Source organism: Cololabis saira, chromosome 10 (genome assembly GCF_033807715.1).
Source record: "Cololabis saira isolate AMF1-May2022 chromosome 10, fColSai1.1, whole genome shotgun sequence".
NCBI classification, from domain to species: Eukaryota; Metazoa; Chordata; class Actinopteri; order Beloniformes; family Belonidae; genus Cololabis; species Cololabis saira.
In genome coordinates this window covers 29,024,801-29,168,979 of record NC_084596.1, presented here as the reverse complement: position 1 = coordinate 29,168,979, position 144,179 = coordinate 29,024,801, and the positions used below count along the sequence as shown (strand labels likewise).

General features: G+C 39.1%; 6 protein-coding genes and 1 long non-coding RNA gene across 8 annotated transcripts; 4 read left to right on the top strand and 3 right to left on the bottom strand.

Annotated features, from left to right (window-relative positions):
- Positions 1–2,989: 2,989 nt before the first annotated feature.
- Positions 2,990–5,186, bottom strand: LOC133452788 (5-beta-cholestane-3-alpha,7-alpha-diol 12-alpha-hydroxylase-like). The gene has a single exon (XM_061732431.1). The coding sequence runs from the start codon at positions 5,150–5,152 to the stop codon at positions 3,617–3,619; it is 1,536 nt and encodes a 511-aa protein (XP_061588415.1). The 5' UTR covers positions 5,153–5,186; the 3' UTR covers positions 2,990–3,616.
- Positions 5,187–9,102: 3,916 nt separating this feature from the next.
- Positions 9,103–13,317, top strand: higd1a (HIG1 hypoxia inducible domain family, member 1A). Its single transcript, XM_061732464.1, has 4 exons — positions 9,103–9,233; positions 9,742–9,819; positions 10,682–10,816; positions 12,163–13,317. Exons 2-4 carry the CDS (start codon positions 9,747–9,749, stop codon positions 12,234–12,236), a joined length of 282 nt encoding a protein of 93 aa, XP_061588448.1. The 5' UTR covers positions 9,103–9,233; positions 9,742–9,746; the 3' UTR covers positions 12,237–13,317.
- A 1,762-nt stretch (positions 13,318–15,079) lies between these two features.
- On the top strand, positions 15,080–20,082 carry ccdc13 (coiled-coil domain containing 13). The gene is given in 14 exon segments (XM_061732428.1): positions 15,080–15,255; positions 15,460–15,602; positions 15,694–15,836; positions 15,934–16,020; positions 16,103–16,216; positions 16,735–16,839; positions 16,971–17,141; positions 17,223–17,399; positions 17,805–18,002; positions 18,110–18,219; positions 18,488–18,550; positions 18,639–18,770; positions 19,628–19,766; positions 19,907–20,082. Coding segments are annotated over 13 exon segments (1,734 nt in total). The 3' UTR covers positions 19,743–19,766; positions 19,907–20,082.
- An 8,548-nt stretch (positions 20,083–28,630) lies between these two features.
- Positions 28,631–30,500, bottom strand: LOC133452814 (uncharacterized). The gene is made up of 3 exons (XR_009783280.1): positions 30,479–30,500; positions 28,929–29,004; positions 28,631–28,709 (listed from the first exon to the last, which is right to left on the bottom strand). It is a non-coding gene; the product is annotated as an uncharacterized LOC133452814 (long non-coding RNA).
- An 18,835-nt stretch (positions 30,501–49,335) lies between these two features.
- Positions 49,336–68,036, top strand: tmie (transmembrane inner ear). Of its 2 annotated transcripts, none has more exons than XM_061732455.1 (4): positions 49,336–49,460; positions 52,938–53,055; positions 59,057–59,206; positions 67,732–68,036. In XM_061732455.1, the coding sequence occupies exons 1-4, from the start codon at positions 49,350–49,352 to the stop codon at positions 68,034–68,036; spliced, it is 684 nt and encodes a 227-aa protein (XP_061588439.1). In that variant the 5' UTR covers positions 49,336–49,349. The 2 variants fall into 2 exon arrangements, with proteins under 2 accessions (XP_061588439.1, XP_061588440.1); XM_061732456.1 differs by lacking the exon at positions 67,732–68,036 and adding an exon at positions 59,659–60,455.
- A 228-nt stretch (positions 68,037–68,264) lies between these two features.
- Positions 68,265–125,770, bottom strand: pth1r (parathyroid hormone 1 receptor). The gene is made up of 13 exons (XM_061732429.1): positions 125,018–125,770; positions 92,886–92,988; positions 86,672–86,782; positions 86,402–86,523; positions 82,471–82,565; positions 80,559–80,745; positions 76,210–76,363; positions 75,744–75,804; positions 73,662–73,728; positions 73,416–73,510; positions 72,193–72,334; positions 71,793–71,834; positions 68,265–71,711 (listed from the first exon to the last, which is right to left on the bottom strand). The coding sequence occupies exons 1-13, from the start codon at positions 125,084–125,086 to the stop codon at positions 71,349–71,351; spliced, it is 1,611 nt and encodes a 536-aa protein (XP_061588413.1). The 5' UTR covers positions 125,087–125,770; the 3' UTR covers positions 68,265–71,348.
- A 13,130-nt stretch (positions 125,771–138,900) lies between these two features.
- Positions 138,901–141,857, top strand: myl13 (myosin, light chain 13). Its single transcript, XM_061732458.1, has 5 exons — positions 138,901–139,068; positions 140,445–140,472; positions 140,907–141,056; positions 141,204–141,377; positions 141,457–141,857. The coding sequence occupies exons 1-5, from the start codon at positions 138,967–138,969 to the stop codon at positions 141,561–141,563; spliced, it is 561 nt and encodes a 186-aa protein (XP_061588442.1). The 5' UTR covers positions 138,901–138,966; the 3' UTR covers positions 141,564–141,857.
- Positions 141,858–144,179: the final 2,322 nt, after the last annotated feature.

Below are 144,179 nucleotides of genomic sequence, written 5' to 3'. Positions count from 1 at the left end.
TTTCATTCAACAAATGAAATAACTACCATCAATAAGCATGTAAAATGTTGGTGCAATCACAACTTTGTTTCCTTAAAGGGGACCTATTATGAAAAACACGTTTTCTCTTGCTTTAACATATAAAGTGGTCTCCCCTCAGCCTGGCAACTCAGAGAAGGGGGAAAACAACCAAATTCTGCAGGGTCTGTACACCCCGCCCGGAAGATCCTTCCAGTGTCATGTGACTTCTACGAGCCGTTCAGAATCTGCGCCTATCGTTACGTAACGACAGAGACGTTCAATAAACGAGACAGCCCACTACGGTTCGGTTTCCTGTATCTGTGTCACGTGGGTTTCCCCACAGCCCCGCCCCTTTAGGAGACAGGAAGTAGGTCCTGAGTCTATTGAGTCCTATGGGAAAAGTGAACGTGAGCACAGATTATTACAAATTCTTTCGCCCCATAGTAACCATTTTTCAAAAGCCACATACCTTCTGAACATTCTGACACCAAAATGGCAATTTTAAGACCGACAAATTAGGAGAAAATTAACTTTGTTTGAGACCTGTCCCTGTCTGGGCAACACACTCTCGCGAGATCTGGAGTCTTCGGTCACTGCAGAACTGCCAAAGTCGTTTTCCCATCGGATCAAATTAAGTTTAAAACTAAATATAAAAACTAAAATAAAACTTGCCTCTCTGCTTAATAATACTGTTATTGTTATTATTGAAGTCTATTGAAGTCTATTATTGAAGTCTTGGAAGGGAAAAAAGAATATTAGACTGATCTGATGATCTTGTACTGGGTTGATATCAGATAAAGCAGAGCAGATAGAAGGCGGCAGATAAAAGGTAGCAGATATATTAAAGTTGTACTGTATCTAGTGTTATATGTTCCAAAACGATGTGGGGAGAGGGGCGACCACGCCAACATAGGAGACAGGAAGTGGATACCATTTCATACCATTGGCAGTAACGGTAATGCGCTATCTTCTGTATAGAGTATCTTTGGTAACGATAGGCGCAGATTTCCATAGGTCGGCCTCCGCTGCTGAAACCACGCCCACAACTAACTGCCGGCCGGAGCGTCCGCCATTGTTTAGAAGCGGTGGCTGTTTGAGCAACGAGGGACAGTTTTTGAATCGACACTTACCCTCATAAAAGGATCAGTGCCCACAGTACGGACCCGGCAACTGCACACGAGTCAGCGGTAAGTGACGTTATTTTTTATGTTATTTATATTTGTCTACAAGTATGATCTTTGCATGGTCTAAGTATTTAGCTCAGCTCCGGAACACCGGGGCCACTCACCGGTCCGGTCCGGTGAGTGGCCCCGGTGGCTCCAGTGTTACCTAACGGAGCCACTCACCTGTTAGGTTACACCGGAGCTCTATTAGTAATACATTTTTCTTCTGTTTATGGTTTCAGATCTTCCAAGCAATGCACCTGAAGCTGTTCAACGACACCTTCAGAAGATGCACAGTCCTTCTTTGAGCCAGCAGTAATGCATAAATGTTATTTATATACAACTTATGTTCTTTTATTTTTTTTAACAATAAAGTTGTGAAGTTGTGAAAATTCAGTGTTGTGATTTCTTTACAGTTAACATGATTCATTTGTCTTGTAACATAAGAAATGAAATGATGAGGAATCGGAGTAAAGAACTGTAGTGGTGTCCCTGTTTAGAATTCAATTAAATCTTCCTGTGTGAAGACGAGGTGACCCGTTCCCCCCTTCAGGTAACTAAAGGCTGATTTATGGTTCCGCGTTACACCAACGCAGAGCCTACGGCGGAGGGTACGCGTCGATTTAACGCAGAACCATAATTCAGGCTTTAGGATCCGTTTACACCGTGTCCTAACTGCATGCGAGCGTCCGACTATCGCGTCGAGCTGCGTGACATCGGATGCTCTCTGTCCACACTGAAACCGTTAAATTCGCGGCCAGTTAGGGCAGTCCAATACAAAAAAAATAAAGCAATGGAATTTATTTTGTCGCAGAAGCTTCTCGCATGGTACACGCTTTGTGTACGGAGCCGGCTGCTCTTCTCCCCGGAGCGAGGCTTTGTGTCCTCCCCTGCTACACGTCATTCAGGCAGCCAATCAACACTCATTATCATAGCCTCCCCTCCCCTCAGAATCCAGCATAGAGAAGGAGGTTAGAAGCGGTAAAACTAGAGACATGGCCCACAGGCTGAATTTCTGTTTTATGTAGAAAAAACAAGCTTTAGATTGTTTTTAAGACATTCAAGGCCTGTTTAAAATATATATTAAATGCCATAATAGTAATTAAATTAACTGAAATTAAATTGACAAATTCCGGTAAAGGGAATGTTTTATTAAAATGAATATGTTGGGCTGTGAGAGTACTTTAATGAATCATATGTTGCATTCAGTCTAGATACAGTAACTTATTTCCTTCTTATTCTTAAAATGAATTGCTTTGAGCCATCTTTGCAGCTTTCTAACATCTCACCAGTAAATATGTATAATTATTAACTTATTTACTTGAAGGGCAATTTGTCATGAACTCATTCATCCATCCATTTTCTATACCCATTTTATCCTTTAGCAGGGTCTGCTGGAGCCTATCCCAGGTCATGACAGGCAAGACGCAGGGCTACACCCTGGACAGGTCACCAGTCTGTCGCAGGACCACATATACAGACAAACAACCATGCATGCTCACTTTCACACCCACAAGCAATTTAGATTTATCAATGAACCTACTATGCATGTTTTTGGACTGTGGGAGGAAGCCGGAGTACCCAGGAGAACATGCAAACTCCACACAGAAAGACTCCCGCCGGGTCCGGGAGTCAAACCAAGAACATTCTTGCTGTGAGGCAACAGTGATAACCACTAAATCATCATGCTGGCTGAGCTCATTCAATTCAGTTCAATTCAATACAATACATTTCTATTTATATAGCGTCTATTACAACACAGGTTGAACAGAACATGACCCCTGGGCAATTATTCACAACTCAAACAAGCAAGAACACATAGAAGGTGTAATATAAACAATTGAAATATTTATTGAAATCACCGTGGACAAAAACAATCAAGGCTTAGTGCGAATAGGAAAAATTCTGTTTCCTGCAGCTGAATGACACTTTCTGTGCATCTGCTTTCCCTTTTAAGCACTTTTGAAAACACTTCAAGAGAACTAATGTTATTGAAAACTGCCCAAAACACATTTTTCCACTTTCCACTATAAAGTCTGACACAACCAAATTAAAAGGCAAATATTTGCAACTATACTTGCATAGGTGGACATGGAGCACAGCATGATGGGAAAACTAAACCACAAAACATAACTTTTCAGGTATTCATAGCAAGCACTGTTAACATGTGTATGGCCATGAAATATAGTTAAACCTATTTTAAGTTGAATGAAACTTCTCCATCTCACAAATGATTTACAAAAAGACTAAATATGGAGTTATTTACAGAGTCTGAAATTCTGAAAATAGTGCATTTACATTTTGAAACAAACAGATCTTCTCTCTTCAAAATATCAAAAACATAAATTGTATAATATCAGGTTTTTTTTTAGGTTACTTCCATAATGCACTTCTTGAGTGGAACAACAGGATAATCAAAAAAAAGTTGAAGAGATTATCAAAATCAGACGAGTTTAATATCGGAGTCTGTATCTGAACTCAACATCTTTCTGGGGCTGCATGGACCCAAAGCCCCATCGCCTGAAGTCAATTTCAGGAATCTTCTCATCAGGATTCTTCAGCTCAAACTCAAAATAGACCAACATGAGGAAAACGAACTGCTTCAGCTCATTGGTGGCAAAGAAGCGCCCTGGGCACATGGAGACTCCTGCTCCCCAGGGCATGTTGTAGTACTTCACCTTCTTCCCGGCTTTGTAAAAATCAGTTTTCTTGCTTCCATCTGGGTTCAGAAAGCGGTCATATTTGTAAGAGTGCGGGTCAGGGTGGACCTCTGGGTCGATATGAACTGCAATGTAAGGAAAAACGGCCATTCTGTCACCCTTACGGAGGAAGTATTCACGGCCATCTGCCATCTTGAGGGTCATGTCCTGGAGAACTGCTCTGGTGAGGAGGGGTGCAGCTGTGAGTCGGAGGGTTTCCTCTACAGCGCTGTCCAGGACCGGTGTATTCATCAGCATTTCACGAGTCAGGTCGATCAAAGGGCCACCAGGTTTGACTTCCTGCCCAGACTCTTTCAAAACTTTATCCACCTCATCCTTCACTGCTTTCATGGCTTCTGGGTGTTTCAAGAGAAACAGGAGCGTCCAAAACGAAGAAGGTCCTGTGTTGCCCTGAGAGGCCCAAAGAAGCACAAACATGTACCTGTTGATCATTGACTCCTTCATACCCATCTCCTCTCTGGCCTGCATCATGTCCCACACCCAGCCACCGATGTTGTCTTTGGTCTTCATCTTGTGTACTGACAAAAAATCCCAGAAGTATTCCTGCAACCTGTCAGCCTCTCGCTTTTGCTTTGGCAGGAGAACCCCATATGCCAGGTTGGGGAAGAGCTGATCATATTTACGGAACTCGTCGAATAAAGCCTCAGATTCAGCTCTGTCTTTTTCTTTGGCTTTATCCTCACCTCCCTCTGATCTGTGTGGAACGTTGCCAAATAAGGCCAGATAGCCCGCTCTAAAAACAATATTGTAGCTGTACATGAACAATCCATCTTCCTTCCAGGTCCTTTGATCTGCAGATGAGCCGATGCTGTGCAGCATCAAGTTCTGCAAATTACTCATCATGGCCTGTGTCATTACTCCCAGGCCTTCTCCTTTCAAGTGCTTGTTACTGGAGATCTGAAGGTTATGGTGGTCATTTGGAACAGCTTTATAACCAAACACTCGGTAGACCAGCTGTTCAGCAAAATTGCTGAAGTCAAGCTTTTCTCGACTCTCCTTTATAAAAGCCCCAAATGATAGGGGGTCCTGAAGGAATGTGATGTAAAATCCTGCAATCTGAATGGTAAAAACATCACCGTGTTTTTCATTCATCCTCTCCAAGAACTTGAATGTGTTCCTGCGAAATTCTAAGACATGACCCAGCCATGGAATGAGACCTTTATCTAAGGGGGGCTCTCCTGGTCGCCGTTGTCGAAAAACCCCAAGAAGGTACAGTCCTCCGAGTAGAGCAGCAAGAAAGCCAAGAAGGACAGGTAGCAGCAGTCCCATGACTGATTCCTGAGCCAGACACAGTATCAACTGAAGTTCATTCCCAGAGTGAGCGGGACAAACAGATTTTTGCTCCTCCCTCCCACTTATGGGAAGTAACTGATTTCCAGGAACTACCCCTCTCAATACTGAAACAGGGGGAGGGCAGTTTCCTTTAGGTCATAGGTTTTTTTGTGTCGCTTTACAACATTTTGGAAACCAGTATTTTTCAATTAATTTCCATCTTGAAGTAAAAAGGGACTTTTTATCCATTCTAGCACTGTATAAACAAAGGATAAGAGCCCTGTTGAGTTGTATAACTCTACTGTTATTTTCAATTAAATATTTATATATATAGCGTTTATTTCAACAGAAGTTGTCTCGAGGTGCTTTCCAGAGACCCACAACATTTTATTTGATTGGTTCATTGGGATAAATAACCCTTTGTCCTCCTCTGTTACTTATAATCAGTCACCACTGGAAACACACATTTTTGTGGAAGACAACTTGCATAGTTGAACGGTAGAAGACACAGCTAAGGCTTTATCAAGTGAAAAAAGTGAAGAAAACGTTGTTTTGGAATCATAAAGTGCAATGCAATAAAACCCCTGTACAACAGAAGCATTTTCCTATGCACATGTTCTTTAGCATGAGTTTGTGTTTTATGGTTACAAGGACAAGTCAAAGGAAAAATGCCTTCCCTGATAAAGTCTCACATTTCTTTTGTCCATGACCTGCAACTGAAATGCTTAAACAGCAAATATCTATTTAGTTGCAAAACTGAACTCTGTCAGGACTGATTGGAGTTTCACAATGTGATACACTTTTTATGCTGTCATGATGACGTCCATGCACGTGAATGCAAAAATGAAGCAACTTTATTTATTTATTTTTTCCTTTTTCCCACCTTTAATGTTTGAATTTTTATTTGAGTTGTGTAGAAATTTAGACATATTGCAAACTATACATAAGGTTGTAATGAAACATATGAATGAAAGTTAGCTGACTTTTTGTCCTATGAGAGCAATAAACAGTGGAATGTGAACACAGGATCCAGATGGACTTTTTCTCCATCTGCGTTGCTCCCAAGTGGACATGTAGTGCCACCTACTGACTTAACACATACTAAGAAATCACACAGCCTCAACTACCAGCTGCCACTAATTTGGGAAATGAGAAGTTTATCTTTTTTTTAAAAAGCAGACGGGAAGTCTTCTCGCGGCGAAGCAACAGCACTAATCAAGAAGTAAATGAAACAAAATATTTATTTTTCTGCAATTTTATGACCATGAATTTAGTCTGTATATCAGTCTACAGTTTAATGTTATCACAGATAATTATTTACTCTTTTTCCGTGTAATGATTTTGTTCCTTATTTAATTACCTTTAAAATTAGGCCCACAGTCATTATCATTAGGATTTTTTCTGTACCTTACTTTTAAAGGTTCAGTTTTTGAGAATGGAAATGGACTTGAAAGTCAAGTAAATAGATAAATTGAATTATAAAAAACACATTGGTGCCACTATAAATTGCGCTCTATCCTGTGAGTCAGGTGAGTTATTTTGGTACATATTTTCAGTATTATGCAGCCCAAATGGGAAGCTTATATAGGCAAAATATATGGGGTCCATAAAGATACAAGTTGCCGAAATAAGTGAGAGCTAAATAGCGAGGAATTTGTCTGGCTCTTTTATGAGGACCATGGACAATGTACAGTATATCCCACCAAAAATGGCTGAGGACGAACTTCTCAATTCACAAATCTGTACAAACAAAGACAGACATTTGATACTTGCAACTATCTGGTTCATATACAGTATAATAGGCATGGTAGAAATGTGTCAAGTTGCTGTGATCTTTAAATAAAATACTCATACATAGACTGAGGACAAAGTCTTCTATTGACTACCTAATTTAAATAATGAAAATAAAATTGTATGCAATAACACCTTTAACAAACTGGGTGAAAATTTTGAAAATATCTTCTGTTGTGCATCTTCAATTCATGATTCTCATGACTTCACAAATTCACTGCCAGGAGAAGCTGTTCTCTTTGTTTGCAGCATTGCAACGTTTAGGACAATTAGACTGTATCAGCTTTCAAACTACAGTTATCGTGCCCTTTTCTGGTCTGCATAGGCAAATATTTATTCTTTAAAAGATCATTTTTAGTCTCAGGCTTTGTTTGATTATTATGATTTGAAACAAGGTAAGAGTACTTTAATAGTAATATTAACAGTAGGTGGAAGGAAACATTTACTGGGGTTGTTGTCAGTTGGCAAGGTTATACATAAACTACATGTCTCAATAGCAGGAAACTAAGTGAAGTGGTGGAATAAAACGTTGTATCAATCAAGACAGACATGGAAGTATGGATGGGATTTTCTCCATTTTAGAAAACTTGCAAACGTATTAGATGATATTTCAGATAAAAGTAAATGTAGTTTTATTTTTGTTGCTTATATATTGCTCCTCCACATGTATATCTATCTGTTCACCAGAGAGTGATGCAAGGCCAAAATGGAATGAGATCTTAATTCCATAAAAGAAATGTCACAGGCTCATCGGGCTTCTGCTGTTTTTGATGTCCAATATAATATCTGCAGAAGCTCTTATGAAAAACATGAACAACTGGTCTAACTTTATAGAATAACAAGATCTGTACAAAAGCTTGACGTTATTTGGAATGTAATTTTCAAAACAGTGGAAAGATTGGTTGACAACTTTTAACTAAGAAGCTGGTTATGTGGATCCCACCTGGTGATTGCAGACCAGAGAGCTATTGGTACTGATTTGCAGGAGAGCTGATACAAATGGCTCATTTTTATGTTGGAAGGGCCAACACCCAATTCGACCTAAACCAGCCGAGATAACGCTTACAGCTTTAACAGGCCAATGTAAAAAGTGGCCTGATATGCATAAGTCATCATCAAACAGTGTATGATAAAAGAAGGACAGGGCGTCATGAATTAAATAGCCGATAGAATTATTTATACTGATCATGAAGTGATAAGTGGAAATGAAAAAGGTAAATTAAAATAACAACTTAGACTCTTAAAACATAGTCAATTACATTGTTTTGTTTTTTTTTGTTTTTTTTTGTGTTCTTTTTTTATTGTCCTGTATTGTTTCACCACGCAGCAGAAACGTGTGGCGTATGTGAGGCGTGGATGTATTATATTGATGTGAGGTCTGTTACGTCATCCCAGAGGTTAATTGAGGGAGCAAGAAGGTTCCCTACCAACTTCCTACCAGCTGGTTTTGGCTTTCGCTGGTTTACGTTTTCCTCCAAACGGAAATAATTGGAAGAACTGGAATGTTTGTTTGGTCTTTAATTATTGTGTCCCTACCCTCCCATCTGGCTAGGAATGTAATCTCACATCCGCTGTTTGTTTATTTTTTGTTTTACCATCTACACTCTGCACGATGTAGTAGTTAGTAACTGAAGGTGCGTTCAAGACACGTAGGAATCGCGGATAACTGAAATATGTGCTCATTATGATAGCCCCCAACCTCTACCATAGCCTAATCTGTCGAATTGTCTTTTCTGCTTCAGTTGAATATAATAAAAAAAGTAGTCATTTTCACATTTTCCAATCACATACCAAATTCGGCCACCTAGGACTACCTACTAAGGCTATATCAACGACAAATAGGCCTAATTATAAAAATAATACATAAAAGAAAAAAAACCTTCATATTTCAAAAGATGTTCCTATCCCAAACAGGTTCTTAACAATGTTTAAATAATCAAGGGTGACGACAGTAACCAGTTTCAAGATATTTTCAAGACCTAAGTTAATTCACCGTGTTTTCCTCCAACATAAACGTATCACAACCCAGTGACGTCAGACCTGCGTAAAGCCTGAATTATGGTTCCGCGTTCAATCGACGCAGCCTACGCCGTACGGTATGGCGTAATCTACGTAGGCTCTGCGTTGGTGTAACGCGGAACCATAAATCAGCCTTATGAGACAGTTACATCATTACGTTTGCCGGCCCGGTGTACGACTTCCTCTACATTTGCTACCTGTTTGGAGGACTAACAAAACTCTCCTACAGTTTCTCAACATAATCAATTACCGACGTTAGTCAACACCGGTAAGAAACTCACTTCTTTCTGCAGTAAAATGGAGGCTTGTCAGCTGTTAAAACTGTAGCTAATCCACGCTAAGAGTGGTACTTTCTCTCATTGTTGGTGGTGTAACCACGCGTTTATAATCTGAATTATCCCCGTTTTCACACACTTTTGGCATGATAGTTGTTTCATTTGTATGTTTGTATTATTATGATCTCGTGTTTTATATGTGGTTATCTAACTCGAGGTCATTATGATGTGGTGTCTCTGCCCTTGTGTCACCTTTGATCACTTCAAGTGTAGTTTTAAACCAGTTTTCACTGTGAGAATACACTTCTTTTTGGGAATCTTAGTAGGCTAGATGTTAAAGATTACCCACGATTAAGACTGCTAAATGTGTTTTTGTACTGTGTATGTAAAAAGGCTCGTATTACCACTTTTAGACTCTGTATGGGTCTTGAAGAATCAGTGAGGATACACTACTATTACTACTAATACTAATACTTCCCTGTTGGTCTGTTTTCTTTTTAGGCAAGATGTCCTCTTACGAAGAAGAGAATGATTCCAAATTTATGCGTAAAGCAAAGGAGAATCCATTTGTCCCAGTGGGTGAGTATCCTGTACTGAATTGGGTGTGATCCCACATCAATACAAATATACTAGAAACTTAGATGTTACTAGATGATTTTTAAATTTGTTTTTGGTGGGATATCTCTTTTAGGAATATTTGTATATATGTATGTTATTTTTTTGTTTTGTTTTTTCATTATTTATTTATTTTTGGTATTATATAAGTAGTGATTGTTGAACAGACGGACAGACCATCTTCATATGAATTGTTTTTTTTTTTTTTTAGAAACGGGCTTGTTATATAAGGCTTTCTTCTTCTTGCCCCTTTTCCATCATGGAATGGAACATATGTGAACTAAGGATAATCTTTATTGTCTCTCTTGAGAGAAATTTGTCTTGGACAAAAACTAGAGACTCCAGGCACCACATATATAACAAAACATATAAAATCACAAAAAGCACATCGTCATATCCCCCCCGCTCTTTGCATGCCCCCTCGCAATGTCCTGAAAAAACACCTACACAAAAAATACCGCAACATTATTGTACTTCCCTCTACACATATAGCAGCATAATCATTATTGCACATCCCTCTATTCATACAGCAGCACACATTATTGCACATTCCGCCCTTCACACACACACACACACACACACACACACACACACACACACACACACACACACACACACACACACACACACACACACACACACACACACACCTAATTTCCTGTTATTGAGTAACTTGATTGATAATGGAATAAAAGAGAATTTAAATCTATTAAGTTTACAGCTTGGCAACCTATACCTTCTGCCTGAAGGCCATATCATTATTTATTTCCATGATATGGAATAAATAAAAATGAAATTAAATAATTCTCCTTTTTACTTCCTGTAGGACTGGCTGGATTCTTCGCTATAGTTGGATACAGACTGTATAAAATGAAAAGCAGAGGTGATACTAAAATGTCTGTGCACCTGATCCACATGCGTGTAGCTGCCCAGGGCTTCGTGGTTGGAGCCATGACTGCTGGTAATTAACTGGCCCTTTCAAGTCTTTCATTTTTCTTTTGAGGTGCAGGCTGTACTGGAGACCCAGAGGCTGATGGAGTAATTCTACAGCAGCATCATTTCTAGCAATCTGAAACAACCGTGGTGGGAATCGGGGTGTTCCTGCAGTGCTGTTTGTCAGCTGTCATGACAGAATTTACATTGTTGACCATGTTTATTAGGGAAGAGTTTTGTTCCACGAAACCATGTGAAGGGGCTGATTCTTATGGCCCTTTTCCGCTAGTATCTACTCAGCGCACTTCTACCCGCCACGCCCCCGTCTTGCGCTTTTCCACTACGGGCCGAGGCGGGTGGAGCCGTGCCAAGCAGATACTTTTTCTGTAACCATTCTGCCGAGGTTCTAACCGGGCTGAGCCGGGACTATATCTGACGTCACCACCCTCCACGCCACTGATTGGTCGGGGGGCGGGGCCGTCAGACGTTTGAATCAGGAAGCGGGAGTCAGCGCGAGAGCGACTGGCGGCTCGCGGCGATTTTATTATAAAGCGCAAACGTCTGTTTGGTGATCCAACTCTGAGGTGCAGATGTTCATAAACCTGCTGGCTGACGAGAGAATTAAAAAAGGGATCTAGACGGGCGATAAGGAACGATCAGATCCACAGGCGCTCTGTTTTTTTCTCAGCTGCTCGCGGCTCCAGCTGATTTCTGATCAGCGCCGACACAAACAAAGGGGTCGCGCAATCGAGTACGTCACAGCAGCTTCACCCCAACCTGCCCACTTCTCACCTGGGTGTGGAAAAACAAACGAGGTGGAGCCGGGACGCGGCGTGACGAGCCGTCCCGAGGCGAGTCGGGCTTAGTAGTTACTAGTGGAAAAGCGCCATTAGAGAATAACTCTTGTTTAGTGTTTGTCAAAGCAGGGGAGAACTTTGACTTTTTTAAATGTAGCAAGATGTTTTTTTTTTGTTTTTTTTTGGTTTTCACGAAGGGAATGAACAAAAAATCATTAACATGTTTGTCAAGGAGGGCTTCTTGGACTCAGAAGTGGTTTGTTTGAGGTGCTTTTTGGATGGGAAAGTTCCGATGAAAAAACAGGAGAAACTCCAAGGCACCGTCCTCTGGCAAAAGTTAAAGACCTTTATTGTAACCTTGGTGACATAAACCTCTAAAAAACTTTCGGCAAACAGGCCTTCATCAGGGAGTCAAACGACAAAAACTCAATGTTGAAAGTATAGGATCATAATTTTTGCTTGATGATTCACATTCTAACTCAGTTAATGATAATGCACCAACTGCACTTTTTCCATTTGATCTGTTCTTTAATAGCCGCTTTAATCTCAATGTAACTCATCTATTTCTGTTCTGCAGGAGTCCTGTATTCCATGTATAAAGACTACATTGTGAAGCCCAGGGAAGAGGCGAAAGCACTGGCAAAGAAGTGAAAATGGACACTTGCACCTACATGTTCTGTGCCCCTGTTTATTGCCTCATATTAAGGTGTGTAGAACCCTTGTTTCACAGATGTGTCAAAGTTTTATAAGCATATATCCCTTCAGAAGCTCCTGATCACTGCGAATATATATATTTAGTCAATGACACTTCCTTTAAAAAAAAAATATATATTTTTTTTTTAAAGTATACCAGAGGTATTTTTATAAGTTATATTCTTAGAAGGCAGTGTCTTGAGTATAATAATCTCAGTTGTTTTAGTGTGTGCTGGACCCTTGACATCTTCAAGACCATCTGGAAACAAAGGGGGCATTACTGATGATATTTGAAAGAGCCACAGTTTGATATTTACATTTATTTGTAATTATCCACTATATTATTTAATCTAAACATGGACACATTTTATTTATTTTTATATTTTTTTCTGGAATGTGTTTTTGTTTTGTTTTTTCCCAGACAGGTACTTGAAAAGGTCCAAATAGGATGCATTATAAGTTGATTGGTGATTCTACATTGTCCATAGGAGTATGTATGCAAGGTTGTTTGTGTTCTTTGTCTGTGTCTCGAGAGTGTGTTCTGGTTCTCACTCAGTGACAGCTAGGAAAACCTCCAGCCTCCCCCATAGCCCTGAACAGGATGATGCAGGTATAGGTATCAGATGGCTTTTAACTTTTTTAAAGAAAAATGAGGTACACTCTAAACTGTACTGTATCTTGTGAGATGTCACTTACCTTGTGATATCATTAAATAGATACATTTATAAGTTATTCACAACATTGAGCCTTGAAGGTTGTGTACAATTACATCATGTGCTGTTTCTGAAATGTTGTTGAAATTGTAAACTGTTAATTGTCTGAAAATGTGTTTCAACTGCTAATGTCTTGTTTCTTACTTTTTGGCACCATAATGTATTCTAATATATAATTAGCTTCCAAGATGTTAGATACATTTATGGAAGCTAAAATTAATGCAAACAGTTAAACTCTCTTTTTTGTTTTCATCAAGGATCAATGACACATTTCTCAATATTACCTTTCCACTATCTTTCAAATAAAGATGCTCTGTTCTCACAAATTCTTATTTGTTAATCTTCTAAAGTAATTCCTGGAATTCTGTTATATGATGTAAAGCATTAATTTTGGGTTAGGAAACTTCTAGAGATGCAACCATTTTTGGCTAGTGATTGGAACTTTTTCTGATCAGCTCTGCCCAGGATTGAGCAATATTGGTTGCTGATAATGGTGGATTTTTTTGTTTTGTTTTGTTTAGTGCATGTATTTCATGCACGGCCATGAAGATTTCTCTTTTTTTGTATTTACCAATTTTGTTCAGGGAAGGGGGCAGTAAATGTATATGCTTTGATTCAGAGATTATTTTTTTAAATCTTTTTATTTTTCACCATCAGTAAGCATGTCATGAGTGGGGAGTATATTGTGGAAGATTTGTACAGCAAATTACAGGTAAAAGTGGAATAACGAGCGAAAGCATTTAAGGCAATAAATCTAATGCAACAGGGAAAACATCACCTTGCTGAGCATGTTTGAGCTAATGAAGTTGAGTAATTCATTGTCAGCATGAATCATTTTTCTGAAACAAGTATTGCACAACTGCAGTGTACGTGTCCACGAGCACAAAAACACCTGTTGTGTATAGTAAGCATGACTTTGCAAATTCTCGAGTTTTCTTCATGCTTCATTTAGATATTTATTATTTACTAATTGAATCCTCAAGGGATTCTATAATATTCCAATTATTTGATAAATCACGAAACCCTGTGAAGTTTTTATTGGAAACTTCAATTGAAATATATATATATATATATATATATATATATATATATATATATATATATATAATTTAGAATAATTTAAGTGTAGATGGCATCAAAGAGCTGCAGAGGTGTTACATTAAAAGCTGTTATGCATTGTAACAATATCAAATGTCTGGCACTGGTGGTTTGAATGTGTGCTTAACATTTTATTATATTATAATATAGTTAAGTAGTATAATAAACTCGTGTACATCTATTTTATATTTTGCCCTTTTTTTTTGAATATATTTTATAAAAGTGTAATCCGGAGTGTGTGACGATGGAAAATTGACATATCAATGAAAGGTAGGTGGAGAAAAAGAATGACTATACACTCCCGTTCCCGCGAGATCTCGTTCACCGTTAGTGGACGACCGTTGTCATGGATACCGGAGCTTCGCAGACAGGAAGCGGTTATTTCATCTTATAAAACACAAGACGGTGTAGGAAAAGTAAAGGTAATTTTCTTAAATTTGCAGAAGTGCCATAAAGAAGAGGTGATGTATGTTTTCCGTCTACTATCTTTTAAAGACAACCCCATAATAAACAACATTATCTAGATAACTAGCTAAGTAATAACATTATACATATAGCAAGATAAGTCTGAAGGGATAAAAAATATATTATTAGTGTAAACAAATCTTGTAATTAAGTAGTATTTGGTCATTTAATGCTTAACTATCTCATAATCATTTCATAATGCCGAGTACACATTGTCTTTCTTTGATGTGATTGGTTTACTGACTTATTGCACAGGAGCTGAGAAAGTTCGACTATTTTTATTAAGTGGCTTGGTTCCTTATTGTAAAGTGCAAGCTTTAAACTTATAGGACTATTTTCTACAGGGAAATTGTGAAAGTAAAATAGTACAGTAGCTAAAAGAGGTTCTGAAATATAATATCCATAAGTAAATGAAAATCTTGGAAAATCAAAACACAATAGCCTATTACGTTTTGCAATTTGTCCCCACTGTTATTTTTCTTTGGAAATTAATTATTTTCCTCCCCATGCTGTACATCATGAATCATGGTGCATGAAGATCAATTGAGTGACTTGAGGCTTCAATTTCAAGCTCTACAGAAACAGCGGGAGAGCAAAAAACTGGAGAGGAAAATGGAGAAAGAACCAAATAAGCTTGATATCAGTGACACTCTGGATAATGTAAATCTGCAAAATATTCAGCCAGACACTGACAGGTAGGTGTGTTTTAGGCGAGCAGAAATAATTCAGTTTCAAAGTATTTTCTTCTGTGGCAGATCAATACTTCATTGTTTAAATAAAAAAAAGGAAGACATATTTAATAGTGGTAATCTGTATCATATACACGGACACTCTAAGATAATGTGTAAGCAGTAAGCACTACCATACTCTGTGGTTTAGAGCTCTCTTTAAATGCCTTTCCATAGGCTGTGTAAGAGTCAGGCATTTCTAGACCAGTTGCGAGAGTTAAAGGATGAAAATGGTCGGCTCTTCAAACTTCTGAGTGAAAAGGATTTTGAAATTAAACACCTGAAAAAGAAACGAGAAGAAGAAAGACTAACCTTTGCAGGTATGACAGCATAAGTTTTATTTTATTTGCACATTACTGTTATATAAACACTTAACAGCAATTTAATGACTCATCCATCCATCATCCACAGGTACAGCAGACTTGGCTGGAGCTGTTGCTTCCACCAAGATTGTTGAACTGGCTAGGAAGAATAGAGAGCTAATGGCTGAAATTGAGCAAGAGAAGATTAGATCCAAGCAAAACAGCAACAGAATCAAAGAACTTGAGAAAGAGGTAAAGCAAATAATTTAATTTGGATATAAACTCATCATTGCAGCACAAAAAATGAAACATTCTTCATAATTTACTTTTTTTTTTTTCTTTTTCTTAGCTGCAAGCTTCTTTGGCTCAATCTCAGCCTGGGACAGACAAGACAGAGAAAAAGTCACAATATAAGACCTTATGTGAAGACCATGAGGTTAGTGTTGTTTACCTAAAATAGTTTTTTGAAGTTGTTTTCTTAATCTACAAATCTAACACATGACTTACTTCCAAAGCAGGAAAAGCCACTGGTCAAATCTCTTAAAGAGAAATTAGCAGCTGCGCAACTGAAAGTGAATGAATATCGGAACCAGCTTCAGTCCACCAAACAGGAGTTGAAAGTCGCTCAGAAGGTGATGGCCTATTTCTTTCTCCACCTAAAAGAGCCAAGTGTTTGCCAATTTACAGATTGTTGATTTTATTTACAAACCTAATCATTTATTAAAGTTTTGAAATAGAAAAATTAAATCGAAAAGCCAGTCAGCTCTGATTGAGGAGTTAATTGATCAAAAATGCTGCATATTTTGTTTGGGACCTGCCAAACAAGCAGCTTGGCAGCTATCAAACAAATTTGTTACACGGTGATGTGGGTATAAATGAGAAGAAATGCCTCGACAACAAAAAACAAAACAAACAAAAAAATGTAAGCTAATTCATGATTGTTTTCTGTAGAAGAGAATAATCATTATTGACAAGGACGTTAGACTTTGCAAACCTTTTACATTCACAGAAAATCCATTAAAGACATAAAAACAAACAAACAAACAACATAAACTGTCAGGTGTGACATGTCATACTTAATCCTTGATTTACATCCTTAGGACATAGATTTTTCATTGACATCTGGGTTCCAAAATATTTACTGCTACAGGTATTGACGCAAGAGTTTGGAGAGGAAGTCAATCTCAGGCAATTATTAAGCTGCCCAGGGAGCATCAGATGTCGGTCACAGCAAATACTGGCTCTTCAGACAAGGGTAAGCTAAAAGTGATCTGATTATAACAAACTATTGTGCTTCTAAAATGTAAGTTAGAGAATTCTTCATAGCTTAGTAAAAGCATTCCAAGATACAATTTCACATAAGCAAAACTTGCCTTTGTGCAACAGGTGCGGGACCTTGAGCAGCAGGTCGTCCAGGCGACTCAGCATAGACAGCAGAGTCTCCAAAGCTCAGACGAAGAGATTCTTGACATGGGTGTCCTTCAGAAAAACTCTCCCAAAAAAAGGAATCTCCGCTACATTCGCACTATGGAGAAAGAGAAGAAGGAAGCATTTGAGGTTTGTAAGCGTTTGAGTAATTTTAAATAAATTCAAAATAACTAAGTTGTTTGCCAAACCCCTCTTCTTTCCACTAAACAGAGGATTTCTGCAGACTATGAGGCCCTTTTGAAAGAACATGAAGATGTGAGGAAAAAACTGGAAGCCACTAAAGCCAGGAGCAGATATCAGTCCAGCGAAATCCAAACTCTAAAGGTCCAGATCTCCACCTTGGTGGAGAAGGAAAAACACGGTGATAAGCTAATGGATGCCCTCCTGGTAAGACAATAAAGAAGAGGAGTATTTTTGTATTTTTCATACATATTTCATAAGGAGATGTAATAATGATGCTTAGATACTTTTTGTCATTTAATATTTACAAGCCGTGACAACTTGACAGGCGTTCATTGGTCCAAATGATCATGTGTTTTTTCCCAGTTAAAAACTACTATTTAAATAAGCCTGAAAATAAAAACAGAGTTTAGCAAGTGTATTATGTTTTTAGCTAAGGTCATGAGTTACGTTTAGTTAAATGTGTAACATAATTCAAGCTTGTATGTTTAACAGATTCATATTTTTACCAACCTCACAATTAAACTAGAGCCACAGAATAAATTTCCTCTCAACTTGAAGGGCAATTTGGTGCCCTACTTTCCTATAAGCTTTCTTTTCTACTCCTGGCAGGAGGAGTACAGCCAAATGCAAACTGCCCAGAAACATCTTAGCCAACAACAGAGCAAGGAACCACAAAGAAGCAGGAGAAAACATCTGAGCAATGATTCCTCAGAGCACAACGCTCTCGTAGAAAGGCTGACACAGATGGATGGTGAGAAAGAGGGTAAGATTAAAAAGCTCCGAGAAATCCTGCAATTCCTCAAAAAGGTAAGAACAATAAGTTAATCTATTTTTTTGTTTTGTATCAGTTTCATCACCCAATGTTAGCAAATTAAAAAGCAAAAAGTCTGCCTATATTGAATTCGTATTTACAGCATTTCCAGGAAGAGAGTGTGGACCCACAATCAAGACGCAAGCTAACTATGTGCAGTTCAAACATTTCCCCACAAGATGGAGACATTACCAACAGAATGACTTCTCCAGGGTACGTGAGCTTATGGCTCTTCTTATGGCTCCAGTTTGCTGTTTTTTTTGTCAGAATTAGCCCCTTAGAGTAATTAACATTTATATTGTAGTATGAATCTTAACAGAAATGCTGAGTTCTTGTTTCCAAGACAAATTTAAAAAAAAAAAAGAAAAAAGGGTGAGTAGTTGACTATAAACATTTAGGGATTTTCTTGTATTTATATGTTTATCAGTGCTTTCTATTGGGAATTCTGTGACTCTGGCTATCTGTCATCATTTTTCCCCAGTGCGGTGTCTAAACTCGGTCATAAACTGGTGCTACCCACAGTGTGCAGTGGTGCAGAATTCAAGTAAGTGGTCATTTTGAAACGTTTTTGTATCATTTTGAATACTAAACAAGACCAAACATTGTGTGCAATGTTGCATCTTTTGGTTTAGGGGCCAGAGTTCTTCAACTTGTCTACAATGTTCTGCTGACGTGAGTGGACTTATAACCCAGAGTAATGAATATAAAATCCTCACTGTGGAGAGGGACAGACTCCTTGAGCTGGTCAAAGTCCTACAGAAAAAGTAATGTATACTGCAAAAATACTTTCTGCAAATCTTTCCTTCTGGCGTTTGTCTTTGATTTTATCATTTCAAATTTTCTGCTGTCAGACAAGTTGAAATACATACCTCACAGAGACACAAAGTAAGAAGACATTTATTTTTCTAAATTAATCATGTTTAAAAAAACATATTCTCTCTAAATAGCAAAATCATTTTTTTACCCTTAATCTATCTTTTTTTATTTTATTTTTTTAAATTATTATTGTTCGACATTAGGCTGCCTTTGTTATCGTGTAGACTTACTGTATGCTAATACGGTCCGATGAAATGTCAGTAATGTTAGCTGTTAAAGCAAAAGCATGTTTCTGGTTCCCAGAGGTAGTACTTGCACTGACAGTTTGTTGGCAGACACGTGGTGACTTGAAGCATTATTCTTCTGTACGTCACAACAATCAAAATGACCTTTTCTATTGTACTAAATCACCAGAATGTTCAATTCTTTGGTACATATCCACTTCAAGACATGAACCCTGTATTTCAACAAAGTCTTCTCTGAATAGTGTGTTTCAACACTAATGTGACCTTCATGGGTAGAGTTTAATATTAACACTCATGTAGAGAAATACTAAGGTAGTTGTCATTTAAGTACCTATGATTTCATAAAATAAAATATAATTTAAAATAATCTTTATTTGTAATTTCAAAGCACATGAGTTTATCTTTACAATTGTACCAGGAAGCATTTGATTTCTTGTATTTTAAGTTGTGTCTTGTTTTGTAACTTCTAGACATAAAGAGGTAAGTCGTATGCATTCACAAGACATTCAGCTCTTGCATTTTAACCCTACTATCAACAATCTCTTTGTTTAATCTTCCAGAGAAAATGAGATGAACCAGATATGTTCGGAGAAACAGCAGAAGTACCAGGAGGAGCGCCGTAAGATGGTGATCCTGGAGCAGCAGCTGGAGAGAGCAAAAATAGATTCAAAGTAAAGACTACACAAACAGCATGGTTAGGTATGATATGCCAAGGCTCAGTCACTGCTCCATGCAACGGTGTCAAGCAGATTTCATTTTTTTACGGTTTTTCCAGTGCTTCGACTCATCAATTACACCCTTATCCATCTCCCTTGTGACTATCACAACTCTGTCTTCAGGAGCAGGTTGGCAGTAGTCTTGGAGCAACAGGAGGTGTCCACAGACCAGCTGAACACACTGTCAAACAGCTGACATTTGTAAATATTTTTTTCTAACTCTGACAACATTGTAGATGCCTTGAGCTGGTCCTGAAACCAAACACGGTAGATTTTCCAACTATAAAAATTTAATCAGGCAACAAAAATATTTTTGAGCGACGATGAACATACTGCCTACGGACTGTGCTAATTTCGTATCGTATTTGCAAGTTGTTTATTTTGCTTGTGTATGTTGTCTCCTGGCTGGTCATTCAGCTGGAGGAAACGGCAGCACCGAGGGCATCCCTAAAGAGCACTCTCCAACACAACCTGCAGCTTTATAGTGACATGATGAGACAAGTAAAGCATGTTTTCCTGGAGGCTCTGTGACAGCACCAACAAGACACTAACCAGGGGAACCGGTTGGTCCCTGCTCAACCTCACTTCCAGCTGAGTCCTACCTTCTCCTGTCACTTGTGACAAAAAGTAGCCTGCAGGAAATAAGTTTTCCTCTTTGCCCACACAAATGTCATATGAATGAGAAACAAACAACACGTTTTTCCTCCTGCAGATTCCTTTATCTTTAATCTTGCTTCAAAAACTGTATCTTTTTCACACATTCAATTTTATTTGTGGAAAAAAAAATGTTTTTCCTCGAGTTTTTAATGGTTTGTAATGGTAGTGACCTTATTGAATGGTAGTGACCTTATTTGACTCAATTCAGAAGCTTGAGTAGCAAAGTTGTCATTTTCTTCTCAACCCTGATAGCACTGTTGTTTCTAAATGTCAAATGTATGTTTATTTAAGACATTTCTATTTAAGAAAGTATTTTCCTCTGCTGTTATTCTTATGTGCCATATATGTATGTATACATATATACTTTTTTTTCTTCTAAAAGAAAGTTTCCAGTTTGACCAATGAAAAGAAGCCACATCTTCATTAAAGTATATTGACTACCTAAATGGTTATGACCTTGGTTTTTTTGTTTGTTTTTTTTGGCTCCACTTGGCTGTATTTGATACCTGACAAGTCTTTTTAAATAGCAGTTACCTTTCTCAGGTTCCTAAAAGTTGTAATATTCCTGTTAAATATTAGCACTAATCATTTCTGACTTTAAACCAGCTATGTGGGAATAGTGGTTGAAATAAATGTGAACTCACACAAACTGCACAAACTCCCTCTGTAGTCCTCTTTACTTTCCCCAGGGCATGTCACACATGTACAGTATGTGATCTCTGACTCTTAATCCAGACGTTGTCTGGATACGGTGGATGGGAGTGGCCCCTACATTCACGCTAACTTTCATACTAACATCCGAGTTATTTTTTTTCCACGGTAGCGAAGAGGGCTTCAGCATATATACCCCAACCCAACACCCCCCCCATCTCCACATCACGCTTAATTTAAAACCATGGCTGACTTAGTGTACTGATTCAAATACCGCACTATGTCTTCCAGGACCCTGTGGGAGATTGGCAGGTCCCCTTTGGACCAAGCAAGAAACTGCCACAAGACAAAAATATCAGACCGGCCATGATGAAGAAAGCCCTTATGCTCAGGGTAACAAAAAAAAGCTTGTGTTGAATACCTCCTGGATAGAAAGTAAGGCAGCCTTTTATGTGACAGCTTGAGATGTCATGTCATTGGAGGAGGAGATGAGATACCATGAGCCTTATGACTGAGGGCCTTGCAGGATTGTCTGATATCAAATGTAGCCATATACACATCAGAAAGGCTTTTGATGGTAATACTAGTCATGGTCCTGAAGTGCATCTAATTTTGTATTTATCTATAAACCTGCCACAACAAAACTGTAGATTAATTCCATTGATTAGCACTTAAAATACATTTATTTAAAGTAGAATTGTTGAATCTTTAAGCCACGATAGTTGATTGGAACAAGGCCAGTATTACCAACCTTTCAACAGGATTTTAAATAAAGTATACTATTGTCCAGTACTCATGTTCCTCTATAATTTCAGTTTCAGCTTATTTCTTAACTTAATATGGCTACCTTTGTTGATTTCAGTTATTTAAGAGTGTCATCACCTGCAAATAAATTACATTTCAGCAAACAATTTTATTATTGTTTAATGTGGCTGTATTACGCAGAAAGGTGTAGATTTATTCCAAAATGCCCAATAACCCACCAAACCAAACACAAACTTATGTAAACACAGCATACATAAACAGCCTCAGCTATTTGTCATTCCAGGTTTGAATGACTCCTTTCTCCATCGTTCTCCTCAGAGGTATTCCCACGTTCTGGACCAATGCTTCCTGCAGACCATTGACTGCATCCAGAAACTAAAGTAAATAGAGGAGCTGCGAACGCAGAGGTTAAAGTTAGCCATCAGTACATGAGGGATCTGTGAACTTTACTCAGGCCAGAAAACGGTTTGTACCTCTATGAGTCTATTCATTTCCCAGTGCCTCTCATTTACATGTAATGGAAAGAAAATAAACAGCACAGTCCTAATGTGCTCATTTACAGTAAGTAGAAGTAAAGTAATGAGTTGTTATCTTTGCTAAGATACTGGCGAAGCAACGATAAGGACTTTTTTTTATTATGTGTGATGGTAATGTAAGTGTACAGGATGAGTTACTCTTTTGCTGATAATGATATCCAAAATCAAATGTGGAGGTGGTCATTGCGATCAAACGCAGCTCACAGTAAGAGTTAAACACAAAAGTTCATTAAATTTGTGTCTCGTGCTGCGTTATTTCAAACTCCTGAAGTCAGAATTAGATATGCTCATCTGCAACGTTCACTTGAGCTCTCAGTTTGCCAAACTCAGGTATGGTGAGTCTACTGTGTGCTTTCTTTTGTGGTTTTGTTTATTTCAGCAAGTGCAAATACAGGCACTATGACTAAATGTGGCAGTGTGGCTGGTCACCTACTGTGGTGTATGTGAACTATCTTGAATGTTTGTCTTGGGCTTGCAATTATGTCTTCTAAAGACAAAAATGTCAGTTAAATAGAAAGAAAGTATTTCCATAAAAGCTTGGGTGTATGCTAAAAGTGAGTAAAAATAGAATGTATCTTTGCCTATTTAACAGGTTCAGAGAATCCAGCAATATCTCTATATGCTAGGAACAGAGCTGGAAAATCACGACTGGATGGCTACACTCTTCAGACAGACGTGTCTCTGCAGATAAAATCGCTGCATTGGGTCAGGGACACTACTGACTTCTGTTATCACTAAACACAGCTCATACAGTTAATATTTGATATATGATGGTATCGTCATCTTCTTTGGGCCTAAACTCATAAGGTGGTCTGAAACACAATTCCCATTCTGAACCCCCTTTATCAATGTCATGACAAACAAACATGTTGGCACTATGTCTGAATGAGTAGACTTGATCTTCTCAAAAAATATGTTACATTCCTATGGTAAGTAAATTACCTTTTTCAATTCATTTCAGCTTGGCATGGGTCTAAATACTAGCCACATCACTATGTCAGTTGTTACAGGGTCTGAATTGTTTTATTAACTTGGGATGTCAAATTAGCGCATTAATTGCGATTAATTCATTACAGGCTTATTTAGAGAGTCATGCTTTTTAATCGCTTAATTTATTTTATAACCTCTAACTTTGCTTTTTCTGTTTGTGAGTTGCCTTTATTTTGCCTTAAATCTGTGTTTGTGCGGTGGGCTTCTTGTGCTTGAGTTGTGGGTGGAAAACAATGGTCAGTCCCACCTTGAAGTGGTCTTTGATTGGCTGTTACTGTGTTTGGGCATGGTTAGCTCAGAGCAGTGGATAAAAAAGAGTGGCGACACTTCCATAGGACTCCGTTGTAAATCATGGCGGACCGCACTTCCGGGTTATGGAGCTTCTATAGTTCCACAAGTGGCGGTGATCCCGTTGGATCCGATTGATTTCAGTGGCCGCACGTCGAGAAACTCCTGAGGTAAGGCGATGGAATATCGACCAATTTTAACTCATTATGTGTAGTTATTATATCGGAGGCGCTTTTTATATTAGATATGAATTTTTTCAATTTTTAAATTCATACATTTAATAGGCCAAAACATTGCACAGTGGTTTAAACACTGCGGCAGTAGATCACCGGTTACCACTGAATACATTATATTGTTAACCTCTGATTTAAAAAAATATATAACATGTTTATATGGGATGTTGAGTTTAATTATTTTAAAGGTAATCCTGAAAGAGCCTTGTGAAGTTTCTGCTGTCAATAGACTCCACAAGTGGGGTAGCTATCAATTACATGAGCAGCAAAATAATTTTGTGGCTATTCCTTTTCTTAGTTGTGTATGTGAGTCATGTTTTCCTTGATTGCTTTTTTCAGGGTCTCATTGCTCCAGTGTATCCCACCTTTCTTCTGTATTTCTAATTGTTGAATTTGGTGTCTGTTAAAAATTGATTTGAACTTTTTTTGAATGAAATTGAACTTCTTTATCAATCCTGAATTTATTCTGGTTGCCTGGTTGCCTGGAATGCACTGCAAAAAACTCTAAAGCTAAAGGAGCTCATCAATCTTGGAGCTCTGAAAACTTGTGTTATAGAAATTGGAGCAGCTTCATATCGTACTTGTTTCTGTTTTTAATGTGAATCCAGAGCCTTAGCCCTGTTGCTTCCCCCTTGAAATGTATTTTATTTGTGTGTTGTCATTTTTATGCCTTGTAATTGTTGTTTTGTTGTGTGACTTGTGTCTGCAATTGTAATTTATTTTATGCTGCTGTCTTGGCCAGGCTTCCCTTGGAAAAGAGGTCATTGTGTCTCAACGGGACTGACCTGGTTAAATAAAGGCAAAATAAAAAAAATAAATAAATAAAATTCTCTTTTGTTGTTGAAGGGCCCTCTCTGCTCTCTTTTCTTCCTTCCTCTCCTCCACACTCGCTCTGTCATGACTGGCCCCCAGCACACTGGTCCCTGGATCACCTGTCACAGTGGATTCTTCATTGGCAGCCTCTGCTTGACTGGCCCCTGGAAGTCCGCTGACCTCTCCTTCACCCTCAATCTGCAGACTGCATCCTGGTACTTCCCTATCATCATTTTCATCTGCCACAATTTCTCCCTCATTCTCTGTAATAATAATAATAATAATAATTAAAGCTGCAAGCAGCGATGAACGGGCCCTCGCACTCATGGCCACCGCCCCCATAAGCATATCAGAAATGACACCACCCACGACTTTCTATGTCAAACCATTCAAAGGTTATGGCAGAGAATAGGACCTATGAAATTTTGACCAATCAGAAGAAGGGGCTGGGCTAATTTGCACCAATTATGGTCAAGGACTCAAAACCATGTCCGAAGACACCACCCACAAGTCTTTATGTCAAATCATTCAAAAGTTATTGCAGAAAATCGGAAGTATCACATATGGACCAATCAGAAGAAGGGGCGGGGCTAATTCATGGCAATGAAGATCAAGTACTCAAAACCGAGTCAAATGACACCACCCACAAGTCTTTATGTCAAATCATTCAAAGGTTATGGCAGAGAAAAAGTTTTCTAGGGGGCGCTGTTGAGCCATTTTGCCACGCCCATTAATGCAAACCATGAAATATCAAATTTATCGCCAGGCCTGGCTTGCGTGCAAAATTTGGCGACTTTTGGGGAACTATCAAACATGGACCAATCAGATGAAGGGGGGCGCGCTTTTTGGCGTCTAGCGTCACCATGGAAACGCTTTTGACTGAGAAAAGTAATGTGCGTCGTCGCAGGATGGAGACGCACATTTTGATGTATAACACACCTGGGTGCAGGTTACGGTTCGGGCTGCATTAACTGTCGAAGGAATGGCATACATTGCGCCAAAATTACGCGATTAATTCAAAATGTTCAAAATGGCCGACTTCCTGTTCGGTTTCGGCCATGGCGCCAAAAGACTTCTTTAAGTTGCGACATGATACAGGTGTGTACCGATTGTGGGGCTTGAGGCACAAATTGGTTTCTGTCTGGACCAATCAGATGAAGGGTGGGCGCGCTTTTTGGCGACTAGCGTCGCCACGGTAACGCTTTTGACTGAGAAAAGAATGCGCGTCGTCGCAGGATGGAGACGCACATTTTGATGTATAACACACCTGGGTGCACGTTACGGTTCGGGCTCTGAAGCGGCTGAAGGAATGGCATAAATTTCGCCAAAATTACACAATTCATTCAAAATGTTACGTTACGACATGATACAGGTGTGTACCGATTTTCGTGCATGTACGTCAAACCGTATTGTGGGGCTTGAGGCACAAAGTTTTCTAGGGGGCGCTGTTGAGCCATTTTGCCACGCCCATTAATGCAAACCATTAAATATCAAATTTTTCGCCAGGCCTGGCTTGCGTGCAAAATTTGGTGACTTTTGGGGCACGTTTAGGGGGGCAAAAAGGCCCTCCTTTCGTCAGAAGGAAAACAATAAAGAAGAAAGAATAAAGAATTCCTACAGATACAATAGGGCCTTCGCACTGTAAGTGCTCGGGCCCTAATAATCATCATCATCATCAGGTGTTGTTGCAGTTAATATGCATTTATCCTCCCTTTACATTAGCACCTACTTTCATCTCCTGTTTAAGGTTACACTAAACTCCAATTAAACAAAACTGTATACTCATGTGAAACAAATCATCTGCCACACTCTAGGCCTAAAAACATATGTACATTTTTTACAATTTTTTTTATTAGCAATAGATGAAGAATGATTTGTTTTGTTCCCTCCACTGCAAATCAATTTCATTGTGGGGACAAATAAAATGTCCGTCTGTCACATAGATTCACCCACCCCTGTTGTTTTTATGCTGTATCTAATAATCTGAAGGCTGCATTAAGAGTGTAGTCTATCTTTGCATTACATAAATGGGATATGTTGTTAACTGTGTGTCATACCCAAATTTGATCTTTTGCAGTAGGTGTGGTCATCGCTCCTTTCATTCACCACTGCTGAAGGCCTGCCCCGTGTGGGGACTTTCCTCCTCTTAGGCTTTGGGCGATGAATGAATAAGGTAGGCACAGCATCAGGTCGTAACCTGAATTGGCCTTTTTTGTTTTTTGTGAACTGGTTGTCCTCAAAATGTACCTGCAGGGAGATTTGTAAGATCTGTTTACACTGTATACTTTAAATATAATTGAAAGGTCATTAATGTGTATGCTCATTAGTGTGATGGCCTTAGAAATGTTAATAAGCAACTAACTGTCTTGTCACCATGTCAACATTATTTACCTGAAAATTTTTTCTGCTATTGCAATTTCCTTTAACTTCAAAATTTTCTCTGCTGACCATAACCAGCCATCTTTTACGTCGGCCCGTGTCCTTGGGGAAACCATATGTAACCCACACACTAAAAGTGTATGGTCACTAAGGGGTTAACGCTGCGCGAGCCATTCTTTTTGATCCTCGGCAGCACCCGTTGGAAAGGCAGACCCCGCCCTCCGCTGGTGTGTCTTGTAATTAACGGACACGCGGGAGAAAGGAAAAAAGGAGAGTTTCCAATGCATGTAAACGGGAAGGTGAAATGAGTGCAGGTGAAATTATAAAGGAAAAAACGATAGAAGAGACGATAAAGAGTGCGGGAGGGAGTGCTGCATGGTGCAGTATTGCTGAAAGAATTGGTTTAATTGACAGAAGAACTCCGACTGGTTTTTTTGAGACCCCCTTCTATTGAATGAGAGAAGACTTCGGATGTGATGGCGAGTCAGACCCACGGACGATGCGTTGGAGGTTCCTGCCAGTAGACTGGCCAGCTGCTGCAGGGATTGACAAGATCAGCTTGAACTCAGGATTTCCCAGCTAAGGAAATACCATAACACCTACACTTAAACCTACCCGGGTAGTGTACATACATACATAAGAGACACGGAAAAGAACAAGAAACTCCAAAAGAACATTTACCAGTACAAAAAGAACTGGAAAAATCTCAGAAGGGAATTCTTTATTTTATTTTTATTTTTTTTTAAGAAAAGAGCTCTATTTTATTTTGGGTTATTTATTCTTTTTTCAGTCACTGTAAGTGTGATCATATTTTGTTTTGTGTTGCTACAATAAAATTGTCAGTTGTTTACGATACATTATATTCTTTCTTGCTCCCCAGAACCTAGATCTTCATAGCCTATACTTTTTCTTTTGCAATGTTATAAGTACAAGTGCTACATAAAAGTGGCGAGCCCAGCCAGGAGGAGTGGCTGAATTTTTGAAACAATCTGACAGTTTTATTGCAGTTCCACTACAGTATGGATGTCATAAATGTACAGAGTGTCAAGGTTTCAAACTCGGTTCTAGTTCATGGGTTAATAGGCACAGAGATAGATGAAGAACTAGTTGATTTCTTGAAAAAATATGGTCCCATCTCCAGACTAGTACCTGTTGATAGTTCTGACCCTGACTTTAACAATACAACCATAGTTGAGTTTCAGTTTGGAACAGCTATAAAGGCACTTCAGGACGAGTTACCATGTCAAAGACCTACCTCTGACCCTGAAATCACCCACAACATCCAACTTTTGTCACCCCTCTACAGCTCTAAGCTGACTTCTGACCTTACTCAGTCCTACATAACTGGGTTAAAGGGGGTTGCAAAGCTGAGTGGCTCAGATTATGAGAGGCTTTTGCGTGAAGAACTGAGCCGAATGCAGAAATCGGCTAATAGGGAGGAGGCATGTACTCCAGAAGAGTTTACCTCTGATTCAGAGGCAGTGACTCGAATGATGCCAGGTCAAACCCAGCCTCATCTGGGTAGTCAGGCCACACCCAAAGCAGACCATGCAGTTTTACCTGTTGCTGTTGAGAGCTCCACGCCATTCTTGTCACCAGAACAGATCAATACACCTGAGGTACAAAGGGTGATAGTTGAACACATTGTGAAAAGTAGTGATTTAGCACAAACCTACCCAAGCTCCTCTAAGCTTAGACCTTTCTCAGGAAGGAACCCTTGTCCCGGTATGGAGGTTGAATATGACAGTTGGCGGAGTAACGTGGAGTTTTACCTTGCAGATTCCCCTGTTCCACAGAGGCAAGTGGTCAGGAAGATCATAGAGAGTCTCTTACCTCCTGCTGCCAGCATTGTCAAACATCTGGGTCCTTTCTCTAAGCCGGAGGATTTCTTGACCCTCCTTGACTCAGCCTATGGGACAGTGGGTGATATTGATGAACTTTTTGCAAAGTTTCTCAGCACCAATCAGAATGCAGGTGAGAAACCCTCTGCTTATTTGCACCGCCTACACAATACTTTGAGTAAAGTTGTAAAAGGTGGGGGTATCCCAGCTGGTGACTTTGACCGTCAATTACTGAAACAGTTCTGCAGAGGATGCTGGGATAATGGCTTAATTCTAAGCCTCCAGTTGGAACAAAAGAAATCTCAGCCCCCTGCGTTTTCTGAACTGTTGTTGTGGCTGAGAACAGAGGAGGACAAACAAGCTGCAAAATCTAGCCGTATGAAGCAGCACCTTGGATTGTCAAAATTAAAGGTGCAGTCCAATCCCCTCAGTGTGTACTCTGATATTGACATGAGAGCAAGTACTGATGACACAACAGACCCAGTGACTACCAAAACTCTACAAAAACAGATAGCTCAGCTTCAGAATCAGCTGTCATCCCTCAAAGCTTCCATAGATAAGCCTACTAACAAAAAGGCACAGGCAATAGTACCAAAGACAAAGAAAGGCAAGCCAAAAGAGTCATTGGCAGCTAGCCATACACCAGTGGGTGAAAATTTAAGCAAAAGTGGTAGAAGGCCACGCCCCTGGTATTGCTTTACCTGTGGTGAGGACAATCATATTGCGACCACATGCCCTAATGAACCAAATCCTGATCTGGTTGACTCCAAGAGGAAAGCATTTAAAGCAAAGCAAAGGGCCTGGGATGAGCAAAATAAGGCTGATTTAAACTAAAAACTGTTCCAGTCGAGGGACAGACTGGAACTGATATCATTGAAAGTCCCACACCTAAAGCTTTCCTGAAAACTTCATCCTGCAATCTCACTTTACAGCAGCAGGCCAGAATTCCAAAAGGGCTAATTGGTGAAAAATGTACAGCAAATGTTACTGTAAATGGAGTTAAGTGCAATTCTTTGCTGGACACTGGTTCTCAGGTGACCACCATATCAGTTTCCTTTTACAATGAGAACCTGGCAGAAATACCTATACAGCCTATTAGTGACCTTGATGTTGAGGGTGCAAATGGGCAAGCAGTCCCATATCTGGGTTATGTGGAGGTCAGCATTGAGTTTCCCAAGGAGTTCATTGGGCCACTGCTTGAGGTTTCCACACTGGCATTGATTGTGCCTGATTTGCGCTCCAACACTGATTTGCCAGTATTGATAGGCACAAATGTGCTTGATGTGTTGTACAGTGAGCATTGTCTGGACAGATCTACATCTGACATTTCCTCTGTCTATAGTTTTAGGCAGATATTGAGAACTCTCAAACTCAGACATTCAGAAAAAATCACAGGCAAGATTGGCCTGGTGAAATTAAAACATAACAAACAACATGTCATCCCAGCAGGTGACCGGGTCTGTCTTGAAGGCTCCGTTAAAGCCAGGAACTCCTTATGCGAGAAACAGGCAATCATAGAGCAGCCGAGTTCAACTACTTTACCTGGTGGAATCTTTGTTGACTGCTGCCTGGTTACATTGCCCGATCGTGATTTTCATACATTTCCTGTATGGGTCAGAAACGAGACAGAGCATGATATAACTCTTCCAACTAACTGTGCTATTGCTGATCTGCATGTAGTTGACCAAGTTCTTGACCTTAAGAACTCCCCTGTGTCAGACTCTGTTACTGCAGCGTGCTATAGCTCATCTGCCCAACCCTCTGGTCACCTTAAAGAGGCTGAGTTAACATTCGATTTTGGCGACTCGCCGTTGCCTGAGGAATGGAAAGAGAGAGTGGTGCACCGTCTGCGTACTTACTCTGATGTGTTCTCATGCCACGATCTTGAGTTTGGTCATGCTACAAAGGTCAAACACAAAATAAAGCTCAAGGATGAGGTGCCCTTTAAACAGCGATCAAGGCCCATTCATCCTAATGACTATGAGGCGGTGAAGAAACATCTTAAGATGCTTTTGGAAGCTGGGGTGATAAGAGAATCAGAATCCCCTTATTCTTCACCTATTGTTGTTGTCAAAAAGAAGAATGGCGACGTTCGCCTCTGTATTGACTACCGCAAACTTAACACACTGACCATAAGGGATGCTTATGCACTCCCAAACCTTGAAGACACTTTTTCAGCCCTCTCAGGGTCAAAATGGTTTTCAGTGATGGATTTGAAATCTGGTTACTATCAGATTGAGATGGAGGAGGAAGACAAGCCAAAAACTGCTTTTGTCTGCCCTCTGGGGTTTTATGAATTCAACCGGATGCCACAAGGAATAACGAACGCACCCAGCACTTTCCAGAGGTTGATGGAGAAGTGCATGGGGGACATTAACCTCAGGGAGGTTTTAGTATTCCTTGATGATTTGATTGTGTTTTCAGATTCCCTAGAAGAGCATGAGAGAAGGTTGCAGCATGTTCTTCAGCGGTTGAGGGAAAATGGCTTAAAGCTCTCTCCTTCAAAATGCAAATTCTTCCAGACATCAGTGCGGTATTTGGGACACATTGTCTCAAAGGATGGGGTTGAGACCGACCCTGAAAAAATTACTGCCATAAAAACCTGGCCAGTACCGCAGACCTTGAAACAGCTTAGATCGTTCTTGGGATTTGCCGGCTACTACCGCCGCTTTATTGAACATTATTCTAAGACTGTGAAACCCTTAAATGACCTGACAGGAGGTTATCCGCCTTTGAGGAAAGGTCAAAGGAAAGTCTCTTGTGGTGGCAAGTATTTCAACCCCAGTATGCCTTTTGCAGAGAGGTGGACGCCTGCTTGCCAAGCAGCTTTTGAGTGTATCAAAGTGAAACTGACTTCTTCTCCAGTACTGGGGTTTGCCAACCCAAAGATCCCATACGTTCTGCATACAGACGCCAGCTCAACTGGACTAGGCGCTGCCTTGTATCAGGAACAAGAAGGGAAAATGCGGGTAATTGCTTATGCCAGTCGGGGATTGACACCCAGTGAGAGCAAATATCCGGCTCACAAGTTGGAATTTTTGGCTCTAAAATGGTCAATTGTTGACAAATTTTTCGATTACCTTTATGGAAATTCCTTCACGGTTATGACAGACAACAATCCATTAACATATGTACTTACCTCAGCCAAACTGGACGCAGCAAGCCATCGCTGGTTAGCAGCCTTATCTACCTTTGATTTTAATATCAAATACAGGGCTGGGAAAGCAAACCAGGATGCGGATGGTTTGTCACGACGACCCCATCGTGAGTTGGCTGCAGACCATGCTTCTCTGGAAGAGGCGGAACGCATCCGACAGCTCACCTCACGATTTCAGACATCATCTCCATCTGATCTCAGCTTGGATTCACATGAAGTCGCAGCAGTGTGCCATAGGCATATGCTAAGTGAGACAGACGACCAGTTACCTTCCATCACTTTGGTTGAGTCTTTAGCTATTCATGCTGATGCTGTACCTGATGCCTATGAACAGGAGACATTTGGTCAGGTGACAGTTCCCCTGTTCTCTGAATCTGACCTCAAGGAGCAGCAGGAAGCTGATCCAGTCATAGGCCAGGTGATTAAATTACTGCGATCAGGTGTTGACAGCCCACATAGCATCAAGGATGAATCACATGATATGAAGTTGATGCTAAAACAGTGGAAACGCTTTGAAATTAAAAATGGTCTTCTAACCAGGACACGGCAATGTCATGGCCAAAACGTTTATCAGCTGGTTCTTCCAGTAGTCTTAAGACCAACAGTTTTCAAGCTCCTCCATGATGACATGGGGCACATGGGGTGGGAGCGTACTCATGACCTAATAAGATCTAGGTTTTATTGGCCACGAATGGCCAATGACATTGAAGCCAAGATAAAATCCTGCGGTCGTTGTGTGAGAAGAAAGTCCCAACCTGAAAAAGCAGCACCTTTGGTCAATATCAGAACATCACGACCAATGGAATTGGTCTGTATGGACTTTTTGTCTCTGGAGCCAGATAGCAAGAATACCAAAGACATTTTAGTCATTACAGATCATTTCACAAAATATGCTGTTGCTTTACCTACACGAGACCAGAAAGCTACAACAGTGGCAAAATGTCTCTGGGATAACTTTTTGATTCACTACGGGTACCCAGAGCGCCTTCACAGTGACCAGGGCAGAGATTTTGAATCTCTTGTCATTAAGGAGCTCTGCACTATGACTGGTATTAGGAAGGTGAGAACTACCCCATACCATCCACGGGGCAATCCGGTTGAGAGATTCAATCGGACCCTCCTCAACATGCTTGGTACTTTGAAGGAGGAGCAGAAGGTGCATTGGCGGGATTTTGTTAAACCCCTTGCTCACGCCTACAATTGCACCAAAAACGAGGTCACAGGATTCAGCCCTTATGAACTGATGTTTGGGCGACAACCTCGACTACCAGTTGACTTAGCCTTTGGGCTTCCAGTAAAAAATAATGAGCCAGTGCCTCATTCTCAGTATGTCCGAAATCTAAAAGCTCGTCTTGAAGAGAGCTATCGTCTTGCTCTGGAGAATTCTGCAAAAGTTGCAGAGCGAAACAAAAAACGGTTTGATATGCAGGTTAGAGAAGCTACTCTCAAGGTCGGTGATCGGGTATTGGTTAGAAATCTCCGTCTGCGAAACAAACACAAACTGGCAGACAAGTGGGAGTCCACTGTGTACCGTGTTTTGAAACAAATGGAGAACTTACCTGTATACACTGTCAGTCCAGAAGGTGGAGACGGCCCGTGCCGCACCCTTCATCGAGATCTTTTGCTTCCATGTGGTAATTTGTCTGAAGCTGATGATGAAAATGCATCAGAGAAGAAAAAAACTATCCAACGACCCCGAACTAGGCAAAACGCCCCTCAGTTACTGCAGTCTGAGTGTTCTGACTCTGAGGAGGAGTACGTGGGTTTTCAGATAGTCCCACCTGTTCATACAGAAACATTTATCAGGATGTATGACAAGAACACACACTCAGAACCTCTCATGGTATCTGATGAGCAAGTTGAGCCAGAAACCCATAATACTCCATTACCTGCTACTGAAGGTGACTTTCAAACAAGGTCAGATGAGGTAATGGAGGTTGTTGCTGATACTGACGGGTTTGAGTTTAGACATGCCTCTGATGCCACAGAAAAGCCACATAATGAGGAGGTTGCAGGCAATACTGATACAGACGCTATGTTTATGTTAGGTGTTGAGAATGTGGATGATGAAGATTCCAACACTGACTTACCTGACCAACAGACTGTGGAAGAGACTGACACAGTTAAGACAAGCTGTGAGGACACAGACATAAGGAAGTCAGAAAGGACACGTCGAGCACCAGGTCGTTTTCATTACCCACAGTTAGGTAAACCCCTGATTTCTTTTGCTCAAGGTTTTCTTGACAGTTTTAATCAAGCACTGGAGTTGTTTGGTGACCATTCTGATGGATATGTTTATGATGTTTAAATTTGAGTATTGACCGCATGATGGGACTCCTGCTCATTAAAGGGGGGAGGGTGTAACCCACACACTAAAAGTGTATGGTCACTAAGGGGTTAACGCTGCGCGAGCCATTCTTTTTGATCCTTGTTACGGCCCTGTGGCCTCTGTCTGTTTGTGTGTGTGTGTGTGTGGTTGCTCTGCTCTGCCTCTTCCCAGGTCCTGCTCCCTGCCTTCCCACTCATTGATCACACCTGCAGCCAGTACAGCAGTACCAGATAGTGCTTCCTACCAACTGCCGTCAGCATGTGCTGGCGTTGGCTCATGAACATCTGTGGTCCGGTCATTTGGGCATAACCAAAACCTATGACCGTATCCTCAGGCACTTCTTCTGGCCTGGGTTGAAGGCTGACGTTGTGCGCTTTTGTAAAACCTGCTGTACCTGCCAGGTTGTAGGAAAACCGAATCAGGTTGTTCCCCCAGCCCCTCTGCACCCCATTCCAGCCTGGGGTGAACCGTTCGAACGCGTCCTGGTAGACTGTGTAGGTCCGATGCCCCGTACAAAGTCTGGCAACCAGTTCCTTCTGACTCTAATGTGTGTTTCCACCCGGTTTCCTGAGGCCATCCCTCTTAGGAGGATTACTGCCCCAGCTATCACTAAGGCTTTGACCAAATTCTTCACCACATTTGGGCTCCCCAAGGTTGTGCAAACCGACCAGGGAAGTAACTTCCTCTCCAGAACTTTCAAGCAGGCTTTGCAGTCTTTAGGTGTCTCCCATTCAGTGTCCAGCGCTTACCACCCTGAGTCTCAAGGTGCGCTTGAACGTTGGCATCAGACCCTGAAGAGTATGCTGCGTAAATACTGTTGTGACACCGGAAATAGCTGGGATGAGGGGGTTCCCTTTGTACTCTTTGCCATTCGTGATGCTAAGCAAGAATCCCTTGGTTTCAGTCCAGCTGAGCTTGTGTTTGGTCACAATGTGCGTGGACCTGTGAAGGTGCTGAAAGAGCGATTTATGTCTGTCCCACCTGCTAAAGTGGAGGTGGCAGATTTCGTCTCTCAGTGTAGGGAGCGACTGCGGAGTGCCTCGAAACTGGCAAGGAGGGCTCTTTCTTCCACCCAGCGTAGCATGAAGACCCGGTATGACAGGAAAGCGGTCAGGCGTCAGTTCCAGCCTGGGGACCAAGTTTTGGTATTGTTGCCAGTGCCTGGTTCTGCTCTCACGGCCCGCTTCTCAGGGCCATATGTTGTGGAGAGCAAGGTATCTGACACTGACTATGTCATCGCCACCCCTGAACGGAGGAGGAAGAAGCGCTTGTGTCATATTAACATGCTAAAATCTTATAATTCCAGGGAAGCTGGTCCAGGGAAGCAGGGACCCGCCTTGGGGGGCACGGCCCCTGATGGGCTGTCTGTCTCTCTGATCTGTGATGGGACTGAGCCGGATGATGGTTTGGCAGTGCTGTCAGATGGTCAGCAGAGTGGCAGGTTGTCTAATTCTCAGTTTCTATCAACTGTTGGGTCACAATTAACTTATCTCCCAGAGTGGCAGCGGGATGGCGTTGTCCAGCTGCTCCACGCCTATCCTGCTCTGTTTAATGATGTGCCTTCATGTACCACTGTTCTCCAGCATGATATTGACGTTGGGTCTGCCACACCCATCAAGCAGCATCCTTATCGCTGTCCTGTCGGGAAGCGGGAGGTCCTGAAAAAGGGGGCTGAGTACCTGTTGCAGAATGGGTTAGCTAAGCCTAGCCACAGTCCGTGGAGTTCCCCGTGTCTGCTGGTTCCGAAGTCTGATGGTACTCCACGTTTTTGCACAGACTTCCGCAAGGTCAATGCAGTGACTGTGCCAGACTCTTTCCCTTTGCCCCGTGTGGAAGACTGTATAGACTGTATTGGTCCAGCTACGGTGATAACGAAACTAGATCTGCTGAAAGGGTACTGGCAGGTACCTCTGACCGCTAGGGCTTCTAACGTCTCTGCCTTTGTGACCCCCGACCATTTCTTGCAGTACACAGTGATGGCCTTCGGAATGAGAAATGCACCCGCTACATTCCAGCGTCTGATGCAGATAGTGTTGGGGGACGTGCCTCAGTGTAAAGTGTACCTGGACGATGTGGTAGTGTATTCCACCGTCTGGGAGGAACATCTCTCTAGTCTGGCAGTGGTGTTTGAACGGCTTGCTGCAGCCTCTTTGACCCTTAACCTTGCCAAATGTGAGTTTGGTAGAGCAACCGTCACCTATCTAGGGAAACAGGTTGGGCATGGCCGGGTGCGTCCTGTGGATGCAAAGGTCGCGGCGGTGCTGTCCTACCCAGCTCCCACTACCAGGCGGGAGCTCCGCCGTTTCCTGGGCGTGACCGGCTACTATCGCTGTTTCTGTAGGAACTTCTCTGTGGTGGTTGCTCCGCTCACCAGGCTGTGCCATTCACGTGGGATGGGGAATGTCAGACAGCCTTCGAAGCCGCTAAGTCTCTCCTCTGCAGTGCCCCTGTTTTATCTGCTCCTAACTTTGCTCTTCCCTTTAAACTTGAGGTGGATGCCAGTGCTTCCGGGGCTGGTGCTGTGCTACTGCAGGAGGGCGAGGGTGAAGTGAACCATCCAGTATGCTACTTTTCAGTGAAGTTCAAGCGCCATCAGCTGAACTATTCCACCATCGAGAAGGAGACGCTGGCGATGCTACTGGCCCTCCAGCATTTCGAGGTGTATGTTGGCTCCAGTTCCTCTCCAGTGATTGTGTACACTGACCATAACCCTCTGGTGTTCCTCTCACGTATGTACAACCACAACCAGCGCCTGATGCGCTGGGCTCTGTTAGTGCAAGGCCTTAACATCGAGATCCGGCACAAGAAAGGGGCAGACAACGTCGTGGCGGACGCGCTGTCCCGTGGGTGAGCCAGTTCTTGCACAATAACAACCCCGGAGGGGTTTGTTTTTATGGGGGGGGGTGTTACGGCCCTGTGGCCTCTGTCTGTTTGTGTGTGTGTGTGTGTGGTTGCTCTGCTCTGCCTCTTCCCAGGTCCTGCTCCCTGCCTTCCCACTCATTGATCACACCTGCAGCCAAGCAGCCATGATTGGGCGTGGCCAGCTACAAATACCTGGGGGGAGCTGCAGTTCGGCCTCTGTGTGTGGGCCTTTGTGTATGGCGAAGCCGTGTGTGTGGCAGGTTTTCTCCAGGCTGCTGTGGTTGAGGTCTGGCAGACCAGCTTATCGGCTCTCCTAGTGGGGGGGGGCCCGCTTTATGTTGTTTTTTCTTAATAAATGCGCCTCGGCTCTTTTGAAACATTGGTCTCCTCCTATTTTATCCTTCGGTTCCCACCTGTGTTACTCTCCTCATTTCCTTTTGCCCATGGGGACGTAACAATCCTCGGCAGCACCCGTTGGAAAGGCAGACCCCGCCCTCCGCTGGTGTGTCTTGTAATTAACGGACACGCGGGAGAAAGGAAAAAAGGAGAGTTTCCAATGCATGTAAACGGGAAGGTGAAATGAGTGCAGGTGAAATTATAAAGGAAAAAACGATAGAAGAGACGATAAAGAGTGCGGGAGGGAGTGCTGCATGGTGCAGTATTGCTGAAAGAATTGGTTTAATTGACAGAAGAACTCCGACTGGTTTTTTTGAGACCCCCTTCTATTGAATGAGAGAAGACTTCGGATGTGATGGCGAGTCAGACCCACGGACGATGCGTTGGAGGTTCCTGCCAGTAGACTGGCCAGCTGCTGCAGGGATTGACAAGATCAGCTTGAACTCAGGATTTCCCAGCTAAGGAAATACCATAACACCTACACTTAAACCTACCCGGGTAGTGTACATACATACATAAGAGACACGGAAAAGAACAAGAAACTCCAAAAGAACATTTACCAGTACAAAAAGAACTGGAAAAATCTCAGAAGGGAATTCTTTATTTTATTTTTATTTTTTTTAAGAAAAGAGCTCTATTTTATTTTGGGTTATTTATTCTTTTTTCAGTCACTGTAAGTGTGATCATATTTTGTTTTGTGTTGCTACAATAAAATTGTCAGTTGTTTACGATACATTATATTTTTTCCTTTCTCCCGCGTGTCCGTTAATTACAAGACACACCAGCGGAGGGCGGGGTCTGCCTTTCCAACGGGTGCTGCCGAGGATCAAAAAGAATGGCTCGCGCAGCGTTAACCCCTTAGTGACCATACACTTTTAGTGTGTGGGTTACACATGCATTCGATGACCTCCCTCCGACCGATTGGTGCACCCAAATGTTGCACAGCCAACCATGGTATGATCACGGTTCTACATACAATAATAAATGTAAAAATAAAAAAAAGCTTGTCAGACCTCACCTTGATTATTATTAACATTTCTGATTGACTGAGAGCACTGCAGTTGTTAAATAATAAAAATAAACCTAAAAAATACAACTTGCCTAATAAATTGTGCACACAGTGTAGAAGATGAATACTTTGTAGTGGTGTGTATATTTAATTGACACTTTTATTTTGTTGCCATTGATGAATATATAGACATTAAGATAGTGAATCCTCAGATGCTAGATTACTTTTTCTCACTCCTCTTTCTGTCTCCCACAGGTTTGGTTGATGTGCACAGATGATATTGCTAGAGGATATTGTAATAAAGCCAACTTTTACACCAGATACGCCTCTTTTTTTCAAATTGTTCCCCTTTGGAGAAGTCAGAATGGGTCAAACACTACACTGATGAGCAGGACGTGGCGTCAGGCACTTTTCAGAGTATTCTAATAAAATATATGCTCATATTCTCTGTAAGTGTGTAAAAGCAGCTTGTGTTCCACTTTAAGAAATGTAAGACATTTCGTAGCCCCACCTTTGTTCTGCTGTCCTAATGCTGGAATACAGTCTATTAAATAAAATTGTTCTTCCGTAATGCCAAACATATTTTTCTGTGATTTAAGAGCCTTCATACATTGTCTTTTAATTATTTTACTTGTTCTCACAGACAGACACTTGCTCTTATTGTCACATTCATCATTTAAATACATACGATTGTATTTGTGTCTGATGCTGCCTCCCCAGCAGACTGCAGCATAAAACAACACACTGAGTGACCACAGACTGATAAACATCTGCAGCATCGTACTACAGATAAATAGATCTGGATCATAAAATATTTAACTGAAAACCATAATTTATCATTGTCCAATGTAAGGGAGTATTCATAAATCGCTTACATTAATCTCATGTAGCTACACAAGAGATGCATTGCACCAGATTACAGTTCAATTGCTAATTTATCTGCAATCCATGAAGTCAAGTTTTCCCTCCCCCCCAAAATAACGCAGACAAGCTTGTCAAATTACGCTTTTAGTTGTCATTCAGCCATTCAATACACGTAACTGACATTGATGAATTCACAGGGATTCAATATCAGTTGTAAATGTACCTGTGTACGGATTTTTTTAAATATTTACCGTTCTAAAGACTGCTGTCTGTCCCATAGACGAACATGTAACTTGTTTGGGAACTTTCGGGGCTGACATGAACCACGTGACCGCTCTGGCGGCGAGATCAAAAGTTGTCGCCACTCTGTTTTATCCACTGCTCTGCCCAAAACTCGAGGAGAGCACCGCGCGCATGCGCACGTCTGCGACCGAGAGGCTAGCGAATGTTCTGAGAGAGACACCACTCTTGATGTTTAGTAATGAGAATAGTTGTGATCATCTCGAGAAAAGTGCTATGTTTCACTTCACCTCAGTATGCCGTTTACCTTCATTGCGGTGAAACCAGCAGTGTGCGTGAGAAGAGAGGCTTCGGAATGATCCGAAAGCTTTTCTTGAAAATTTAGCAGTTTTTTCATTTTTTTTCTTCGGTTTTTGAGAGCAACATTCTTTATTCTTTTAGTGTTTAAACTTTTACTGCCTGACATTTGAAATAACACACAAAAGATCGTTTTTTTTCAAGTGTTAATTATATATTGAATGCAAAAATGCTTTGACTTTTGTATTTAACAGCTCCTACATAATTATTTTTATAATCATTATGAAAACATTGGGTATGTTTATGTAATGTTCAAAGATTTTTTTTAATAAAACTTTTTATCTTCTTTTTTATTAAATTGGGGGTTGTAGAAAGGTGTCAGAAATTGATGCATCAAATATTATCCATCTGGCATTATAGGGTTAATACTCTTGCTGTCAAGCGATTAAAAAAAAAAGAGACTTGGTTTTGTTTTTTATTTGAGTAATACTCTTTATATGTTATAATTCAACGTGAAATTGCATAATGTGAAGTTTTGTTATCATTGTACTGTTTGCAAATGTTAATTAAAAAAAAAAAAATAAATAAAAAAAATATATATATTAAAGAAGTGACCAACTTTCGGTATGGACTTCCGGTATGGATGGAACTCTGGCGGCGCCCTTGTCGGCCATCTTGCCTGCAGCCAGGTACTCTTGAATGTTCTTGCCAAGTGGATGTAAATGGCTAGGACTGCATGTGTTCAAGTCTGTTGAGAAAATAACTTTATAAAGCCATTTTTTTTGTTGTTATATATCAATCTTTTGATCTGCCACAATAATGTAATGAATTTAAAGGAAAACATCTCCAAAATGAGGGCTTTTCTCTGCAAGTTTTAGGTGAGTCTCTTTTTTTTTTTTTTTTAATCGCTTGACAGCAAGAGTATTAACCCTATAATGCCAGATGGATAATATTTGATGCATCAATTTCTGACACCTTTCTACAACCCCCAATTTAAAAAAAAAGAAGATAAAAAGTTTTATTAAAAAAAATCTTTGAACATTACATAAACATACCCAATGTTTTCATAATGATTATAAAAATAATTATGTAGGAGCTGTTAAATACAAAAGTCAAAGCATTTTTGCATTCAATATATAATTAACACTTGGAAAAAAAACGATCTTTTGTGTGTTATTTCAAATGTCAGGCAGTAAAAGTTTAAACACTAAAAGAATAAAGAATGTTGCTCTCAAAAACCGAAGAAAAAAAATGAAAAAACTGCTAAAATTTCAAGAAAAGCTTTCGGATCATTCCGAAGCCTCTCTTCTCACGCACACTGCTGGTTTCACCGCAATGAAGGTAAACAGCATACTGAGGTGAAGTGAAACATAGCACTTTTCTCGAGATGATCACAACTATTCTCATTACTAAACATCATCAAGAGTGGTGTCCTGAGGGAGGAAAGAACTATGGGAGATAGGAAGCAGCCCTCTGAGTCCTTATCCTATTTCTTTAACCTTTACTTTAATCTTAACCTGCATTTTAAAAATCAAAAATCATACCAGAAGCACCACTTACAGTACAATATACACATAACTCAAAATCTTAAAACTTCAAACAGAAGTAAAACTGGCAAGAACCGGTGGTGGAAAACAGAGGCAAGACAAATGGGAATGCAACAGGATATCTCCACAGCAAACCACAGCGCTCACAAAGCACGGATAGGAGGAGTAAAAACACAACCTAAGACCAACATCCCGAGGCTATAACAGAAGTAGGCAGGTTTTTAAATGAAACAGTTCAATAAACTTCAGCACATAAAAAAAGATATATTTTCAAGTGTTCTTTTTCGTTGTGCTATACCACTTGTAAGAAAATACTGATTCAACAAGAACTTGGCCCTTGCCAGTCATAATTATAAAAATGTATATATATATATTACTATATAGAAATAACTTAAATCACTCTGTGGGACTCTGTGTCCTCCAGGCTTAAGAGGGGAGCAGCCATCTGACTTATCAGCTCACAGTTAAAAACCCCATCATGTGCCATAGTGTAGTGGCTCACTTGCATATCCATTGCATATCCGTGAATTCACGAATCCTGAAACAGCCTAGGACTCTGCGTTCTGCATGACACATTCCTTATTTAAATAAGACAATGTCAAACCATTTTCTGCATGATTATGACATATTAAGCTCTGTCTGTAATATTAATAATTTGGGCATTAAAGGGACCTACTTGCAGTAAGACATTTAAGTAATTTGTATTATTTGGTAAATCATGAAAAAAGAAGAGGCCCTGACCTTTTACGAAGTCTGAAATCAAACAAGATTAGCTTAAAATGTGAAAAATTACTCCTCAGTTCGTAAATGCTCATACAAATGTGCAAGTGGTGATGCCACACAGTCCCACACATAGCCCTGCTCAAAGAAATATATTCTTGAAAATTTGAATGAATTGCAAATCATTGAATTATGAATTATTATAATATAATTATAAATAAACTGAATTTTTATGTAAATGTAAATATACATTATAAAACACATATTGACTTCCAACAAATAACAAATAGCATTCCAGAATATAATCAGTTCATGTTCATGTTCATGTTTTTCACCTGCCATTATCATACCCAGCTGTCAGGCCATTATTTGACTGATTTTCCGGCTTCTGGAAGATAATAGATACGGTGAATATGATGTTCACATTATACAGAAAATAACAAAGCATTATCTTAATAATGCGCATTATTGCAGAAAACGCTTGCTGCATCTTTGCTTCCAAGATACTGTGCAGAGCAACAATGCATGCTGGGCAACAGTGCAAGCTTGGAAAACCGCTGTCTTCTAACCAATCACAATTCATCACAATATGTGTCTCACCACTAAAGGTTGTCTCCTTTCCTGGGTTTTTCTTATCACCTGACTGTCACTCTGGACACATGACTCCTGCTTATCTCATCCATTCGGCAATTTTCTCACTCCAGATTGAATTGCTTGACACTTTCTGTCAAATAATCAATTTCTACTGGAAACGCTCCAGTTCATTTCTGATGATGGTCCTGAAAACAATTTTGATAAATTAGAAAATAAAAATAAATCCCCTTTTCTATTATTTCAAAATAAACTGATGCTACATTTAATATGTTTGTATAACCAACACTGTCAGTGAGGTAAGGCATGCCGTTTGTCCTTCTGGACAACATATATATATTTTTATGACAATAATTCGTTGCTTCGCAGCTTGTATTTGTCATTCCAAGAGCAGTTACAGATACATTCAGTAGTTGTTGGTTACACTGTGAGGCAAGATGAACGGTAACTTTGGGGCATGTCCCTTCACAAGCAAAGTTGCTTAACAAACCCCTTAGCACATACTGATGTAATGGCATTGACATTTTGCTCACTGATATGATCATGGTCAGTAAGATCAACAGCTTTCTGAAGATCTGTGCATGAGCACCACGGATAACAGGCTGCAGATTTTTTTTATTGTACCTTCATCTGATAGTTTGCTGTGGAGAGAGACAGACATAATTAGGATAAACAAAAGGAAATGACACGGCTGCTGAAGCACCACAATGCCCAAGGAGATTCCTTTGCTCACTGAGATTTTCTCTATGTATGTTTCATGAATAAAGATGAAGACGAATATTAGATTTTTACACAACAGTTGCATCTTCTGATTAGTACTTAATGGGCCGCAACAAGTCTGCTAGTTCACATTGTAGTTTGATGTAGCGTGCCATGTAGAGGTGAGCCGCAGTCAAAAAAGATCAGACTTAATTGAAATTGAAATGAAGAGTACCAATTAGTGAGTTATACTCATGAAAGCATCTTGTATGGACTTGAGCACTGGACATTTAAAGTGATTCCCTGAATTTGTAATGTGTTATCTTTAGAGTAGGTAGATAGACCTGTTGCTAAGTGGGATTTAAATTCTGAGGTTTACAGAGCGCGGAAAAATGGGACTTCAGTTTTCCTGTGCTGACTAGACATAGATCCATGAGATGCCTTGATTGACTGTCTTCTGTCTAACAGGTACAGAGTACTGCAATCTGTGGTGTTTCCTGTTGCAAATTTCTTCATTCATTCTTTCAATCATTCTGGTAAGAGTTCATTCTGTATAATCATAACTGAGAAAACCCTCACGTTCAGATTGCATATAGGTGTGATTGCACTACTCTAACACCTGAATCTCACCACTGATTGTGGATTTGTCAGAAAACAGAGCAATAAATACACAACTTTTCAAGAAAATGCAGCTTCTCAGTGCAAGGACGTTGCAGTTTGACATGCCAGTCGCCGACATCCCATCAGAGGGCTTTAACTTAGATTTCACAAGTACGGTCATTTCTGTTTCTTGACAAAAAGACTGCCAACCTTACATACTATTCTTAAACTAGCGTGACAGAACAGTTTAAGGCTGGGAACAAAAGAGTTAGCAAGACAGAGATAAAAAAAACCTTCATGCAAGCAGAACAAGCAAACAGTAAAGCAGACTCTTTTATTCACCAGCCGCTGGATGTGATCCAGATGATAAAACACTGGTATTGTGATTGCACACAACAACCAACGACTCAGACAAAAGCAAATGGCTTAGAGCTATTTCTGTCTGGATACAGATGAGGGCTTTAATTGTCAGCCAAGACCCTCAGGCTGGGGCTCTTGATGCTATAGTAGGGCACAATTGTCTTTGATCAGAATAAAGGCAATCAAATACGACGATGTCAGTTCTTCATCCATTCATACAATTCATGCAAACTGACCTAATTTCTGTTATTTTTGAAATTACGACCTCTTTAGCTGTTAGATATTTTGTCAGACTTCAAAAAGCTTAAAGTCAAAGATGAAATACAATTTTTTTTTCATTTGAATCATATAATTTCTTTAAAAGTTATGGCTGTTCAGGCTTTCGCTTGGAACCTTTTTCCTTTTTTTATTAATTAAAAATTGCAAAAGATGGACAGAAAGCAGCCTTGACTTGACGACTCCAGACATACCGTGACAGCCCTAACTATTGCCTTTTGGAAATCAAGTGATTTATTATCAGTCGAAGAAGGTTTTAAGCTTTTTATGCCAATGTTTGCAATCTGTAAGCGATGTCTGACCAATATGACAGATTCATTTAAAAGAAGATACAATTTGACCTTTATATCGGTCGGAGGTAAGTTGATAAATGGCTCAAAGACATTGTAAGAGAATTTAAGGGCTTCACCGTCAGTCACAATACCATAATGTTTGGCCACCGAAATCAGGTCAGCCTTGCGACACTTCTCAAAGGAATCACGGGAAGGGTTTGCAATGAACTGGTTTAAATCAAAACCGGATGCCATGGTACAAAAAAAAAAAAAAAACGCACAAAAACCAACTATCACCTCAAGTCTAGAGAACCAAGTATTTGCACCCCCAACTGCTCAGAAATTTCCCGGACGAGCCCCCACTTTCATGTTATGAAACCCCTGGTCAGGCCATGTACAGGTGTTGAGACCAAGGGTCACATAACATGACAAGACAAAAGGGAACCCAAGCATTAAAAGATGCAAATAATGGAGACAACACAGGGTTTTTAACTGGTGTGCTTGATTTTACTTACACTCCAGCAAGATATTTACAATATTTACAAGTGTACAAAGTAACAAAACAAAAGTATGCCACTGCCAGGGGACGTGGATGTTGCCAAAATAACAAATTAAGCAGCTAAGGATAAACACAGTTATATCTAACTGTCTAATAAGGAAACAAAAGCCTGTCTGCCTAACTACACTAACCAGTGGGACAAAAATACAGTAGTGGCAACCATCCCTTACCTAACGTGACTAAACATAGATTCTACCTACGTGATGCCTGTGTATAGGGGCCCCCGTCTTACCTGTCCCAAGGCAGGGCATATACACCAGACTATTTAGCAGAACAATAACAGCAGGGTGTGCTTCTGGACTCTAGCAAGCAGCCATCAACTTGCTGTGAGAGAGCCAGAAGGAACTGGCAATCAGCCCTTTTATAGGGCACAAGTGGAGATGATTGGAGGAGGGCAGAGACAGGGAATAGGAGGCTGGCCAATGGGAGATGGGTGGTGAATCGCTGCTGGTTATGGATATAGACATATATTAAGGCTAGATGACTCGTCCGCGCTGCTGCGACGTCGTCACACGGCGGCCATCTTGCCACAGGAGAGCTCCCTCACTTTAACATTGTGTTTAATGGTGCCTGTACTGCAAAACAACCTTAACTTGCTCAATTCTCAACAGATTTTCAAACAGTTTGGTTTGTTATGAACGTCAGAGGTGTATGCATACTTGTGAATAACTATAAACATTGAAAAACGTATTTATGGTGGTATTTATATTAAATCAATATTTCTATAGTATTCTTAGTAACATTTATATTTACATTATAACATATATACATATATATATTATTACCATATAACATGTATATATATATATATATATATATATATATATATACACACACACATACACTGATGTTATAATGTCATGATATAAATACATCATAATGTAATATGTAACATGTTATAATGTCATAGAAATACATGTTATAATGTAATATATATATATATATATATATATATATATATATATATATATATATATATATATATATATATATATATATATATATATATATATATATATATATATACATGTTATATGGTAATAATATATGTATATATGTTATAATGTAAATATAAATATAACTAAGAATACTATAGAAATATTGATTTAATATAAATACCATGTCATAGCTATCTGTTTCTGGTTATTTTCATATAAAAGTACGTTTTTCAATGATTATAATTATTCACAAGTATGCAGTGTCATAACTACATCTCTCACGTTCATAAAAAACCAAACTGTTTGAAAATCTGTTGAGAATTGAGCAAGTTAAGGTTGTTTTGCAGTACAGGCACCATTAAACACAATGTTAAAGTGAGCGAGCTCTCCTGTGGCAAGATGGCCGCCGTGTGACGACGTCGCTCTGCATTGGCAGCAGCGCGGACGAGTCATCTAGCCTTTATATATGTCTATGGTTATGGACCTCAGACCTGCAGAGAATGAGTGGTAGGGAGGGGAGGAGAAGGTGGAAGAGAAATGCAGAGCCACAGAGAACCCTACCTCTGTGGCACGTAACACTTATAATAATGGCATATGACTTATTCAAAAACGTTGTTGGACAGTAACAAAATATACATGCTCAAACACATAATATATTAAAATTTGGTCAACTGAGAATATAGACTATATTCAGTTCAGTTCAAGAATACTTTATCTTCAAAAGGAATGACTCTCAGTATTAAAGTTTCTTTAGAAAGTCATTACAGATGGTTATGGCTGTGAGCAGGAAGGTAAAAGTCTCTGACAGAAGACACTATTATTGAACAACTGTATGATGAGGGTACTCAGGGTTGGCAGGTGAACACAAAGAGATTCACACTGTTCTGTCTTCTCCACTTCATCTCCCATGATGGAAATAGTGTTTAACTTATTCCTGCTCCTCCTAAAATGACTACCACTGCGCACTTGCCAAGGACGCCAGGCACTGTCATCCCTAGGGCTTGGCTAATGACCAAGCACTGACCAGCTCAGGCCCTAAGACAGCAGAGGTAAAATAGTTAAATTGCAGTCATTGAGCAAATGTGGACCTGAAATGAAGTTGACCTGGAAGCTTGTGTTTCAGCCAGCTTCCAGGTTTAGGTGGACCTGGAATTTTGACATTTTTAAATTAAACGAGTGGCATCGGTACCTATGGCAGTATGCAGAGAGATAAAGAAGAAGAAGCTTCAAAAGTACTTCTAAGAAAACTTATGAGTGGCATCACAGGGCATTTATCCAGTTGTTTTTACACAGTGTGTGGTTCCCCCAAAGTTCCTTGAGAAGTTTTAAAAGTTTCATTTTAGTAACTCCTGTGTTTTATAACCAAAAGGTTAATTTCAGGAGGATATTTTAAGACAGTATAAATTATTTATTTATCTCTCTGCTAAGCAGCAAAAGGCTAACATACTCAGGTAGACAGAAAGGAAGAAGAAAAGCTACAGGGTTAACGTAATAAACTTAAACGTATTTCACAATAGGAGTGAAGACACAACTCCAAGCACTGCTAAGACAGCTAAACAGTAAACAAATATAAAGGCATGAAACAAATTAAAGACAAAGAAAAACTTTTCTTTTTCTTATGGCAGTGAATTCCTTCAGGCTGAAAATTTCCATATCTACAGGGAATTAATGGTCATTCAATTATTTCAAAATGATGTGTGTCTAGTCTACCCATTAAGACCATGGCCTTAACAGTCAGCAGGCCTCAGCTAGCAGAACACCTAGGGAACAGCCTCTTCGTCCAAAATCACCAAAACACTCTGTGATGGAACATTGTTTAGAATCATGGCATTCCAGTAGGAATCCAGAACTATTGTTAATATTTGTCTTTTGTCACTCAGGGCATGTTCCCATGAAGATGTCTGACGGTATTTTCATTTTCATCGAGCATGGTGTAGCCATTCCTTCTCCACTACGAACTGCTGCTTCTTAAATATACCAACTGTATTTTTAATCAGCACATGAGTCTAATTAAATAACCTTTAAAAATATATATGAATGTATACATTTTTGTCTTAATGTATACATTTATATATATAGCTGTAAGCGGTGACTGCAACCACAGCAGTTTGACGTTTTTCTTTCTCTTGGATAAGTGCCTTTAGAAAACATGGGGCTCAGCAGCTACTCAGCTTATCATATTCTGCCACCAGGAAAGGATGAAGCTGTGAGAATTTTTATACTGCAGCCTTCTGAGGCAATAAAGAGGATGCCATTTACTTCACTGTCCCTGCACAGGCCAGCCGTATCATGGTCAACTGCACTGCCCATCCCCCCTCTCCCAGTTAATTGCCTGGCCACCATAGGATGAGCTGGCTGTAAACCACACCAGGTCTGTTAATTAATTAATGTACCCTAACAGCAAGGTTGGCTCCCTCCATTGTCGTGGGGCAGTTTTGAGCTGGCTGCAGCGGTGCATGCTCGTGTATTTTCTGGTCCCTGCAGTGTTGTGGCAGAAAGGCAACAATACATTGGAACGGAGAAGCAGACAGTTGTGGATGGGAGGAAACCTTCCATAGTGTCTATTAATCACCTTCTGTGGTCCTGTCCTGTAAACGGCGCCACTGCAAGCAGGCACACACAGTGGAAGAAGAGGAGAGTCGGAGGAAAAGGGGGGAGACGGGGCAGGGTGGCTGCAGAGAGACAGAGGGGGAGAGAATGGTTGGGAAACAGCGTTTATGCCCACCTCAGCTCCTGCTGCAGGGCTGGGGAGCAATGCTGCTGTCTCAGTGCTTGTCCTCCGTTTTCTCTCAGACCCTGGACCCTGAGGTAAGAGCTTGATAGCATATCCTCCACAGGTTCCTCTCAGAAATGCCCCAGGAGTTTTTCCAGCGATGGACGCAGGTGTTTCGCTTTTCAAAAGGTTGCCTGAATGAATGTGATTTATGCCATTTGATTGATCAATACAGTTTTTGCTTACCTTCCTGTGAAGATTGCATGAACCTGTCTTGAAACCTGATGGATTGCGTGGACTGGCAGGACTAGCTGTTGTTTTGCTTTTGGACTGAACAGAAGAAAGTTATATTGCAGACAATATGACTCATTCCCTGATCTGACAGAGAAGGGCTTTTGAAACTAGGCAGTTTATGTAGAACATGCTATAAGAATAAAATAAACGTAACATTTAACAAAACATTGTCACATAACATTAAAATGATCCAGTAGGCTGGTTTAAGTTGTGGAACAGAAAACCAAAGAAACACAGCAGTCGAGACATACTTAATGCCAAAATATAGTCAAATGAAGAATGTTTATAGTTAGTGCTATAAATTATTCTCCATTACACAGTTACAAGGAAAGAAAAGATAAAAGATTGTCTTTTTATTTATGCATATATGTAATTCCATTTGCCAAGGGAATATCCGCATCCACAGAACTTTGATGTGCCGCAAACAGGCTTTTTATAGAAAATAACAGAAAGCTCAAGAAACTTCTAGACAGCCCCCCTCTGGCTGCTCCCATGATGCCACCATAGCTTTGAAAAAGTGAAGAACTGACGCTTGAGCTGGTGACAAATGATTCACAATGGATATACAACTTGATGCATTGTCTAATATGTGTGTGGTTAATTAGTGCAAAAACCATTTTTATAGTCAAACTTGGCTATAAATCCCAGTAAATGGATTCCACATACAGCAGGCATGAAGACATTTTGGATATTAGTCTTGTAATGATGGACTTGATCATTGCTCTGCTGATGTTCCATGTTGAATCACAGATGCCTTTTAAGTTTTTTTTTTCTCTCCGTCTCTTTTAACATCTTAATTATCCCTTCAGATACTACAAAGCATTCATGTCTTGTTTCTAGTTGATTTCAAGACTCAAAATGTTGAGTTAAAGAGGAGTCTTAAAACATACAACTCAAATGTAACAGAGAAAATATCCAACCATTATTAACAATATTTAACAGTCACAGTTTGTCAGCTTGAGGTTGGTATGACTCCGAGTTGTTCTTTTTATCTGTCAAAACAAAAATGAGGCTCATGGCCACTAATCCCCTACATGTTAAAAGGCCCTTCCACAGGAGAGGACTTAGTGTTACATAATCACTCATGAGGATAAACCGTGCATTACAACTCTCCTTGTTTACTATTTTTTTTCCTCTAGAATTTTTCTGAACAAATACACACATGAAATCAAAGCAAAAAAGGTGCATAAAAAAACTTGATATTTTGCTTTTGTGTTCAGACAAGTTCTCGCTGTTTAAAATACCACCTTCTCTTCTTAATACCCAAACATTTTTTGTAACAGTGTTATCGGTAAAAACAGCAAATGTAATAAGTGTCAGTTTTCAAATCTACTGCTTGTAGGCTTATGAATTTAAGTGTAGGGTTTCCACAAGAATCTTTTATTATCTAATCAAGTGATCAATATAGAGTAAACAAAGAACAATCTGCTTTCAGAATTTGTCTGCTGGTGCTCTGCTGGCTTCAGTGGCACTGATCTAACATGCGCATACCGTACATCAGTCTTTTTATAACTAATAATCTCCAAGCCCTGCCTCAGGAAATGCGTAGTTTGATATTGGCCGTGGATAAAATATCTATATGACCTTGCACAGGAGAGAATGAATTCAAGGACATTGTTGAATTTTGCAGGACCTGCAGGAATAATCTCTGCACTTGTTGACTTGTTGCCAAGGTGTAAGGGCAGTTTCACGCAAGAACAGATGCACAAAAGGACAAAAAGAGACAGGATATCTTCTTTAACTTAGATCATATTTAATTTGAAAGATGTTATTGGGGGAAATTTTGTCATGGCTTTGAAAAGATGTGGTTTTGAATGAAAGATGAAACCCTTTGACTGCAGGTGTTACTTTTGTATCTAAACTTTTTCAAAAATAGTCCTTTAATGCTCCTTCATTTAGTATTTAAGGGCCAGTCCCAATACACCCCCTAGCCCTACTTTTCAGCCCCACCCCTAAATTTTGCGCGTTCCCGTGAGGGTAGTGGTGTCCCAATTCCTCTTTGCATGTAGGGGTAGTGTGCATAACGAGGGGTAGGGTGTATGAATCTAGCCCTTCAGAGCGAGGGATTTCAGATACTGACTCGAGGGCTAGAGAAATTTCCCAGAATGCTTTACGTCATCCTTTGCAGACTGAATCAAACAAAAAAACATGGCGGACATTTCTCATTTTTAGTGAATAAATCAATATTTTGAGTTAGTTTCTGCATAAAGATGTGTTTTGATTACATTTCTAGCGAGAAATATATATTTTACTTTCATAATATTCACTCAGTGAATGTACATAATCACTCGCTTGCTCGTTGTTGCGTTGTTTTTTCAGATCTCGCCAGAATAAAGGCTGATTTATGGTTCCGTGTTACACCAACGCAGAGCCTACGGCGTAGGTTACGCGGCGACGCGTGCCGTACGGTGCGCGTTGCCGCGTAACCTACGCAGTAGGCTCTGCGTCGATTAAACGCGGAACCATAAATCAGCCTTTATTCTGGCGAGATCTGAAAAAACTTTGCAACTTCTGGAGGGCCAGAGAAAATTTCACTTTATATTCACTTTATATTATTATCACTTTATAATATATTATATTATATTTTGTATTGCTTCACTTTATATTCAGACAAACTAATGTGGCAGCTACAACTGTTAGATTTCATCTATTAAACCAACATTTATCTTCCTAAATGATTTATTTCAGCCACAGAACTGCAGGTCAGTTTGTTGGATCACTTTCTCCCCGGGACGACGGCGTAGGTTGACCCGGCGATCACGTCTGTACTCCGGCTGCTTCTGCTTCTCCCGAGCCGGCGGCTCTTCTCATCCCCGAAAACATCGGAGCAAATTTCTTAACAGGCGTTATTTGGATAAACTGAGCCCAGTTTGGGGATCTTAACGGTTACTTTTACGCCTGAAAAAATATTAAAACTTAATAAAGTGGCATATTAACAGCGCTACAGCGGAAATTAAAAAAGCTTTTAGCTCTCGGCTTGCTGATATGGTGTGACGTATGTGATAACGTTACTACGCAGTCGCTTACGTACCCGAATGTAAACCACGCAGTGACGTAGCAAGTGGTGTCCCAATCCCTAGGGAAGATTACAAGGACCTACCCCTTGTGGCTTCATTTTGAGGGTGAAGTGGTAGTGAGTAGGGTGAACATTGGGATTGGCCCTAAATCTCCACTTAAAGAGATTATGATTAATGAATATATGTACACAATTCCTCCCTTTTCTTGCATGATGTGAAGCATGAGTTCCTCTAACGGTTATTTTCTTTTTTTCCTTTCAGTTTTTACCCACAGAACCTCCAAAGAAGCCGGACCCTGTCACTTCAGAGACTGTTGTTTTCTGGGGGTTGCGGTTATGGCAGGTCATTGGCATCTTCTCAGTGTTTGTTTTGGCAGTTGGTTAGTATGTCTCATGGAAACACTTTCACGTTACCTTCACAAGTCTTCTCTGAAAATACACAGATGACTTACGGCAGGTCAAAGTTGTGATCAACGATGTGAATACGTTGTAATTATCAAGCAACGGCAACGACTCTGACATTAGCGTACGTGAGGAAAGACTGGTATCATTCGCTTGTCTTAGCTGATTCATCCAAATAGAAGCATTTACTGTAGCTTGAAATCCATCCACCATCAATAGCCATTTCCTATAGATTGTGGTCATGGAAGCTGCTAGCACCTATTCCAGCTATCATCAGGCAAAAGGTGGGGTACAGCCTGGATAGGTCCCTAATCGTGCTCTTTATTCGATGGTCAGTAAAACTGACAGAGAAAAATCTCAAATATCGTGGCAAGATGCATATGCTTCTTAAACTAAACGAATAGTTGCATGCTGCTTTAAAGGAATATTCCAGAGTGAAATCAACTGTATTCATTTCATTAGTGAGCAGAATTTCCACCCCTTTTGCGAAACTGCCATATATATCAATTCAATTCAAATGTATTCCTTAGTGGGAGAAAATCCTTAAGCCAAACAGTGTCAAGGAAAAACTCCCTTTTAGGAGGGAAAAAACCTTGAGCAGGACCTGGATCATAAGGGGGGACCCTCCTGCTAGAGGCCAGCTCGGGCAGAGCAGGAAAAGCAGGAGATGTGATGAAGGAGAGGATTAAGAACTGAGAGACGAGAGAAACAGATATATTGTCAAAGGTACAAAAGACAAGATATATATATATATATATATATATATATATATATATATATATATATATATATATATATATATATATATTTTTATATTTTTATTCCGATTTTTTCCCTACCTAAGAAACAGTCCTGGGGCCTCATCTATAAAGCTTGCTTGCGCAGAAAAAGCGCCTGAAAGTTGCGGAAGCCACCATCTACGCAAAGCCTCGGATCTAAAAAGAAAAAAACTAACCGAAAAATCTGCGCATCCCTACGGCAACCCCGACCCTCCCGTAAGAATTTACTTAAGACACGGGGAACTGGCGACGCAGGCTGTGAGGTGGTGAAATGAAGCCAGATTCATGTCATACTCTTAATAATGTCATCACATATCGCAACATATATCAGACCTATAATAAAATAGCGCTGATCGTGTCCCTCTGTGTGTGAGCGTCAGTCAGGACTCTGGTGCTGCTGGAGCTGCAGCCGCGGTGACACGCGGGGAACCTCCTCACACCCACCGCTTTAGGACAGAACAAATGAGGGGCTGCATTAAGGGGGGCCCCACGGAGCCCCTAAAGGGACACAGATTTTTTTTCATATATATAATGAGTTTTACGCGCGCGTGAAACCTTTATGTGTGGGTGTAACCCTAAATTAGGGTCCCGCGTTAAAACGACGCAGAGCCTACGGCGTAGGGTACGCGGCGACGCGCACCTACTGTACGCCGTAGGCTCTGCGTTGGTGTGACGTAGAACCATAAACCCGCCCTGAGCAGCTCTGAGGGGAGAGGGGAGGGAGGAGGGGGTGCGGGGCTGCCGGGCTGTTCTCGCATCGCTTTCATACAGTGTCTTGATAATTTGCAATTTAAGGCTGAGCCTACCGTTAGTTTTTAAACTGTAAAAAGTAAGGGGAAAAAAAACATGATTTTGAAAAGACAGGGGGACGTGTGTCCCCCTGTTGCGCCGGGGAACTCACGGCGTTTAGCGCAGCAACGGCGTGCTGCCACTCACTCTCTTTATTTCATACCGTTTATATACTTATTCTAACTTTTACTGTGATCACCAAATAATGTCGTTTTCCTGTCCCCTCATCCACAACATCTAGATCTCAGTCTCCGTGAAAGTCAGTGTCACGGTGGCTGGACACATCTCATTCATTCTGACGCCAAACAGGCTGCAGGAAGCCACTGCGCATGCTCAGTAGGCTCATTCATAAATCGAACATTGCGTGCAAGATGGCGTGCACATGGTTTTATTGATCCAGATTTTTTTTTGCGCAAGGCATTTTCGGCTTTTGGGTGTACGTGCACTTTTAGTATGAATCCTACGCAGTCCATTTTAAATGAGGCCCCTGGGCATTGCTCCCTCTACCAACCCCGGGAGGGCCCTGCACTGAGCTCAAGTCTCCTCCTTACTTGAGGAGTGAGCAGGCCGCATCTTTTCACCCTCTCCGGCTGGACGTAGCGCATGGAAGGATCACGTTATTCCGACCAGATCCTCCCCACCCCATCTGGCGCCTCGGCTGGCCAGAGGGGGCATGTATAGCCCAGGACTGCGGCATGTTTTTGTGAGGGTAGCTCACATTAGCTACCCAAGGGAACACGGGGAGAACATGCAAACTCCACACAGAAAGGCCCTTTCGCCAACCCCCGTGTGGGCGCTGAAGTCATGGGGAAACGCATTCAGCACCCACAGCGTCCCCGGCGGGAATTGAACCCAGGACCTTCTTGCTGTGAGACGGCTGCACTACCTGCTGCACCACCGTTCCATGATACATGGTTAGTTGATGTACGACAGGATTGACTATACAGTATAAACAGATTTAGACAGCAGCCACTGAGGCAGTCAGAGGGTGGAAGTGCAGGTCAGGATGCAACTGTGGAAACTCTGGCCAGCAAACATGTACAAGACAGAAAATAGGGGGCAGATCAGCACAACAAACTACAAGAACATTGGAGGGAAATTATGCTAATGAGATACTTCTAATTAATAACTATGATCACGCTTAAGAAAGAAAATCAAAAGAGAGTAAAGCAAAAAGTGTGAGTGGCGCTCAGTGGGGCATGTTGGTGTCCCCCTGCATTCGGCCTATAGCAGCACATAGCTATGTTTAAGATGAGCTGCTCTAGTCTTGTCCTGTAGCTGCAGCTATGACTACTGGCCCTAACACACTAGAGTTTACACTAACTATAGTCCTTCAAATCTGCATTTGGATACTCTGGAACTACGAGTAAACCTGCACTCTAAGAACTATCAAAACCATAAGGTTCTATCAGGTCTTGCAAATATCACGGAGCTGGGCCTTTTTGGACTGCCACAGCCGGATAAGAAATCTAGAAATACTAATGTCTAAACAAAAGGCAAAAATTGAAGTGAGACGACACGAGGGAGAGAAATGGACAAAGAGATGAGCAGAAGGACTGGCATAGAGATGACTAGCAAGAATGGGCGTGGCAAAATATAAAGACACGATCTAAGGTAACAAGTCATGATGTGTGTGAGCAGAAAAGACAGAGGAAGTCAAGAAAGAAGCCACAAATAAGGGATACGCCCTTTCAAGATAAAACAGGAACTGAAGAAGCAAAACAGTTCAGGAGGACACAAGAAAACTGATACCAAGGTTTAAAAGCAGCAAATGATGGACAAAACAATCAATAAACATGCTCAAGCAGCCAAAACACAAGGTTTTAGAACTAATATCTCATTTTCATGATGCCAAGAGAAACCTGACCTCAATAATGTGACTGTAAGCAAAGTAGAAGTACATCTGGATCCCACGTGGACTTTCTGTCTTAGTCAGTATGAAGTTATGCTTCGCTGTTTCCTGCCATATCTGTTCACAGCAAGTGTTCACAACCCCCGTTAGCATTGTTGCGCATTTACCACATGCACCTTTTTAAAGTGTTAATTTATTGCAGTTTCCCTCAGGATTACAAGTCAGGCGGGGTGCCTCTCTGCTTATTTAAGTGAACAGGCAAAGTTCTACTCGCTGGAAATCAGGTCACTTTTTTTCAGTTTTGTTTTCTCAAGGTGGGAGGCTTTATAAGCAGGGCAAGCAACCTGCCAAGTGAGTGGAGGGGTAAGACTATATTATAAAGATATACACTTCTAGACCGTGCCATCCATAGCTGCTCCAGAAATGATACTGTTTTGACAAGGATTTGTGTATGTGATGGATGCGTGCTGGATGTGTGCTGAACCCGGCGGCTTGAAACGCTGTCCATGTCAAACCAGTTCACTTCAGTACTTGGTCAAGATAAACAGACTTCAAAATACTTTAATATGGGACCTTTAAGATAAAACTATTTTACTCAGTGATGCTTTTCAGCAAATTGTTCCAAAACATTGTCGTGCTTACATACCACCAAAACTGATGCTACCATTTTTAAGAAATGTGATATTTGCTCATTGGAGAGCTGGTTTGTCTAAATCCATTAAGTATTTACAATTTCTGTGTATTTTGTTAAGTATTTTAAAATTATCAGTTTCAGTTCAACAGTATCAACAACTGTCACTTTCAAATAATTTTCAGATGCAAGTGGAATTGCCAGTAACAGTGTGAAGCGTGACTGTAAGTGCAACATTGACCTGGATAAAAAATGTTTTCTTAATTTCCCTTCTGATGACTAGATGAAATCTTAAACAAATAAACTGTACATTTTCATGATATTTCACCTTAAACACATACCGGCAGGCTGACCAATTGATAGTCCATCCAGCTGACAAATTATACTTTGGCTACGCTACTGTGGCTTAAATTGAGGAAGAAATATAGAAATAATCATGAAACCATCAAAAAAGTACTCAGGACTTTATTTATTTTACGCTTTGAAGATTTACACAAAACACACTTACATGAAAATATAAGATTCAAAATTCTTTCTCGAACTGCAGTTGTATCTTTCCACTATGATGAAGAACCTTTCAAACAACACAGCATTCAATCAGTCATCAGAGGCTTGTTCAAATAAATCAACTTGACAAATTCTCCTAATTTTCTAAATTTGGCTGTGCCTCAGGTTTCCACCAGCCAGACTGACAATGGTGTGACTGGAAGAAGTTGGATTTTGACTGAGCAAAAACAAACTTTTTTCAGCTTCAAACTGTGGCTATGTTGAAGGTCTGAAGTGACTCTGAAGGCCTTTGTGGAAAACTAATGACTAGCTACATCGCCCAGATCAGTACATTGAGCCTTTTCCAAAGAGCAATTTTGTGACAGATACAGAATTTGCATACAAAAGACACAAAACAGGCTGGTGGGTACTAGTCTTTTATACACGATTGAAAAGAATTATTACATCATTTCATGGTGGACACTGCAAAAAAAAAAAAAGTACTATAATGAAATTATTATTTAAACAGCAATAGATGTGTGAGGGATGGCTGAACAAGAAAGAGAATGAAACCAGTGTTTCAAACCCTCAGTGAAACATGGCGAAACAATGGGTCATTATTACCCTGACTAAAGCGAAACAGCACCACGGTCTTTATTTTACAGCCCTTGGTTTTTATCTTTCATATTTATCAATCATATTGCAGCAGAATAAAACAGAATTTACTCAACAGTCACCTGACCTAAAACTTTCATACAGGCCATGTTTTTCAAATTATTCTCAAAACTCTTATGCACTTTCTTAAGCTACATCTCTTGTGGAAAATTGAAAACTACTTAGTTAAAAGTGCAGCAGTTGTTAGCAGTCTTTAATTTCGTCTCTGCACAATTTCGTCTCTGCACAAAAGTGCTCGTTCACCGTAGTGGCGGCTCTTCCTTCTTTCTCAAACGGCGCGTAGCCCTCTAACCTCCGCAGTGCAGGTGTTGGCTCCTTCACAAAACAAACAATGTGTTAGTCATGTGTGGAGCGTGTTACTCCAGCCACTTTGGTCCTTGTTCAAAAAGCAGCCTCTGTACCACTTTCCAAATTCCATCCTCAAGACAAAGTATGTCTTTTAAGCAGTTGACATATACACTGGTAGTTGGCATGGTTGATGTGTCCGAGACCAACTATACTGTCGTAAAACTTTATGATATTACAGGGTTGGGGGCAAGGATGCCTTTCGCTTGCATTCTGTTATATTATGGAGGGCTTATTTCTGTGAAACTGGCCTGGTATTTTTCAACTGTTAAATATAAAGTATCTGAGCTAATGGTTTCTCACATTTGGATACCAGCTTTCTGCATATTTTCCCCTGAAATATGTAAACATAGATTTTTTTGGTAGCATGTATTAGACATATTAATTAACCTTGTTTCTATTTTTGTTGCTTTCTTCTTCAGTTATCACTCTGTGTTGTATTTTCAAATGCCGTATCCCAAGAACCAAAAAGGAAATTGAAGCACGACATGCACAAAGACAGGCTGCCAAGAAATACGCCAACACATTAGAGACAGTGCCACCGCTGAATGAGCTTACTGAGATCCCAGGATGTAAGTACTTCTTTCCTAATATCCTTCAAATATTCGGTGGCTAAACTGGATTTTTAATAATGGCCCCCAGGGGCTTTAGCTTTGATCTCGACTGTGTCCATTCACTGCTGCTGTTCAACCTGTGCTCTCTGGGGCCCCTGTTTTAAACCTGAATTGCTAGCAGTTTCACATGGGGAAACTAACTTTTCCATGCACTCTTCCTAGAACGTCAATAGAGTGCACATTGTGCATTGCTTCCCCAAACCAGCTTCTTATTGCTTTACAAAAAAGCACATGTGGCCTTTTATGCTTTGTTATTCTAACTTTTCTCTTCTCTTCTCTTCTCTTCTCTTCTCTTCTCTTCTCTTCTCTTCTCTTCTCTTCTCTTCTCTTCTCTTCTCTTCTCTTCTCTTCTCTTCTCTTCTCTTCTCTTCTCTTCTCTTCTCTTTTTTTCCTTTCTTCTCTTCTCTCAGCGACCCCAGATGCCTCTTGTGTACAGACAGTGTCTGAGCAGGTCCAAACTCAAAGTGCTAACGACAGCCAGCTCTCAATAGTTAGCGCCGGCGAGGACAACCCCAGCTCTCTCACTTTGCCAGAGACTGGATAGTAGTTTTCTCTTTTTCTAGTGCTCTTATCAAATCACTTTGCAAAACAGAGCGTGCACAGTGACAGCTGCTCCCAAAAGTCCCCTTCATGAACTCATCACAACTGTTTCATTTCATCCTGCATTCAGTCCATCTGGAGCGAGATATAGACTTGAAACACACACAGAGAAAGAGTGAACATACCACTGAATTAGAAATGATGAAGTGATTCCTCTTGTAATTTTATGCCTCATTATTAGCTTTTATAATATTGTATACTTTTATGCAGTTGTAGGTAGTGAAGTGTAACGGCGATGTGCCAAGATGATTCCTCTACCGTTGTCGGAGGACCTTGTTAATGTGATTTTAAGGAGACAATGAGTATTTATTTAGAGATTTATGGATTGTTCTAACTTTTTGGCACCAGATTAGCCTTGTCTTATGCACCGCTTTAGGCTTCCTTAGGCTTTTTAAAAACTAGGCAACATTTCTTACTACATCTGTATAGCTGTGTATCTCCCTCCTGACCCTTTCAAAACAAGGCTTGGTTCAGCAGCTGCATATAAAACAGGGGATGCCATCCCTCCTTTGTACACCTGATGCTTTCTCTGGTTTGTAATGTGACTATATCTCTCTCTCTCTTTTTTTCCTCTTTTAGACTTTGCAAGGTCTTATACTCTGAATCTTAACGACCTGATTACTTGTATTATGTCTACTATATTGCACTTCATTTGCAGGACATTAGTTTGCATGTTCCTTTAACTGTGGTGTAAACAGCTTTTTATTCCTTTGGAGGAATTTGCATCCATTCTTATCTAAAAATGGCATTGGAAATCAAGCATGTGAATATTTCATGAAATCTGACATTTTCATACAAAAGAACCACACATAATAACAGCTTTATAAAGTACTGCGATAAAGCCATAGGCACTGTATTCTTGTAATCTTGTTAAACTTTAAATGACTGCCCATGTTTATTTTTTTAGTTTCCTAAGAGAAAACAGTGATAGCGCTGGAGGTAGAACAATTAATTAATTTGCCAATTACCAGCCATTTAAAAAAATAGTACCATGGAAGGTGCATATCAGTCAAACTGAAGATGACACATAGACACAACAAAATAACACAATAATCAGAGTAAAACTATAGAAGCAATGTTTCTCTGCGCAAAAGTTGTATGGCCACGTCGCAGGCACACTTGGTCATACACTCAATTCCAGAGAATTAGCACAAGAATTAGCACAAGGGAGAACAATGGAGAAAATATGATGGCAATATTACAACGCCACTGTTTACTTTGAGTTGTTCTGGTAAGATACAGCCCTCTAACATTTTAAAATATCTGGATTATGAAAGATTAGAACTTCTGTTGATCTTACAGCATCATTACACATCATACATACAGCATGTAGCATTTATGTCTTCATCCACATACATGTAGACATTGCATGCCATAGTACACGTCTTCCAAACATGCCACAGACCAGGAACCAGGAATGGGATGCTCGGGAATCAAACAGAGCATTCACAGTTGTCATACAAACCCGACTTTAAGGGGCCAATCGTGTTTGGGTGCGGCACCAATTGCCTTGCATGATTACAACCCAAGTGGGCCCTCCCTAAGAAACAAGCACAGATTTAACTCATTATAAGTTGGGTGATATGTTTGCATTGATAGTAATTACGACTCGTTCCATTTATTTACACTATTAGTCATTAAAGTACACAGAATTTTATTCAACTGACAACACACCTTCCATAAATGCCATAAGTGTGAGCAAGACATTGAGGAATGAGGAATCATTTTTTTAAAGAGCCAGATGCAGAGGTTACATTGCTACAAAGAGCACTTAATATCCAAGTATAGCACAGTAAAAAATAGAGAAGACAAAAAACAGGGTGGGGTCAATCTTGCTATGGTACAAGGCTGCGGCAGTCATGTTTTTGTTAATCTCTGGTGTCTGTAGTTAAAGTTTGCTAAACTACGAGGTGGAAAATGAGACAGGTTGATCTGAGCATTGAGCCTCAGCCCTCTGTGAACAAGGCTCTGCACAGTTGATCCATTCAACAGCCCCTGACTGTAAACCTCACGTGTAGCCTTCTAACCTTTACATTTGTGTGTTGCTCACACAGTAAAAATGAATAAAAATGTGCGATTGGTGTCCCCACAAACATGGTAAGAAATATTTAATTTGATACTTCAATCCACCAAGCAAGCATACATATTTATTTGTGAGGCTGTGCGTGTCTTCTCCATCACTTGCTCACTTCTTCCAAATTAATTTCTTTTAATTGTTGTTGGGAAGATACATGTTTGTGGGAGTAAAGAAAAACAACAGGCAAGCTCGTAGTCAGTTATGCAGCTAGATGGCATTGTTGGTTATTTCTAAGCAAAGTTTATGAAGTAGGCCTAGTAAATAACATTTAAATGTGAAGGATGTGTAAATTCTAATAGTGTAATATCTTTCCATGCATATCTTGTAATTTACTTTACTTGGAGTTCAAACATGACAGCACAAGTCAGCTATGATCAAACGCGACAACAAACTTCAAATGTTCCTGACTTTGCTTGCTAGTCATGTACAGTCTGGCTGAAAAATCAACATGCTGCTAATGTGGATATGTTTCCTTTAAGACAGCAGTGTTGTAGCTTGCTCTTTGTACTTTCTAAGGCACCTTTCTTTCTTACGTGATCAGTTTTAAATAGCTTGCCTCATGTATATTTGCATGATCATTTTAAGATCAAATTTATTAGCACAGGAATTCTGAAAGTATAAGCATTGCTATAACAATAGCCAGTACAAACTGTTGTGCATGTCCTGTTTAATGTTTGTGTGCTGTGTTTTCCTACTTGTCTAAGATTACCTTTGAATAAAGCAAACTCTTCACACTATCTGCTGTAAGTGTGTATTAATTATCTGTGCTATCGGTGAAATATTCCTGTTCTTGCATCCCTTCTTTGCCGTGTTTCTTTACTCCTATCAAAGCCGTCCTAGCTGCTCGGCTGTGACTTTTTCCTCCTGAAGATTAAGAGTAGTGACTTGGCTGCATATCTTCCTACTGTACGCTCATCCATACACGTTCAAATAGTAATTAATATCAAACGACTTAAAAAATATTATGCACTGAACTATTAATAACCCTGTGCATTATAAGTGACTCGGATAAGATTAACATTTGAGTAGGAGTAAAAACAGTATGATTAAACCTCTGTTCCAAGAGCATCCACAGCGCCTCCGTTTCTAGTGTCAGCACAGAAAGTTGATCCAATATGCTTTGGAGTGAATGCTCATCTGTTAGACTTTATAATCAATTAACTGTGTAGCGAGACAGCGAGATACAGTTGCTGCAGACATAATCAAATAGTAAGGATGAAGACACATTTATCAGCTGAGTTCAACCACAAACTCCAAAGAAACTGCAGTCTGTCTTTTGTCTCTGAGCAGCCGGCCAAGATAAATGTATAAGCATGTGTGCAAGTGGCTTTCTTCCCCCTCTGATTGTATCCAGTTAGTAGTGTGTTGAAATTAAGTTTCCAATAGCATGTGGAAGTTCAACACAGAAAGAATCAGGAGTTAATATATAGTTTCCCTAAAACTAAAATTATAAATATTTTAACATTAAGTGAAATGCACTATTTTTTTTGGGGGGGGGGGGGTTGCAGGGAAATTCATTATTATTATTCACCCATTGGTAATTAAAAAAAAGGCAGATTATAACAAAACAGTTCATTAGTGCTGCACACAAACTAAATGAATAGATAAAAATTAGAGTAGGTTGCTCAACAAGAAAAGATGAAAAGAGGACACATTTCTTAAATATTTAAAGAAATCTTGCTTTTTGATTCAGATCCTTTTATAGTGTCAGAATAAGGGTCAGTGGCAGATGTTTTGGTATGTTTGGGTTTTGTAAAACCTCTTTTAGCAAGTATCACAGCTTGTAAAGACTTTTTGTAGCCGCAGCTTTACTATCCTCTGGACGAAAATCGCAAATGTTGGGGATGAGAGCGTCCAGTTCTTTAGGCGAGGCTTCAGTTATTGCGCTCAATTACAAACAAAAGTGCCACCAACTCAATTCCCTCATGAGCATAGCAGTCTACCAAGAGCAGTGCAAATAAGCGGGGAGACACAAGAAAAGTAGACAATCAGGACTGATATGATAATTTGCCATTGATAAGGGCACAACTTGTGTCCCTTTATACCACAGGCCATAGAGGGATGAACCTGCTTATTTGTAAGAATGTCATTGAACTGGATCATCAGTTTCTGTTCAGGATCGAGCAGAACACAGAAGTGAGGAAAACTCATAAAAGCCTAACATGCATCCATCTATTTTCTATACCCACCTAATCCTGCAGAGTTAAAAGCCTAACATTCCATGGAATTAAGACATCTGAATAGAAAACTTCTATAACGCATTCTGTGCCCTGGGCAATGCCTGCAAAAACATTAATGTGGAAAATGACATCCGTCCTGAAATTTAGAGTATTTACAGTATGTCCATTAAAGCAAAACTAATGAAAGTAGGTGAAACCAAGAACCAAGCCTGAGCAGCTGCAAAACTTTTTGGTGCAGCATGTAAAGCACAAATCTTACTGGTGATCTTAGATGTCCTTGACAATCATTGTGATTTGTTAATGTTTACAATAAAGAGCATTTGACGGAAGAATCTCTTCCTTCATATTCATGTTCTCATGTTCTCTCTGTGTTGTTGCAACAGTTATGCTTCTTCTGGCACAACCAGTGCAAGGCTTAGTAAATCATTTTGGAAGATTAATTTAAAAACATGCCATTCTTCCCAAAGCTTGCTCTCTAGAAAGGGAAACTCCCATGAAAATAAAGGCATCAGTCACTAACTTATCACTGCATTTTGATAGTTAATATCCTTACAAGTCGTTCAGGTGTTTGTCGGGAATGCTTCCAGAACTAAGATTTCCTTAGGCCTGTGCATGTTGCATGGACTTGCACTTAGCTCCTATCAACAGCCATTTCTTAATCACCTTACGAGGAACACACTTAGCTGGAGACATTTTGTTATCTTCTCTCAAGCCCTCTCATGCTTAGTGGGCATCAATTATTTGGATTGTCAGCGTTCTAGGCAGCTGCTTAGAGGAGTCTGTGGTCGGTGATTGTTAAGATTGATGTTCGAGTCTCAGTATCCATAAAACTTGGAAATTTATATCTTTTGGCCTTTCCTAATGATGGTTGGGAACAAGCCATAGCACTAACAAGCTCATTAAGCTGAGACTTTGGTAAAAAGGCTTTTGAGAAGTAACATCTTTACAAGGTACCCTCTTCTTTCTGTTTCAGAAGTAGTATGCTAGGTTGAAATGCTCAGTTTTAAGGCTCATCTTTCAAAGATCACGTCATCTCCTACTCACTTAAGGATCTAAAGCACCAGAATTTTTGATCAGAGACCTTTTCATGTCTTTGTAAATACTACAAGAGAGGATCAAAAAACATCCATACACCTGTTTCCCGTGTGCATGGATATGTTATCAAAATGTAACAAAAACTAATTAAATGTGTGCACTGATAGAAATACACAAACTGATGTTTTAAAGCAAAAAATAGTGTAAACTGTAACTCAACCTCAAAGTGGTTGTACCATTGAGGTGCATTAATAATGTGTCTGCGCTTTTATTTAACTGAAAGCTGTGGGAAGTATCTGGAACAAGATAGCTAAGTAGAAAAAATAATGAGCTTTTCCACTTTTACAGGCAACACCTTTTACAAATACAGTAAGGGGAAAAAAAAGGAAAGCACGAAACTTTACTATCCATGTCAATTGCTCTCCATCTTCAAAAACCACTCATTCGCTGAATAAACTATATTGTGACTAGAAATGCAGAGCTGAGAAACAGTGCCACCAATCTGACACATTCACTTAGCAGCCATCGCCTCTCTCCAGACCTGCAGCTTATAACGTACAAGGATTAAAAGTTCAAGTAGCTGATTGTTATCCTCTTCTCAGTTACACCTAATACAGTACATTTCTTCATATGTTGGAACAGGTGACAAAGATCTCATAATTCTAATTGGTGAGTGGATAACTCATGCTTAGTTTCCAAGTTCTACTAAAATGGAAGTGAAAGGATGTGCAACTTAAGACAAGCTTTTGCTGGAATAACGTCACTTTATGGATAAATTATAAGAGAGAGAGCAATTATTGTGTAAGGCTATAGAATTGGAATTCCACCTTCGTTCAGCATTCAGCAAAACAAGCTTGAACCTGATGCAGCAGCTTTAAATGTTTTCAGCAGCTCGGGCTGATATTTATAGGAAGAAGAAGAAAAATAAACCTCCATCAAAGCGCTTTGCTGTGGAAGAAAAAAGGCAGGTAGAAAAGAGTCAAAGGCAGTTTCAGATTTTAGTAAAAACATCCAATACAACAGAAACAACAAAACCTGGGACCACAATAAACTGACGTTTACACTCCTCATTCAGGTAATCTTTGACTTCTTGTGGTATTAGTAATTTGTATTCGCATGTAATAAATTGTATCGTTAGTAATGGCATGCAGTATTTAAAAATGTGAAAGAATGGTGTTCATGAAACTTTACAGACCATTCACTCATTCACAATGTTATCTGGGAAAAAAAGGGAAAATAAGAACCAAATTTGAAACCAAAGAGCCAGAAGGGGGCACTATATTTAGCAAATCTAGGTTTTTGCTCATATTGTACCTGGTGAAGTGAAGGTGATTGAAAAATATAATAATAGAGAGTGGGGGGAAAAAAGTTTTGTGAGGCCCCTCCTCCAGTTTTAATTACATTTATTGTGCATAATCTCCAGAGAACATTGCTGAAAGGTTATCTGAATAGTAACCATTTGTGAAACAGTTTCAAAGTTACAGTCCAATGACAGTTAAAGTAGATATATTATTACCTTTTTTTTAAACCGGACACAATTTTCTGAAGTCCTAATGAAACATATCTGACATGCTTTGGTCAAACTGCTTCGGAGATACACTAAAAAAAGAGACACATTTCGTCCAGTCCTTTCAGCTTTCAGGCTGATGGGGAGGCTGGATCTGATGCGGGTCTGTGATGTCACAGAACCCTGCTAATCTGAAGGGGTCAATGGAACATTTGCAGACCTCAACTACCCCAAACTAAGTTACAGGATTTTGTTATGCTACAGCTTTTGAGATGGTTGTAACTTCAGGCCCCGGAATAAACGGAGTCAAGCACCGCTAAAAGGATTACATGAACATGCTGATTTTCTACAATGGCAGATAAGACAAGCCTGCATAAATATTGAAAGAAAAAGAAATATCCATATAATTGTCTCAGCTTAGCTACCCTTTTAAACATTCTCTGGCTCTACCACTGCTGCCTCTGATTCGTAGTGTGCAGAGCATCATTTTCTGCAGAAGTCGTTTAACACGGGGGATTCCTCAGACTCGTAGCTCTTATAAAAAACGTGTGAGAGACATAGTCACAGTTGCCCATTTGCACATCCATGACCAGGGATAATTAGGCTGTCAGATGATCCTTCAAAGTATTATCATGTCTGCATATCTGACATGCAAATGAAATATTAAGCACAGATAGGATTAACGTGTTTAGCTTCCTTTAATCTACATGCTGAATCTGCCAACCAGAACACTTCCTAAAGATATACATAAGCCTAAATATGTAAATGTCCATTTGAAATAATTTTAAACATATTGCCCCATTTCACCGAGACGGAATATGTGGGACATGTATAATAAGGTGAGAAAAGTTGTTTTTGTTAAGATATTCCTTACCCTTACATGGCATGCACTTCAACAAATCTCATTAGAAGAAATATTAGATCATTCTTGTTATAGAAATTTGAAAGAAAAGTATCTTCATGACATACAGTATACTTTGGGCAACCCTCTGTTGAAATACAGTACATTTTCCCTCCCGGCGCTGATGATACCTGACGCTGCAGGGAAACTTTGACCTTTTTTTTTCTCCTTGTACTTTTGCAGCTGCAAAGCCAGCAACAAATGAGGAAGTAGCAACGGTATCCGGCAAAGTGGATGCTGACAAGGGAGAAAAGAAGACCAAGGATGGAAAGAAAGAGGGCAAAGGTGCCAAAGAAGGGAAAGGAGATGAGAAGGATGCATCAACAAAGAAGAAGGGTGAAAAAGGTGAAAAGGGTGAAAAGAGTGAAAAAGGTGAAAAGGGAGCAGCCAAGAAAGAAGCTGGAGAAGCAAAGGGGAAGAAAGGTGACAAAGGGGAAAAGGCTGAAAAAGGAGGCAAAGAGGGTGCTAAACGGGGGGCCAAGAAATAAAAAAAAGTGAACTTTTCCCTCCTGTGTGTGCTGTAGAAGATCTTTTCTTTTTCCTTTTTTTTTACTGGAAACATTCTGGACATGTTTTTTCTAAAATAAACCTTGCACAATATTATATTAATATTGTATTGTTACTATATTAAAATGAGGAAAAAAAACACAAGGAGAAGCATTCCTCTTATTTTTGTTTTGGAGTCAAAATCATTCAAGAATAGAAGACAGTAGAATTATAGATTTATTGTCTTATTCACAATTCACCAATGAAAATTAGAGATTGGAAAACAGTTTATGCAAAGTTTACACTGATATCTACAACATGCTCGCATCACAACAGAATGAACAAAAGATGTGTCTTATAGCAGATGCTGCCCACATCCTGTAGCCTATGTAAAGCATGAAGACTAATGTCAACTTCACTGAGTACATTTTAGCACAAGATAAATAAATGTCATAAAACACTCTATACTTCCATGAGAGGTATTTGATACAATGAAATACAACATTAGCTGAAGATATAATTTGGCCTTATTGTACAATGAAATCCAAAACACAATCATTTTAAAAGATACAATCAGAGCAATATAGCCTACTATGTTATAGGATATTAAAGTGCTCAAATAAAATTCTCAAGTGTTTCTTATTGAAAGTATTTTCATGCTCTGATACTGTCTGATCTTATTATAAAACAATAACATCACTCCTCGAGGGTTTACAAATTCAGCCAAGTTCAGGTTCCACAGTATCGTGAGGAACGCAATAAATACAGACTAAAAGAGTCAAGTTACATGAGAAAAATATTTTGTGTAGCAGAAAGATACTGGATCATTTAGTGTGAAATGCATCAGTCAGCCTCAGACGTTTCCTTTTTCCATCACTGCGGCTTGCAGCCACCTATAATTACACAAGTATTCAGTCCAAGAAGCCCCCACTTGCAATCATAATAGATCCTGATGGAAATGGAAATATGGAGGTTTACCAACTGTCATACACATATGGAAGTTGCTTGGTTTGAAATAGTATAAGGGATATATATATATATATATATATATATATATATATATATATATATATATATATATATATATATATATATATATATATATACACTATTGCACTGTGGATAAAGCTAGATCTCATATTACCAATAAGATAGATCACTGTTAGTTTTTGGCTTTATAATTACATTGTTAGCCAAAAAAATAAAAAAAAAACAAGTGCTGAATAATGCCAGATGTATGTTAAGACTCGCTGAATAAGTAAACAAGGAAGACAATTCGTAAAGTATAACTCAGTACAAATGCTGTTATAAAATACTTTTATCAGCCTTAACTGAAACAGGGCTGCACTTGAATTTTATTCTGGGAATCTGCCTCTGTGGATTATGCAAACACCTTGATGGATTTGGCAACAGATACAAGAAGAAGTGGGAATAATTGGAATTATGATCAAAATTGAGTAAAAGAAACAAAAATTAAGGAATGGCAGGTAGAAGGAGAAAATACTTTGCCATCAAATGGTGATTAGTCCTGAATGTGTAAAACTATTATAGTACCTATACATGGTATTTAAATTTCTTGAGAGGTCAAAATCATAACATTTGTAGTCACTAAATTTTGAATTTGAGTTATATAGTTGAGGATTTGGAAAAACAAAGGATTGCAGCAATATTATTTAAGACTAATGGCACTGATTCACTGATAATTAGCAACGGAATGCTTCAAGGGTTTTTCCCATTTCACTCCAACTTTAAGAAAATTTGATTAGGTAAACACAATACTTTGAATGATAATACAAAGATATTTTGCAATATCTCATTTTCCCTGAAGGCACAGCATGCCTTCTTCTCTTTGGCATAACAGAAAATGACACCCACATTGGCAGCTAAGCAGGTTAAGTGCAGTGAATTATAATTTACAGAGTTAAAGATATCCTCTGGAATGGTTCAGTGAATAATAGCATGAATGCCCTCTGTCACCTGTAAATATATTCAACCAATTCTGTTTGGACTATATACATGATCAAATATATTGCCAACATTCTATAAACACATAAGCAAAAACAGATTACGACAGCTTTATAACATATCCATACACATAAACACTTTAGTTCACAATGAGAATGTTCCATGTTTTTCTGATTTTGTAAACATAGTGACTTAGATATACACATCAACGAGCAGCAAACGATTGAACCTTCTATACAAATGAATCTATTTTTTTCTTCATATCCACTAAAATTGCCACTCCTTAAATTGTCGATTCCTCGTTTATTTAGCATTCCACTGGAGAATAAGATCGTGATGCAGCTGCTTTGGAGAACCTTGGAGGAGCACAGTGATGCCTGTATTCCATCTTTACTTCAAATAATGCTGAACAACCTTCAAATAAGTATTCCTACTTTGGCATCCTTACTTTGGTTTTGTGTTTTTTGGATTTTTTTTTTCTTTTTGTTAATAAAATCTGAATACGATACATTCATTTTAACCATTTAAAATCCATTATAATTACATGGAGGAATACTGGGTTGTTCAAGACAGCAGAAACTGTACAATAGCTTGAAAACAAATAAAATAACATAAATGAACACAGCTTTATATAACACACCAGCTTCCTTTGGGAGAGAAATGCAGATTATGCTGAAACATCACATAAAAAAGAAATATTTATAAAAATGGGTGTGCAACAATAAAGGACTTCGACTACCTGAGTAACTTCCCTTTTACACTGCAGTGGATCTAAGTCAATGGAGCGAAACTGAGATGCCACGAAACATGAACAGATGTGTCAAAATAGTAGCATTAGTCATTTTTTTAAGCCGGGCCTGCACTTAATCCAAATGGTGCTCATGAAGTTTCCCATGTGTGTGCTGCTGTGCACACAGAGAAAACACACCTGGCTTTAGAGTTCTTGATTAAGGCTGTTCTCGGCTAGTACTGAACATGTCAAACTCCTCTTTAACTTATGCAGAAAACATGAGCATCAGACAGAAAACTAAATGACAACAGTCATGGCAGTGGAAGAGAAATAAGAAACGGCAGTCTGTTTCAGCCTTGGACACATTCTCGGTGGCAGGTGGCTGATGGAAGAGCTGAGAGCATTTGCCACAACAATTTGTAATCATCATTCCTCGGATTAGCTCACAAAAGTGATGCATCCTTTTTCTTTTGAGCCTCAGCAGTCGCCAACGTTCTGGCTCGATTCACAGGAGAAGAAACTGGCAGTGTTGATGCATGCAGTCATCCCCTTCAGACCATCCTGAGTGTTTCATGACTTGTTTTTTCACGTTTCATCGCTACATACGCTTCCATGGAATTCACATGACTGTCTCCCTTTCCTCCTCGACCACAGGCGAGGGTTTCTCGTCCTCGCTGGCCCGCGTTTGAGCAGACGGCTCCTCTTCGGGAACGTGGAGCTCCTGTGCCGATGAAGGTATAGAGTTCTCAGAGACAGAGCCGTTCTTCACGTACCCCGGGAGGTTCCTGTGTCCGTTCACCGGCACCGGCCCCAGCCGCGTGGTGAGGTGCAGGGCCAGCGGTCCTCTGGCAGTCACATTTGTAACGCTGGTGTGTGATACCATTGGTCCATAGCTGTAAGTGTTACTGCCGCTTCTGGCTTTTCTTTTGAAGTCCAGGGCCAGAGTTCTCCTGCTCCAGGACTTTTTGATCTCGGCTTGAACCTTATAGGAAAAGCAATTATTCAGACTTAAAAGAGCTTCATAGCCAAAAAAGTATAAGAGCAAAACTTTTTGATGTCTTACCTCTCCGTTGCAAAAGCAGTATATGATTGCAACTAAGAAGCCCTGGAAAACAGTAAAGTGATTTTACTCACAGTGTCCACAACCACGCATCATTTAGCATGCACTTAATATGACATTTTAACTGAATAATTTGGCATTACCTCTGATATTTTCAGTCATCAGTTACCCTTGCCATTTTCTTCATCTTAATTAGGATCTTGCCACAAATTGGCAACTAAACAATGAGCAACTGTTTGACATTCTGGAAATGTTTTTTTTGTTTTTCATTTTGTGATAACGTTAACCCCGAGGACATGTCATAGCCCGAGTCAGGTCAATCGGATTTGTTCAGCATGAAAAGACATGAAAGGCCTTCAGAGATAAAGTTGCTTTTCCAGGATTTCAACCTGAAGAGCTTTACCTGAAAGGAGTTAAAAAGCATCTCGTAGTGCATCTGGATCAACCACGGGATTCCAGTCACTTCTGTGTACGGCATGGCACTGAAAATGATGTAGTGGACACCAAACAGTGGCATCAAAACCAGCGTGGACTTCAGCAGTTTTCTGTAACGGAAAAGTTCACAATCTTATCAAAACACTTAAAACAGAACAGAAACACAACATGGAACGGTTTTGGCACAGCATGTTAACATTTTTGCTTCTGTCACGCGTTTACTGAACAAAATATGAACTAATGATGAGAACATTTTAATCAGCACTGCTGTTTTATATTGTGAATGACACATACAGGCAGTGTGCAAAAAGTCTCAGCATCTCAAGAGGGTATAGTTTATAAATAATTTGTTGTGAACGAAACGAACAATCCTACCCCCTAAACATCTAATGCGTTTTGGAAACAAGTCCTGTGAACAAATGAAAGTAAACTGAAAAGGACTGCAGAATTTCACAGACAGAATCCCCCTCCATCTGTGAAGTTTGGGGCTGGATTGATTCTGTTTGGGCTTGAGCTGCAGCCAGATTTGACGGAATACCGGCAAACATCACATATCTTTGACAAAAAAAAAATAGAGTGAAGATGAAAAGAGCAGGGATTCTACAAGATAATGATACTAAAAAATAAATAGAAAAAATCCAGAATGAATCACAGAGGATTTGTAGTTGCCCTCCTTCATCACAATTCTGTGGGCAGACCTCAGAAAATCACCACATGAGAGTTAACCCGAAACTCACTGAACGAGAAACCTTTTTTAAGAACAATGGCTGGAAGATTCCCTAAACAAGATCGAAATAGTCTTGTTGAAACATTTAAGGGTTGTTACACTCGCGTAAAGGAGATAATACTGAGTTCTGAACTCTTTTTTTCTCTTTTCTTTTTCCAATTCAAACTAATACATATTGTGACAAAAAAGAGGCACCGTTGAAAAAATATTAAGGAAAGGTGTCAACTTAAATTCTGAAGTATTTCTCTTTTGCAATCAGGTTGTCTCTAAAGCATTAAGCTACTTACAGTATCGGCAGAGAGTTTTTGCATGTAACTGTATCTGATTTTCTGAGTTTTATTTCTGAATTCATTGTTACAAGTTTTTAGTTGATCACCAACTTAGACATTTTCATGCCAAAATTATCATTATCATTTTGGCAGATGAATTCATCTTGTATTTTGCCTCGTGGCCGCATTCAGTACCTGTACTGTTGTCTGGTGTCGCACCTTCCCGCATTTGTTTCTCGTAGCTTAGTTGCCAGGACTCTGATGATGTTCAGAAATAACAGAAAATTTACCTGGAGAGAACACAGAAGCAACGGTATGAGTGAGTGTGATTGCTAACATAATATAATCTCTTATGTAATACATGCAGCGCCTCAAGGGCAGAAAAACACCATAATTTCCTGCACAGCAAGAGTAAAGTGGAAGCTGTTAGTATGCACTTACTCCCACAGCCACCAGGATAGGCACTTGATATATCCATTTCAAATTGCCTGCACTTAAGTCCCAGCATCTGCAAATAAAACAGATGATCAAATGTAATTTGCAACTTTAAAGGATTAAACTCAATGACAAGCCACAATCCCTCTGTTGCGCATTGATGTCTATAATGATCTCTGATACTATTTTACAAAATCACATGACTTAGATAGATATTGAATGCATGCATCTAGGGAATTGCCTTTTTCTTTCTCTTGCTTGGAGATTAATCTAACATTTCCAAAAAAATGAGTATCATATGAAACCATCCAGAAACTAATTTCATTCAGCTTACATCTTAAATTATATTTCTGACCTTAATTCCTCTTTATTTGATTTAATACCCTGAATAGGACATAAAATCCTCTTAATGCTCTATGACCTCCATGGGTTCAAAGATTTAAGAAACTAATGTTTGTGCACTTTGGTTAATCAAGGAGTTCAGATGACCTCTGCTGTTACATATTATTTACTATTTTGACAAGAACAATTTAGAATAGTTCAAGTTTACCCTTGTTTTTACGCAATTCTAATCACATACTCAAACCGTAGTCATTTATGTGATTGCTTGGATTTTCTGTGTGAAAAGAACAAAACTGCAGGCAGTAATATTGACTGTTGACTGAGAAGTAAAAATGTGATTTAGCCGTTCGTTACAGTTGCTGAATACAGCGCCAGCTAAGCTGTGAGTGTTCAGCTCCAGAGTCTGTTAAACCGTAGCAAAGAAAGTGAAAGTCAAGGAAGTTTTAGGGGCCACTTAAAAGTTGATGTGGGACAATTTTCTCCATGACAGGATTGACCATCCAGAACCAGAGAAGAAGCTCTTTTATTTATTTTCTTTCAGTTTTCAGACTTGCATTTAAACTATATATGTTTCTATCCCTATATGAAGGTAGAAAGAACATCTTTTTTCCAGCATTAATATCATAAACTACATCTCATCTTCTTCATGAAACAAAACAAAACAAAAAAAACACTAAAGGCAATAAAGAAACTGTACCTGATAACTAAATGCATTTTGCACAATTCTAACACTTTCATTCCTGTGGTGAACAGGTTGAATGCCAATTCCCTCCGGTGCTAAGAGCGTGCTATTTTTAGCTCTGCTGTAAGCCAATGCACCATCAACTGTAGGATTAGCTGTTTGAATGAGTATTAGTCTCTCCAAACAGCAGATCAAAAGATGTCATATGAGGAGTCTGGGGTAATTTCCTGGTCCCACCACCTCCAAGATGAATCTGGTACTCAGATAGTACAGTCTATAACTGCAGTAACTGTAGACCACAGTGTACAAAATGTAACAATTACACACAAATAGCATGTAATAATGAAAAACAACCGGATGATCTGCAAAGTAGAAGACCCATGAGGCTGATTACTTGGCCATCAATATAATATATAATAGAGTAGATGGTCAGAACTTATAAAACGCCTTTTTAACCTTGTCTAGTTCCTAGACAGTGCTTATGTGTTTCTCAATCACCAATCCTCACAAACACTCAGAGCTTCATCTGATATATCTCCGCTGTATATGCCATATATACAATCACAGTGAACAGACGTGAGGCCAACGTGGGGGCTCAATGTTGCTCAAGGACATTCTGAATTGGATTTAACCACCATATATCTATTTGGGGGATGGCCACTCACTCAACCTGTTAAAGCACGCCTGTGCCCACAGTAAATAGATAACACAATACACAATTTGATTTTTAGTAAATACCTTTCTTATTGTTAATGCTGATATTTTGCATTAACTTAATTTTGATACATTTTCTTTTTATATATTGTTCAGCCTTTTAAATGTTGCTGAATGTTCATGTTATGTCTGGGTTAGCCTTCCAAGAGGGTTCAAAACCTCTGAAAAACAGGCTTTGAACCCATCAGGGGGGATTGCAGACTATCATCTGGGATATGTCCAGTAACACTGAACATCATATACTGAAAAAAATCTGTAAAAAATGCATCATCTTCTTCAAGGAAGTCCTGACTCTAGTCTTTCTATCTTAAACTCTAACAGGGATATTGTTAATCATGCACATCACTTACTCTGTGTCAGCGAGCGTGGCTCTCACAATTGCCCAGATGGTCACAAACACTGCTGGAACTCCTAGAAAAATCAGGTGAAAAAATATCGAATGTACAATTAAAGCACAGCTTTTTAAAAAAGAAAATCACTCAACATGTTCATTTGTTTTTAATACTGTATGAGCAGAACCTGGGAAGAACAGCATCCACATTGTATGCGCTGTGCTTGCATAATTCATACGCACAGTGTGTACAATGCAGGAGCCGTAAAGCCCATAATCAGTCAGTGTCGACACAGACAAGTCCGTCTCCGCTGCCATTACTTATTTTATAAAACAGTATCATCAAAGGATTTGATACTACATCCCAAAGGTTTGCTCAAACGCTAAGCATACTAATAGCACTGTTAAATATTAAGTACCTTATGTAAGAGTTACGATTTGCGGTCACATGGATGTAAGTGAAATATAAATGAAGCAGAACTCACCCCATCCAATCATAGTGAATCCCCACAGATACTTTCTGTCCGAAAAAAAGGTCATAAAGATGAGGCTGTGGAGGTAAAGACCCTCCACAAGGATCCAGTAGTAATTGGTGGCCAGAAAGTACATGAACAAGGTCACAACCACCTTGCAGCTAATCTATACACCAACAGGAGACAAGGACAGTCAATTATTCAATATTCACATTGACAAAAAGTCTTCTTTTGTGAAACAAGTGTATTGCATTTCTGTAATCTTCATCACACCTTTCTCTGCTGATAATACGAGCATCCATGGTGGTGCTTGGACATTGATTTCAACTAGACATTATAATACCTTCAGGATACTTTCTACCTAGCTGTACTGTAATTATTTTTAGTGATTCGGATTTCCTTTGCAACTGTTGAGAAAATAATCCAAATGAAGGCAATCACAACTCTAAGACTCTAGGAGTCTAAGCCCAACACTTTCTTTAAAAACACCACGATGTTAACAGTGCAGTCAATCATTATTGAGCTGAATTTGAGCGGCAGGATTTGCAGGTATAGGATGTAAGCGGTAATCCCCCCTCCAGGCAGCTGATTGCACATTCCCTGATACAAAATGTAGTGAGGAAGACTGAATTTGAGGGCAGCAGCTGATTTAGACTGTGTTGCTGCCGTCCTCTCACAAAGGCCTGTGATAAAGAAGGCTCCACATTTCTTTGGTGGAGACTGGTTTTCTGTGCACCGAGGAACTGGATTTAAAATACAACAGTTGCATCCAAAAGCACTGAATGAATTAATCCAAACAGCATTTCATGCTTTCTGATGCATTATCAGCCACTCTCACCTCTAAGGTTGTTACGGAAAGTTATTTTATTTTTTTATATATTTTTTTCTGTCCCCTACAGGGTCAAACCAAGGCACCAGCTATTCTAACATAAGCTCCGTGAAAGCCAGAGAAAACTGGTTTTCCCAGACCTCCTTTAAAACACATCCTTTAATTTACCACAATCTTTTTACAACATCTTTTTTCATGCTCACTACATTTGTCATTATTCTCTTGCTCTGTTTCATCTCGGCCGTTAGACATTTCTGCTGTTTTGTTCTTTTATCTTATGATTTTGAAATTCATTTAAACTAATTTTTCATGTAGAGCCTTAAATATCCTTTATATCTTTGTCTTTGATATTGATATTATTTTGCTTTCTTGTTGAATGGTGCAACACGGCTACTACACGTCTACAACAACCTGAGGTCGGCAATGTTATTACTTTGATTTAGTGTTACACCCCGTGAAACGGATTATAGTTAATTTTGTACGACACCCCCCCCCCCCCCAAAAAAAAAAAACATGTAATAGGACTGAGCTACTTTGGTGCAGAGCAAAAACATCTCCTTGACTAATTACACCTCGAATGCATTGGCTGTTTTTCAAAATTATGACATGTTTCTTGGCAATTACATAAGGAACTGTGACATTTCTTTATGCAAGTAACTTTGTCGGAGGATCATATTCGTGTTGACAAATAAAATAGTCAATTTCTTATCAATAAAAGGTCACTGGGTTAAACCATCTCATTTCATCCTCATTATTTATCTTATTTTTTTTTTAAACCTACAGCTGAAGCAATACCTATTCTGGATTTACCACCTATGAGTAGATCTCATCATCCCTTTTCTCCTTCCAGACGTGGGCTGATGCAAACCAATGACAATATTTTCTAGGGTAGTAATGTTTGTGATATCTTTTGGCTTTCTAAGCTTCTTTTTTTAAGATAGTTTCCATGGAAGTTTACAGCAGGAGAGGTTTAAATTGTCCCCATAGTCATATCTCCCTCTGGGACTGCTACAGCAGTATTAGCAAGTGTTTTTCAGCTTTCTATTTACTTAGTACATTAAATGCTTAGATTCTGGTTTTAGATTATGTGATTGAAAAATTGCTGCTCAAAGTTTTCCTCTTTACTTAACACCATCACGCTGAAGTGACAAATAGTCATTTTTAGACATGAATTATGTGATGTTAGCTGCTTCTTCAGTTAAAAGCATTCGGTCATTCAGACATTGGTCACATTGTTAATGTTCCTCACGGCCTCATGAAAGTGAATTTGTAAGAGTGACAGAAGCGACAAAGGTGTGTGTGGAATATCAGTATGATGCATCTACCCTTTGGCATACTAATAAAGCCATAGGTCAAAACAACATGCCACATCAGTCGAAAAAATACTAATGTGTTAACCATGCCGTGATTGTCACAACAGTACTGGAGGCTTATTGAGTGGTAGGTGTAATTAAACACAATAAAAGGAAAATAACCCTCTAATTGGTGTTTTTGTTGTTTGTTAATTGTATTTGATTGCACTACAATAACAGTATTGTCGCTTACAATTGGAGAAAAATTTGATTTTTCTTTTCATCTGGGGATTCATCCTCTATCAATGTTATACGAGAAGCCCTACAACACTTATCCCCCCCCACAAAACTCTACGGGACCTTCTATAGATTCACCTAATAACGTAGCTTTCTTGAATTCAACCGACATGAAGTAAACTGAATGTACATTTAAACATGATATCAAGATATAAAGAATAAAAATAATGTATTGGTTTAACAATGGACAACAAACATATTTTTTAATCGCAAGTTTGAATCACTCGTGATTATTACAATCACACTTAAATTTGTGCATTTTAAAAGGCATCTTTGATTGCGCTGTCAAAAGCCTGGTTGTTTTTTTTTTCTCTGTCGGATCCAACGTCTTAATTCATCAAGCCATTCATTAAGCCCTTTCTTTCAACTGCTGTCTTACAAAAAGTTATGCATGCTTTTGTCTAATCTCGCCTTGACTACCGTTATTCATTGCACTCGGGTATCAGTCAGGTTTCCCTCTGTTGCTTCTAATTAATTCAACATGCTGCAGCCAGTCTCATTACCAGTACAAAAAAGTATAACCACATCTCCCCTGCACTAAGCTCCCTTCACTGGCTTCCTGTTTAATTTCACATTGATTTCAAAATCCTACTGATCAACTTCAAAGTCTCACAATGGTTTTGCCCCAACTTACATCTCTGGCCTGTTGACCTGGTACGTGCCCTCCCAGCCACTGAGATCCACAGACACTATCCCCTGATCAAAGTTTGTGACAAAGAGAGATTGGGATTTTTCCATTAGAGCCCACGCCTTATGGGACTCTTTGCCTGCTGGACTCAGACACACAACATCATCTCTTGATCATTTTAAATCTAGCCTTAAAACGCTCTATTTTCAGAGGGCTTTAGGTTGCGTCTGATGAATATATTACATTCCCTATTGCTGCTATTTCTGGCTGCTTTGTCCCCAGTTTTTGGGTTTAGCAATTTTCAACTTTGTTAGGAGGGAAGTTATATAGACTATTCTTTCCTTTACTGAAGGGAATTTGGCCCTACAATATATTTGCAACATATTGTTTGTACTGCTGTTTCAAGTTGCTTTACATTGGACTTTACAGATTTTCCATAGTTTCATATAATTAACATATGTTTATAGAAAGTGGGCTGTCATAACTTATTCCAAGATGCCTGTCTTTGTTATTGTCTTTGCCTTTGTTATTGTTCAGATGTTCATAATAATCCAGTGAATATTATGTGCTGACATATTGAGTGTGTAGCAGTCCCAGGAGCTAATGCTGATTTAGTCATCCATCGATTTGGCTCCAGTTAAGGTCAAAGCACCTGTCATAGTATGATTAATTAAAGCCAGTCCTCTGCTCATTTATTCAAGTGTGGTTTCTTGTTGCGATCTCTTCTTACTCTGATCAGAGTTTGATTTTACAAGTATTGGGGAACTTCAGCAAGGAATTTGCGAGGAGGGCATCATTTAAAACAGTCTTCACCTATTTATTTTGATTTTTTTTTACTTTACTCTGAAAGGAAAAGGCAAGTACTGGCCCAGTAAAACTTTGGCATGGTGACAGATGCTACAATTAGCTCCAGCAGTAGAAAAGGAGGTGAGACTTTGCAAAATACATATACTGCTTCCACCTTGGAAGCCCAGCGCGGAACATCAAAATACACTGCAAATTAAATTATTATTATTTTCTTAATATTTTTATCCCTGATATTTTCCCATTTTTACCACCCCGTGCCCCTACCTAAGTCAGTCCTGGCATTACCATCCTCTGCCAAATTAAATAATTTTTACACAAAAATAAGCAATCAAAGCAAGTCAAGCAATCAAATGTCAGCTTTTTTAATGTTTTTTTTTTATGTAAGCTGCAAGAGTTGCATGTGCGATAAAAAGTAAAATGATATATGTGGTCTGGTGCCTCATGCAGCATATAAAATCATTGTTTCCTATACTGTAGATTGACTTCCTCTGCAGGCATCGCCACTTACAAACTGTGCTTTGTTCGATGGCGGAGCTTCAGTGATGGACTTGAGGTCTTCCACTGTGACTCTTTCCATGTTCTCTAATGCAGATTCAGAGTAGAGGACGACATCTTTCACAAAGATACTTATAGCTCTCAGCATGTAGGACACGAAAAGGTGCATGTGGATGTAGTTCCTGGTGCAGTGCAGCCGTCTGAGGAGAAAAAAAAAAAACAGCAGCAAGGTTACAAAAGTTATGTTTGTATCTTAAAAAAAAAAACAACAAACACATTATATATATCCAAATGTGTGTATTTGCACACACACACACAAAACACACACAGGCTTGCAGTACTAATTAAAACCAGCTGATTTTCATGCTGACATACACATTTCTGACATTTAGGGAAAACACACAGATATTGGAAAGCTATTCTCGAAGTGGGTTGTAAAAAACAAATTGCAAGCATGTGCCGAGAAGTTGCAAAAGCATGCACATTTACCTGCGTCACAAATTCTTCCAAAACATCCTAAATATTTTGTGTGTTTTGGCCTTTGGCTTCATGATGTATTGGACGGGATTCACTGAACCGATAGCTATTAAGACGTTATAGAACTTTTAATACATCAATTCTGAATATTAATTAATGTCCTTTATGTCAATATTCATTAATGTTATGAAAAAAGTCCGCAGTTGCTGCTTGGCATAGAATTTTAAAAAAAATTACATTAAACCATCGTGTCCACGATCATCTCTATCCAGTATTTCTTTCACTAAAGTGTCATTAATGAGCTGACATGATACCCTGAGAGAACTATTGATTCAGAAAACTAATCTAGCGTACATTTCCCAGGTGAAAAAAACCTGAACACAAGTGCTAATGTAAAATATCCCTTTGCTCTCTCTGGAAAACATTTATGAGCTCTCCTTTCTAAAAGCTGTTGAAGGGGAGACACGGTTGGAGCACTTCGGAGCCCAGTGCCAGAATGTCAGATGGGCCCCTGGGATAACTTATTAAACTCATTTGGACCGTAGATTTCCTGGTGCCAGTTGGGAGCATTCCTACAACCTTCTGACTGACTGCCTGTACAGTAAGTCACGCCGGTGGGAACATTGGTAAACATAGCCTTCACATCGATTCCTGATACTCCCTATGCCCCGCGAAAAGCAAACACTGACAAATCTACTTCTGCATTAATCAAAATGGTCAAGATTCAACAGTTACTTCCTTTTTTAAATTTTATTTAAGGAGATACCTCGAAGGTAAGAGAAGCAAGTATAGGTAGCGGATTCTTTAAGGGGTTTTCAAAAAAGAACCTATTGCAAATATAGTATTTTACTCTCATTTCTGTTAATTATTAATGAAGTTCTTTTCTCTGCTCTTATTTTGTCATTAGTGGAAATGTATAAAGAAACATCTTTTTTCTCATGTTAAGCTCTGTGGAGTTATGTAATCAGAAAACAGATAAATTGTCAAAAAAAAACTAAAATCACCAAGAAAAATATCAAAGAATCTAAATGTCAGACAATGAGACATGCATTAATGCGAGCCTCGAGGCAGGCCGCTCCTCAAAGGGACTCATATTGCAGTTTTAAAAGTCAAAGTAAAAGTCAAAGTGGATTTTGATACAGTTTGCATGCTTCATGTTGTTGCCGTGATGCAAAATATATTGAACTGTGCGATTGACCATTGAGGGAAAACTGTAGGGTTTCATGAAAAAGCCTTGACATCATGAAATGTGTATATCCTCTGTTTCTTTCTGACCAATAATAAAATGATGCTGTCACACATGCAGTAATTAAACATCTCTTTTATAATTGCTCCAACTTTACTTTTACTTTTTCTTTTTTTGTCCCCAGTGCCAAAATCTGTCTTTTGGGAATATCTGAAATTTAAAGGGGTTTTACAGGGAAATTCCACTGAAAGTGAAGACTCACCGAAAATATCCCAATATGACAACAGCTACCATGAGGGATCCCAGCGAGATGGAGTACCCGACTGTGTAGATGAGATACAAGCGGTGAAAGACCTCCTGTCGGACAGAGATAATTTGTTAGTATGTGAACAAGGCCTCAAAAGAAAAAAACAATTAAAGTGTGTCTGAGAGGTCTCTAGCATTCCCCTATTTAGTTTACAAAATAGGTAATTTTTCTCGACAGAAACTGACTCAATGACACAATTCTAAAAAAGAAAACTTGTAGTTGCATAAATTTTAATCTTTTCCTTAAGTGCATACAGTTTACAAAGCCTAAAAAACAATATACATTTAGAATTGTCTTTTAAATGCTAATCGCACTTGGAATTAGAAGATATATCCAGTATTTAATTAACAATATAATAAAACGTATGATTACACTTAAACACTTAAACAAATCACATAATCAGGTCATATTTGATTATTTAACTGGTGTCAATCAGAAATGTCCAATCAACAGTTACGATAGCTGTGGTACCTAAAATGACCACTAGGGGCCATCATAATTGATCCAGAGGGGCTTTAACGTCCATGACCAATGTTAAACTCAAGGTTTCATTATCACAGGATTCCTTTAAGTGACAGGTGAGAATCATGTTAGATACTCTCTGTACATACAAAGTCTTGTGAGGCTCTCAAGAGTTTGTGAACAGTATTATATTTAAAACAATTCACTGGCCATTGCAGCACTTGGTTTTAAAAACTGAAGCTTCAGAAAGAGAAAAAGTTTAAATTTGACTGAAGCTAATTACTTTATGGCATTATTTTAAAATAAAATATTCAAAATTAGACCAAAAACATTATCAAACATTTAAATTTAAGCTACATTATAGTGAAGTTCCTGCTCCGAAAGCATTGCTCAGTTCATCGCCTTGACCCTGCAAACTTGCAGATGGCTAAAACATCTGACTTGAGTTGGATAGTTTGATCCTTGGAGAGCAGAACATAATAAGTACAGTCACTAACCAAACCCTCTGTGCAACAACATTCTGAAGGGTCCAAGAGCCACTAGTGACGCAACCAGATACTACACTCGTGTTATCATTTAGCATCAGGATATTGTGCCAGGGAAACATGCATCTCAGATGTGGTGGTGGTTTGCGGTGATGTGAGCACTTTAGTCCATGCATATGTATTTTTTATTAACTACTGGAACGGCTCCCTAGTGAGAACATCAGCTAGAACATCTGAAGTCATGAATAGGACAGCTGTTTTGTATTGTTGCATAAATAAAAAAAGGGATAGGAATCAAAATATATGAGCTTTCACAGCCTACTGAAAAAAATACCTTTGGATGATTCATTTTTTTGTTTTTCCTAAATGAACACCACAAAACAGAAACTGGAAAAGGTCTAATCTCATCCATATTTATTAATATGGCCAACATTCTTTGTTAGGACTTAAACAGGAATGCAGATTTAATTAAGATTTTTAGTAAGATGAGAACAATAAAAGTATAGCCTACAGTATATAGATTAACAAGATGAAGTCGGGTGGTTGAACACATGAAATAGCAGAATCACAGAAGAGATAGAGACATAATAATAAAATAAATAAATAAAACAGGGGAAAAAAGGGAAAGTGAAAAAAGAGAAAACAACTCCGATAATAACAAGTCGGATAATGAGTGGGTTTAACTGAATGGCTTGACTGACAGTCTGTAGAAAAGATTCTTAATAATGGTTTTAATAATACATTTATAATAGGGATGTATGAGCAACAGGAACAGCTACAATGGAAGCAAACGCAATCAGCGGCAGTTATGATGTTACAAAAGAAAGGTAGTGAAAAAAACATAATTATATCCAAAACGCTAAACCTTCTACCTAAAAAATGCTCTCTCACATGATTACTATACTAGGTGTTAACAAGACGGACTTTGTATCAGTGAGTTGTAATGTGGAGATTAGAAGGTTTTCCCTCCATTTTTTGATAATTCTGTAGATAGGAGCTTTTGCGTTTCGGCCATCGATAAGTAAAATAAAAAAAAAAAAAAAACAGTGCTAACAGTATGTAAAGTTCTGCTCGAAATGCACAGCTGTGTGGGATTATAAGTGATACACAATGAAATAATGGGGACTGAAACCAGAAATGACTGTCTCCAATAAAGCTCAGATTTATGACTGATGTCTTTTTCTAAACTAAACAGCATTTTCAAGCTTCTTATGTCCTTTCTTTGTGATGTTTCTGTCACTTAGTGTTACTGCATGTATTACAACTGCAATCCTCTGGAGTTTCTGTCAGCTACTTCTAAAATAATGAAAAGAAAGAATGCCATGTGCAAAAGTATGTCTTTGAATTTACTCTGCTTCATATTTTATTTTTGTCACGCGTTTGTAGTATGTCCCAATACGTTTTACACATGAGGACTCAATAAAATAGATACTAAAATTAAATAAATACAACTTTGATGGACAACAACAAATGAAATGTTTAATAAAGGTATCTTTGGCTCTTCTATACGTAAGTAGCAGACAGGTGCTGTTCAAACGCATTTGATTAACTGATCATCAGTGAGTGTGGCCACCTATTTTACAGGAGGGGTTTTGGCAATTTGTTTGTTTCAGGTATGTGTTAACACAATGCCAAGAAGGAAAGACATCAGCAATGATATTAGGAAAGCATATATAAGTATATTATATGAATAGTCAAGCACGGTGGTGGAGGGTTGATCATTTGGGCATGGTTTACAGCCACATGACCTGGGCACACCAATACATACATAGCAAAATATTGAGTTGAATATAAGGCTGTTTGTGTAATGCCTGGCCAAAACTAGATGAAAAAAGAAAATAATCCAGGTGTTGTAATGGCACAGGCAAAGTCCAAATCTCAATCAGAATGAACTGAAAAGAGCTGTGTATAAATCAATGACTGTAATCCTCAAGTGAGAGACAAATGAGAAACATTTACAGTGACTTTAAGCTTTAAGCGCTTGTTGTAAAAGGTGTTTTTGAAGCACTTGGTTGTTTTAGTTATTGAATATTTTGGTAGTTTCTTTTTTCTTGTTGTCTTGGTTTTTTTTCTACATGCCTGTATTCTCTCTTTTTTCTTCTTTTAGTAACTATATAATGCCACAGTCTACATTGATGAGCCACAATATTGCACTTCCAACTTTCAGGCATGTGTCATTGTCACAATACCTCCTGAAAGCTTGGGTGATTCAAAATACTGTCCCTAAAGGAATGACAGTAAGAGTTTAGCATGCCACAGCATAACCCAGGCATAAACCCCATCAAACACTTTGGGGACACCTGGGATGAGCTGGAGCCAGGTCTTATCATGATTCATCTGTTCTCGCCCTGATGGGATTACTCTTGTAGTTAAACTGGAGCCAATCCCATCAGCCACGTTTCAAAGATTCCTGTGAGAGAACCTTGACTTTGCTTTTAAATTGCACAATTAAATGACACATTTACATGATTTCCATTTAGTCAACAACAAAAATAAACATAAAAACGTGTGACAGAATTAGTCCTGATTGCTGGGTTTCTGTTTTCCTCTGATAGAAATGCTCCCTGGCAAGTTTTGTTATTCTTATAATGAGAACTACGTGACACTGCTTTCAGCTTGTATTTGAACTGAAATTTAGCTAATTATAGATATATTATCACAAAATAACCACATTGCCACCCTTTCATTATCCCGACATGTAATTAAAAATGATAAAAGCTCATTCCAATGCATATTACTGGATAAAGCATATTGCAAGTATGTTACTCATTTCAAAGGAATTGTAATTGCAGGGTAAAATGGTGCAATACTAAATGACTGTAATGTCTTAAACATGACAGTTTAGTCTGGCGATGTATTCACTTAGGCTATTTTGGCTAATTCATTTAGAAAGAAGGGAGTATTGATGCATGTATAAATGGAAATGAGACTGATCTTACCTTTTCATGGCTATGGTTGTAATGGTAGAGGTATGTTGCACATTCATTATAATTGGCCCATGTCTTGTTGGCTGAGGCCAGCTCCCACGTTCCATTGTTGTCACACCGACGGTATGCCAGTCCTAGACACCAGGGAAAGAAGTTTGTTTTTAATTATAGAACTGAAGCTGCATATTTGTATAAATTACAAAAGAGTTCTCAGAGACTTTATGGAGCGCACTAGCACAGCGGTGTTTCCCTATTCCTGACAATTTACAATCCCAGACCTACCTCTATGGTTGAAGTCATAGATATAATTTGGACAAGCAGTGGATACAAGTTTTCCAGGAGGTCCTTCAGGCCAGCAAACAATCCCATCCCACTCTGGTGAGCAGAAGCCGTCTGCAAAGATAAAAGCAATGTTGACTTTTGAAGAATCGAGCCGCTAAGTGTAGTTCTCTCATGGCTTCAGCACAGTCTCTGATGGAATATAGACAAGCAGCGCTGCACTATGTTTTCATGATTATGTTGTCCTTTAAAAAGTAGGCCAGATGCATGACCTGTATTTTTCTGTGAACAAGCACTTCCAAGCAGCCTTGCAGTTTACAATGTGGCTCGCTGTAAATGACCTTTTTTTGTTTCGCTCGAGGAAAATGTGGCTCGTCCATAGAAAGAGTATGCATAGGCCTCCTCCAATGTGATGCAATCATGGAATTCCTAGACTGAAAACAAGTTGTCCATTTAATGCTGAGTGTTTCTAAAAGATTGATTGTTTGCTGCACCAACTTTCTATAACTACTCTTTTGTTGATAGCATCATGCAGGTTTTATATTAGTTGGAAATGATTTTAGCATGGATCTCATTTCCTCACAACACTGAATGCATTGTAGTTGTCTAAATAGGCTACTCTATTAAGGATAAATTAAATTGGTATGTAATATAGTTTACTACACAATCTACATCCTCTTCAGCTTGAATAACTATATTTAAGTCAAAAACTGATAAATCTTGAGTTTCAACTGTTTTTTGTTTGGTCCACAAAAGAGTGAAAATTCCCATCACATTGACTTAAAATTTCTTAATTTGCTTGATAGATAATCCAAACAGCTGAAATATAACATTCTAAAATCCACAAGAAAACTGCAAATTGTAGGTTAACAACAAACTGAAGCTGTCACTGCCTGTGAACTGCTTTTCATAACTACGAAATGAACATAAAATGACACTTGTAAAAGTAAAAAAACAAGCCATATATATATATGTATATGTGTATATATATATATATATATATATATATATATATATATATATATATATATATATATATATATATATATATATATATATATATATATATATATACATACATATATATACATACATACATACATACATACATACATACATACATACATACATACATACATACATACATACATACATACATACATACATGCATACATACATACATACATATATATATATATATATATATATATATACATATATATGTATCTTTAATCTTTAGAGCTTCAGTTTGAAAATGAAATAAAATCTTGTTCTAAAGCGCAAAACTGCCTCATTGTCAGCTGAACTGCGGATGTCAACCTTCTGATAGTGGGAACAAAGTCCCTTTCTCTACAATGTCCTGGCAAAAATCTCCCTTTTGGTTTGGCATGTATGCTGCATTATTGAAAACATCTGCCCCACTTATACCACTAATAACTAGCTAGCGATAAAACTCAAACGATCCACTATTTGCAGCAGATCCATTATTTTCTCATTCCTGTAATCAAACTCGCAGAGAAACATCTGACGCTATGGCGACTTGTTTTTTATTTGCCTGTCACTGGGAGCATGAAATTAAAAAGCAGACTGAGGGGAGCTGACTGATTCCTACAAATCTCTGGTGGGAGAAAAACAGGGTTTAGCTTTGAAAATCACACTGACCACACATCCTGGGAGTAAAAGTAGAAATGCTGCTCACTATTGCCATAGGTTTTATTACCATAGGACCACCTACTAACAGGCTGGAATTAAACACTAAATACACACAAGTATGTCATTTCCAGCAAATTCCTTGACCACAATTTAAATATAAACGTGACTATAAGGGGAGTTGGGTATTAGTGATGTCACTGGGGTTTTTGGAGGTTTTTCTTTCTCCCCCCAACTCATCTGATCCTGACCTGTGGATGTCAAAACACATATAGCTTTTTTTCTTTTTTCCTGATACATGCAATCTTTTATAATGATGGCTGATGTTATTCTACACCAGAACCACACACTTGAGGGTTGAGCTATTTTCACACTGCAAGGTCTGGGGATTTGAACCCACATCCCTCCACTGTTCTCTCCAGGCAAACCTCAATGTTTACTCTCTAAGAAATCCTTGTCTCAGCATTGCAGTGATGACTTTGTGTACTTAAATAATAAATGCGTAGTGAAAACAAGGCTAGAAAGATGAAACACAACAGTTTTAGCTGCACACAGCACATAATCTTTTCTGCAGTCACCCGTACGTGTATCTGCTTTATAGCTGATAGTGCTCAGCAAGCCCTTTATTTCACACCACACTCATTTTGAAGTAGTCCTCAGTCCTCATCTCTTACAATAGTTTGGAAAACCACGAGTTTAGAGTTACTCTGCCAGAAGAAAAAAGAAAGAAAAAACATCTCTAGGGGTGGTCAGACAAGCAAGAAAAATACAGATCTAAAGCCAAAGTCCTGAAAAATGTATGCAAGTGGCTATTCTCTGTTAAACTCAAACCACAACTTCAAGGTCACACCACAACCACGAGAAAGAGAGAAATGGTCTGTTTTTTATTAAAAAAAAAAAAAAAAATTCAACAGTGATTTTTGTCCAAATCTTCAAGACTACATCAATGCATATACTTACACAGGTCACTAGAAAGCAAAAAGCATTTTTTTTTCGTGATCTTTATCACAAAAACCTGGCAGTCTACACATCTTTCTGCAACATCAAGGCAAAAACAGAGCCCAGATTTGGGTTTCTATGCTACGTAATTACAGACAGCCAGATGTGCCTCTTTAATACAAATGAAGTGAAGTAAAAACAATTCATGTGGCATTAAGTCACGAAGAAAAAAAAAAAAAATCTTAATCAAGCACACCTAATGAGCACACTAGGTATGTGTTCATTGAAGCATGTGATACAACCATGTTGGGGAGACATTTTGTCTTCATTAAGGTAGTATGTTTACTTTAATTTCATCAGCTATTATATGATTGAACGGACATGTGCAACCTTCCAAAAGAGGTCAGAAAACAGCCACCGCATCCAGGATGAGTCACACGCAGTGTAGGACAGCATCATCAGGTATCCACGCCAGCTCTCTTGTGTTGATCTACTGATGTAACCCCAAACCGGCCCCTCAACTATTTCATACAGTCCCTGTCAGACATTCTAGATAGTATTGTAAATCCAGATCCAGAGTCACAATCCCGGGAAAAATGTCAGTGAAAGAACCGAGGAGGATGTACTCTTCTGCACCCGGGCTGCAGCTATCCATCCATCCATTTTCTTTACCTGCTTAATCCTGTACCGGGTCGACGGGGGACGGCTGGAGAACTATCCTAGCTCATTACAAGCGAAAGGCAGGGCTGGGCTGCAGCTTATCTGATGTAATCCACAGTTTCAAACATTTCTAAATGATTCATCGATCGCTAAAAATAATACTTAAATACCAGTAACACTTTGTTAATTCATTTGTTTATGTATAATAATTCTACACTGACGGGGGATATGGCAGTAGTCGCGCCAAGGCATGCTGTTATAGAGAGAGTTAGGCATTCCGGTTGTTGGATAAGAAATAGGAAACTATGAAAGGCAACCAGGTAGCTCATTCAAATATGCTATAAATGAGAGATAAATCCTTATTTGTTGTCTAGACATCCTTTTATAAAACGCTTTTTTTTCCCCCCCAAAATGTCTCCTATTCATGCGACCTAGAATGCAGGTGGAGGAGACAGGAGTAACGACATCAGGGACTTGTGAGAGGAGCTAGTGGAAAGCATAAACAAATGTAGCCATTCATAAGCCTTTTTGGCAACTGTGACACACTGTGTCTTGTTATGCACCGCAGAAGACTGAAATAAAACAAGGGACAGGTCCAACAGCTGTGCCACACATCTTTTCCAATTGATGTCGCTTTACAATGACAGCTCTGGGGGAAGGATGTCTTATGCCTTTTGGCTTGCCTCCCCTCTCCTCACCTCCTCCGGTAACACCTCAGGACGGAAGAGACTAATACCCGAGGAGAGGAGACAAGGAGAGGAACCAATGATATAAAAGCTCATAAACAAAGGCAGGGGACAGATACTTTGGCGCAGATCACTCAGTGCATTCATTCTGTCCGTATTGTATATGCTATAAATAAAAGAGAGTTACTATTGTTTGTTCATCCAGTTCTTTTTTAATAAGGTTGAAGCTGAACTTGTTCGGTTTTCAGCAAATGCCCCAAGAGAACGGATGAGAAGGTGCTCAATGCTTTTCTTTGGTCCAGCAGACAGGCTGCAGAGGACATTCTACAAAGAGTTTTTAAATGTGCTTCTTACTCACTTACCCATTCACCCCCCATCTCTACCAAGGCTGCCATGCAAACCTACCATGGAATAATAAAAAGGGGAACAGACTGATTCTTTGTATTGAAAAAGAAGTTAATTAGGACATTTTCTTGGCTGCAAGAAAGCTTGAAGCGACTTCATATGAAATACAACAAAGTAAAATAAGAACAAATAAAGTGACATGTGCTAATTTTATGAGATTGTGCAAAACCGTCCAGTTTGGTTTGATGCCACAAATGTTTAAAATGATGACACTGAACTTTATTCTTTAACTAATACATGCTCGGAGGTGTTTGCTGCAGAGCGACGCCAGGCGTTCCAGTCACTTTGACACGCCAGACTGGATTAAGTGCGATGGCGGTCAGATGAGCAGCACGGATTCATCTGAGAGAGCCTTCATGTTTGACTGATTGCTTGGCTCTGTGTCAGCACCTATGGGAATCTTGTTAGATACACTTTGAGAAAAAGCCCAGTGATGTTACATACAAGGTAGGCAAATGCAGGATTCTGCTCAAACCATGAAATTCTCAATGGAACAAATCCTGCCATTTATCATTTTTTTTAATCTCATTGGAGTTTTATGGACACTTATCAAAACCATGAAAAGTTGGGAAATGCCACATAAGGAATGCAGCTACAGGGAATAGTCAACAATGGCTTTTGTGTTCTGAGCCTGGTACGTTTTTAATTAAGTGTTTCATATACAAGGGGTATCGTTTGGAGGGTCAAAGAATTCAAGGCGACCACAATAACATTGGGGCTGAAGAGAAAATATTATGACTGGTTTGGATGTGGAATCCAAATTCCTCTCGAACAATCAACTGGGAAAATGACAGCAACCACAGACACAGTAGATTCTGGGGGCTGCTCGGGTTTTGGACACCCATAAATACATAAATACACCCGAGGGTCAACTTTGTCTTCAGTCCCACCCTCAGGAAAGCCACTCGAAGGAAAGAGGAAGCACAGCTAAATGTAACCACAATCAAGCAGTTGGATTTGAACATATCAGCAAAATACAAACCAGTCTAAAAAATGTTTGTCTATCATATATTTGCAGTGAAGCAAGATAGAGCTAAAGTGTGTGCAACATCAGCTGATTACAATAAGTCACTTTTGGCTCTTAAAATGAAAATAAAACTGGGGTCTTCACAGACAAACACACTTTCTTTTCCACCCTAGTGTGTCGGTTTGTGTTTGCAGCGCTGGTAGCTGCTGGTAAAATCCTCTGTGCGCAAGGTTTGCTTTCCTCTTCCACCACTCAAATCACTCCGGTTCTGATGGCATCATCTGGCTTGCACAATGAATTTCAAATTAGTAAATGTGATGCTCTGTTCTGTGCAGGCTCCTGAGGGATGTATTGCATTTCCCCACTGAAATCATTTCTCTGGCTGGAAGAGATTGAGGAGTTTCCTTAGTTATGAATAATGTGATTGTTCTGCGATAAAGGACTCAGTCATCTGTCGCATAATTCTCTCGATCAAAACCTCTGCAATTGAGAGCACGATCATGGCAAACCAAATGGGACCTTGCAAATGGGATATGATCTTTTTGCAATTTAACACATCATGGAAAATTAGTAAGCTTGAGTTGTTGACCCCTTTTAACCAACCTGTTAAACGAGACATGTTGATTCATTTGAACCATTAAAGATGAATTTATGGACTTTATCTGATATCTCTTTTCAAACAGCTGACAGCATGAAAAACATTCACACCAAAACCCCTTTGACCAGCTGCACAGATATTAGAATAATCACAATCCAATTAAAGCAACAAATGACGACATCCTATGGTTTGTGTAAGGATATTCTTCCACAACTCCAGCATTGACGTTGCCGTGATTAAATGTCTTAATTTGATAGTTGTTGTCGTGGCAGCATCACAATGCCTTATAACGAAATATATTTCTTTGCTCACCAGGAATCCTCCTCTTCGACGTAATGTTCCCTTCACACGTCCGCTTGGCTTTGAACAGCAGGCCTATCTGTTCTTCTTTCGTGAGCACATCATCTGCATAAACCTGCAAAAACAAGACAACCATGAAGAGTAAAGGAAAAGATTTAAGTGTAATGAGGCACAAAATGCATCGCCAAAATCCAAACACATGCTACATTGGACTAGTTGCAACATCTAGAAGCAACAGTCCAAATTACAAGGAAAAAATTAATTACCGCGGGCTGTAAATATTTAGTTGAGTGTGTGAGCCCGAGGCAAAGGTTCTGCCTCTGCCTTCATAGTAAAAAATGAAAATGACACAGATCATTTGGCATCCGTGATTCCCAGTTTACAGCTGCCCGAAAACCCTGAAAGCGCTCTTTGCTTCCGTGTTCACGGCGCTATAAACAGCACAATCAAAATCCAGTCCAGTCCCTCAGGTAAATATGGCCCTAAATGTTCACTACTGACATTTTATCAAAAGCAACGTGAGAGAGCAGCATGGTGGCCTGGGATGTTAGACAGACCACTCTGTCTCTCGAAGGTCACATTGCAAAGTACTTTGACCACATCAGTGTACTTGTCAAAGCATTCATGAGCCGAGCGGTGTATTTATTTCTGTCTTCACTGCGGTATAGCAAACGAATAAAAGAAGGGGTATGAAGAACTTTGACTAAACAGTATCAGCTTCCCGTGATGTTTTTCGTCTCAGCTTGAGCTTTTGGTAGTTATGTCCACATCATTGTGACTTCTTGGACAAGGGGAACATTAAAATACTTTCCTATGAGAACCATTTATGAAATTACATATTTTGAGCTTTTGGACTTTGTATTTGTGAGTGGTGTGATGGCTCAGGTGTGGTCTTCCTTTGCACTAGGTTACACTGGCTGCCCCGCTGTTTTCTCATGGATCACATTCAGGCAATGACAAATGTGATTTTATTAAAACCAACCACATACACTGTTAATGGAGTGTGACAACAAAGGTGGAAATTAAAATAGAAAATCTACATCCAAAGTAAAAACTGAAGCACAGATCATCACAGAAATGATATGTAGAGTGGTTAATTGCAAATTGGAGCCATACTGCAGCAAAATGCAGCAGATTTCTACAAATGAAATCAAACAGCCATGCAATACAGAATGCCTGGAGGTGGATCAATCAGTAGTCAATAAATGACTATTTTACGTCCTTTTCTATTTGGTTCAGGCAGCAGAGTACAGATTAAAGGCAGACTTTTACTCAGAGCAGCAGAAGCTGCATCTGCCAGTTTCAGACACAAATGACATGTCAGAAACTTAAAAAAGAAAAAAAAAATGAAATTTTGCTCTCACTCCTATTTCAGCTAGAAGCAAGTGGCGGAGTCCCAATACTCAGTGAGGATGAGGAGGCTCAATGTAAGCACCAATACATAATTCATCCTCTGAACATACGGCACACATACAATCGTCATTTCCTTGGGAAGTTACAGTCAAAACTTGACACAAACTAGATACACACCATTCAGATGTGGAAAGATTATGCAAATACTATTAACATTCAGAGGTACAAATTCCACAATAATGTATATGCATACACAATACACAATACTTTCTAAGAGTTAAAGTAATACAAATTTAAACTTTTAAATCTTCTTGCAGAAACAGGGAGTATTTGGGAACAAAGACAGGTATACATTGTCTCTGATGCAAGTGCACAGTTTTGTGAACTTAAAATTAAACTGTAAATACTCAGCCGTTGTGGGTTTGCTGCATACAAACCCACAATACCTCAATCCATCAATATTTTCATTACTTTTAGTCCTGAAATAAGGATGTCCAGTCTGAGAGCTGAAAGAAGTTACAGAATGAAGACGTTTATGGCTTTGCAGTGTAAACAACCACAGATGGAACAACATTTGACCGCAGCCGAACAAGGATAGATACTACCTGTTTACTCTACTAACTATGCCAATATAGAATATTCCACTGACAGCAACTGACACGTTCATGCCATTTCATCTAAATAACTCCCTGCTGTTGCTTAAGGTGAGAGCTGAACCAATATGAAGCGAGGAACTCTAATCAGGGAGGCAGAAACACCTCATACATAAATATCACCGTCCTCATCCTCACTATACTGCATGCAATTAAATGTGTTTTTGCTGTTTAGATGATGATGCAAATCAAATGGATGTCACACGCAGCTCATTTTTGACAGTGCATGGGTTTCCTTTTTTTCTCCTTTTGCAACACATTAAGAACGAAATCATCATAGATGAGTCGTAGAAGATGAACGATGCCCTGGAAAATAAAACTAAATGAAGGCATAGAGTTTCAGTGCTTATACTGTTTCTATAAAACTATATGCCTGGTGCTTTTTTTTTTTTTTTTTCCCTTCAGACTGTAGATAACCAATAATTTACAATTTCAAGAGGAGAATCCTGGGTAATAAGGTTGCTCTGATTATTTCTGAAAACTATTTCGCCTCCACTGGCCAAAGTCCAAACCTCCAAAGTCAACACAACTCTCACGGGGAGAACTCACATGGACATTCTTATTTACAACATTTCAATCAAAACACAGTATTCTTTTTGTTGAAGGCTTTTGAGCGTGTGCCAAAATAAAAAATTAGAAAAATACACAGCATGTATTTGCATGTTTTCATCACTGGTCGCTAGAATAAAACTAGCGACCAGTTTGTATTTCACAAATTGCAGCCTGACGTCTTAAACTGCAGCTCTCTGCAAGAATAGAGACAACAGTATTGAGGCGGTTTGGTTAGACTGTGGAACCTCGAGGACTTACTGTAACATTTACAGTTAACTTTTCATTTCATCAGCATTTGGTTATTTTATACTACTTTTGTAATTGAGATCGTATTTATCTTTGCTAATTTAACTCCAGTGATTCTTTTACGATTTATTTTAAATATCTTACATCAGCTTTTTTAAAACATAGCCATCTAAAATCGACTCATGTGGGTCGGTGCAGTTCATACGGTATACTGAGCAGAGACACTCCAATACATTAGTACACATCTCTCAGGTTGACAGACTTGCAACCCCCCCCCCTGCAACAAAGCTGTGGTTAACCAAAGTCATTTCCTTAAATATGGATTGAATCAGACAGCCAAATGCTGCACTTTGTGAGGTACACTTTCATTAGAAAGCACAAAAGAAAAACTTGAGAATCCAGAAAATTAAAATGGACCACATAAACCACAGAGTTCTGAATATAATTATGTGCCTTGAGTCAACAATGAACTGAGATTTAAAGAGCAGCTGGATGATCTCATTTGTAGTATTTTGGGAAAATGAAAAAAAAAAAAAAAGAAAAACTGCTTCATTACATTAGACGATATAATTCCAGTTCCAAGTATTCTAAGACAGAGAATCAAGCATGTTTGAGCAGTAAAATATAAGCTCTGTATGGGCCAGAACCTCCCTATGACCTTAAGCCATGTGGAAACTTGCAAGAAAATGTATTTCCCCTACCGACCCACCCAGGATACCCTCAAAGGGTTAAAGTGGGTATATAAATTATATATATAATTATAATATATATATATATATATATATATATATATATATATATATATATATATATATATATATATATATATATATATATATATATATATATATATATGTATGGACACACCTTGAACTAATAGTGGTGATAAACATATTTATATATATTTGTATGCATATATATATATATATATATATATATATATATATATATATATATATATATATATATATATATATATATATATATATATATATATATATATATATATATATATATATATATATATATATATATATATGGACACACCTTGAACTAATGGTGGTGATAAACTGCAGAGAAAATTTGATGGCTGACTCTACTCTGTGGCTGGCTGAGAGCCAAAATAACAGCTGGGTCTTAGACAGCCTCTCCATTCTCATCTACAATATGAACAAATGGGCTCACATGCAGATTGGAACCTGCAGCAGCAAATCAGCGATGAGATGCACTTGAAACAAAATGTAAAAATATCAGTGCATATAGTGGCTTAACATACATGTTACAGCTGATGATTTATTTTGATATTGGCTGGTCATGTCAAATCCTTAGAAGTAGAAGCACTGTAGAAAAGACACAAAAAAAACATACTGCAACATAGTGATGTATACAGTCATACATATTTAAGGCATTTACTAATAAACATATGCATTCTCTTTGCAGACTTTGTGTCCTGGCAGTGAGATATAACTTGTGGGTTTGCAATTACTGGTTTCATTTCATGGCAAAGTCTAAATTACTCCAGTAATTAAGCAACTCATAAATAGTTTAGATGTGTGAAGGGCATTGAAACACTCAGAAACGCAAAACAGACACACACACAGACACATACTTTTGCTTCATTTACTTAAATATTTAGTGATGTTTTGACAGTTCACATAAAACCTCTGATCACAACTCTGGCAGCATTTTGACTGGAAACACAAACCACATACATTTTTATCTCTTCAGAGCCATCCAATAATACTGCTCTCTGTGAGCAGATCCATCAGAGAGGATACGATCTTTAGGTAAATGCTGCTATAAAGTGAAATTTTCCTTTCCAGATCACACTTCATCACACGGATGATAAATAATACACTGATAATATTTACACTAGTTGCTGTAAAACGCCTCTATTATGGGAACAGAGTCAAATGTTTGCTTTATGTACTTGTTTTGGTCACTTGCCATTCTTTGCACGATAGGCTAACATTCACTTCCTTGTTGTTGGCAAGTATTCAAAATTCAGATCCCGAGGGCTTTTGGACTTTCCTGTATGTTTTTTTTTGTTGTTTTTTTTTTCATATAATAGTGGGGCCTAGAGAATTACAAGTTCGCTGAATTTAGTTTTAACGGGCTGTCTACTATCTGGAAAAAACATGAATATGTTACGTTTGACATATTGCACCGCATGAAAGTTTAAGCGGATGAGGTTCCTGGATATTCTAAACTCTATGAGTCAGTGCCACTCCTCTTCAACTGTGCAATTTACATTTGATGATAAAACCACAAGCCACAAGACTGGTTGTCCTTTGGAAATGCTCGCAGACCACATTCTGACTTAAAGCAGCATTTAGTTCCTAATTATACCCTGCTCTGGCCACAAGCCTGAAGAACAGCACTTTTGTCCCAGATGGAAACATTGTGTGTTCTGTGTGAAGCAGTACAAAAAGCCGATAGCTGTGATTGTGTTGTTTTCTCAAATTAAAAAGGATCATTCTTGCATTACATAAGCGATTTAACGCAGTAAATAAAGGCTGTTGCTCCTGTATGGCAATGCAAATGCACTGTTTCAATTTCCATCAAAAGCTTAAACTACAAATAGTTACGCAACAATCAAATGGTTCAGACATTTCATAATTTACCGATGGATGTCCCAAAACAACTAATAATGCTGCTGCAGACAGCTGGCAGGTCGGTGGGCTTCAATAGCAGGACGGTAAATATAACATTCATGCATGGAATATGAGGATTATGAGTTAAAGATCAATACTGAAAGTGGATTTTTGCTCCATAAAACCCTTTTGTAGATGTAACAGATCATGTATTTTTACTACACGGACTGTAACATTAGTGAAACGTAATACCCCCTCAGTCACAGCATGGCAACAAAAGCAATAATCCTCTCAATGACAGCAGCTGATGATAAAACAAAAATCATCTCAGGACTCCTATTAGGATTCAAAGGGAAAACTGTAGGATGAAAAGCAGAGCTCATCATTTTACAGTTTTTTAGTAAAGTAAACAAATGAGCGACAATAACTGAGCACACTAAATAGGTGAGAGTCAGAGTGCAGGGCTTTAGAATATTCATTAGCACAAACAGATTCTAATGGACTCATCCATTTTTGAATGGGACTTCCGCAAAAATACACACTGGAGCAAGAGGAGCACACATGAAGCCTTAAAATGTCTGAACGCTTTCTTAAGGTACCTTTTTTTTCTTCATACAAAAGGTTTCATAAATGAATGATGACAGTGTGGCAGCAGCCAGGTTGTGCGGTTTTAGTGCTTCAGGTGAATTGTCCAACATGCAGTTTGGTCCGCTTGTATGAAAATCTTCATCATTGCTACAAATGTTTTTCTCCCTTGGCCTCTAATTGAAAGCAGACCCATGTAATTTGCAGAACCTTGTTCCAGAACCATGTCTCACCCTTATAATTAGATGCCTGCAAACTGTGTTTTTTTTTCCAATTCAAATTATTCTCTGACATAAAACAGTAAAAGTGGTTGTAATGGTGTCAACCAGCACCCAGCATTCCCAGAATGCACACCTTTAGTTTTTTGAGGATACTGTGTCATCATTAAATAGAGTGGGGCGTGAAGAAAATGCATACGAAACAGTAAAGAGATGAAAAGTGTTATGGTCATAACTAAGTCCCTATGAATACTGCAGCATCAGTGCTGCACTGCTGTGGCATGCCATATGATGCAAGACAAGGGCCAACTATTAACTGCACGAACTAAAAACTTGACAAATCAGTACTTTGATCAAATATAGAAACACTTGAACGAAGCAAAGCAACCGACATGGCAGACAGGATATCATGCAGAACTGTCTGACTACATAGACGCTAAATGTAATTTTATATTTCAGTTTTTTATCTTACAAGGAGACTTAAAAGGCAGATGGCAGATTTGTGCAATTTAATGGGGTTTCACCTGGACTTCAAAACTATGAGATACACGATTACTTTGTCTTTATTACAGTTGATGTATTATAGAATAGGCTAATATATTTCACATGTTTTCAACACTGTCAGAAACTGGTTTAAAACTCATGTTGGACATTTCCCTTAGAGGAACAAATCTCCTGATAATTGCAGGCAATATCTTTTTTTAATGATGGAGTTATGCTTCAAACAACACCGGATATTTTTTGACCTCATAAATTAAACTTTCCCCCACCCATTTTTACAAATAGTTTTGATACGAGAGCACTTTTAATAAAGCAGAAAAAAAATGATGCTGGAGCACCATCAAAGCAGAGCCGCTTTGAGAGCAAGGATAAAAGTTAAAAAAGAAAAAGGAAAAAAGGGCTTATTTTTAAGACTGGTGACATAGAAAATAGGATAGCGCTGAGAACTTAAGCAGGGTGATGGAGTGTGGATGTCTCAGTTGAGGGTTCTAGCCTGTAATCCATAATGGAGAAGGTTGCAGAACTTTATGGAAATATAGGATTATTTTTGGACCATTTTCAAAGACTGCTTTGATCAATTATGCAATTATTTTAGATAAAGATACAAGAACCTAAACATTAACATCTGATTAGCTTGTGATAGGGATACAAAACTTAAATTTGATGAATACCAATGTCATTATTGATTCTGCTTACCAATCTGACTATTTATTGATTTCCTCAATGATTCTCAACCGTCTTTCGGTGAGTAAACAATAGGCCTACATGGGTTGTCCATCTTAAATCCCAGAACGCAGCATATCCACTATGACTACAAAGCAGCTGCAGACAACTGTGAGTCTGTCACGCCATCGTTTCATGTCAAAATAAATGTCTTATATTATGTCCAAAGCCTGGTTGTTAGCTTGTTACGTGCATCTCCAGCGCCTGCCGACGTCAATAATGACACTGATAAATTTGAAAGCGTACAAATTAAATGCTTCATGGAATTTGGAGTCTGTTTTCAGATCCTTGATTCTGTAATTGTGCATATAGCAATTTCAATGGAATGTTAAGTAAATGTGCAATACAAACCTCCAGTACTTAATAATATATTTGTTCAATTCATCACAAACAAATAGTATAGCAATATATCCATACCATGAATAATGATCAGAGCTCAACATAGAAATCAATGAAAATAGTGAAAACATTTGACTTAGGGTTGAGCCAAGTATTGAAAGACGACACATTTAAAGAGAGCCACTCCAATCAACCTCTTCTCTAGTGTTATCAAAGGGGCACCAAGTATCCTGCTGTCTGCTAAGAACTGGGACAAGGACAAGCCCCTAATTGTGAACTGCCTTCCCAATAAAGGAACAAATTGTATACTAATTGGGGACAGCTTAATTATCCAAAGTGCCTCTTGCTGGTGGCTACTAATCCTCCCAACTGTTTGCCTACTGGAGAGGCTCTTAAGAGTGAGCTTTGAGCAGTTGGTCACCTTGGTTAAAGCGCTTTTCAAGGACTCTTTCTGTCACAGACAGAATAAAAAGAAAATCCACACAAAGCAAAGATAAATGACATAATGCAGCTCTAACATTTAATAAAGAAGGCAAAAAAAAATAAGAAGGTCTTTTGATACTCGCAAACGCACTTTCAACACAATGCCCACTGACTGCAAAGTCTTATTAATACTGACATGTTGCCACATGTGCTCAAATTCCTTGTGTAACAAGTCTGAATAATGTTAATATTCTCTAAATGCTTTTGAACCACAGATTAACCAGCTGCTTGGAAATAAATATAACATGACAGTTACAACAGTGACGCTTAAAACTTTGTCTAAACTTGTCTCTGCACGCCACTCTCCCTAAAGCCGGGTTAACATCAATAACACCTATCTTAACTCTAAGCTTTATGTTCAGGATAAACAAAAAGGAGGACATCCACGGAAGTCACAAGCTATTAAGGGAGACTAAACAAAAATTACATAATACGTTAAATCAAAAAGCATTTGAAGCCAAAGATTTTTGTTTGTTGTTGTGTGCAAACAGTAAACAGTGCCATCTGATATTATTCAGTTTGTCATTTTTGGCAATATTATCTTGCTCTGACAAATGAACATCTAAAGGGCTCTGACAAACTGGAGGAGAGTCAAATCCTCTTCAGGGGCTCTGACAGTAATCAGAAATCCTAACCTTCAACAGAAAAGATAAAAAAGTGAGCAATCACCACGAGCTATCATAGTGTATAACCCTAATTTGGCATATTTGGCCATGGCCTTCCAAGTAGAAGTTAAAAATCTACTTCAAACGAAAGAAAAAAAATCTGAGTCTTTGAGCTTATACTTGGACGCCTGAGGAAACTACTAACTTAAAAACATAGATAACACAACCTTGTCACTTTTTTGGGGTCATCTAAGTCTGAAAATGTGTCAGTTCAGTTAGAAATAAAATTTGCAAAGAACATAATTGACCAGCTTCTCTTAACTTTATGTCTGCACAGTTTTGCACGTGACTCCTGATTTGTGCCTATTAAGTGCAGAGCCGGGACAAGAGCGGGAAGACGAGAGGGGAGTTGAGTCGAGTGGCTGACCCCCCTGCAATATTAGAATTTTATATATGATCTCAAGTTCCATTTCTGTGATTTGTGAATTATCACTACAAGACTTTGTGCCAATGTTGCACAGCTGATTGCTTCAGAGTCCTCTTTCATCTGAGTAACATCCTCTGATGACTCTGTGCTTCTTCATATGAGCTCTACAGCATCCCACCAATCATATGCAAAACTCTGGGATCAAATGAGTTTGAACAAATCTGTGGGGAAAATTGTGATTTAGATGGAGAACTGCGACTGTGTTTAAAAAAAGGAAAAGGGGGGAAGAAAAATGAAAATATGATTAGAATTGATCAATGAAAATAGCAAATATCTGCAATGGTTTCATTGGTAGAGTGACTGATTTGAGCCTGTTCTAATTTGCCTTGTTCTCTTTCACTTTTATTTCATGTTCACAAGGACAGCCTTTTGTTTCAGTTTTTCTTTATCCAAGCTTATCTTCCAACATGGTGAACCACCACCATGGAAAATGAATAATCACGGTTCCAGTTATTGGCTGGAGCCATGTAACAGTTAGTAAAAGGGAACTATGAAAAGCTTTTGAACAGTTATATCTGTATATATCCAAAGACTCTTGTTAAATCCCACTTTAGCTTGTAAATTCAGTCATAGCACCAATAATATCTAAACCAAGGAAGTCAAAAAAGACTGTGTTGCTGTATTTGTCGAGTTACTTGAATAATCTGAATCAGCCAGTACATGATTTTAACATGCAGAGCCACAACTGGTTCATCCGAGCAGTTCTACTGTATACGTTTGTGGGTCAGCTGCACTGAATTTGCAAAGATGGTCTATAGTAAATCATAGAGATGTGGATAATAGGCAGTCCTCCTGCAAAGTGTCTTCAAAGTCATGTTAAATGGAGGATTGATCCAGGTGCATATGTCAGTGCAATTAAATCACATAGTTGCAAAATTCTGGGCTGCATGCATTTGCCCACAGATGGTAGACCCTTGTAAACAGGAGTAGATGACGACATTTATAGCATCGGGCTTTGCTCATGGATCTCTACCATTCATTTTCTCTAAAGCAACTATTGAGATTTTTATGTTTTCATTCTGGATTCACTTTCATTTTAAGGGATATTTGATTATTTTTAGGAGAAGCTGTCTAGCTCTTGTGGTCCCCTTTCCCTACTATCAGCAAAAACCTACCAAAGTATTTCTGAGGTTCCTATCATCTCTTGCACACAGCTGCATATCACTTGGGTCCAGGGCTCTCTAGTTTTGAAGTTTGCTTGGAGTGAGATTGCACGCACGGAGGAATGTCTCCCTCCGAGTGTCCCATCGACCCAGCTTCTTCAGAAAGAACAAATTTGACTATATCAAATACACTGTTTTATTTATTCTATAGCAAAGGAAAACACTGTATTGGCCATTGTCTCTTCACTATATCCATTCATCCATCCATCGTCCGCCGCTTATCCGTTACCGGGTCGCGGGGGCAGCAGCCTCAGCAGGGATGCCCAGACTTCCTTCACCCCAGACACTTCCTCCAGCTCCTCCGAGGGGAGTCCGAGACGTTCCCAGGCCAGCCCGAGAGACATAGTCTCTCCAGCGTGTCCTGGGTCTTCCCCGGGGTCTCCGCCCTGTGGGACATGTCTGGAACACCTCCCTAGGGAGGCGTCCAGGAGGATCCGGTACAGATGCCCAAGCCACCTCAGCTGACTCCTCTCAACGTGAAGGAGCAGCGGCTCGACTCCGAGCTCCTCCAGGGTGACCGAACTCCTCACCCTATCTCTAAGGGAGCGTCCATCCACCCTGCGGAGGAAACTCATCTCGGCCGCTTGTATCCACGATCTTGTCCTTTCGGTCACTACCCAAAGTTCGTGACCATAGGTGAGGGTAGGAGCGTAGATTGACCGGTAAATCGAGAGCTTCGCCTTTCGACTCAGCTCCCTCTTCACCACGACGGTCCGGTACATCGACCGCATAACTGCGGAGGCTGCACCGATCCGTCTGTCAATCTCCCGCTCCATCGTTCCCTCACTCGTGAACAAGATCCCGAGATACTTGAACTCCTCCACCTGAGGCAGGACTTCTCCACCCACCCGGAGAAGGCATGCCACCTTTTTCCGATGGAGAACCATGGCCTCGGTTTTGGAGGTGCTGATTCTCATCCCTGCCGCGTCGCACTCGGCCTCAAACCGCCCCAGCACATGCTGAAGGTCCCGGTCCGATGAAACCAACAGGACAACATCATCTGCAAAAAGCAGAGATGAAATCCTGAGGTTCCCAAACCGGATCCCCTCCGGCCCCTGGCTGCGCCTAGAAATCCTGTCCATAAAAATTATGAACAGGACCGGTGACAAAGGGCAGCCCTGTATCCATGCTATATTAAATAATTTGTATTAGTAATGTATAAGAATAATAACTGAACAGCAGTGGTCTCATTCTGCTCTAAACAAACAAACACAAAATTAAATAAAGAAAAAGACATTTAGCCCCAAATATGCCACTTGAACAGTGGTGGTGGTATGTGTGTGTGTGTGTGTGTGTGTGTGTGTGTGTGTGTGTGTGTGTGTGTGTGTGTGTGTGTGTGTGTGTGTGTGTGTGTGTGTGTGTGTGTGTGTGTGTGTGTGCGTGTGTGTGTGTTTAAGAGTGGTGTGTTGTAACTTAGTTCACCTCCGCTACTTCTATTCATGGAACGCTTGAAGCTGAAACTCAGATCTCACCCGGCAACACAAAATTCATTCGCATGCAGAGTGTACTGTACCTTTGACTCGTTTGTAAGATGGGCTGTTGGAATTACTGTGCAGTGAAGTTAATTTCTCAGCGTGAGAAATGCCATGTGAGTCTCAACGTAAATGCGTGAGACTTGAGAGCCCTGCAACTTGGGTGCGTTTCCATTAGTGAGGATTCAGAGTATACCCGTCAGACCAGAACCTCTAACACGGCTGAAAACCCTCCCTCCAGCGGCACGTTTTTCGCTCTGTAAGAGTTCTTGAAAGACCACTTTAGCAGGGCTTTACTGATAATGGAGACAAATGTCAACAATCGGGCCGCGTGGAATGCCGCTAATTGAAACGCATCTATTAGGCCTATCACAAGGAAGCACGTTCTTTTGGAGGACAGAATCCTGCAGCAGCAAAATGCTCCCACACCTGGTGAATTAATGTGTGATAAACACCTAACGGGCACTACACTTAGTTCAACAAGTTGTAATGCAGCCCTGCTGTCAACAGCTTTAGATGTTCAGCGTCACAGTCTATTAAAACTCTTAATGATAAAATGCCATGTTAATGAGCTTTTACAGCATTGAGTAAAAAAAAAAAAAACGAAAAAAAATCCTTTAGGAAAATGTGGATTTTTAATTAATTAATTTTTTATACAAGTTGATTATAATCCTGCGACTGCCAAATGCTGCTTTATTCCTGGACACCTACACATCGAGTGATGTTCCTAAATAAAAAATAAATCTGGTTTGCTCAAATTAAAAAATAATAAATAAAATCAAATAAATCAAAAAATACTTTTTAAATGCATAATTGGTTCCACCATATGGAGGGGTTGGGGGTCAACCATAAAGCTTAGTGGATGACTCAACTTACTGCTTTGCCCACAGGCAAAGCTTATCTTTGTTATTTATTTATGCATATAAATGCTACTTCCAGGTTTTTAATGCTATTAACTCATCTGTGATGCATTTACAGGCCAATACGTTTCTGTTGGAACAGTACTGCAGTGATGTTTCAACTGACATGTTATTTAACCCTAACTAATTACTTTCTCACATGTCCTGCACTTGTGGAAAAGATATTATTCTTTCAGAAACATCTTTAGTTGTTTAGTTTGCATCACGCAAATGAAACAGTCCAACACATTATTAAACCCGGGAATGAGAGCAGTGAAGCATTGTGAACGCAGCATCGTGAATGATCATGATCAGAGATTACTTAATCATTGAAATTTAGTTCAAAACAATCAAGTAAAACTCAGAGCAATGTTTAACAGTTAAAGTAGGAACATACAGAGCTATACAGTTGTGTGGTAAGGCTGTAATGCATCTCATACCTCACAGCTGGGTTCACGCCCCGGGTTTTGGATCCTTTTTCGGTTGAATTAAGTTTATCATTTTGCTTTTTCAACCCCCAAATTTTAACTAAAAACACTTAAAAAAGCAAGGAAGAGTATTCACCAAGTCAAATGTTTGAATACTCTCGTAATGAAACAATACCATTTTTACAGTGGAAAAGATGGTTCATGGATAATACCCAATTAAAATTTAACACTTTCACAACAAATAATTAGTCTTCTCTTAAATGAAAAATATCCCTTCAAGGTAAAATGAACAGCAAGACATACAGTATCTCAAATACAATACAACACGCTGCGTGTTTACTCCCCAGTTGTCCTCAGGCAAAGCTCCTTTCTGTTGCTTATTTATGCATCTTTATGTGCACCTTTTACATTTTTAATACAATTAACTCGCCTGCGATAGAGGGCTGCATTGGGATTGGGTCCCGCCGGGTCCCGCGGGACCCAACGCAAATCTGGCGGGAGCGGGCGGCTTGAACTTTTCTGCGGGCGGGAGTGGGCGGCTAAAGAAAACCACTGCAGGATCGGGATGTAGCCTAGCGACAAGGTGGAAATCAATGACGTAGAAAAGAACCTCGAACAAGGTCTTTACAAAACAAAGCCGAAACAAGGTATTTCAGATATTTGGAGAAACTGCGTTTAGTGTCTGTGGCGCATCTTGGAAGAGAGACGTGGGATTGGGACCTCAGTCGGTCAGCAGCATTCTCTCCCTCCACAGCAATGTAATGGCCAAGCGATTCATTTGTTAAATTAATTTGTTTCATTCGTTAACTTTGTTTATTTTTTTCCTTATTTATTAGTGTTATTTGAGCCACTCACAGCCCACTCTCGTTGCTATAACCTCAATCACAAAATTGATGCGTGCGCGAAAGGCAAAATAGCTTGTGCAAAGATTACAATGATGGATTTACATCTAACTTTCGGTCAGGTGCCTATGAACTGTCAATTATCCATCAAGCTGCCCAATGATCATGTTAACATTAAATCAGATAGATTTGTCTGGACATTTCTCTTACGGGATGAGAGAAGACACAAAATCAATGCATCTCTATTATTGTGCGGGCATGAATTCTCAGAGTTTTGCGGGAGCGGGCGGGAGTGGATGTAAACACTGCGGGGGCGGGCGGTAATGGTCAGAAATTCAGCGGGAGCGGACGGGAGCGGGATGAAGAAAACAGTCCCGTGCAGGACTTTAGCCTGCGATTCAAATACAAGCCAATAGGTTTCCATTAGAAAAGTACTGCAGTGATTATGTTTTAAAGTGCAATAAAGCTTATGACTGGGGTTGGGGCGCTCAAAAGGACGAGGTCAACTGAACACTTGAGTGTATTGAATTACCAGCTGTTTTTTTTTGTTTTATTTTTTTCTGTTTTAATAACTGCTTGATTATTTGTTAATAATGGGGTTGGGTGGTTCAGGCAGCACGGGACCTTTTTCACACATGGACTGGCCGCACAGAGTCTAGACCTAGACTTAACTTCAGTGAGAATATCTAAGAAGTTGAAAGGAAGTTTGTTGCCAACCAACTCTCCCTGCATCAATACAAGACTTGCAATACATTTTTGCAACACTGTACAGGAATAAATGTTGTTGCTATGCATATGCAAACGCACGCGATCAAAGAAGAGATAAGTGTCTCAGCTTTTAATTTTTTTAATGTTGATCTTGAAAGGTATGTAAAGAGTGTCAAATATATGCAACTCATGAAACTTTTACCCATTTTTTACAGCTTAAGCCCATGGCATTAAAAGTATCCATGTGGACACATTTATTAGAATTTACATTAGAAAAATAATTGAGAAAAGGAATTTTAATTTCCAAGGTGGTAGTCTACTGAAAAAGCTTGGGACAAAAAATTGACTTTTATTTCCTCTCAATAATGCTTTCCATTTGGGTCTTGAAAAAAAAGCTTGAAAGCTCATTTCTCTTGTAGTAGTTTATGTGATTTGCATGCATCATCTTCATCCCTATTTAAAGAACCAGATACTGCAAAACAACCTCTATTGTATTCAGTAACAAATGCAGGATCATGCATTTTCAATTGCATTAAATCAGCATGGTCCTGCTTCAGAGGAGAAAAATACATGTTTGTGTGTGTGTCCCCCCCTGAGGTAACCTATTTTCATGAAATACACCTCAAACATTGTATTCTGTCACAACAGCACCTATAGCAGCCGATCTGCCATTTAAATGATTTCAAACCTCCACAAGGTGCACTCAAGCTGAACACCTTCTCTTGTTAATGCTTCCTGGGCATGAAATGAGCTGCAAAAAACCACAACCTTAAAAACACTTCCTTCTTTGAATACCTTCAAAGGTCTTTTCCAAAATGTCCTAAGGGAAATACTGTATGTTGCTGCTTTACATAATAATCTCTGACAGGAGGTGAAATGTTTTATATATTCCCTGGTATGGCCCTTATATCTCTTTTCTCTTACCACATGCCTTTATGTATTTCATGAGTTCCACCATGTAAAATAGTTTTTTATGTGAAACTGCTTGTGCTTCTGCCTTGACAAGGACTCCCTTGAAGAAAATTCCTTGCATCTCAGTGGGACCTTCCTGGCTTAATGAAGGATAAATAAAAATAACTTATAAACTAAACCTTGCAGAGTGTTTGGCTTGAAAAACAAAAACCCTGCTCTTTCACAAAACTGAATCTGCAAAGCCGCTAAGTGACATGCAGAGATATTTCTGGATTACAGCCAGAGATAGACGTATGGTGGATCACATTAAAGATGCATTTGAGGATTTAGTATACATCCAAGAGACAAACGTTAATACATGCAGGCAAGGAAGAAGATGATCCGGCGTTCTAGTGCGTGAAGGAAATGCAAACAGACACCAGCTACACTGGACACTGTGTATTACAACCAAGAGGACTGCAGCTGACCTGTCAGCATGAGCCTTGCACTTTCCACTTGCTACAAGGTCACTGCGCTTGAGGTTTGTGAACCATGCTTCTATTAGCCTGAAATCATGGGTAAAAAGAGCAGCCTCCAGCAAAACAAGGGAACATTGTACATAGATGAGCTAAACATTAGATCACCGCAAAAGCAATAAAACAACAGTTAAATAAACACAATTTCTGGATCACTCACAAACTTGTGCCTCTAAACATGCAAAATAACAACAGTCCTGTTTTGCAAACAAATAAAAATGTTCTTAATTACTTCAAGACTATATCTTTATATTGAAGACTACTCTGTATTTGTATAAAAATAAATAAAATAAGACTCAGGGCAAACAGCATAATCAGGAAAATTGTAAAAAATGCTGGACTGGAGACAATGTAGTATTTTTGTCGTTGGTGCGGCGTGTTATGCATCAGAAAAGGCACCAGAGGTCTTCAAACAAGAATGATAGTATTTTCAAAAACTAATAGATTGTTTCTTCATTGTCTTTGCAGCATCCTTTGACTTCTTATGAAATGGGATATACAGTATATAATATGGTTCTTAATTTATGTCTTGTTTTACGTTTAGTTATTTTTTGTTTTAGTAAGAATGGACAAACGCATCTGTATGTACAACTGTAATTCAGCATATATTTATTGGGCAAAAATATACATTTTACAAGTGTTTCAAGTCCCGTGTAAAATATGGGTTAGAAGTTTTTAAGAAATAAACTGTTCTCTTTACTTGCAAATTTATATCTGGAGCCTTGTGGATTTAGAGTTCATATAGCAAATAAAAATGACTGATTGGCGCAAGTAAATAAAAATAAAGTGAAAAAAAAAAAAGTTAATATACTGGAACTTGAACAGTGAAATATTGCAACACACAATGTTGAATTTACTATCCTGTTTAGCTCTAAGTCTTCAGCAAAAAAAAAAAAAAGTAGAAATAAGCCACAGCTCTAAATAGAAGTCGCTGCAGCCTGAGAGCAGCTTCGTAACTTGGATGAATTAATAAACCCTGTGATCAAACGCTTCTCGAATCATGTGCATTATGTATGTTGCATTTGAATAAGCGTCAGATTCTGACACTGTTTCTCTTTGGTTAATGTTAGTGCACATGTGAGGCAGACATCGTGAAGTGTTGTGTGACAGAGCAACAAACAGATACTTGATATCTAAATGATGAGCTTGGTATAATCTATTCTTCCTTGAACACACATAGTAAATAAATGAAGCAACATTTGAATTAAGCAAAGTACTTCAACGTTATTGTCGGGCAAAATATGATGAGCTGTGTAATGAGCTGTTTGGGCTTATTACTTGTGACAGTTGTTTTTTTCTTTTCTTTTCTTCTTTTTTTTGGGGGGAGAGGCTGTATGTACTAAACTATTGGCTCAAAGGATGGATGACGCCTGTCTCAACACAGCTACCAATATTAGCGAGAGAAATTGAAAACTTTGATAAATGAGTAATATCATTTAATATCTCCTGTTTAACTTCCTATATTATGCATTTTTGATCCCAATTCATATTAATCGTATCACAATAGTGTGATACTCTTTTCCGTAGCTGATTACGATGACAAGGTCTCATAAGACCTACATGTTCTATGTTCCAGTGAGCAGCCTGATTGGCCCTCCTTTCCCTCTTGTTCCCACCCACTTTGCCGTCATTGGTTACCTACCTAAACCACTCATATATGTTACTACCAGTCACATGCTTCTTTAACTCATCCCACATGCACACGCATCACATGGGTTGTTCTGTGCTTTATTTTTTTTTTCAAAACCAAATCTGCATGTGCAAATTCAGTTTGCATGTCATTTTGGAAAAGACTGCTTTCTCAATATTTTTTTATTTATGATGCATTTACTGATTAATCATTTGTTTACATATTTACATGACAGCTGGGTGTTTGAAGGTTTAGGTTATTTTTGAACCAGTCGTGGAAAACCATGATGGGACCTTTAATGATGGACTCATGCAAAACATGTGTCATATTTCTTTCATCTGACCTGAACTGATCAATATATGGCATCACATGTGGAAATGTCAGTCTAAACCAGTGTCCACATGTCCTGTATTATACAAGTATCTTCACCTGAAACATGTACACCTCATCTGCATTGACTGTAGCTTTGCCATTACATTCAGAGTACTAGCGCTCACTGACTTCAGCTCTAAACGCCATGAAGCTAACACAGGGAATTCCAGCTAATGTTTGCACTATCTGAATTAAAACTGGCCCAGATTTCCACTGCACTGTAGTGTCAGTATTTCTTACTCATTGCTGGAAAGTCTGGAGCTGTGAACTGCATACTTACAAACACATAAGCTTCGGAGTTTTGCAATGAAACTAATAAAGGTCCTTTTAAGAAACCCTGCCTCCTCTCAGGCATAAGCCTTGCGCCAGGGGAGCACTCCAGGCTAGAATCTGAGCTGCTTCCAAATTACGTAAAACAACTAGATCACATGTGTGAAATCCTGCCGTTCCTGCTTTCTATAAAGGAATTGAATCAGAGTGGACAACAAACCTGAATTCTTCGATTACATTTAGAATCGAATGATGACACTCGACGATTCTGTGTTTTTGAAATTCCATCTGTTCCCCGATGGTGGGGGGTAAGGCTGAGTTAAATTGTCCGTAAATGGCAAAGAGCATAGTTGAGAATTTTCACGTGTCAACTCCAACCGAGCTGCTTTGGGATTCCAGGCTTATTGTGCACACGGAAGTCTGACTGTAACATTTATAGAGCAGGTAACTGATGAAAACAATATCACACACAGGATAGAAAATCATCGCGGGCTATCAGTCACCGTGTCCCTGACTTCCTGAGCTGTTATGAACTGCTTTTCACCTGTAGAACGTTTGTTAGATTGATGTTTTGAAAACAAGGTTGATATTGCATCCTCAACACTGACTGCATCTTTGACAGAACCCAGATCACGGGAGACTCTCAGAGGACAGGCCTTCAATATTAAATATGCATATGTTTATCACATCTCCAGTTTATTCTACTGCTGTGTGAAGCAGAACGGTGCAACATTATGGGATGTCAATCAGCACTGCTCAGTCCAGCTGTCAGAATGCCGAAAAGAAAGCTAAAGATGCGGTGAAAAAAGCACAAAATAAAAAAAAAAAGAGTTGTCGGAGAGGCACAGACCGGCTGGGGCGGCTCAGCTTTGCTACTCAATGAACCATGTTCCCCTGCTCAGCATCCTGGAAGGGACTTCACTGACTTTGGTGCAGCAATAAAACCCCAAACAACAGCAATTATGGGGAAACTGAGGCGAGCACCCCTGTGTGTGTCCCACAAGAACAACCAGGTAGAAACTTTGTTTTCTTTTTAATTGTTTTCTATTCAGAGGCAACGTAACACAGCAGTCAGTGACCAGAGGCGTTAGAGACTTGTTGCTTGTGAAAAGAGCATCGTCTTCAACTGGAGAGTCCCTGAAAGATCCAACATCTCAAAAAGCAGCGCTCCCAGATTCTGCTGCAGTTCAACTTACAGTACAACATGTCGGGATAAATGAAATAAACTTCTTTGGCATCATGGACCCTAGCCGTGACCCTGGCTCCTATTTTCCTTCACGTTGTAGATTTTAAAACCACACCTTTTAAGAAGAACACTGAGCGCAAATCCGCTGATGTTTATGAATCATAAAATTGTTATGATTAAAGAAGTGAATGAATAATAGTAATAATAGTAAAAAGGAAAGAACATCAGACGGAATAGTGTTTTTTTTTTTCTGAATTTGAAGTTCATAGGGCAGAAGGACAGCCGGAAAATCTCAAAGCATCAGCTTTTTCAGAGAGGTGGCATTTAGTTACACATTCTTCTAAAGGAAAAACTAAGGGGGGAAGAAATCAGAGGTCATAGTCAGTCAAGAAAACAAACCTTTTCCTGAGTCAAATACAGCCATAGTATAACCTTACCATGCTGGTGAAACTGAAAACTCTCTGACTAACACACGCCATAAAAACTGAGCAATGAGACTGTCAGTGAAAAAAAAAGAGATAACCAGAACAGAGCTGTGTTCACTTCCATAAGAAAATTCAACATATCTGGTTATTCGGCGAGTCTCTCGGCCACTGTAAAGCTCTGTAGTGAAATACTAAACGTAAGGATATGTTTGTGAAGGTGGCTTTCTCACTGCAAAATTGCCTCTGCAAGCAGAATCCCCACCTAATCCCAGGTAAACATGTAAACCCCCCGGTGACGACGGCAACCTAGCCACGGGTCATGCACTGCATCTGCGCTAGTTCACACCTCCATACAGCTTAAATGTAGAGTACATGCTGGAGAGATAAAAAAATCACAAAGCAGGAAGTGTCAAATTTGCCAAGCACATAATCTTATTAGGATGGTAAAATCACATCTTGACTAAGATGGGTATAATTACCATCTGTCCGCTCGAGCACATCCTCTCACATCTTTCAGATTTTTATGCTTGAGTTGATTTCAATTTCTTCTCAGTCAATCCTGCACAATTATACAAGACTCTCAAAGTTGAGAGAGTAAACATATCATTTCTTGTGGGTTTTAGTGACTCAGTGATATGACACTTAACTCACGAAGTGAGAGCACTGAGCTTCCTCTGATTAGAGCACTATTCATACCTCCAGTATTACTTTAAAAGCTTTCCTGACCCAAATGTATTGTCATCCATTTTAATTCACTTTTCGGCAACGTAGTTAATACAGACATTATTTGCTGCATGTCTTTTGAGAGCTGGCTTAATTTACTACACGCTGAGTGTCACATCCCTGCTCAGCTGCATTAAAGAGAGCCAAGATAAAAGCAGTGGGTGTTGCTAAATCAGTCCAAAAAATGTCAAAACTGGTTCAACAAACACATAGCTTAATGACAAGATTACAAGCAAAAAACAAGATTAAAAAAGTGGAACCCAGCACAACACCACCGCAACTTCCTTTTTTTTTTTTCTTTTTTTTTTACAGTGTTTAACACCGTCAATATATTTCAAACTAAGTCCAATCCTATGATACTTGTAATGAAGGTAAACTTTTCATATTGTCATATTCCATTATCTATACCTGCTTTATCCTTTGCAGGGTCACGGGGGTCTGCTGGAGCCTATCCCAGCTAATTTCAGGTGATGGGCCAGGGGTTACACCCTGGACAGGTCACCAGTCACCAGGGCCACATATATACACACAACCATTCACACCTATTGGCAATTTAGAATCACCAATTAACCTAATATGCATGTTTTTGGACTGTGGGAGGAAGCCGGAGTACCTGGAGGGAACCCACACAAGCACAGGGAGAACATGCAAACTCCACACAGAAACCTGGGAGTCGAACCGGGAACCTTCTTGCTGTGAGGCAACAGTGCTAACCACTAAGCCACCATGCAGCCTATTGTCATATTGTCTGCACTAAATCACTTTCCAAAACCCAATGATATTAGAGTTAATGCTAATTACCACTACTACCAAGGATGATCATTTATTCATTTATTAATCTCACTTGTCATGTATTAATTGTCAGCATATTCAAGAAGACTTTGACTTGATATGTTGTATGTGGTATCATTTTTCAGTATCTGACAGATTTTCTACGGTTATTCGACATGATTTCATAGACAGTAGAAAAGTATTGTTGTCTTTTCTATACATTTTATACATCCGTATCTGAGATAAACAGCTGTATCTGACAGAAAGAGATAGCAGGCAGTTCTGTTTAACGGTGCAGAAATAATAATATGATAATGTGATGCTGTCTGTGATGCACAGTCCAAATGGTATTCTGGGGATGGTGGCTCATGAGAGTTAAAATGACATTTCCTTTCAAATAACATTTCCAAAAATCTGAATAGGCTTATTGATTCAACATCCATAATAGTGTCTCATCACTCTTTTACTGGATAACTTTCATAATTCAAGTACATTTTTCAAAAATTCCACATGCAGCTAAATGATCTTGATTATCTTTATCAAAAGAAAAGAGAGGTTAGTCAGCTCCTGATGTGAACATGCTGACTCATCACAATCTGCTCCTACTAATGTGTGCTGAACAATGATTCACTCTTGATTACAGACTTGAGGGAAGTGAACAGTTGTTATTAGCAAAGGTCATATCCCCTAAATACTACTTAAAGACAGTTGCAAATCCTTTGGCACACAATCAAAAGTTTCAGAAAAGATGCACAAGGACAACTTTAGAATCGGCGGCATTGGCATGTCAAATAAACTTCAAAGAAATTGGGCAAATTAAAACAAGGTACTGGCACACAGGTGTAGCGCGAAAATTAAAAAGTAAAGCAGTTTAGATGCTGAAAGTTTCATCAGATATTAAACAAGTGCCATATCCAAGAAAGAAAACAAAAACCATGTACTGCTCAAGTCAACATGCATTCCATGTTGACAGCTGGAGAAAGACAGGTGTAGGAGGACGCTTCACTGGTAGACCTAAGAATTCATGAAATAATCTAATTTGAAGGGGAGGAACTGACAGGTGGTCAGTCAGACGCTCCACTTGTCAGGGATGCAGCTCCAGGCCCATCAGCGTCTACAACTCCAGCACTGACAGTGGTCCATTGTCAGTCACATCGTGCACCCCCAGCCCCCAACAATGCTACATTTAAAGACCTGCCGATTACATAAGGTACACTTGACATGCTCATGTTGGGGAGCTACTGTTTGAATGCTATAAAACAAATGTTTACATACATACAGACAATTTTGTTTTTTTTATACATCTTTAAGCTTTGTTGGAGTAGTTTGAACTCTAGTTTGAACAATCAAACTAACTAATTTAATCTAATCATTAACAGTACTTCCCAAACACATCACAATCTGATTGAGCTGATGTTTTTTTGGTATTTTATGTTTCCAAAATGATATGTAGCCAATTTATATTACATGTTACAGAGCTCCTGGTCACCCACTTCCTGAAGGTCAATTTTCATACATATCATATAAAACAATCAAACTTGGTTCAAAGAAGTTGGCTGTAGGGCCGCCCGGTGGCGCAGTGGGTTAAGCGGCAGCTCATATACTGAAGCTACAGTCCTCCTGCAGCGGTCGCAGGTTCGAATCCCGGCCTGCGCACCTTTGCTGCGTGTCTTCCCCGTTCTCTCTCTCTACCCCTTTCAGTCTGCATTTCCAATAAAGGGCCACTAGAGCCCAAAAAAAAAAAGAGAAGTTGGCTGTATTGGTGATACTATCAGAGGAGTATACTATATACATTATTCCAGGTTTTTCCTGAGATACAAGGGATCATAAAGACTCTCTTGTCAGATTTTGTTATTTATCTAGTCTATAGTCTATAGTCAGAGCCGTCTGGGAGATTTGCGAGGCCCTGTGCGAAATTGCCGGGGGGGCCCTCGCGCAAACTTTTTGGGTTTTTCGGGTCGGATCGGGTGTCTATATGCGCAATTTTAACTCTCCAATTAGCAAAATACTGGATACCTTCCCTGCCCCATCATCATCTCTTGCCTCGACGCGGGGCCCCACGGCTGCTTAAGACCCGGTCGGATCGGTAATTTTTGTAACAAATTTATCAAACGAGCCTTTCAGAGAGGCATTAAACTCTTCCATTTTCTTTTGTTTTTTTCTTTTTTCATCCCCTAATGGAAATTTCCTGAATCTGTCTCGTTCTCTCGACATTGTGTGACAGTTTGTTCCAACTCCACCCGTCTGGATCAGAGCAGCTTGTGTTAATGCGGTTTGTCTGACGCAGTTGTATTGAACAACAGGCACGCGCATCATTGCACATATATTTATTGATATGCACAGACTAGTACACATTTAGGTCTGTAATGGAACGTGACTGTTGATATTTATAAGGGAAAAAAGGAAAAAAAAAACAAGAAAAAAAAAAAAAAAAAAAAACGGCCCATAGCGCGAGGCCCCTTGGGGCGCGAGACCCCGTGCGGTCGCACGGTTCGCACACTCCTTGCGGCGGCCCTGTCTATAGTCATTTACCCGATGAGCATCTCATGGATATAAGAAGTAAAGGTTAAAAGGTCAACAAATTGCCTAGAGTTGCTTAAAAACACAAGGTTATGCCCTTTCAGCCTAAACATTTAAGCCTTAAAGCTGAGTATATGTATGTCGTGCCCCCAAAAGTGTTCTAACCTTTCAGGAATTGACTCCTCAAGACCTCTGAAGGTGTCCTGATGTAACAGGCGACATGTCGTAAAAAGCAGATACTTCACATCCAGCATAAGCTGCAGGTGGGCCCTCAGTGGATTGAACATTTTTTTCCAGCTTATCCTACCAATGCTTGATTGGAGTGAGATCCGGGGAATTTAGAGGTCAAGTTAACATCTTCAGCGATGTCGTGATCCTCTAACCATTAATCAGCAATTACTGCACTGCAGAAGAGTGGTGGAAGAGGTCGCCATCATCAGGAAAATGTTGAAGCCATTAAGCAGTATATGCATTCACGTCAAACAAGCAGAGCACTTTTTTCCGTTGTTCCATGGTGAAACCCTGGCGCTCATGTGCCCATTATGGGTTATTTCAGAAACAGACAGGAGTCAGCAAGGACAGTGTGACCACTCTGCCCCTTCACAGCCTCCTATGTGGCAAGCTTAGACGCACTCCATGCTCTGACACTGTTGTACAGGCAGCATTTCGTGCAACAATGGCTTTTCTAAGAGGATCAGATTGCACAACCTTCACTCTCCGTAATAATCAATGAGTCTGAGGAGCCCATGACCCTGTCATCATCACCCCGCAAGACCCGCTGTTTTGGAGATGCTCTGACCCGGCCATCTATCCATCACAGCGTGCGTCTTGTCAAAGTCGATCAGATCTTTTCACTTGTGTATTGTTCTCACTTACAATTCATAAACTTTGAGAACTCGTGGTTCATGCACAGCCTAATATGTTCAATGCTTTACTGTTGCAGCAATGTAACAAGTGTCCTCCTCCTTTTTCTTTCCCCTTTGTAAAACCTTAGTTCTGTCATTTTCATGATGGGGAAATTATTCTGACAAGGATTCAAGATAAAAGCCTCGTCTATCCTTGAGAAACGAACTGACAGCCACCAAAAGCGTAAACATAAATAGGCAATCACTATACATCAAATAAAATGTATTCATATCACATTTACTCACTGTTTAGCCTTTATACTTTCAGAACTATTGCACAGTATGGAGAATCATTTTTAAAGTCAAAGCAGTTTGTTCTTTTTGTGAAACTGTCACTGTCACACCTACAAATCCAACAGTTTTTTTATTTCCAAAAGCATAACATTTCCAATCATGTTAAGCAGCAAACCATCCATCCATCCATCCAACTCCCCATCCATCCATCCATCCATCCATCCATCCATCCATCCATCCATCCATCCATCCATCCATCCATGCATCCATCCATTTTCTATACCCATTTTTATCCTGTGCAGGGTCACAGGGGTCTGCTGGAGTCTGTCCCAGCTCATAACAGGCGAGAGGCAGGGGAGCACCCTGGACAGGTCATCAGTCTATCACAGAGCGCAAACAAACCAAAGCGCTCATTTCTTTTTTTTTTTAAACAAACTACTGAGATGAGAAATGAGAAATGATTCACAAGGAAACCATGCTTATTGTGTGTGGAAAAGAAAACCATACAACACATCTTGTATCATTCCTCTGAATGCTGCTAATAGGTCTCCTAATTCTTGACATAAATATTGCGGTTTTTCTGACACGTTTCCTGGAATCCCACTGAATCCTTTCCCTTGAGAAAAGTAAAGGTCATGAAATAAAATTTGGCCATACATCAAATGTAAACACATACTAATGTGTAAGCCTGCCCTTGTGGGGACATTCATTTACATAATGTGTTCCCTCAATCCCTACCCTAACCTTATTTGTTAGAGATGCATCAGGGCCATGAGGCATAAATGCACTACAACTTAAGATTATACATGAAAATTGAAGAGCAAAAGTGTGTATTGAAAACATCTCATTTCAATATGTGCGACTCTTATTTACATTTTTTTTTTTTAATGGAGATGGAGAAAACAGCAGAGATATAATTAACGCTAGAAGGACATATTTCCAGGGGCTGCTAAATAGGACATGACTTGGACATGTATTTTGTTGCCATGGTCACTCAGTTTACAGAAGTGTTCATTGGTGTTGGAAAATGAGCAAATAACTTTTTTTCAGTATTTGGTTGTGTTTTTCACATTTGAGGCTTACTTCATCATAAAGTAACTCTTAAATATGTGGTGGGCATATGTGAGGGTGGGTTTCCCCTTATTAAATGGGATTCGCTGTGAAAATTGCCCCTCTGTGTCTTAATGGGGCCTAATAACAGGGGAGTCTAGATCAAGGCCATATCCACACTCTCAATGTAATGAAATACTGGCATGTATTCACACTCACACTGAGAGAACAATTCAGATTCAATACAGAGTAAAAGTGAAAGCAACTACAATGCAGGCAAATATTTGTTACTTACAGTAGGAATAGTTAGTTTCTGCTGCTATAAATGTTTCTTTTTCAAAAGCATCATTTACTCACATTTCCAGGTGCAAACCCACTTTAGCTGCTGCCACAAAGCTGTAGATTTCAAATGTAATTTCAGATATATTTTTCTTGGGTCACATATTAATGTAAAGGAGTATAATTTTTTGTATCGATGCAGGTGATCCCAAATCCATGCACCCCTAGATACAGTGATAGTTGCAACTGTAGGTTTACAGATTTCCTATTAAAGTAAAAGGTAAACAATAAGACCTTTGCTGAAAGTTGGCATTTGAGACCACTAGATGTCAAATTATAAGCCCCTATGGCAAAATGAGTAAACTTTTAAATGTTAAAAATGACAAGCTCTAAAATTCTGTTCAGAATATTTTTTTAAATATTTTTTTTCTGTCATTTTAGATTAAGATACTGAAACTAACTAAAATTGTCTGAACATTGTGGCTTGAGAGCAACATGCACTAAGATGACTGAGTCAAAGTAAAACTGCTCAAAATGAACAACATCAAAACCACCACATCTGAAAAATAACAAGATCTGAGGCAGTGAGAAAATGCCTGGAACTGATTACTATAGAAACCCAAAGAAAGTCTAATTACACACATTATGTCAATTTATTAGCTGACAGTAATGGTGTGATACCCTATATTCTTACAATACAAAACAAAGGGGTTCACATCTGATCGTGTATGACAGCCTTTCACAAGAGATCACATGATATACAATAAAAGAAAATCTCCACAATAGAACTACGCTGGTGTAGATTCAGTCATCCAGGTCATGATAACTCTCAAAGACTTACAATTAGGCAAATGGACTTCCTTTACTTTTGTTCAAAAGAAAAGGAAGTCCATTTGCATTATTTCAATCCTTTGAGAGAAATGTTCATAATTTTCTATTCTCTGTACAGACTCCTTCTGCCTTAAGGACCCCTGGAACATCAAACTTCACTTCTAATTGCCTGGATCCATAAGCTTCTTCAGCTCTTTGCAAAGTTATATGATCCTTGGAATATTCAACATTTTCTTTAACATTATTGGCTTATCTGTTCTGCAGGGTGAACAGCTTCAGGCAATATTGACTAATCTTTTTGTTTGTTTGGTTTTTTTTTAAACACAGCTTTAAGAGTTTTGATTTTAGATGTATCAGCATAAAAGCTAGTACCGTAATTCATATTTTTTGGTCGCTAAAGCAATAATCATGATTCGGTTTTTGAAAGGCATGTCTTTGGTGTGGCAGTTTTTTTCCCAGTGTGAGTACAGAATACCTCAATGTAGCAATACCTAAATAAAACAGTCATTACAATTTAATAAACATGTGAATGAGCGACAACCAAAATGCTTTGGGAAGAAAAATAAAATGTGCACTTAACATCACCATGCTTGCTGACTGTGCTCAATACTATGAAGATGACAAAAACCAGTTGGATAAGACTTAACCTAATGAGGCAGAAAGCAGGCAGGTTCTTTCTTTCAGTGAGAGAGTAAGTCATTATTTGATGCTGACTATTGTTCAAAATCAAAACTGACAGGTGAGATATTTAAGAAAATTGGAATCGGCCAAGAAAGTTTGCAGTTGGTGCATCTAACTGTATTCATCCTGTAAGACATTCTATTGTCTACACAAGACTCATATATGAAATAGTATTTTGAAAATTGTACTGCACTGACAAAAACTGACAAATTGTGCAAAAAAAAAAAAAAGAGTTAATGCAAACAAAATAAAAGACATAGTTGCTTTAACTTTTGGGTTTTGTAATTACATGGACAAATCATAATAAATAGGTAGTGTGTTATCCTATCACATGGAAGTGATTATAGAGGAGTCTACTCTAAGATGCATTGCTTCAGTTCATGCACTACTTGTATAAATTGTAAACTTTATAGTTTCACTAGAGGCAGCATGTAAAAATACTAATTCATTTCTTATAAGACCCTTTAAAGAGTTACCTTAAATTAATTTCTGAACATCAGATTTTTTAAAAGTCATATTTTCTTTTGTAAAATCTTCCATACAGTATGTCATAGCCAAGTAGGCTTTTAATAATAACATGCTCTTCTGCAATATCACATATAAAAGGTCTTATAAAAAGGGGAAAATAAACAAGTTTTGCACATAGAAATGGAGAATAAACCCACCTTTGTTCGAGCATGTGAAAAATTGCAGTTAGGTGTGAGCACTGGACAAAATGGACATCACAGCACTGCGTCACTGCACTGTAACAACGCCAGCTAAGATACTTTTTACTTAAATATTCAACTCTAAGGCAGAAAATATCTAAAATTATCATGTATTATAAATCATTATCCTTTATTAGAAGTTGTGCTAACAGTAGAGGAAAAGACTAATGACTCACACTTACAAGTTGTATTAAATCTTATTCAATATGTTTTTTCTTTTTTCTTTTTTTAAGAAAAGCTGCATCGGGTACAGACTAAGTTTAACCAAAAGATGCAATCAAAACAATTGTTGTCTCAGCAGTTGTGTCTAAATCACAGGGTGAAAGCACATTTGTGGAATGCACTGATACCCACACAAATACAGAGCAGTGGAAAGAAAGGATCATATTGTCATACTGGATATCAGTCAAAAGGTTAGCAAAATGAATTTCAGTATTAAAGCCTGTTTTACAAAAGTACCACCAATTCACTTAAATTAGTGATAAAATATCTGCTGCCCCTAATTACTAGAGACAGATTGAGAGGAGATTATCCAGCACTTTAATCTGCACTATAACGCCCTATTGAGGATAATTTGACTGGAATGGACAGAGGTACACCGAAAGGTGATTGAGGGGCAAACATCTGTACGTTTAATGACCATTATTAGTAAACTCTTTTTTAATGATGACCAGAAGGCAGAAGTGAGAAAACACAATGCTAATATAATAATGATTTATTATTTTTTTTAATTTTGTCTATTTTTCGTACACCCTTCATTCTAGTTTCAACCATCTGAATAAAGCTGAAGGGTGTGATCCTGTGGTGACAAATTGACTGATCGCGTCTATCAGCATCCGCTGAACTGCTCTCTGGAGAAAAATTGAACTCTTTCATCTTTGGATTGTATGACTGTCAATTCAGCTCTCTCTCATTTTGACAAATATTCTCCTAAAAAACTGTTACAGGTCCAACACAGCATGATTTCACTGAATCAGATTTCGCTATACTGAGTAACCAATTCACAATAGGAGGAAGAAAAAAGCAGCTGGGATAGATATGTTTCACATCATTTCAAACTAGTCAAAACTGTCCTGTGCATAACAAAACATCATGATCCTAGAAGTCATATTTGTCCAAAGCTGACACAATACTTGGCCACAGAAGGCAGATGCAGATAGAATGTGAGCATCCAGAATCATGCGAGTCATCACAGAGGAAAACACAGTCATGAGGTAGAAATTAAGTCCCCAACAAGGTTTCCTGAAAGCACTACTTCCTCCTAATACATATAATAACTGAGTAAGTAAGGCCGCCTGTCACACTGAACAAAAGCTCTGTGAGCGAGTGCCTTGTCTCTGAGCTGTCACTGCAGCTTTCCTCCAGAGGTGTAAAACACAATGGAGATATTTCTTCACTTGTGTAAGTTAATTCAGCTCAATACACTGAATGTGCAGGCCCCAACAAATTCAGAATATGTCCCCATGTTGATAACTGAATTTTGATTTTTCTTCTCTTTAATACTGAATGTTTGAGAAACATAATTCTGCAGTTTGACAACTTGATATTTCAGCTCAAAATGCCTTATATTCAGCCTTCAAACACAAACTTTCCACGCCTAGTTTGGTAAAATCAGTATCCCGTTAGGTCACAGATTGAAAAAAAAAAAAAAAACGTATTTGTGGACAGGAAGACTAAGCAAACACCAAACCTAAAAATGAGTAAACATCCCTCACAGACAGAGGCTATTTAACGACTAAATGTTGAATCAGCTATAAATACACAGCTACGTTATAATTGTTTTCCTCTGCCATCTAAACCAATGAGCCTAGAGGTCTACTGCGGTACAGTGATGGACCACATCACTGGGAAAATGCACTGTACCTCAGAGCCCGGGCGAACTGCCTGTTGAATGCACAACAGCTTCAGCCAAAACACACAGAACCAACTCAGTGTGCTGCTCTGCCTGCGCTCTGTGTGTGTCTGCCTGCGTGTCTGCGTGTGCAGCGAGTTTACTGGACACAGCTATGACAATATTTGAAAGCGCATTTAGAAATCACAATATCCGGTAAAGGGAAACCATACACTTGTGACCCAGAGAGGGGAAACAGTTCAGGTGTTGCTGCTGCAGAAATAAAGACTTTCCGCCCGTCCCATTATTATTGGTGGTGGCAGGTGAGAGCTATGCATAGTTATGAAACAAACGCTAGTGAATACAATCACTGCATATTAAATTAACTAGGTTACAAGACCACAAACACTTTTATTATTGTTATTCTGAGATGATGCACTTCATGGAACAAGAGCATAATCGCTCATTCCTGTTTTTGGCTGTCAAGCAGCCTTGAATGCCTCATAGGTCTAAGCAGGAAAGCATCAATACGCCTAAACCCGGAAAAGAAGTGTCAGATGCATTGTTTTGCACCAATATGTCCATGTGTAAAGTAGTAAATTCAACTGTGCCATACAACCTAAAATCAATGCTCATTTGTCCTTTATTTTGGAAGGTAGCATCTTTACCTCTGAAGAGATTAATCTTTTTTTTTTTTTTTTTATTGGCTTTGTCTCGAACACAACAAAACCCAATCAAATTAGAAGCATCAAAATATTAAAAAAAGCAAAACAATTTAACAGTCTCATTCAAAAATAAAACACACAGCAAAACAATGTGTTCGAGAGGGAACAGGAGGAAGCATAACGCTTATTTAGTCCTGTCCCTTCCTCACAATATCACATCATATATAACCTATAAAAATTTAAAAAAAGAAAAGAAAAGAAAGAGAAGAAAAGAAAAGAAAAAAAAAGGAAAAAGACAAAATAAAAAATAAATACAACACAAACAACCAATAAGCAATATCAGTAATTATAATCATAATTGAACCGGTCTCCTACAATATCCTAAATTCAAGAGTCCAATCTCCCAGTCACCTCTACAATGATCCACGAACAGCCTTGAATGCTGGCAGTTATATTGCCAGCATTCATAATCTTAACCTTCAAGAGGAGCAATTAGCAGAATAATTAGGAGAAACATTCTGCAAATCTGCTAAATATCTATTGCATATTAAATATGAACTAAACAGATATTCTGTAACATTGCTAATACAAAAGGACAGAGTGATGAGGAGGGCTGCAGGGGCTGATAGCTGCTCATCTGCCTGCCCTGTGTGTGCCATGCTGCCATTGATCTGTGCACACAGGAGCCACCTCTGGACCGACACGGGTCACATGCGCGACATCACATTAAAATGCTGGTTATTATTACACAGAATAATTGTTGTGTTTAGAAATGAAATGACTCACCAGGCACAAGCCGCTGAGGAGTGAGATGAGAAGAAAGTCCAGATTGTGAAGCACATGAGAGGATCCCATCCCTAAACTGAGGCAGGCTCTATACCTCCAAGAGTCCTTGCAGGGCTCAAACAAACGCCGGTGAAGAGCTGAGATGCAATTATTTAATCTACTTAACTCTCTTCAAAGTGGAGCGAGATGTGTCTCTTTTCACTCCATCTGGCATCTCAATGCTTCTGGCGGCTTGTGAAATCATAACTCTGTAATCGCCTCGCTCTGCCCTCGATTTAATTTCCTATAATCTTACTATATGCTCCGGCTCAGCCCCGCTCGCTTTATTTCTCTGCATCTGTCTTTTTTCCTCTTCTGAAATTACATCCACATGTCAGAACTATTTATGTCGCTCTCTCCCTCTCTCACTCTGCGGTGGGAAGTTCAAATGATTCTTTGTAGGGGAAGAAACCAACGCTGTATTTTTAGGTCTTTTAAATTTCCCCTCAGACTAACTTAAACACTTCAGTATGGAGCTGTGCGCCTTATGGTTTCTTCCAGTCTTCTCCTCCAAAACGTTACCAAAAAAAAAAGAGAGAGGAAAAAAAGAGGCGGCTTGAATCGTGTCACTCCATCACCGGTCCTTGTTGAATTTCACAACTTCATTCCCTGCGAGTCACCGTGTCACCATCCACGCAGCCTTCGGGTTGCGTGCAGACGGCAGCAAACTGGCAGCCTCGCATTACTTTTCACATTTAACAGTAAATAATAACAATATCGTGGCAAAAGCGGAGCGTGAAATCAACTTTTCATCCAACTTTCATACAATTTGACTGCCGTGATTCAAGTCACTGAATGCGACACTGCGCTTTCCTTGATATTACTTTTTTTTTTTTTTCCCCAACAAAAAAAATAATGAGTAGCCTATAGATCATGTGCTGTGTATAGATGTCCCTAAATCGTGCTCACTCCTAAAAATCTAGTACTGGCAATTTAACAGTTTAACTGAATGTGTGAATCTCTCAAGCGGGGTCTGTTTACCAATGGTGTTGTGAAAAGAGAGAAAAAAAAAAAAGCCCAGTAAAGAGAGGAAAAAACGCCGACTTGTGCCCTGGCAGTCTCTACTTACTATCACGAGGAGAGAGGCAATTTGACCCTGAATGAAAGTTAATTCGCAAAGTGTTAGTGCGCAGAGTCAACGCAAAAGTAGAAGTTTTTGGCGTGTTGGGAAGCGTCTCCTCCAGCTGTGGCCGGCTGCAGGTCGTGTTCAGTAGTGAGTATGGAGCCTGCATTATGGTTCTGCGTTAAAGCGACGCAGGGCGTACGCCGTAGGGTACGCGGCGTACGCGCAACTACGCCGTAGGCTCTGCGTTGGTGTAACGCGGAACCGTAAATCAGCCTCGAGGCTGTGCGGGTGGAAAAGAGAGGGGGGCTGCTGAAGGTGGAGCGTGAACGCCTCTCATTGGTGCGCTCCCTCTTACGTTGGACTAAACCACGACTCCGAAATGACATATTTTCTCACCCCTCTCAAACAAACTCCACATTCAACAGATCGCAGGGCTCGTGCCAAACCACTTTTTCCCCCTGCAGTCTCTCAAAAGTTGCATCTAGTTGGATTGGATTACCGAGACATAATGCAGGAGATGTCGTATTTATCAGAGGAACCATGTTACTTTGACTATGATTTGCATTAAACCATCAGAGAGTGGGTGTGCAACTTTCTCCAACAACGTTTCAACTCAGAAATCAGAGATGATTTGCCTTACAGTGCTTTAATGAATGAACACTCAGTGGAGTCACATAATACGTGCTTTTTCACTTGAATACGCCAGAGGTTTCCATGAAACCAAACTGGAGCGCTTGTCTCAAAGATAATTTAATTCTATAAAGCTGCAAGAGCTGACGCTCCCATTTCCAGACGTGACCTCTCTCATTTTGAAGTCTTTCCTACCTGCTGCACCGAGGCCATGCGGTCAGTGTGTGCTCTGAAATGTGAGGATATCCAGCTGTTTGAGTGCAAAACATGCCTAATCAGACAAGTGAACATAACAGCTTAACCCACACTTGATCAATGCTGCTTATTCTCAAACATGAGAGCACAATGCAGCTTCTTTTTTTCCTCTTTTTTGCATGCGTGGCCTCAGTAATGAACAAGCTGTGGCAACATGAGTAAACTATTCCAGCCACTCAACCATGTAGGGTCACAGCCATAATAGCAGAATGATTGTGGGATTCAGAAACTGCCTCACTGGCTCTATAATGTTAAGGCTTCAGTTTATCGTAAGCAGCAAACAAATGCACAAAGAAAATAGCACTCGTGTAAAAGCTTCCACTGCTGACACTCAGAGATGAGCTGCTTTTGTGAACTCAAACAGCACATGCATTATCCATCAGAGAGAATAGCATTAAAGTCATTGACAGCTATACGCTTTTGCCGCTCAGAGCTCAGATTGGAAGCAGGAACAGATCTACTAAACTCATTTATCTGAAAATGACCCCTTATGTTGTTCGAACCAATGCATAATATGGACTTAAATAAGAATCTAACTTGCATCAGCTGCTATTCATGCTTAGAAACATTGAGATGCAGGCGATTAAAAGCAGTGTGCAGTTTTAGTAAATAATGATACTTTTCTTTTAATTAAATATCAAATGACACCCTACTTTATCAAGTTTGCTATCAAAATATAAATTACCACAATAAGTGAATGTGAATGACAATAGTCCAACACCATCATGTGTTGGGATGAATAACGGTTACAACAGTTTTGAGCCTGTAATGTAATTATCGACAAGAGAACAAATCAATTTTTACTCAAGGCACAACTCTGACATTAAGCTTTCACCACAATCTCTTGTCTGTCTCCCTTAGCAGATTTTGCACACTTTTCCAGGTGATAAATACATGAAGGATATTGGTAAATCAGCCCATATTGAGCAGGTCAATCACTTTACTATTGAGGTGTACTTGAAGGGTACGTCTTTAAAATGAATAGTGATAATAATATTGTGCGTGGATATTACTGGTCAGTCTCGATGTAAAATATTCTGTTTCAGTCAACATCTCTTTACAACCTTCCTGTTTGTTGGTAGGAAAAGCTGTCACTCAAGTGTCAATATAAAACTGATGCTGAAATCGAGCGCCTGTGTGAAGGAATTGCAAAATATCTTTAACCTAAACTATCAAAGTTACACATTAAAGCTAGTGATGGCCCAGAGTGTTTACTATTTTGATTACTTGTAATAGAAAATGGGAAATAATTTTCTTACAACCACGTATATTTCTGGATATCCATAATTGCTTCGTCCTACAGTATCAAGAGTGATTTTGTCTGCACGTGTACAGTAATTGTAAATGAAGTAGACTGTATGTATCTGTGACCGAGGTTTATCTGTAAATGAGCACAAACTGTAATAAGTATGCTTGTGCCAAAAATGGAAGACATCTGGAATGACAATCTGACTATTTAGTTTTAATTGGAAATATCTTTTTTGGTTTTTCCATCCAATGAGAATCACGTGGAAGAAATGTTGTTAAAGATATCTATAATCTAATTATGCACTGTGAATGAACCCTTTTTAGATCAAAATCGCTTTACACTGGTAATTTGAGAATTAATTTGCACATTTAGTTTTTAATTTTAAATACCTGAGGTTGCATTTAAATTAATTTTAATAGTGGTTATCCATAATTACGTGCTTTTTGTCACAATATGCAAAATCAAATCATGGATAAATCTTCGCTGTGGAGAGTTGAAACAATATAGATATAGATAGATATATATGTGTTTATTCTCCCCGTGGGGAAATTTGTTTGCAGCAAAAGACACACATGGCAATTTGAAAAACAGCATGAAAACAGGGACACAGAACAATAACACAGACATGGTGCATCCACTTGTATGGTATTGACCAGCCAGCTAGGGTGCTATTTCCTAGCAATATTTAAAAGTTTAATGGTTTGGGGTATAAAAGTTTGACCTGTTTTTAGTGAAGCGGGGGGGGATAACGCCGAGCTGATGGCAGCAGTTTAAAACTGGAGGTAAGTGGGTTCCTCTCATCAGCCACAATGGCATTTGCTTTGTTTGTTACCCGGTCTCTGTATATGCTTTCAAGGCTGGGTAGGGTGGTTGTTGTTACTGTCCTCCTAATAGACCTAACCAGCAGATTGTCAGGGTTTGACACTTCCCCCCAGTTGTTGAGTTTCAGTTCTGTCCCTCCTGTGTCCCATCTGCCCTGATTGTCTGCACCTGTGTCTCGTTATCCCCTGTGTATATCTGGTCTTGTCATTCCCCTTCTCCCTGTCGGTCCGTACTGTTTCCTCCCTCCGTGTTCCCATGATGTGTCTCCAGTTTTTGAAGCCTAGTTTTGAGTTTTGATCCTGCTCTGCAGCGTTTTTGTTTCGTTAAATAAATCCTGCTTTTTTGCCAACTACTGCCTCCTGCTCTCCTGCGTTTGGGTCCTCAACAACCACCCGTGACACAGATGATGCAGAAAGTTAAAACACTTTCAATAAAAACACAATAAAACATGTGGACCATTTTGCCATTAAAATTAAAAGACAACAGTTTCTTTAAAAAGTACAGTCTTTTTTGGGCCTTCAGACCAATTGTCCCATTTAAGTTTGTGATCAAGCACAACTCCAAGGTACTTGTATTCGGTCACAGACAAAGAAGTAGAGTGCTAACTAGATTGTGGATATCTGAATTGGTGAGTATCCTGTAACAACTGTTTTGCACACTGAGTAGCACGAATTATAATTCTGGATCAAAAATGTAATTATGTATATTTGAACTGGAAGTAAAACACACCAGACGGACAAGCTGATGTCATTTGTCCTTTGAAGAATGATATTCTGCATATCTGAAATTATCTTTGTAGATAGGGAAAATGTCACTGTGGAAATGTACAGAAATGCTACTCCTGTAAACCCCCCCACCTACTTTTTTTTCTACAATATAGTTGAGGTTTTGAATGTTTGGAAAACAGTTTCTGGTAATGACTCTGTAAAATATGATGACTGGAGAAAAACACTTCATTGTTTGCCAGTATTTTTTCAGCGTATGATGTAACTGAGAGATCAAAATATAGTTTGGTGAGAGTTTATGCGAGTGGGCTTAGTGACAGACCAAACAGCGGGAGGTAAAGGCCACCACTGATGACCAGAACATATGATGTGAAATTAGAGCGATTGTACCACAAATTGTAATATTTGTTCGGTTTTGGTCAACTGACTGAATTTTGACCCAAGTCCTAAATATTCTGAGTTCTTTCCACCAATTATTCCAGTTTAATATGTTGAGTTCATTCTAGAAGCAACATCATTTGTGACATATATGTCAATTAAAACACTCAAAAAGAAAGCTTGGGTAAAGTGACGGGTAGCTCTGCTAGTTCAGAAGTGTTCCATGTACTGTTACGTGAGTTGATTTGTCACAAAACGTCCTACTACTAGCATCCTACTATCTTTCCATCACTTCACAATAAAATAATTTAACCAGTTGCCTTGGTATGTGTAGGTTTTCTTGATTTCAGTTTGTTAAGTAATTCAGAAATAAGATGGAAAAAAAACAAAGCCTGATCAGTTGAGAAAAGAAAAACATAATTGAGAGATTCTGAACCCTGACTTCAACAATGACAGCTGTCCTTTTTTAACCTGTATTTAAATTTTTCTGAGGAAATGCAAAGTCCTCAACCTTCACTAGAACAAGATTTATTCCCAAAATGATTGAGTTATTTTTGAGCTATGAAATACTGAATGATATTAACCAAACAGCAAAAAGCTTGACCATTCATTTGCCAAGCAGAAAGTGGCCGCCCACAGCCTCGCTGTTGGAAACTTGAAACACTATAAGCTGCAGGTGATTAGCAGTGTTCATGACATCTCTGCTTAATTTCAAATTTGTGTGTCAGGATCTGTCTTTTTCCCTCCATCTGTTCTCCAAAAAAAACCCAGTTCTTTTCAAAGGTTCTCTTTGAAAGGTTAAATGTGCCTTTAAGCCAATTACTGTATCTCCATGCCACTTCTGCCTCCATCATTATATTCACCACAGAAACACAACGCTTCTGATCATTGACGTCCATCTGACATGATTAATGTCCACCACGAGTGACTTCCTCTAAGAGAGGAACCCTCGCTGCACTGACACTACAGTACATACTGCATCCGTCTTGTCTTTTATACGCTGCCAAATTTAATCTTTCTTCCATCATCTGACTTCAGTTGCTTGGCAAATAGAATTCTTTACAGGTAACAAGTAAGATTCAATTAACCAGAGACAAATTATTATTATTATTATTATTATCTGAGCCATTTGTAGCAGGTGGGTATATGAATTGTAATATCGTAGAGTTTGTCAAGAGGCTGTTATTTCCTAAATCCCACCCAGATGCTGCTTTTTGTGCATTTTTATGAGCTGAATAATGGGAGTCAGATGTGAGAGTGTATGAAACTGCTTCCCTGGAGGTGAATAATTGGCAATCATCCAGGACTTTGGACAACAGTTCATGGCAACGACAGCAGATATTGTAACAGGAAATTAATTTTCTTTTGCTTTATCTTACAGCGGCTCAGGTTAATTTGACATGACTCCCATTTCCACCATACTTTAGTTTCCATTTATAAACACATTGTGGTTAGATTTGCTATAGCAATAATAATAATACTGATGATAATGATACTACTACTCCTACTACTACTACAACTACTACTCCTACTACTACTACTACTACTACTATAATAAAAAATAAAAAAAAATAATATGCAGGGGAAATTCATGGTTCTCCTGTACCTATATTTTTGTGCTTTCATATGGCATGCATGGCTGCACGTGTGAGGGTTACTATTTATAAATTTAATAAGGGTTAGGGTTAATTGGGTCTTTTCATTAAGATCATTGTTTCATGTATGCACACACGCCCTCGCCATTTTGCATGCCCCCAGCAAATCAACTTCTACATTTGCATTTTGTGGCTTTATGTCCAGAAATATAATTAGTTCGTGGCAAAGCTTATATTACCACCCACACCCATTCTCTCCTCCCCCATTTAAAAAGAAAAACGTCTATTGCCAGGGTTATTTAACTTTTCTATTTGACCATTTCCATTTATCTTTGTCAAGATTTGAAGTCAGGATACGTCATGTGCAATACTGTCAATACCCTCCTTTTGCTTTTAAACAAGTCATGAAACACCCTCAAGGGAATGTATTTCCAGTTGGATTTGGGTCAGCTCATCGTCTCTGAAGTAACTCTTTTTGTCTTGATGGCTCATCCTTTCAGGGCTCCCAATGGCATACCCCAGAAATAGAGTATTGCAAGAAACCTGGTCAAAGAGCATTCCTGATACCCAGAAAATGGGATATAACAGGATCATTTTCTAAAATATTTACAATTAAGAGAGGAGATGTTTTTGACACCTATTTTAATCCATTTGTTTCTGAAATGTTCCCCTTTCAAGAGTTTATATTACAAAGAGATATAAAACTGATGCTGTGTTGTGAGGAAACAAAGATGACTGTGAGGGTTGGTTGCGAGTAATCAAAAAACAGCATATAACACATTTATAGAGCCTCAGGCTGACCTGCAGCAATGTGAGGTGCCGGTGTCAGTCATCCATCGTGAGCTCTGTGCTGAATCAATTATGGCTCCATGGCCAAAAGCCAAAAACAGTAGATCACGGTTGACAGAAAATGAAAAAGAAATTTAACATTGTTCCCATGAACATGTAGATAAGACTTTTTTGAGATGCAACGCAAAAAGGAAACCAAAGCAACATTTTCGGGGGGAATGCAGCACATCAGTTTTTTCAGGCAACAAAATGAAGTTCATGAGAAAAATAAGTACTTAGCATAGGTTTAGTCATGCTGCTAAGATGCTTGTGAATGGCATTGAAAGCATTAGTGATTGAAAGATCTGAAGATTTCCAAAACATTTTAGAAGGAAAAATGTTGAAGCAAGGATCCTGGATCCTACTGCAGGATAGCAGCGTGGAGGACATCGCTACTAAGACTTGTTGAAACTCAAATAATGAACAGGCAAACAACAACTTCTGACCTAGAAAGGAAGTCAATTAATGACCGTTTAAAAAAACAAGGAGAAAAAAAAACACAATTACAATGGAAACTCTGAGTTGCTTTTGGTTTATCTTTGCTCCACTGCCCTAAATAGACATCTGGATGGAAAATAAATATGATGGGGACAGAGCGGAGTGGGGCATGTAATTGATCAATAGCAAACAGCACCAAATGAAAAACAGCTGAGACAAAAGAACTGCCTGTTACCTCTCTGTATTGTGGAGAGACCACAGTCGCACATGCAATTGGAAATAAACAAGGGCCTGTCACAAAGAGTTGGCGTTGCCCTTGTCAACGCACAACAATGACTTGTCGTCACTGGCGAGGGGCCACCCGGTGTGGTGGTGAGTAAATGAGGACTTTGCTCACGAGAATCACTGTATCAGATAACACTTCTCTTTCTCTTCATTGACACCGACAAGTAAGTAAGAAGGTTTCTGTTGTCGGTGTAAGGAGAGGGTGCACGCAGATAACTACACAGCGAGATGCCTTGAGGTGACGTCAAACCAATGTGACTATATTTTTTATAAAAGATTGTAATAGAAACATCAGAATGAGTCGTTTTTGCATCAGGATGTTCAAATCATCCACTTTTTTTCAAGGTATTGATTCATGCAAATTAAAGTAATGAATGAAATGAGATGAGTTAATCAGCAGTGCTGAGAGCAAGCGAGTCCCCCTGTGACCATAGGAGGGCGCTGTGGTTCAGCTGCTGCCTCGGCTCATTGGGTTTGACAGACAATTTGTGAGGAAAGCTTTTAGACTGACAACCTGAAATGCAGAAACCCACAAAGTCTCTCTCATTTTTATCAAATCTTTGATGCATGAACTTTTGGCTTGCCGATGCGGGGGACACTTTTTGATGTTAGACGTGGAATTTAAATGATTGTGAAAGAATAGCTCCAAGAGTTGTTACATTATGATTTTATATTTCATTAGTTTGATACACACACACACACACACACACACACACACACACACACACACACACACACACACACACACACACACACACACACACACACACACACACACACACACACACACACACACACACACACACAGAAATATTAACAGGAATATCATTCATATTTCATGTAAAGACTGTCTAGAGAAAAACCTGCTGTGAATCTTTAAAATCTTTATTCCCTAAATGAGAGTTTGTGCCAAAACACCCTGCAAATGAGTCTATGTTGGAGTGAAGCCTGCTTTGACATGCTTGGTCACTACCTCAGCTGTCTAAACTGGGTACCACATTGGGTCCTACAGTAGTTGGACAGGGAACAGTTTAATTACACGCTCTTTTCACTTCACTAACTGCCTTGTGCACCTGATGATGAACCTGCCACATCCAGCAGAAATCCAGCTGGAGTATAAACCACCTTAATATTAGCATTGGCATGGCTGCTCTGTATTCTGAGTGCTCATAAATGATCACAGTTGAGCAGTTGTCACCCCCAGCTCCACGGAAAGGAAAGCAGAGCCATAAAGAGGGGGGTGTCTATCTATAAATGTAGTTACAGAGTATTGCAGGCGCACGAGCCTCAATTTCAATACTTGTAAATGTAAATTAAAAGCTTAATCGAGACTGGAACCTGCTCCAAGTGGGCTGGTTTATCTCTTCATAGGAATTCAAATCTAGCTATCACATCTATAATTGTAGTATCATAATTATAATGTAATTCTGCAAACACGCCTTTTTCCTTTTTCGTGTTCCAGTCCAGCAGTACTTTCCAAAAACGCTGGTAAATGGGCAATTTAGTTCTAGTGAGGTAGTAAGGAAGGGAAGAAAAGTAATAATGATGCAGCTTTAAGCAAGTGAAGCCAAAAGCAGCCTATCATGAAGATTTGGTTGAAAAGCACTGTTTATAAAAGGCTTAATCTTTCTACATATTAGAAACAAAACAAATTAACAAAAAACAACAAATAAAACCCCAAATCCATGATGAAATGTTTAAGATGTTTAAAAGCAATAATTCCTGAAGAAAAATTAGAAGGCAACTCTTGGTGAAGAGCTGCCGCTCATTAATATAATCATATGTGCAAGGATTATTTATTTATTTATTTGTCAAGCAACAAAACACAACACTAACAAATAAAACTTGAAACATTACTGTGTAAAAAATAAAGCGTCTCAGAAGTGGTGCTGACCTCAGATGGATCTTCACATGTTTTACACCGGACAACAAAAGGCCATCCAGGTCTAAGCTAGGTTGTCCTTGACGAAGGTCATTTACACTTCTGTGAAAAAGACATTAGTCAAAAAGACTTTTCTACTTCTCCGTAGAAAAGTACATTGAGAGTTAAGAGCATTATATGCTGCCTTCAAAACGAAATCTTTTTCGGGGACAGCCATGCATTTTTTGACCAGACAAATACAAAAGCATATTTTGCACACACTGGAAAGGCATGGCTGAGGGAAGAGGAGGTTACATGAACAGGAAAGTCCTGCCTTGCCCTTTGTAGATAATGTGACAACGGGCTCCTATGGTTGCGCACCTACGGACATCCTTGTAGGGACGATTGAATGAAATAAAAACTGAAACACTGTGTAAAGAAATGGAAACGTTTCAAAGTGGCAAAAGATTTACTGTCCAATTTTTTTGGAAGAGAAAATGGACATGGAAAATGAAATGAGGGGGATGGAAAAAAAAAACATGAAAATCTTGAGCTCACATAGTCTCCAAAAGATAAAAGTCAAACTAAACACAAAAATCACAGCATTTCTTTCACTGATTGTCTATTTTTTTTTTCTTTCTGATTTGCAGTCGTACAACAGCCCCACTTGCTTTAGTCTGGCCTGTGTTAAACAAAGGCTGCAGCTGCACTCAAGGTCATTTTATATGTCCTAGTAACAATTGGCTTTGTGCTCTTATGGGAGCCTTTCCAAGCTACATACCAGTCAGACAACAGACCAACTCCAAAATAGCAAACCGCACAGGTCTTGAATGTTTTAAGATCTTTACTGTATGCAGTTGGTCATGTCCCAAATTGCTGCTGCAGCCTGTCAATGACAATCACCTTGGTGGATATGAGGTAGACCCTGTGGTGACGTATATTGGATCGGACTCGCTTTTACTCAAACTCACATATGCTCTTTCTGTCTGTGTCTCTGCATGGGTTTTCCTAAACCAGACTCTGACAAGTTTAGTCATAAGCTGTAAAAATGAGGAACAAGCTGCAGCCATGACATATTATTTCTTCAGCTCACGCTAATGTGGTGATTATTTTAAGACTTTATGCCCCATCTACTGCCAACCAGACGAGGCCACAGGAAGCAAGACCCGGAGAAGCTGCAGGCCTCACTGTTATTTCATGTGTGTGCTTTTTTTTCATTCAATTCTGGTTGAAACATATTTTTCTATTTATATTGGATTATGGTTTAGTGTCCTCTTTCTGCATCATCAACATTATAATATCTGTGCAGCAAGCCAAAAACTATTGAATTAAATACTTTTTTATACGTTACGTTGCATCTTACACGATTAAAAAGCTACTCCATGTAGTCATCAACCCTAAAAGAAAGTGAATATAAACTTACTTAGCCTATGAACCACATTAATGGTGGACAAGAATGTGATCACCAGCAAATGATTAAAATGACCACTGTCAAACGAAGAATGGATGTTGTTTTTTGTCTTGATTTTGTTTTGTAAGGTTTTCAGTCATCTTAAAAATGAAATTGAGTTACAGTACACGTCTTCATAAAGGATTTTCCAATCTTCCCATTTGCCTTTACAGACTTGGTTTGTTGACCATTTTGTTACATGTGCTTGAGCTGGGGATTTAAAGTGCCACTCAGAGAAGCAGTCACAAATAAAGGTTCTGCACAAAAGCAAAGGTATGTAATCACAATCACTCTGAAGAGCAAAGGCCCTGAACAGAATAGCATTACATGGAAACATGACAAGAATATAAAAACATTTCCAGGGCATAATTTCTTGTTACAGATGATTTTAAAGGATCAGAACACCAAAGAAACTGGCCCCGTTATGCCACAGTCCTGTCTAATGCCCCCTCTCCAACTTACTAACTAACTAAACTCAATAAATAAATAAATAAAGCAAAAAGGGGAATGTGTAAACTTGTGATAAGCAGCACCTTGAATAAAAGAAGACACTGTTTTAACAAATCATACACGTGTGTAACAGCAGGTCAGCAGGCTGCTGAAGGCCTCAGTTTGTAGAATGACAAAAATTATGATTACCGTATAACAGCTATGTGGGATGTCAGTAATACTTCCTGTCATAAAATGTGAATGAGCTGCCCCTCTATGAACCAGAACAGTGCAACATTCTGCACATTATCCCCCCCTTTAGAGACCTCAATTGCAATGCATTCATAAGTGGAAATAACTCATAATTACATTACATTTAGCAGACACAATTATCGAAAGCGACTTCCCCCAGAAGAATACAATCAAACCACAGTAACACAGTAGATCACAAATTAGGTGGAGATAATCCAGTATGTAAATAAGTGTCGCTAAGTGCCACTAAATTGACGTTCAAGGGGGATTCGATAAGTTAAAGGGGGAGCCCAGTTCACGACAGAAGCTGTTGGAAGAGAAACGTTTTCAACATCTTCATGAACATAGAGAGGGACGACTATTGAGTAAATGCACAGATAAATGCATATTAAAGCTTTGCAAATGTGTAATACACTAGCTGAAGTTTACATTCCAAGGTTGTTTCTCATACCTGAGCAGTCGTAAATGCTTTAAAGAGTTAAAGGTGCTGGAGACACACATTTACAAATACAACTAATACATATGAAAGTAAATATAGGAAGTTAATTTGGATCAAATCTGGACTGTTTTTTAAAAATACAACCAAAAAAGGGAAGAAGGAGAGCATCAGTTGGACAAGTATCCAATGTTTTATCAATAAAACGCTGACAGCTTTTTTGATGGAGTTATCTAAGACACAAATTATCTTATACAATTTTCCTCATCAATGTATGGTACCTAAAGTTTTGTGAATGAACACCTTGAGCTTTATTTTCTACATCACAAAATCAAATGTTTTAATAAAGGAGGGTTCTACACTCAGATGGATTTGCAATTTATTCTAATGTTTGGCTGAGTTATTGCAACAATATTTATTAAATCATAAGCCAAAAACATCACCCAACCTATCTCAATTCAGTTGTTAATTACCTCATACACCTGATGTATATACAGTACTTTCCAGCCTTATGCATCTTTTTGACACTCACCTTCAAGAGGAGGATGTTCACATGCATCAACAATCCAAATGCTGCCATCTGACAGAAATAACATTCTCTAACTTCTATATTGAGGTGGATTTAAGCTTCACAAATCTCTCTTATCAAACTGGAAAAATGGTCGTTATAATAAAGACAGTCCATGTGAATTATGCTGCCTCTCACGCAGTAAGCTTTAATAACAATCACAGATAATTGTTCTTCATCACCATGTATTGTGGCGTCACAATCGGGGAAAAAAAAGGAAGCGCTCCTCTTTTGTTCTGCAATCATCATTTCCCCCTCCTCACTAATAACAGCCCCACTTGACCGAACACTGTCATCATTTGAAGATTGGTGAGGTCACTTTAGGTCTGTCTTGAGTTGATTAAAATAGCCCGTTGAATAGTAGGTTCCAAGCTTGGGATTTCAGTTAATGTACTTTTCCATTATCTGCATCACACATGCACAGACACACACAACAACCTTTGTCTTAAATAGCAGCACAAAAGGCATATCCTTTTATAGTCCTCCCCTTGTTGTTGGCAGCCTGGTTGGGCATGGATGGTGGGTGGAGGGGTGTGGGGGGGCTGCTGTGACACCTGTGGACAGGGGATAAAGGGGCTAATTGCCCACCTCCACTCGCAGTTGCCAGGATCTCTCTGCTGTGTCGGTACCTTTGCCTCTCACTATGGCCCCTAAGAAAAAGGAAGAGCCCAAGCCTGCTGCACCCCCCAAACCCCCAGAGCCTGAGCGCCCCAAGACTCCAGAGTTTGACCCAGCTACAATAACGGTAAATCTGGATTTATTAATGCAGAGATAGACACTGTCAATTTGATTAATAGAGAATTTAGTTTTTATGTGTATCATTGTATAAATGAAACGTAGCCTCGACTGTACTATTAGGAGCATTTGAATGGAAATTGTTCGGTTATGAGTCGAGTTCCTGTTTGAAGAGCATTAGAGACCCCATGTGACCTAACCACGGCAATGCATGCTCAACAGTCCTGCACTGCAAATGAAAAGGGTTGACGTTATCTTTTTTATTTCACAGCTTTACATAATGTTTGTTAAACGGCAAAGCAACTTACTTCAGTGTGTGACATCATTAAAGAAGCTGTAGGTCTGTGTTAGGGCGAGGTTCAGAAGAAAAACTAATTAATGTGTCTAACCCCATGGAAAGTTTGACTTCTGCTGACTTGGCCTCTTCTCAGCCGATAAAAGTTCCCTGTTTGAGCAAACAGCCGTGTTACAATGAACTGTGGTCAAAGCCACAAAATATGATTTTCATTATGTCTGCGAATAGCAGACCACCCACACCAGTCTTCAGAGGGAAAAAGGGGTGAAAAAAGGAGAGAAAAACAGGGGTAAGAAAAACATAGCTAATTATAGCCTTTAGCATCTGTCTTAAAACGTGCTTAGATAAGTTTTGGATAATGTTTTCACAGAGCTTCATGGAGAGTCTGGGGTTTGCGGGTATCCAGACATTAGACGGAAACTTAGGGTGCAATCACAGTCCAGTCCAAAATACACATTAGGCGTAAAAAGTCAAAAGTGAGTGTGGTTATGCCAAGTAAGAAGATATTTCTAGACTAAGAACAACCAATTAAACTAGTCTCAAAGGCAGATTTAAAAACAGAGCTCTATTTCCACAAAAACATTATGCAATTCAACACTTTTATTTCAGGAAACCGTTTTTGTACATTTGTTCATTTAGGAAATATTCAGTAATAAGAATGTTGGATTGTTAATTCATAAGAAAATCTGCTCCTACAGACAAACGATGTACAAAAAGACTGGTGTAGAAAGAACAAAGTTTTATATTTGTAATCTCTAATCTAACTAAACACATGAAAGATTAATCATGTTATAAGTAAATGATTTCAATCAGTCTAACAATTCTAAATGGAACTGACCAAAATCCATCAAGTTGATAGTTTTTTAGTGTCACATCTTGGTGAACTTTAAAGTACTAATGATCCTTTGCCACACATTGCATCTAAAAATAGCCTCAAATGAATCTGACAGGAGTCAAAAGGGTGAGCAGGGTAAGCAGGGGTATAAGCCCTGGGTCAGCCATAAACACAACACTACCATATACAGAGCAACCGATTCAAGCCCTGAATGATCAACAGCCTCTAATCACTTTGTTTTTTTGTCTCCCCCCAGCTGGAATTCACTCCGGATCAAATTGAGGGTGAGGCTCAGATTCCTGTTAAATTTGTCATTTGTGTTGCATGGACTGTCCGTTATTTATAGAAGGAATACATGGTTTATGTGCTCATGTCTCCATCAGTGTGTGAGAAATGCTCAGCAGCAGCTGCTGATACACTGGATCAGACATGTGGGATCTTTTTAAAAATAATGACACGCATCCCAGTCGGTCCTTTTAAAAAATACATTTGAAGTGCATCTCAGTTGAGGTAGATTAGAGCTCTTCAGGGCTGCAGTTGTTCATGTTTTTCAAAAACACTTTTATCTGAGTCATGCCATTAAAGATCTTTCAGCTTCTGCTCGAGCTGCACTTTCAGGGAGTTTCTGCAAAAAGAGAAAGAAAAATGCAAACAGTCACAGCTTGCAATGAAACAAGAACAAATCGGAAGGAAAATTCTTCATTCCTTTTGTTCACAGACTTCAAAGATGCTTTCCAGCTTTTTGACCGAACCCCAACCAGCGAGATGAAAATCACCTACGCCCAATGTGGTGACTTAATCAGGGCTTTGGGCCAGAATCCTACCAATTCAGAGATCATGTATGTTCTTGGAAAACCTAAAGCTGAAGGTAAGTTGTATGACCGGCATGGTCAGATATGTGTGTGCAGTCAGGTTAGTGTTAATGCTCTGTGTTGATATCATTTAACCTCAGTTCAACATACCTGCAAACACTTGAATTAGGCTTGTAATACAGCACTTTCATGACTCTCCTTAGACATGCAGACCAAGATGCTTGACTTTGACCAGTTCCTACCCATCCACCAACACATCTGCAAGCCCAAGGAGCGTGGCACATATGAAGACTTCGTAGAGGGTTTGAGGGTGTTCGACAAAGAGGGAAATGGCACTGTCATGGGTGCTGAGCTCAGACACGTTCTGGCAACTCTGGGTGAGTTGATCAGTATGATCATTTTAGGTTACCATTCTCATAACGATGTTGACTGAGCTGACACTTCTCCTCTTTCCAGGTGAGAAGATGAAAGAAGAAGAGGTGGAGGTTCTGATGGAAAATCAAGAGGATGCAAATGGGTGCATAAATTATGAAGCATTTGTAAAGTACCTTATGGCATCCTAAAACAGAGAGATGCTCATTTCACTCTCATCATGATGCTGGTGCTAGATCAAAGGACATGTTGAAATCAATGAGTCGGTAATGAGTTTGGATCTCCCTCGAAAACGTTAATTCTTGATCGGAGAAGATCTTTATATTCATGTGAATCCCATCTTGTATATTTTTCATTTTCATGTCTCATGGAAAGATATAACTCATGAACATTTCACCTTGTTTTTCTAAGGCTCCAGTGCTGATGCTGTGCACCCCTGTTAATTTTATAGATTACGGTAAATAAATGCATTTATTTTGATGGTGTCCAGTTTTTCTGCTGTTTATTGTGTGCTCCCTTTAGAGACAACAGCTTACTTTGCTTGAACCAACACAGTAGTGACCGCAGCAAACATAAGGGAGCCTCTAACACCCAAGACAGATTGTTTAACATGCACAAATATCAATCAAATCCACACACACATGCACTTTAAATGATGATACAAAAAAGTATGCACAGAAAACCTGTCTCTTTAATTAACTGCATTTCAGGGCAAAAAAGATCACTGTCTTATCTCTTTGCACTGGAAATACGTAGATCCAATTCAAACATGCTTAGTATTATATCTAAAGTTAAACAACTTATCGGTCAGGTTTTTGTATGTTAACACTTCCACTAATATAACATTATCATTTATGTAAAGTTATAAAAAATACATTTTGCTATCCATTTTATCAGATTACAAACTTTCCAATTCTATACTTGAGTGCAGTGATTAATGTCATCCAGGTGTACCACCCATCTTTGGCCAACAGAGAGAGCTGTTGGTCCACAGTTTCTGCTTCATTTTAGATACAGTGATTGTATAAACATGGGATAAAGACAGCATACCATACTTTAGCGGCATGGATGGGGATCACAGACTTATCTCTTGTGTTCTTTAACTCGCTTGGTGCAGATGCATATTCAAAATTCATGCCTGTTTTCAACATTTAATTGAAGCCTTAGCTACTTTCTAACATCAAAGTGTCACAGTCCATCTATCACACTCTAACATGCTGTCACTGAATATTTTTCATATTAAGATGAAATAAAAATTTCAGTTTGATCCAGTCAGTGGCAGAGTTAGTCACAGTGCTCATGAATCTGAGTGTATGTGTACGTCCATTAATGGCTCATCATCCTCTCAATTAACTATTATTAGAATTGTAAGAATACATACAATATATGCTCTATATATGCTCTCTCTTTTTATAAATACATAAATAATAAAAATATAACAATATATATTTATTTCCAATATCTTAAAGTGACAGGGTAATAAATATCGATGCCATTAAAACTTTATGTATGGTGTATTGAAGGAGATATATCACCTTCCTACCAAGGTTTCAATGAAATGTAGGGCTCAGCTCATAGCAGCTGCTGTTATGGGCTGGAGTCAGACCCCATTGCACACAGTATGCCTCATTTAAAGTTTACTTTAAAACATTGTCATTACCCTCTTTTGAGGTACAGGGAATGTCCCATTAAGTTATATTGTAGAGACAAAGATGGGGAAACTTGATAAGTTTAGTCTGATCTGGGTTAGTAATGTTCCTGTATGCTGAAAATCTGAACGACTCCCTGAACTAGACTTTTAAAGATGCAGACAGTTGTTTAATTAAAACAAATATCGGCGATCATGAGATTAAGACTGCTAGATAGGAAGCAACTAAAAGAACTATAAAAACCATAATAGCAATATCAGAAGCACAAAGGAGCTTTATCAATATTTATATCAGCTCTCTATAGAAGTGGAGGTAACTTTGCTTTTACAAAGCTTCTTCTGGTCTCTTGCTCAATCACTCGCTCGTATCCTCTTCCATTACTTTTTTGAGTCCATCTCAATAGCCGTTGTCATGATATCCACTGTAGACTAGAGAACAATATTCTAATGTACCTTCAAATACAATAAAAGTGATATTTTTAGATCAATAAACAAATAAATGAATAAAATAGATAAATAAATAAACCCTATCTTCTTTTAAGGTTAGAATCTGACCTAAAATAGAGGTATACAGAGAGCTCAAATAAAATAATAAGGAGAATGGTGAACCATTAAAGTCAAGTAGGAAGACACCATTAGGTGGTTGAATCACAAGATATTTCTAACACTTTTTTTTTAACCAGCATGTATGAGTATGGTGAGTCAAGCTCCAGATAGACTTCCATAACACCACGAATAGCATTTTCTTGTAGACCATAGCCAGTCTAATAAATCTGTATTCTTGAAGCAAGAACCTAATAAACTCAAAGTTGACAAGGCTTCTCCAGAGCCAAATATTGTATTTTTACAAGCTCAAGGGTACTTCCAGACAGTATTAGCTCCGTGTAAATGTCCCTATATGCGGTAAATACGTGATTAGAAATGGCTTTATTTAAGGCATTATGATTTATACTCCAGGAGCAGTCACCAATTATATGTATTTTAGATAAAGTCAAAATAGGTCAAGTTTGGTAGAGACATAGGGGAGTTTGGGATAAATAATTCAAAATAAAGAGTGAACTGTACACTGTGTGTGTCTTGAATGCAGCTGACACCAATAAGAAGCATTAGTTGACACAACAAGCCTTTATCAGGCCACAGAGTTTTTGCTCATTGTTCA

What these genes read in the sequence shown, in the direction of transcription:
- LOC133452788 (XM_061732431.1), bottom strand. Translation starts at nt 5,152, where the DNA reads ATGGGACTGCTGCTACCTGTCCTTCTTGGCTTTCTTGCTGCTCTACTC.
- higd1a (XM_061732464.1), top strand. Translation starts at nt 9,747, where the DNA reads ATGTCCTCTTACGAAGAAGAGAATGATTCCAAATTTATGCGTAAAGCA. An exon ending in GAATCCATTTGTCCCAGTGG is followed by an intron (nt 9,820 to 10,681) that starts GTGAGTATCCTG and finishes TACTTCCTGTAG; the next exon opens with GACTGGCTGGATTCTTCGCT. An exon ending in GGTTGGAGCCATGACTGCTG is followed by an intron (nt 10,817 to 12,162) that starts GTAATTAACTGG and finishes TCTGTTCTGCAG; the next exon opens with GAGTCCTGTATTCCATGTAT.
- tmie (XM_061732455.1), top strand. Translation starts at nt 49,350, where the DNA reads ATGGTTGGGAAACAGCGTTTATGCCCACCTCAGCTCCTGCTGCAGGGC. An exon ending in CTCAGACCCTGGACCCTGAG is followed by an intron (nt 49,461 to 52,937) that starts GTAAGAGCTTGA and finishes TTTTCCTTTCAG; the next exon opens with TTTTTACCCACAGAACCTCC. An exon ending in GCTTACTGAGATCCCAGGAT is followed by an intron (nt 59,207 to 67,731) that starts GTAAGTACTTCT and finishes GTACTTTTGCAG; the next exon opens with CTGCAAAGCCAGCAACAAAT.
- pth1r (XM_061732429.1), bottom strand. Translation starts at nt 125,086, where the DNA reads ATGGGATCCTCTCATGTGCTTCACAATCTGGACTTTCTTCTCATCTCA. An exon ending in CATCGAACAAAGCACAGTTT is followed by an intron (nt 76,364 to 80,558) that starts GTAAGTGGCGAT and finishes GTTGGTGTATAG; the next exon opens with ATTAGCTGCAAGGTGGTTGT. An exon ending in CTATCCTGGTGGCTGTGGGA is followed by an intron (nt 73,511 to 73,661) that starts GTAAGTGCATAC and finishes TGTTCTCTCCAG; the next exon opens with GTAAATTTTCTGTTATTTCT.
- myl13 (XM_061732458.1), top strand. Translation starts at nt 138,967, where the DNA reads ATGGCCCCTAAGAAAAAGGAAGAGCCCAAGCCTGCTGCACCCCCCAAA. An exon ending in TTGACCCAGCTACAATAACG is followed by an intron (nt 139,069 to 140,444) that starts GTAAATCTGGAT and finishes GTCTCCCCCCAG; the next exon opens with CTGGAATTCACTCCGGATCA. An exon ending in TGGAAAACCTAAAGCTGAAG is followed by an intron (nt 141,057 to 141,203) that starts GTAAGTTGTATG and finishes GACTCTCCTTAG; the next exon opens with ACATGCAGACCAAGATGCTT.